At 39.1% G+C, this 103,323-nt stretch overlaps 1 protein-coding gene across 1 annotated transcript; it reads left to right on the top strand.

The window, feature by feature from the left end:
- Window positions 1–23,465: 23,465 nt before the first annotated feature.
- On the top strand, window positions 23,466–103,069 carry usp43b (ubiquitin specific peptidase 43b). The gene is made up of 16 exons (XM_077559044.1): window positions 23,466–24,377; window positions 36,826–36,972; window positions 57,410–57,513; window positions 67,084–67,176; window positions 71,164–71,299; window positions 73,209–73,353; window positions 77,547–77,709; window positions 84,012–84,123; window positions 91,965–92,068; window positions 93,608–93,685; window positions 93,767–93,896; window positions 95,957–96,299; window positions 96,489–96,647; window positions 98,319–98,492; window positions 99,420–100,487; window positions 101,669–103,069. The coding sequence occupies exons 1-16, from the start codon at window positions 23,739–23,741 to the stop codon at window positions 101,677–101,679; spliced, it is 3,606 nt and encodes a 1,201-aa protein (XP_077415170.1). The 5' UTR covers window positions 23,466–23,738; the 3' UTR covers window positions 101,680–103,069.
- Window positions 103,070–103,323: the final 254 nt, after the last annotated feature.

Raw genomic sequence — 103,323 nt, 5'->3', positions numbered from 1 at the left:
AATCCTATTTGTTACTTCACTATTCTGGAAACAAAAATTATTTGCTTAGTCTAGTTTACTCATAAGGAGGAATGTCATTACCACGGAAACTGACTATATATGGAAACCTCCTTTGAAATCCTGACTGGTTAGGTCTCAGAAGTGTCTGATTGGCTCAGCCGGTAGAACTCCTGATTTGGGAAATGGGAGGCTGGGGATCAAATCCTGTTCCAGGAAGTTTCTAACTCACTTTAGTAACTACTATTAGAAACTTGTAACGTTGCATGCAAACCCTTGAAACCCTGAGTCCTTTGAAATCCAAGGTCACACATTCTGACAGCTGAATTTTTCATTTCATTTTAGTGACAACTGTTAGAAATCGTGACTCTCGAGTCACAGATTATGACGGATGAATTTTTCAACTCAAATTTGTGATAACTGTAAAAATATTGTGATCATGCAAAGAAGCCAAACCCTCCTTTGAAACCCTGACTGGTTAGGATTCAGAAGTGTCACTGCATGGCTTGGTTGGTAGACCTGGTTGGGGATTGAATCCTAGTCAGTTTTCATTGTCACTCAATTTTGTAACAATTTTTTTTTCAGTTTTGCCTTAGTCAATAATGAACATTTCACATCGCCACAAATATATAGCATTATTGCTACACTGAAGGGAAAAATAACACAAAAAATGTTGCAGACTATTTTTAAAGAAAAAATATACTACAATAAAAAATAATCCCATAATATTAAGAGCACAAAAATGTAGTAACCTTAAAAAAGCCCAAAAAAATCCCTCACAATAGCTGCTGTCTCTTTAGAGACCTGCAATATAATTCTATCCATCCATTGACTATAGTGCAAAATATTGCAATCTACCTTGCATTCTCTCAGCTCTCTAGCACAGAAGTAAAACATAATTTAGGTGCCGCAATCACAAAGACATCATCTCTTTAAGTTCTAAAAGGTATATACTTTAGTGTTTCTCAAAATGTGACAGTGAGGTAGCCTAAAGCCATACATTTTTATCGATTTCGCTTCTTCCAAAGTTTGACAAATGCTGATTTATAATATAGATCAACCGACTGTCATGTTGTTTTTACTCCTATGCTAGATAGTATACATTCACATATATGAAATGTGTTTCTCCCTACTGACTTAGGGTGCATATAAAATATGAAGTGGTAATTTGTTTCCATAACTTATAAATTAAATTTTCTTTTTTTATGTTTTTTTTCCCTCTTCTCACATTCAGATTTGTTCATCTTTTCCCGTCAAACCTTCATGAAGTCAGTGTTGTCACTGTTGTGAGTAACTGAGCAGGACAGGAGCATCCAGTCATTGGCATTTCATTCGCCCTTTGCATCCAGGAAAAGATAACTCCGGCCAAACTCTCTGCTCATCCAGTCATGTTTGAGATTCCTCAGTAATGTGTGCTGTCTTCTTCCATTTGGAGAACAACGTATTTTCCGTGATAAAAGACTGGCAGATGTGGCCTGACCTGCTGAAAAACATGGAAAACAACTAAGATGATTATTCTCTCTTAATCATGCTTACTTGATGCCTCCGCTGGCTATATAAGATTTTTTTGTTTTGATTGTTTGATTGATTTTTAAATAAAACAACGCTTATTACACAGGCTTGGGGTGCATGCACAAAATAGCTACTGCAAAGGTACTTTTTCTCTTTTAGTTCCAAAAAGAAACAGATTATTTTTAACTCATTTGCACTGTATATTCTATTAGTGTGTGTAAGTATTACAGTAATCTATTCATCTATGAACCAATCTATCTACCATACATACACTCCTCCCAAAAAAACTCACTAACCAAAAACATTTCACATTTACTAAAAAAAAAAAAAACAAAACTTCTTATTTGTGCCATAAATAACTCTCATCTAAACCAAAAAATAAAAAAATTCACTCACCTTAATAATGCTATGCGTGAAAGAGGAAGGTCAAAACTGAAAATGGAAGCCGTCTCCAATTTTGAATGCTGATTGGCTCGGCCATGCAATAAGATACGGCCAATCAAAGATGTTCATGCTAATCAATGAGATGATATGTCTAACCTGAATGGTATTTTTGGTCTATTTGCCACCTTATACTTAACCGCAGTAAGCAAATGTGAACTATTTCCTTTTGCCGTTGAAATGATACTGTATGATTGGTATCAGCAACCGGGAAACATGATATTATTTCCTAATATTTTTGTTATCCTTTGACTCATGAGCCCAGAATACATTTCAACTAAGTAGTCCTGACATACATTTTGCTGACACTATATCTTCATTGCTTGATTGCGTTTGCTTTCGTAGGGGCCCGCCAAGGCCAACATTTGTTTTAGGTGGAGGGAAATCACTTCACAGTGGCTATTAGTCAACCACTCTTTGGGCTTCACAGAGGATGTGTGCAATTTGTCTCTTCTTCCAGCCAGTCATAATATGTATATTATAATCTCGAGAGGAAGACTGTCAGATGTAGGCAGCACTTCTAATCCTTAGGTAAACCCGAATGTCCATTCTGCTTGATGGCAGATGCAAAGGACTGCAGAATGGATTTATTTCAATCAAGATGTTCTGTGATTTGTTAGTCGGTTGGCAAAATGACACAAAAACTTTTTCACCAAATTCCATTACAGCGGTGACGCATATTTTGTTCTGATCTGTGAATCTTTGTATTTATGTTTGACTATCGTTTCAAACTGTCATTCACGCCATGTGCTGTGCTACTGCACAGCATCTCTTCTGAAAACCCAAATCCTCACGTATTTGTGTTCATTTTAGAATGAAAGTCCTGTTTGGTGGGTATTTGTATCCCGGACCTTTTGTTTCTTACATTTGCCACTTTATAAACTTGCAAATTTGTGAGGTTTTTCTTGCAAATTTGACACTTCATAAAGGAATATTACCACCCCACCACCCACCTTTAAATTAAAATATATATATATTTATATCAAGGTTTGAGGAACGAACTCCCAACCGTCAGCTTGGGAGACTGCCACACTCCTACTGCTTCTATCCATGAGGAGACTAAACACATTGCCTGTGTCCAAATTCACAAGGCTGGGTCCTCTGAAGGCCGAATTTTTCGGCTGCATGACGTCACTCCTGGCTCGACTCGACAACACGCACAGACTGACACGTGAATGGAGTGTCGGTCAATGCGCGACCAACAAGCAGCATTGACAATCCATTTATATGTGTTATGTTTTGGTTCTCTGCCGTTTTGTGTTTCCGATTTCCCCCTTGCAGTTGCTGGGGAAACAGCTGGAGGGCGGATCCTGCCCACACGCCTGCTGCCCATTTTGTCGTCAGGCCAAAAATAAAAGCCTGGCAGCAACACAGAGGAGTGTCGGGTTATTGCTTCGCGACGCTACTCGCCGTACCTGACGTTTTTTGATACTGCTGCCTTCCTTGTAGCAATCCTTCCCGGTGTTGTGGACACCACTAGCGTTGTTTCCTTAGTCGTTTTGGTCTACTACACTCCTCCCTGTTTTATCCGCCCTACGGCGTGATTTTGTGTTTTTCTGTTTATGCCCACGATGTACACCTTTTTGTCGTCGTCGCCTTCTGTTAAAACAACCCCTTGTCCACGTGTTGTACACTTTTTATTTCATTAAACTGAGTGACTTTCACACTGGCTGGGGACCAAAAAACAAAACCCAAATGTGACAGAATGCAAGTCCTTGCGTGCTGTTGAGTTGAGCTGGGAGTGACGTCATGCAGCCGACAAATTCAGCCTTCGAAGAACCCAGCCATGTGAATTTGGACACAAGTATTGCTTTTGGTCTTTACAAACATTCCAGCTGACACGAGCGATACACTAACACATATTGGGAGCTGCGTGGCTCAGGGAGTAGAACGGCTGTCTACCAAGCTGAAGGTTGTGAGTTTGTTCCTCAACCCTTGAGTGACTTTAGTTTTTTTTAATTCTTCATTTTGCTCTCTTCCAAGTGTAAATATTCCTCTAAAACTGAGTCTATTTGGTCCCACTCTAAATAGAGTCAAATTTACTGTGTGGGATTAGCATGTGAGACACATTAAAAACTACCTATCAATCAACTATCAATCACTTTGAATAAGACGTGAGATTGCAGAGGCCAAGACTGCATCAATAAGACAGTAAATCACAGGCACCATAATCTGTTCATGATTTTTACCGGTGGAGCAAGAGGAGATCATATGGAAAAGGCAGATACCGTTGTTATGCGCGTGTGTTCAATGTTGAGCACGAGAAAGCCTGCCAATCATAGGGCCCCATGAGGCTAGTACGATGTACCGAGCATGTGTGTGCGCGTACCTTGGAAATTACAGCATTCCTGCCAGTTGAAAACCAAGTCAGACTGGCAGTATATATAGTACTATATGCACACTAATATGTCTAACATGCACGTGAAGTCTGACTGCATTCCCCTCTCTTGTCTCTGTGGGAGAGGTGTTGTGAAAAACTCACCGGACACTCTCTTTTCTCGCATCTGGCACTCAGAAGCGCATGTGAACACATGGGCCCATTAGTTCCGCCTCCGAGTGGTCTCCCGCCTCATCCATACTGGTGTGATCTCACTGGGGCCCAAGCCAGCTCTCCCCAGGGAGCCATAACCACCCAGGCACCAGAGCAAATAACTTCGCGCTTACACATACGTCTTTATGGTGGGTGATTCCTTGTCCTTCCACAACTTCAAAGTATTACACTCAGACAATTGATCTCACCGTTGGCTTCCTCATTTCTAACCTGCCACGTTGTCCAAGTGATGCATAAAGCATTTCACTGAAGTGCGTGTCGAGGTGTGCTTTGAAGCAGATTTAAGTTGTCAAAATGCTCCATAAAATCAGAGGAAGGAAATTATTCACGATTATTCATCCTGCTTTGAATCCCAGCACTGAATCTCAAGATGTAGAACTGAGCTATAATAAATAAATAAATAAAATTATTTAAAATAATAATAATTATAATAAACAATAACAATAATAATAATAATAATTAAAGGCAACACAACCCCACAACACCTTTTGAGACTACCTGTGATGATGAACTGTATTAAATTTGTAAGAATTAAGTTAAAAGTTTGGACACATTATTGACTTGCATGAAGATACAGTATGTTTGATTAGAACTGTGTACTCACAATTACTATATGTAAAGGAATATTGTGTAATACTTAGCACCATCTAGTGGTGAATTAATAATTTATTCAATTTAAAAACCCACTATTAATTTCAATAATATGTAAAGAAATATGTTCTATCACATCAACATACTTTTATTATATATATAATCGTAGGTCTAGTAACACTAGTTACATTACATAGGTGGTGGCGGTCCTTACAGGAGGCTGACATGTTTGGCCACCATCTTCCTGCTATGGATACCGGAACGACAAATTCGCGAACGTAGTGAGCACTGGTGGTGCTTGTAACACTGGGTCAGCCGCCGCTTAGCTTTCACAGCTGGAGCCTGCAGTAACTGCCAAAATTCAAAATAAATACAAGACTAAATAAATAAATGACTAAAAGTTAAAATAAAAACGGATATTAACAAAATATAATTCCAAAATTAATTTAAAAAAAAATTATATAAATGGAAATAAAAACAGCAAAATGTGTATATATATATATATATATATATATATATATATATATATATAAAGTGTAAAGTGTGTGTTTATTTAAAAAAATAAAAAAAACTCTCCAAAGGGCACTTTTTTGGAGAGAGGGCAGAGGGGCAAGGGTGTGAGCATCACTAGGGGTCTACCTGTGCACGCCAGTGGTCAAATTAGATGTTGGGCTCATTTTTAACTGCAATCATCTGATTGCATTAGCACATACTGTATCATAGGCTTGGAAGTTTTGCTTTTGTCAAATTTCATGGCCCAAATACTGTACACTTTGGTAGTTCAATAATTATCTCACACAGCAGATAATAGTCCCAACTCACCTGCTTCTGTCAGCAGTCACATCAATAAATATAAGAGAACCAGTTCCATTGGCAGCCATACATGCCCATACCATGGTACGACCACCATCATGCTTCACTGATAGGTTGGTAAGGTAGATATTGATGATAATAAAGCAAACTGCTTAAAAATAGTGCAGTACTGTTGTTCATCCCCTGGAAAACAATATATCCTCATTTCCTGTTTTACTTTTGAGATACTTTCTTTCAAACAATTTAAAACTCCCTTTGACATGAATCGAATTACTGATAATGAAATTACAGACGTATATTTCAGCCAGGGTAGAATGATGTTTGTGTATGCATACTTTTGCTTACAGTTTTTCTTGATTGTTAACACAATTTCTTGTACCTGAGACAAAGTTACCACATGTAACTCATGTACCATATCCCTTAACCAGTTCCACTAAACAATAGACGCAATTCCTGGTTTAGACTCAGTTCGACGTTCTAAAGCACACCTTTTTCAAAACACTACACACAATTCTCTGCATTAACCATAACTTTTCATGAAGAAAAACACTTGTTTTCACACTGCAGGTCAAAATTCCGAATTTACTTGCCTTGCTATACTCACTGAGTCATCACATGCTTTGACACCTGTAACACAGTTTTACAATTAAGAATCAGAGCTTCTGCTGCTATAAATATATATATATATATATATATATATATATATAATGTGTGTGTGTGTGTCTTTTTGCAGGAGAAATGAAGGACTTTGCTTATCGTGCGCGTGTTTTCTGGATTTGTGTGTAGAGTTTTGAGAATATGGACCATGCTTTCAGAAAAACGTGTGTACAACTATCGAGAAAAACTGTAAAAGCCTTGTAAGGCTTTTTCTGGATACCAAAAGGAAGAACCATAGGAAATTCAGATGTGTTGAACGTCCACATATAATGGAGGTGAAACAAACAAAAGTGTGAACCTGAAGATGACATCACCACCGTGGTATCTCGTGCCAGATGCTCTTTTTTCCCGAACACACTCCAATCACCTTATATTGCTCTTTATTTCTTTTCCAAGCTTTGTTGAAAAAACATAGTTTCACAAGATGAATGTAAAAATGGAAAAAGACCCCACAGTGAAGCTGCTACAACCACCAGCAGCTCTCTCTAAGGTTTCTTCACTTTAATTTGAGCCTCACATTTTTTTTCAGGGATTCCGGTAAGAGACCCGAAGAGCAGTATCATAACATGCTGCTAAGGTGGTCCGAGTCCCCCCGCGCTCAAGCGCACACAGGGGAGCGCCAGTCAGCCCGGAGGAGACAACGCTTGCGCTCCCTGCTCCACCCTGGAAGCATAAATCCAGCATGGGACACAGGCGGGCTGAGCTGGAACGCGCAGACATTGCGGGCCTGGTGATTTATGAATGGATGTAACCTCGAGACTTCAAAATAACATGGAATACCTCAACCCTGCACTCACTGTAAAACCACTTTAAATATTTTTTTTACTATCATCAATTGAATATGATAGAAAAAATTGTAGACATGTGGTATAAAGGCTTGTATTTCATCATATTACTATTGAAGTGGACTTTTTGTTGTTGAGCAGGCCTTTGCTAGCTATGGATCAAACAACTCTGTCCCTCTCACGAGAACCTCCTGCAGGCTGTGGGAGCAAAGAGAGTGCTAGTAAGTCACAAATTGTTAAAAAAAAAAATGAGAAAAAGTGCTCCGTATAGAGCCCAAAAAAAGTCACAGTCCTTCAGTTACTGTGACTTTTGAACGATGATGGTTTAAGTGTCAGCTAAATGTGTCTGTTATACAGTGACGTGCAGTGAGCTCTAGATTTGGGTAGGCAGGCAGTCGCAAATTCAAAAGCACACACCAATTACTAATTTGTGTGTCGGCAGGCGAATATACAACGTATCCTAGGGTGACCATATTTTCATTTCCCAAAAAAGAGGACGCTCAGCCCGAATATCCTTGATATTTAGATACAAGATGCCATACATTCAATTTTAACATATGCCTCCTCTGTATGGGTAGAAAAAAGAACAACAAAAAACATTACTCTCTTTTGAAGTCTTACATTTTTTGCTGCGCAATCTTTTTCTTTTTCTTTTTTCCTTTTACTTCGAGCGGGGTTCGTGCCGATCGCCTCCAGTGCGGCAGCTCAACACTTGCCACGCAGCACGTTCTGGGCCACTGTCACAGCCAGTGCACGGTCTGCCAGCCACGATAAACTGCCTCCCTTTTGCCGCACAATGAAAAACAGACAATTTCAAACCCGCCTGGACGCCCGGAAAGAATGTAATAAAGTGAATATCTCCCTGTAAAACAGATTAATTCCTCACAAAATCAAGCTAGCAATAGCAATGCCAAACACCATTTAAAGTGAAACAGCCAGTTTATCAAAGCACATCCTCAAAGCCAATCTTTCCTTTTGCACCATTCTTTGTGAAAAGTACGAGTAATTCTTTGTCCCTTACTTTGCTGAAGATCCGGTAGCTAAGGCGTTGGTCTCCCATCCTTCAAAAGATGATGTTTTTCCTCAAAAGAAAGGTGTGAAAATAGTTTTATATTCTTCAGAGTGGCGTCGTCTTACCGCTTTGCTGTGCACTAAGTGTGTTTTGAATTCACAAATACACTGTGCTAACGTATGTTCGCATAGGAATAATCCAGCAACATAAAAAGGCTGCGTAACGATCTGCTTATTTGCGTAAAGGAATTTTCTACTGGGAAACTGACTACGTATGCGTGAATCAACATCGCTACGCTGACAGGGCTGGGAAAAGCACAGTAGTGGTGTGCCTTCAGGAGGATAATTTAGTAATGAGTCATTTTTAATTGAGGAATGAAAATCAACAAATGTTGTTAATTTTAAACCTATAGGTAGTGTAGGCTTTCTGAAATGAAAGAAATAATTACAATAAAAAGAAAAAGCTAAATTGTTTGAACTTTCATTTCAGCTTGGGGTAGGCAGTGCCTACCTTGCCTATACTGACTGCACGTCACTGCTGTTATATGAACATTCTGTTATATGAACATCTAAAAACTTAAACTCGTCATCTCAACCTTAATGCCATTAATAGTTAAAGTCTCTTATTATAGCTAAAATCAATGACTAGCTTGTTTGTATGTTGATGTATGATGATTTTCATCCAATCAAATGTGTTGCCATGTCAATGTAATCTGCCAAAGTAGGCCTTCAGAATTAGAAGTGCTGACCAATGTAACCTAAATTGTATTGGTGATGGGACTATTTCTGTAGCCATTGAAATTTGACATTTGTCCTCACGGGGTTGGCTCTCTCTCAATGACAATAAAAAAATGTTGGTCCTCTGATTGATTGATCACAAAAAAAAACCTCTACATGGAAGAAGTTGCACATGAGCATATGACACGTGAAGGTAAAAACAGTAGTATGGGAGTGATGAGTGTGTGGGAATACCTGATGATACACTCACACACCTCATCACTCAGCAGCACAAGATAATTTGTCTTCATTAGTTTCTGCAATCACATACCCTTTGAAGCAGACGGCTGCAAATTTAGCTAAACGGGAGTATGCAGACAAATTGCTGTTGTGTTGAGCAATCACTGATCAGGCACTCACAGTGGTAGGTCGTGCGCTGTTTCAGGCACAGAACAACCTTGAGCTGTTTCCCCAGCCTGCTGTCACCATCCCTATTCACAGAACCTACGTGGCAGGAAAACACTAATCATGTCATCGCTGTTCCGTATAGAAGCAGGCAGCGCTATTTAGCGAGATAGCAGCTTACAATTATACTGTCCTCACCGTGGTGGGGCTGGCCAGTGAAATGGAGGATCTGATTAATTCAGACTTGGTCCCTTTTGCACTGTCTGACTGGATCGCTCTGCTATTTTGTGATAAAACAAGAAAGGGTTCAGTTCAAGGGGTTACTGGAATGGCAAACAGAAGAAAAGAAAGAATGTCAGTTCAGATTTGACACCACAACATTTGACTGGTTTGTATCAGTCACACACAGACTTGTGGGATATCGACTTCTTGACCTCATTGTATGGCTTTTCACATAGGCGCTGCTATGCTGTGGTGATCGGTTTTCTACTTTAAAATAAGACTGTGGAAAACTGTGAAAACCACGCTGCATTGAACGTCTTCTTGTATCTAAAAATGCTCCTGTGCTTCCTCCATCTTCAAGCACTCAGTGCACTGACTGTTCAGTTTGACTATGCAGGTGCATATTCCGTTATCTATTTTTACAGTTTGTAACACTATGCTATCAGTGAAAACATCCACAGTTTAAGCTAAAAATAATAATACTAAAAAAGCATAACGTAGCAGCTGGGAAAAGTGTTAATAAACAAATACGCAAAAGTTGGTGTTGTACTTTTTCCTTTTTAGATCTACAAAATATCACATCACATGTAAAGGCAAATATTTGTATACACACATCCTAAAAAATAACCCAATTATGGATAAAAAATGGACCGATCCCCTTTATGGGTCAATTTGACCCAACTTTCTGAGTTATTTTATACAAAATGAACCAATTTTCTGACCCAAGTAAAAGATCTGACCAATATTTATGAGTTGTTTTATGCTGAAAGACCCATTTGTTGACTCAAAGTTGGGTCAAATCGACCCAAGTAGAGTATCGGTCCATTTTTGACCCATCTAACAATACAAAGCTCATTGTAACACTGACAAAAAGATTAAATGATCCACCTCTCCATTTCCCCCCCAGAAATCCCTTGAGACGTCAAATTTTGCACGCTTAACCGCCTGACCTGCTGTTTAACACATTACCTAGTGGTGGTGCACATAGGGAGGATAAAGCAGCTGTCATCAGAGTTACTTCATCTTATTGCTTTTGGCAGCACATGTCTGTATGTGGCTATCAGTTTTGAAGCACCTTCAGACTTGGTGACATCCACTTGTGCGTGTGGAATGCACAGCTCCACATGGGTGACATGGAACATGGATCAAGTGTTGGGAGTCTCAACCCTTTCTTCTCGCAAATGCCACATAAGGATATCCTGTACCTATTTTCAAGTGTCAAGTGAAATCGAACTTTATGCATGGCTGGAGTTTCTGACAAACCGTACTAGTATACAGTATATTATAGAAGATTTATAATTGTATGCGTTTTACATATCTACCTGTGCTCAGATGAGAGTTGATGGTATCTTGTGAACTTACACATGAATGAATATAGCTTTTACAAACAATACAAATTCTCTTTTGGCACATAAATATGTAACAGTTGACTGTGACTGTGCAAACGTTTGTCTATTCCAGAAAACACCCTCACTCTTTTTTTTCTCATAAGCTATTAAATTAATATGAAAAACAAGTTAAGAATCCAGTGATTCTTGTCTGAAAAAAGTTTGGTTTTATTCATCTCTGATTATCAAGGATTATTGCTCAGAATTCATAAATAATAATAAATAAGTAGCCGTGCACACTGAAAATAAGGATGAAAGTGAAAAGGATCATAAATGTAATTATTTGAACCAGTTATGTGTATTTCTCTGCCAGCAGTCAATAAAACTTGACTACACCCTAAATTTGAAAAATGTTGGGCTGACCATCTGGCAGGGTTTTTGCAATGTGGTTGTCACTTTTGCAGTTCAACTTAATGATGTATGACAGATAAAACTCGGCGGTCAACAAAATATCTCGCAATGCATGACAAACCACTGCGCTGGAAGCATTTCAAGTTTGGGCTTTCACTCAGGGACGTTACATTGAGCTCCCAAAAGCGGCACATTTTCTAATAAATACTGCCCCCTGCAGGACAAATGCTATACAGCTCGGCTCTTGTTAAAATGCAAATAAAGATCCATGTCACATATATGGGCTGAAAGGCATTATTAATTGCCGTTTAATGCCTTTTAAGTTTTGCATAATTCATTTCTAAAAGATGCTCGCACAGATGTTAGCTGCAAAGCGAATGTGAAGGCCCTTTCATCGACAGAGCCATTTGTGTCCTAGACAGAATTATTGCCCTGGCATTGTCATTTATCGTCGCTGCAAAGTTGAGGGTGCATAGTCCTGACTGTGTCTTGAGCCACGTAACTGGGTGGTCTTCCGATCCCAAAGTGACCCCAAGTGAAGACCTTTGTGCAGAGCGCCTCTGCTCCAACATGAACCCCACTTTTGTTGTTGTGACAAGGCCCACTGATTCACGACACATTATGTACAGCACAAAGAAACAAGCAGATGGTCTGCTTTCTTTTTAAAAGCACAGCAAGACTTTTACCATGTCAAATTAAATGTTTCTCCGGTTACATTTTAGCTTTAGATTCTAAATACTGTACTCCGAATAATACGATGCAAATTGAAATTGCAAAATGAATGGAAATGTATGAAATACTGCAATAGTATCATAAAAGTATTTAAAACCTGCTTAGGCAGTAAAACTACATTATTTCTATTTCTGTGTTATTTCTTTAATTCTTTTTTTTTTTCAAGTGATTTGTGTTGCGTATTTTTTAATGTTTCTACTGTGTGCGAAATGTTGTGATTCTGCTTTGGTCACTGTGTAACTGTATTCTTCTTCTGTGAAAAGTGCCACATATCCATACATATGTACTTACTTACTTACTTACTTACTGACTTACTTACTTACTGTTGTCCACATGTACATACAGTATAAAATTTGTTTTTTGAGTTATTTCACACGTCATTCTGCACCCTTGGAAAAAAACAACAACATTTTTGACATTTTTACTCCTTTCACATTTCAGAACTGATTCAAACCATCCAAACATCAGAGAATCATTCAGGGAAAACAATTCTGCATTCCAATAATTCCAATTCCCACAATTGCACATTTTCCACACATTTCAACAGCCATTCTAATAAATGAGACATTCAACCCCACCAACCCCTCCTCCCAAAAAAAATCGCCATCTTCCTCAGTGCAACTTCAAACTGTTCTGTTAATTTAAGACATATTGGGAATTATTTATCACATTCCCAAAATTCCCATAATTTCTACATTAAAATTCCCAATTTAAGAGAGATTTTAAGCCAAATTATTCCAGTAAGCCTTACGTTCTACATTTCAACAGTTGCATTCTCGAGTTGTTATTATTCATCAATTTTTCTAATGTTTTTTTTGTGTGTGTGTGCGCGCAACCTTTTACTTTCCAATATTCATCAAAACCTTTCTTGCAGATAAAGCTATAAGCACTATCTTAAACTGCTGAGTCAAACTTCAATATATTTGGGCCTTGCCTGCTGTAGGAGTCTGAGAGCTGACTCAATGGGACCTGGCACTCAAGATTCCTCCATCTCTCTGCTGGAGACAAAGAAAACAACTTTAGCAATGTTGACAGAAGACAGAAGAGGCAGTAACCTTTAGAATTTGAAAGAACATGTTGGTCATCAAATTGTGCTTTCTTGCAGTTTGGTGGGAGGATCGTGGTACAACACTCTGGCTGCCATTTACTAGATGGGGCCATTGTCCCTGAACCTGGTTGGAGGATTTGGCCCCCCAAAAAAGTAGGCTACGCATTACTTTCTCTTCTCCAAGGTTTGTGTGTCATTTACAGTCTACAGCCAAGAAATCTAATACAAGAGTTATCAAAAACTTCTGCATTTACAACGATTTATCATGCCCAATTTCAAACAATACTTTGAGACAACTATTAATTGCACAATTTAACCTAGTAGCAGTGAACACAATAAATGCACATTGTTAGTGGCGCACAGTGCAGCAGAGGGAGAAGAGGAACAGTTCCAGGTGTATTGGTCAAGGACGTGTGAGCTGGCGGATGTTAGGGTTGAGTGAGCCATTACCGCATACTCTCCAGTTCTGTCTGTACACACTTGACAAAGCTGACTATTGTCCCCTTTTCTTTTTGTTTATGCCCACATTGTTAAATGACTTGAACAGGAAAATAAATTTGAATTAAGCTGGTAGCCCTTCCCAAGTAGCTCCAAGCTTCAAAAAGGTTGGTGACCCCTATCTTAAAATAACAATAACAACGTTACCTATTATCAGTATTCCAGTGCAGTCATTTTATCCAACATAAGTGTTCAAGTAAACTAAAACAGAGAAAATTATTAAAGAAGAAATTGTTACATTTCCTTCTGGCAACCCAAATGAAACTTACATTTTGCGCTATTGATATATTGGGTGGCTTTTGTTCAGTCAAGTCAGTTGGGATTGCTCCACAAATATAAGAAACAAACATGAAATAGCAAAAATAAATAAATATTTAATAAAAATAAAAAATCAGATTTTGCATTTCGGTGCTAAGATGTTGCTTGAATAAAAATAAAAAAATTCTAGGTGGAAAAGAATTAGCCATGGGGTAAATGGTTGTGTGAGGTTATGCCATGGCATAACTGCCATGAACAAACCGCACATTTCATTAAGTGGTTAACTTTAAATCATGTTCAATAATGGTACAGATTCAAGATACAGTAAATAAGGTTTAAACATATGATAGCGTTTGCTTGACTAATGGCATTTCCACGACAGTACACTTTACTGAATGATGAAATAAAGTAACCTGGTGTCTGGATGAAGTGGCTCCTTAAATTGTCCACTTGGAGGCAGACTTTTACATTACACTGGTTAGCGTGAAGAAAGTCAACCACTTTTCTTTTGGTATCTTATTGGCTTATCCAAGACAAATCCAGCAGGGCACTTAAAGAACAATAGATAGTACACTGTAATGTGATGAATAGCTGAAAATGCTCATCTTTCTTTAATTGCTGTTCTTATGTTCTGTTTCTGTTTATTCCCTCCAAAATAGGTAGTAGTCAAATTAAATTTCACCAGAGGAGGGAGCCATAATGTCATTTAGGACATGCTACTGACTCATTGTTTTTCTGCATGCGAAGAGATGGTTTTATATTTAAGGATCACCATGAAGACTTTGGTCTAAGGGGGCATAAAAAATAAAAAATAAAATCAATAAATAAATAATTAATTAGCATGATTTTGATTTTAAAAGGGCAACTTTAGTAGAGGTTCTGAGTTTGAATCTCAGTTCAGGCCCTCACACGGGGAATTTGCATCTTCTCACCAAGCTAATGTGTTGATTTAAAAAAATATATAATCATTTTGCCCAGCGATTATTTATTTCTTGCCCAGTCCAGGTTTGTACCCTGCCTGTCGCCTAATGTCAACTGGGGATTGGCTCCAACTCACCTGCAATCCTAATGAGGCCAATCACTCTATAAAATGGTTGGATGGAAGGACTTGAAAAAACAAGCACATTTTAATGTCAAGAGTACAATTCTGGCAATGGCTGGTCTTTACCAGGCTATTCCGAGCACTTTCTGCATCACTGAAAGGAAATTTGCACTTCAAATGAGACTAAATGTGACGTTCCTTACCTCTTTATTTATAGCCCAGGTAAACAACTGTAGTCATCAGTCATTTAAAAGTGAATATTTCCAGGTATTTAAATGCACAAATAGGAGCAGCCTGTAAATTCTTATTCAGGGTTGCTGTATATTTATGATTGACAATATGATAATTAGTTTGTTTTTTTTGGGGGGGGGGGGATTAACTCATCAGGGAATTTCACGTGACAAAATTATAAAAACACATTTCTTCTTCTGTGCCAGCTGGGTGCTTTGCTGCATGGGAGTCTAATTTCCTGCTGTAACTGATAACAGTTGACATCCGGTGGCTATAGGAATGGTTGGGGATGAAATAGGGCAAGAAGAGAAATAGCGCAGTCTAGCTTGGTCTTCACAATCTAAGTACCACTGTGCCATTTGCCCGTGCAGGTGTTTTTTCACACTTGCCCAGTGCTCACAAGCTCCAGGAATCCATAAGAAAGCATAATAAGGCCTGTGCCAACCGCATTAAGATGAAAGACATTGACAAGATGTGAGTTATTGCCAGCTCAGATGGGGCCTGCATAATCTGGGACCTGGTGGAAGCCAGATTTCGCCCACTCAGCGCCTTCTGTTCTTTCTCCAAAGAGATTCCAAGCAAAGGTTAAAATGTTTGTGATGAAACCCAGAAAAAGTTGTATGCGAGTTGAATTCAATAAGCACAGCTGTGAAAGATACTGACATTCTAACGTGGATTTCCTCTTCGGACTGGCTCTGGGAGGCGCTTTGGGAGGCATAGGCACCACTTATCTAAAAATGATGAGATGCTCTGGACAAAACAACATGCATTGTTTGTGCAGCTGAAAGGGTGTCTGTTCCTCAGCTTATGACTCAGTCCGGCAGATGTTCTCTGTTGCCATCATGGTCTCAGAAGATGACATACTCCTCTCTGCAAAGACCTCTGTCTTTGTCATCGCAGATAGATTATGTCACCATTTGTAAGCATGTCATTGCTCAACTTTTTGGCCACAGTAGGGGAACAATGATCTAATTCCATGACATTCCAGCCTTTGTATCTCTCGTTTGTATAAGAATATACGTATACAGGAATATATGCAAATGAATAGTCCGCAACGTATGATTCGATACTGATAGTGAATTAGACACCCCTCCCAAAATGCCAAAATCGTGAAATGGCTTTTAAAATCATAGGTGAAAATAAGAAAGAGGTAGGCCTATGTGCCAAACATTGAGGTGATTAAAAGGCTGCCACCGACTATATAATATATGACAACATCTTCAAAATGCCCACAGTCATTATTGCACTGACTAGATGGAATACTGACTGCTTTATCTGTGCCAGTCTATTGTAGGAAAATGATGAAAATACTTGGCAGTTTCATCACATCATTCTCATATCATCCGCGGCTGTGAAAAAAGATCCATGGAATGTCAGCAAAGAGCTTGCCGGGTACGTGTTTGGTATTATAAAAGAAGATAAAACTGATTAACTCAGTATATTTAGTTTAATATTGAAACAAAGAGGGATGCCAGTAGATTTGCACCAATGTTGACACCAGCTACATCAAGCATGCATCGGATTGATAATCAAAGTTCTTTGGGAACTTTTAAAGAGATGTATTTATTTATTAACATACTTGGAAGAAGACTGTTTGGAAAATGAAAAATGTGAAAGAAGAGCAAGAATATGAAGTGTTTGTGGAAGAGCTGACCTGCTCCATTAACTGACTTTGGACCTTGACGAGCCCCAAAATGGTTCATACGCCGGCTGAATTTTGTCTTTAAATGTATTTTTCTTTGTAAAGTGAGTATCCTCTCGCTGAAAATGCCGCCAGGAAGTGTATATTGTCAGAGATATTACTTTTATTACTAATTTTCTTCATTTTAACATTTCGAGAGTATTTAAAAAACTTTCTCACCCTTGTTTTTTCAAAACACAAAAAATGATCATGTTGACATAAATGTAAATATTTACAACTCTAAAGTAGGCATCACATCTTGTTACCTAGAAAGTGAGGCTGGTACATATACCATCAGTTTGTAGTATATAAAGTACCGGTAAGTAACATTAAAGCCTGTTAATGTTTCAGTCTACCGCATGCGGGGCAGTTCAAAATAAGTACCCGGTAACAATAACAAATACTGTATTAAAAAATATATATCACAAAATACCTGCATCTAAAATATTTTCCTATTTTTTACGATTGTTTTTTTGGAGTGGGAACACAGCAATTAAGAATTATGGTCTACTGTATTACAAGATTTTTTATTTTTTTTTTAGAAAGTTAGCATGTGTCACACCGCGGTGAGGTTGTCTCGTCTGAGCTTTTACTGTCTTGTCATTTCCTGTTTTATCTTGAAAATTCTGACTCTCCTTTCGTTTCAGGTTACTTGTCCTTCCTCGTGTGGTCCATCCATCCATCCATTTTCTTGGCCGCTTTTCCTCACTAGGGTCGCGGGGGTGCTGGAGCCTATCCCAGCTGGCTTCGGGCAGTAGGCGGGGTACACCCTGAACTGGTTGCCAGCCAATCGCAGGGCACACAGAGACGAACAACCACACTCACATTCACACCTAGGGACAATTTGGAGTGTTCAATTAACCTGCCATGCATGTTTTTGGAATGTGGGAGGAAACCGGAGTACCCGGTGAAAACCCACGCAAGCACGGGGAGAACATGCAAACTCCACCCAGGAAGGCCGAAGCCCGGACTCGATCTCACGTCCTCTGCACTGGGAGGCGGACGTGCTAACCAGTCAGCCACCGTGCTGCCCTCCTCGTGTGGTGTCAGTGTCAAATCTGATTCCTGATTGTGTCCACCTGTTTGCCATTACCCTCGTGTGTTAAATGGTCTGCGTCTCCCCTGTCTTGTGCCAAAGTGTTTTCGTCAGAGCCACTCCAGCCACTCACAGTCGTAGTCCTCAGCCTTATTGTCCTGTCTTGTGTGAACTTTTGTTTGTAACTTTGTATAGCCACAGTATAGTTTTAGTTTAGGAGTGATTTTGTTTTGTTTGTAGCTTAGACATCCTCCCTTTTGGAGCGCCTTTAGTTTAACATTTTATAGCCTTTGTTTTTCCCTCTAAGCGAGGAGTTTTATGTTTAGTAAATATCTGCCTTGGCGGCAAACTCCTATCTCTGCGCCTGAGTCTTAAATCTGCCACGCCTTGTCGGCATGTAGGTATGACTCATTTTGGACAATTTCTGTCACAATGTAAAAATGAACAAACCGCTATAGGTATTTTTATTTGCTTTATTTATCTTTATTTTGAATTGCTCAAGGACTCCTTGGGAAGCCATAGAGTATTTAGTTATTATCAAAACTGTTTACTGGTACTCCACATTGGCAGGTCCACGCTTCCGTGTACTGTATATGCTCAGAATCCAAATCAATGTTATTGCCACTGTCAATGAAAGGTAAATTTACAACTAGTAGTACTTTATGGTCCAGCGGTGCAACATGACTGTAATCGTGTCACCATTTGTCTACTACAGTTATTTATTAGTGATGTGAGAGTCGCATTCCAGACCAACCTTGAGTTGCTTGCTCGTTTTAACGGTCAGGTGTTACATGGCAAAGACTTGAAAGTGAGCGTTTACAACAACAGTTGCCATGACCGAGGTTGCTATGAAAGACAATAACATCTTGACATGACGTATTCCTCACATAAATAGCCCTTAATGTGTGAAGGAGAACTTTTGCTCACTGCTGCAAGAAAATCTAGTAGGAGTGTTAGTAGGACAGCCCTGAGTGCTTAAATGTGGCTCTTACACTTCATGCCAAAGGAATGATGGTAATAATCCAAGACACTGTAACCTGTGATAAATACATTCCAAGGATCTCCTACACATACACACACTCATACTGAAGTACAAAATGCATCCTTTATTAATAGAAAAAAATGCACATGAAGAGAAGTATCTGGAAAATAGTGTCATTAAAATAGTTTAATTTAATTACAAAAAAAAAATATCTCACCCCAGTCCCCTGCAAACCATTACTATAAATTGAAACTACTGGCGCTTTTCCAATACAGGTTCCCAGAACGGCCTGGCTCCACTCTGGCCCCGCCCTCGCTTGGCCTGGACTGGCCTGTGCGTTCGTTACAAGCGCCATATCAATTGGGGCAAGATCAATTGAACTATGTGGGCCTCCACTGCCATTCAAAATATGAATTGCAATTGCACAATGTGACGACATTACATTACAAATTGTAGCCCATTAAACCCACAGAAGCTTTTACACAGACGAAAAATTAATTTCTGGGTTTAAGCCAGCAAGAGTAAACTAACCAGCCACCAGCCGTTAAGACATAAAAATACAGTAAGATATCACATATATTGTTTTACAACAATACTTAACCATATTTACAATTTAATATGTACCAATGGATGAAAGAGTAAAAATTTGAGCGAGCAGTCTGCACCTTGCTGGGCTCATTCATCTGAATGAGAGGTCTCTACTGGCACTTATGAAATACTAAATATGATCAAGTATTGTTGCAAAACAAATTATATTTGTACTGTATACGTATACCATATTTTTAAGACTTGGTGGCGGCTGGCTCTTGTTCACTTAAAACCAGAAAAATTTACGTGTACAGAGGAGTTCCTGGCTGTATCACTTAAAGAAACCTCCACATCTGCTGGCGCCGGACAAACAGATGACAGTGACATCATGTGTTCTAGAACCAGGTTGGAAAAGGTTCTGAGAAACAGTTCCATTTTAACGTAATGGTAAAACGACCACGCAGTGCAGAACCAGGCTGTTTTGGGGTAGAACCAGTACAATGGAAAAGGTGCTTACCGGTACTTGTGCTCTGTTTCAGGGTCCGCTGTCCTTCATGGGCACCTTAGAATTGCCCCCATTGCAATTACTGGCTCAGTATAGGTGAGCACTTCCCTCGTGGACGAATGCCCACCGTTTGGCAAATGATGACACATATTTAACGAGTGCTTTATGACGTGACAGAAGTTGTCAAAACAAGTATTGTATGTAGAAGCGGAAGGAAGGAAGATGCCAAAGGATTTCATTGCTTATCACAATTGCCACCGTTACTTTGCTAGTTGCTAGTACTTTGTTCAACTCGTATCTGTCAGTTTGTTACTTCTTGTTCGCTTTGAGTCATTTTTTCCACATGGACCTTTTGTTGTCAGTGTTTTTTATATATATAATTTGTGTGTAGGAATTATGTGCTCTTTTGATTTAATAAATATTGATTGATTCTCCAGGACGCTCTGGTCTGGTCACTATTTTGGTGTTTCCGCCACCTAATAAGTATTTGTCTGCATTTAAAATGAATCATTACTTTTGAGATTTTTCCGATTGATTTGAATGTATCCTCACTTCCAACCCTCAACCCCAAAATCTGACCAAAGGCATGCCGATTTTTTTTATGCATGAGCACAATTCTCAAATATGGCCAACCATCATGGTATGCAGTTGTGAAAAAACAGATGACACTCTCCATGCTTAAAAAAAAAAGAGCAGTGCTCGCTATATTAAGCCAATATTTGCACTGCTAAAAAAAAAAAAAGCCCCTAAATAGCCAACATCGGCTACAACGTTGATAGTATGAGTTGTTTGTAATAGTGTTACAAAACACTACATTTATTAATTTCCAATTTTTTTCTAGAACCTGCAATCAATAGAAATAATAATAAATAAATAAGAAGTAATAAACTTGCCTGTCAAGCAGAAATGCTGTTCATTCCGCATTGCTTCTGAATTTTCTCAGCTGCCAGAAGACCCTTCGCTCTTATTTTTGTTAGTTTATCCCAGTGGTTAGTAAATGAGAGCATTTTGTTTTCCAGATGTGGATATTCCCAAAAAGTGTTTTAGTAAAGCTCCTGAAACCCAAGATAAAGGTCAGCGTGAGACTGCAAGTACGTGCAGGTGACATGAGTGACTAAGAAAGTGCCTGGAAATGTCTGCCGCACCATCCATCTCTGAAAGGTTGTTCTTTCTCAGGCGTGGTGGTTTCACAAAACCAAGTGAGGAGATGACGGCTTTTGGGTGATGCTGACGTCGTGATCTAGCAGGCTAACGAGGCCCACTGCCCCTCAAGCATGCTCACAGACAAGCATCATCCAATATGTCACTGCCTCACTCTGTGTCGTTGATGATGGCCTTCACGTAACTAGTGCCCAAATCTGTACTTGGACTTGGTTTTTAGCCACGCCCCCCCAAAAAATTAAGTGGTGAAAAAGTTTAAGGGTTTTACTTTACTTTTTTGATTTTCTACATATAGGTAATAAACTATCAAAGCATTGCTTAGCTCAGCTTACAGATCAATGGTACAATTTTTATTACAACCCTATTTAATGTAGTGCAACCTTGTCAGTCTAACCACAGCAACAGGGTTGCAGGTAGCAGAGTTATCGGACGAATGTTAGCTTTCTCTCAAAAGTAGAAGCTACTGTTTAGCTAGTAACTTACTGCGGACCAAAAGGAAAAAAAACTTTTTATGTAAATAAGTAAAAAAAAAATGTTTTGGTCTTATTCTGATCATATGCATAACAGGGTCGCATGATAAAAGAAAAAAGAAAAATAGAAGAGAGGACATACCTTTGTTCTACCCATTCTTTTGGAAAATGGTTTGATGATGTCACGTCCAGCGTATCATGTCATTCACTGCTTTCTTCTTCTGATTTCTACCATGATAGAAAAGTTTTGGTAACACGGTTGCGTGCATGTTGTGGGACATACAGTCCATGAATAATAATTATCATTTGAAATACGTTTATTAAAACAATTGTTCCCACAGTTACAAGAGACAGCAAAAAAACCCGTTTTGTTTTATTTGAGATTCAATTTGATTATTAGTGGGTGGGACAAGAGAAAACATTTATTTTAGGGGGTAGGCTACTCCAGACTCATTTTGAATGAACTATTTTAAGCATCCTCCATTTTCTCAGATTTATTTATTTATTTATTTATTCATTAGGTTTGGTCTTAAGACAAGTAAATTTACTCAGAAGTGTGTTTTAGTATTTTGTTTTGGATTATTTTAAAATGTAATGGGTGGAACGTACAATGTGATCCAATGACCCTCAACACCATATCTCAATAATTCAATAGTAGATTTCCTTGATTGTTACACACGTTTTCAGCACTTCAAACATATTTAATGTATTTTTAATATCTCTCTGGCTTTGATTGTGATGCCATTGTAGGCAGGTGTGACCTCAAGGAGCATGCCTTTTTAAATTTTTTTTTATTTTTTTTATATACTAGTAATTACACATCCACTGTAGTAGGTGGCAGTGGCGCTCTCATTGTTAGATAGTGCCCATGGAGTATTCGCTCCTCTGCACAGGTGTACAATCATTTTATAGACAAATGATGCTATTTATAGTCGCGGTGAAGCGTAACAAAAAGTAATTGAGAAGCACTGCGTTTGTGGGGGCTGGTAACTGGTGGTTGTGAATGTGATGTCATCAAAGATGAAAGTACGAAGGAGGAAAGGAAGGAACTATTTTGACGAAAGATGAAAGGGACTTTTACAGTGATTCTGTACATGAATGTTTTGGATGTGCATTCTGTTATCCTTTACCCTGAAGGAACTGCAGTGTTGAGAAACAAATAATTGATATCACTTTACATGGTCTTTAAATATATGTTAAATATATGGTCCTTTGCTAGTTCACGGTTCACTCTATCGCAGATTTTTATTTGGGTCCATAACTCGAACATTGCGGGGTTCATCACGGATTGTACTTCGATATTTCATGAGCTTTTTAGAGATCACCATAAAATTCTTTATTTATGCTGCTATCATTGTCATTTTTGTGATATTTGAGTAGATAAAAACAGCTCTTTCTTTCATTCAACACTATCTATACAAATATACTACATGTTTCAACATTCTACGGTGAGGCAATGCATGTGTCTCATTCCTCCATCCCAAAAATGCTGTTCATTGCAGGAGAAGTAGAAAATACAAGTTAACTGAAGGGAATTAACTTAATTTACACTCGCAAGAACTCAAGGTGACAGACAGTATTAGAATTTCTATAAAGACTTAGGCCAACTACTTTACTGTATTTTAATGTTGGTATATTGGCACTAGATGAAAAGGTATTTTTCTTTAAGTGGCACTTGGTGTAAACTTTTTGACAACCACCGAATTAACACGTGACACATATAGAGCACATTTTAAAGCTGGGCTGTACTATTGTGAGCCTAATTAATTGTCAAGTGGGTGTATGTGCTGCGTGTGCGGGGAGTGGGAGGAGGCACACAATCACAAGCCTTTTCCACGGCGAAGTGAGACGAGACTGTGAAAGGGCAGAGCTGAGCTGTCGAGGTTGAGGTGGCTCCAGTCGCGCTCCCGTACAGGCGGGGACGTGACGCCACGCGTGATAAAGAACGCCTTCAGTTAAGTGCTGGGATGGACGTGGAAGGTGGCGTGCTGGGTGGGCGCACGAGGAGAACAGGGGGCTGCTGTGATGGCGATGGTGTCACCTCTGGGCGCGCTTCCATGTGTTTCGTGGCACGGGGATACTGGCGGAGAAGAAGTGGCACGAGGGCGACGGAATTGACAACACAATGATGAGGAGCGGGAGACCGGACCCACGAGGGACTTGTGTAGGTGCCGCCATGGACAAGAAGCAGGAAATGCCCATGTCGAAGGAGGACAAGCGTAAAGAGAAGAAGGCGAAATCCGTCAAGCTTTTCCGGAAGAAATCGCTCAAGTCCGTGGGGAGTTTTATGAACAGAATTATCAAAACTCTGGGTACTTTCACCCACTTTGCTGACACGCAGGACGTGGAGGACGACGATGGAGGCTTTGGGAATGGCGCACCTTGCACCCTCAGTGCCAGCTCAGGGATCGTCAAAGAGGATGTGCAGGTGCCTCCGCCTCGGCTGGCCAAGAACCCTCCTCTTGGCAGGGACAAGATACTGTACCACTACGGGGACAAAATGCCAGGCGTGTTGGGCTTGAAAAACCACGGAAACACGTGCTTCATGAACGCCGTGGTCCAGTGTCTGAGCAATACCGACTTGCTGGCCGAGTACTTGGGACTGGAGAGGTACAAGTTGGACCTGAGTGACCCCGCAGTCAACGAGACTGTGAGGAGCGGGGAGATGCGCTTTGCTAACGGAGAGGTCACGGAGCACTTGGCCTCACTTGTTCGAGCTTTGTGGACTTTGGAATACACCCCACAGCTGTCTGTGGACTTCAAGGTATAGTACAGCACTGAGCACTCACCCAGACCAGACCCTCACATAACTTGTGCAGAACAGTGATTCCCAACCAGGGTGCCATGTGGCAGCAAAAGTGAAATATCATCTTATGTGGCATAAAAAAAAGATCAACTTTCGGTGTGAAAAGGAAACTTCAAATCTCTCAATCATCTACTACTTCAAACAATAAAGAGCACAAATAGAAATGTACAATATTTTTCTGGTTAGTTACGATAGTGTTATTAGAATTGTGGCATATGCTCTGTTAAAGTGTTGCTGCTTCAGCTGTGCAATCGCAATGTAAATAGTTAAGAAGTTTATGTGTATCCACCTTTTGTGACCTTTGTTTGGTAGTGTGCTGGGAGATGCTTTTTTCAAATGTAGAGTATGTGCCTTGGCTCAATAACACAATTGCCGTTTTTATTTTACATTAAAAAAAAAAAACTCAAGTCACCGCAAACAAATGTCACAAAAAGTGGACACAACAGTTAATTGCCATCCAGTGGTAGAATTTTGATAGATATTACAATCAATGACAGTTTAACTTTTCTGCCTGTCATTGTATGTTAGCATAGATAGATGAACAATTATACATTATTTGCTGTACTTAAATCATATTCAGACCAATTAAGCTACACTGAACAATTGCTTGCGGCACACCTTAAGACGTTTCACTGCAAACTCGTGCCACAGCATTGGTTGAACTTGATAGTCACTAGTCACTGATAAAGAGACGTAACGTGTGGTTAATACTCAGTGGTAAAAGTACTCACTTTCTGTTCTTTTAGTACTCGTACAGATAGCTGTGTAAAAAGGCTCTTGTATAGTTAGTAATGGAACTTATTTTACGTAAAAGTAAAATCAGGAAGTAAAAAGAAAAATCCCAAACTCTCCAATGTACTCAAGCACGAAACTTTTTTTAAACTGTGAATTATACCCAATACTCCTTTTGTGACACAATGGGTGTAAAAAACAAAAAAAATTCTATACACAAAATACTTTCCCTCATTTGTTAACTTTAATACTACGCATACTAAAAAGAACAAATAACTAAACAGCTTTGCTGAAAGCTAAATTCTGACAGTATAATCAGGACTGAAGTGACAACACCCGCATGAGCAAAACAAAAAGTGCTAACTTTTCAAATGATAATAAGTGAATAAATACACTGTTACTAACCTATATGATTTTTTTAAGATTTGTTTGTTTGTGTTTTCAGAATAGTCTGCAGGGAATTTTTGAACGCCAGAAGCTGTATGTTTTTATGCTGGCACCAGATATCTCATTGGCCATGAATCATTCTTGCAGTTTGAAAAAAATCGATTGAATAACACGATGGATGAGTAATATCTTGCTCTTCCGAATCCCTTGGTAATGTCCTCCATGCTACTCACGATTTTTCCCTTCTACCTTTTAAGACCCCAAGATCTCAATTAATCCATCATTCAATCCATAACAGTTTTTAACTTTTTTTTATGATGGAATAAACAGTAAAAACAAAAGAATGACATAAATATCAACACCATACACTGAAGAAGCAAAACAATGGATCAGATTTTCACCACTGTAAACACAAAGTCAGCTAAAAACTTTTTGCAGAACAATACACGCAGTGTTTTGCGAACCACTGAACACACTTTTATACATTACACAGAAGTATGTCATAATGTAATTTCCTTGCAATTCCAAAGCACTGACTGACAATTCACCACATGCATGAGCCAGTTGATTAAACACACGCACATTAGCTCTTTCAACACACGATTGCTTTATTGTAGACAAACCGATCAGTTTTGAACACTAGAAAAATACAGCGGGTGAGTTCACCTGCTTTCAACCAAAATAGAAGAAGTTGGAGGAAGAAAAGTGAGAGTGAGAATGTCCTCAGAGAAGAAGAGGAGAGAGAATTTGTCAAATAAAATTCATGCAACTCTGTTATGATGATTTAATCAACCGTGAATTGATGCTGAGGGAGGCCTGCCAACAAGACAATGGGTTAAAAAAAGAAAAAAGAAAAAGAAATCCAACAACGATATTGCCTACGAGGTTGATGAAATTTGCTGGTCAGATCAAACTAAGCCAAGGGTATGCAACCCTGGTCCTAGAGAGCTGCAGTCTTGCGTGTTTTAGATGTCTCCCTCCTCCAACACAGGTGATTCAAATGAATAGCTCATCAGCAAGCTTTTGGAGAAGCCTGATAACAATCCTCACCTATGTTATAGGAGGAAAACATCTAAAACACACAGGACAAGGGTTGCTTACCCCTGAACGTGGCAATTTATTTAATTATTATTATTATTATTTTAACTTTACAGTAAATTTAACCTGTACCGATAGTACTTTGTTGTGATTAGGGGTGTGAATTGCCTAGTACCTGACGATTCGATTCGTATCACGATTCATAGGTCACGATTCGATTCGATACCAACTAATCCCGATGCGAATCTATTATTGCGATTAATTTTTTTAACTCAAATTTAGAAAATACTAATCAGTAAACTTGTACATGTACATTGTGAGATTTGCATGAAAATGTAGTTATTTATCTGAAAATTCAGGCTTATACCTGAGCCACTGCATTTAACAAACAGGTTGCAGTCTGTTTCATGTTTGAACAAAACTGAAATAAAATATTAAGGCTTATTGTTCCATTGATATAACATTCTTCCATGCTTAAAGTGTAAATCCTAACCCTAAGTAAGACGTTTTGTTAAATATTGCTGTTTAAAAATCGATTCAGCCGCATATCGAATCGATTCAAGAATTGAGCGCTGTAATATTGCGACATATTTCCGATTTGATTTTTCTAACACCCCTAGTGTAAACCTTATGACACGTGTGTATGTCATATGATAACGTAAAATGGTTTATATAAATGTGTTTAGAGTTTTGACAAGAGTGATTCATGTTGCACAGTATGTGAAATGTTCTGCATCTCCTGTGCATGGTTATGCTAATTGCATGTAGTGTTTTTAAATCTGAGCCCTGTTTTCTATTTCGTGCTTAAGCAATCGCAAACAATCAAGATTGCAACCACAATTGACTTGCCTTTCTTCTGTTTAGTGACATCATTTTCATGACATGCTGTCTGTCATCATCAAGTTGTAAGAAGGAATAAGCATTTTTTATTTTTTTTTAAATAATCTAAGATTTACAAAGTATATAGACTGCAGGAGTAAAAGCAAAAAATCATCAGAAAAAGAAATACTCAAAAAGTAGTATATATACTTGAAAAATGTACTTACTTAATTACAATCGTATACCCACTATTAATAGTAAAAACTGTATCTCATTTCAAAGCAAAATGTTTGGGAAATATTATAGTCAATTTGATAAGGGGAGTATTAGAACATTTTCAAAGTTTTTTTTTTACAATCCCAGAAATTCAATTTTTTCACCCAGCTCTATATTGGTGTTCCGCACATGGTTAATTATTAGACTTTGAGGTAACTTTTGCACCATTTATTCTGCAGGGCTGAAAATGTATTACAATAACACATGAAGGTTAAGAATCATGGTTACAATTTAAGGCAGTACTCGTGCGGGTATCACCCCTACAAGTTCCACATTGATGTCACCCACCCCCTCATTATGTGTTCAGACAAATATATAAGGATATTCCTTTATTCGCTTGTGGAAAATATATTTTTAAAAGGTTTTGGCAGGTCTGTGTGAAAGCAGTTGTTTTGACATTGTTGTAATCTGCCAGACAGGGAAAAAAAACATTGTTTTATTTGGTCATTGTGTACACCCTTAAGGGACCAACATAAGTATAGATTGTACCTTGAGGGACAGAAATCGATTGTTATTGACCCTCTATTCCTAACAGGGTGCTTCATTTTTGTCATAAATTCCGACTTACTCATAGCACACAAAATCGCTAACTGCATGACCTCGGTGTTCTGTCAGCTGATAAGAAGGCTTCTGTTTAGTGTCACTGGAGCCCACAGGGGTCATCAGGTGCTCCATTCAAGTGTTTTTTCCCCAACATAGCATCTCGGCGTTGTACTAATGATAGTGTGCAAAGAAATATATCAAATGCAGGTATGCTTAGGACAGAGTTGACTCATGATGATCAGGTGCTGTGACAGTCCTATGAGGAGATCCTCAGGCTCTTCTATACACTGGCCATGCTTAACATGGAGGGGGGTTGGGGGTGTACGTTATCTGCCTGCAGCTCTTTGTGCTGGATTTCTTTGAGCGGAGGCAAGAAGCAGATAATATGAAAGAATGAACAAAGAAACTACAATAGATCTATTCTTGGAAATGCTAATTACTCTGTTGGAAATGATACATATGCGCATGTATGCTTACTGGAACACGCTAGCCCTTATTGATTCCCATGACTTTCCTCACTCTTGACTATATTGGAGTGGGGAAGGTAAAGCTATTATAAAGCATGTCTGAGAGGTAAGTGTTGTCCTTTTTGCAGCATGTTACATAGACAGACAGTTGACGGTCATTGATTGATTGACTCCCACATAATTCTGTCGGTCGGTCTGTCAAAAAAGAAAAACTTACCTCTCCATTGTCAGCTGCAATTATCCCTGCTCAAAAAAGTTCCCAATATTGCATTTTCACAACATCTCAATCACAGAATTGAAAACAATATTCAAAGAGAAATGTCAAATTTATACGCGATGACAAACCAACACACACAGTAGGAAGTCGAGAGTTCATGCAGCCAAGCCCTTCTGAAATTGCCTGTTAAGTAATAACAAAGCAGCTTGCCAGGAGGTATTATAAAATAACCAGAGAGCTTTACGATTGGTTCGAGGTAAACATAGCCCATGGCTTCAGAAACACCTGAAAGAACAATGGGAGTCAGTGCAAGCTTTCTAAAGACAGATCTTTTTAAGGGGCACTGAAAAATAGGTACGACAAGAAAAAATGCTCAGAGGTATTTATTAGGGGTGGGAATCTTTGAATTTTCTTTTTGATTCAAAATGATTTGATTGACAATGATTTTCGCTTCAATCTATAGATGTGCAAGGAATCGTAATAATCTACTCCAGTCTGACTCGCTAATGCTAATTAGCGCGCTACTCGCGGCACTTTTATCACTCAAAAGAACGGCTCCACACTGCAAAAAAACAACTTTTATTGGAATAATTTGATTGTGACTTCTTCCTTCTACTCTCAAATGTAGCTACAACTTAACAGTGTATTAGACCGCGTTGAACCACACTGCCCCTCAGTGGCCAAACCGGGTACAACATGAACAGTGCTCCAAATAAAGGCACACACAGACAAAGGCAAGACATATAAAATCGTTTTGGGGACATTTAAAATCGATTCTGAATTGTACTAAATGAGAGTCGCGATTCTTATGAGAATCAATTTTTTGGCCCACCCCTAGTATTTATACATTAATAATCATAACATAACAGTTGCTTTGATTTGTAAAACACAACAATGAAAGTTGTAATTTTTGGTCCCCTTGAACCTAGTTATGGGACTGCTGAGCGTAGCAAGCAAGCAAGCAGCACATATTTTTGCGTCATACTGCTTATGCCGTTCATCAGCGCTACAATGCAAATGTAAATGTGTTCCCATTTGTTGAAAAGAAAAAGTTCTTCTAAGAAAGTTGAATGAAATGAAATAGGTCATTTGGCTGCGCGTCTCGGTCAGGAGAAGAAAAAAAAACACAACAGAAAAGTCCTGCTGAATGCTTGGAGCTGTGCCACATTCCGCTACCACCTGGTTTGTGGGCTAATGCAACTGAGGGGAGCTATTCATTTTGTTTGCTAATGTAGTAGTTATCTAGTTTCTTGTGATTTAATGGTGTCCGAATTTCAGTGGTGGAGTTTCTTCTGCCTGTTGTGGCAGCAGAAGTGGGCTTTTGATGTGGACAATTCTTGTGTGTTTTCTGAATCCCCCCTGGCATGACGCATGTTTGCGCAGAGGGGCCTGGACAGGGACAAAGCCTGAAAGTCAAACAGTTACTCCACACACAGTTTATCAGTTTCCATAACATGAGATGCCTAAGAAAGCAGAAAGTGCAGGTAAACAGGCAAGCTGGAAGAACATGAATGTTGTTTCGGCACACAAAGGTTGAACAGTTGACGCTTACAGTCAAACATGCAAAGTCCAACACCCCAAATGTGGTACAATTTGCAGTTCAACCTAAATCTGGAAAAAGAATGTTGTAAAAGTCAAACAAAAATTGAAATTAAAACATAAATAAACTAACACAAGCAATACAATTACAATACAATTCAGGGATATTATTGAATTCTGTAAATTCAACTTTATATTGATTTTATCAACAGATGCATGCTTACATAAATACATTACTCAGCAAGTCAAAAAATCTTTTACAATCATCAAACAATCAGTTGTCTGAACATGGCATTCTGGTTGACATTGTCCATCCATCTATCCATCCATCATTTACCGCTTATCCGAGGTCGGGTCGCGGGGGCAGCAGCTTTAGCAGGGAAGCCCAGATTTTCCCCAGCCACTTCAACCAGCTCATCCGACGGGACCCCAAGGCGTTCCCAGGCCAACCGAGAGACATAGTCTCCCCAGCGTGCCCTGGGTCGTCTCCGGGGCCTCACGCCGGTGGGACAGGCCCGGAACACCTCTCCAGGGAGGCGTCCAGGAGGCATGCTAAACAGATGCCTGAACCACCTCAACTGGTTCCTCGCAACGCGGAGGAGTAGCGGCTCGACACAGAGTCCCTCCCGGATGACCGAGCTTCTCACCCTATCTCTAAGGGAGAGCCCGGCTACCCTGCGGAGGAAACTCATTTCGGCCACGATTTTGTTCTTTCGATCACGACCCACAGCTCGTGACCATAGGTGAGGGCAGGATGTAGATCGACCGGTAAATCGAGAGCTTTGCCTTTCGGTTCAGCTCCTTCTTCACTACAACGGACCGATACAGCGTCTGCATCACTGCAGACGCTGCACCGATGCGCCTGTCGATCTCCCGCTCCAACCTACCCTCACTCGTGAACAAGACCCCAAGATACTTGAACTCCTCCACTTGGGGCAGGATCTCTGATTTGGAGGTGCTGATTTTCATCCCAACCGCTTCACACTCGGCCGCGAACCGCTCCAGTGAGAGTTGGAGATCACGGCTTGAAGAAGCCAACAGCACCACATCATCTGCAAAAAGCAAACAAATTCTGTCCATAAAAGTTATGAACAGAATCTGTGACAAAGGGCAACCTTGGCGGAGTCCAACCCTCATTGGAAACAAATTCGACTCGGCGGCAATGCGGACCAAACTCTGACATCGGTCGTACAGGGACCGAACAGCCCGTATCAGGGGGCTCGTTACCCCGTACTCCCGAAGCACCCCCCACAGGACTCGGCGAGGGATACGGTTAAATGCCTTCTCCAAGTCCACAAAGCACATGTGGACTGGTTGGCATTGTGCTTGTGGAATATGAATTAAGCAGCATATTATCCCTCTCTGGGGGCAGCCTTTTGCCACTTCCTGTCAACTGAAAATAACATCACAGTGCCTAAAAAGGCTCAGGGGACGAGTCCAATGACCAATCCCAGCTCACCTGTTTTCTGGGTTTGGTCATGTGACATTTGCAAGCATGGTCTGTCAGGAAAAATAACACAAATGAAAAAGCTGTGAGAATTTCTGTAGAGGTAGTTTATGATGACTGTTTTGTTTCGTTTTAAATGCCACTTGTATGAGAGATTTCCATGCTTGTCTTAACCCACAAATGTTACTAAGCAATCATAAGAGAAGTGGAGCGGTTGGTTGTTATATGTTGCTGTTACTCTAGCTTTTGCCATGATTATTAATTTGTACCAACATATACAAGACTTTTGCTCCATCCCTAGTATATAATAAAATACATCATACATTGTTGTTATAACATCAACATATACTTTACGTAAACCAAGGCTCAAAATATATATTTTTTTCTATGCGGAGAAGTTTTGCCAATTAAAGGTTTCATTTGAGCAGCACCTTTTAACTTTTAACTTGGAGGAGCATTTTCTTTTTACAGGTTAATCCCAGGAAACTGAAGCAAGGGTTTCATTAATCAGTAAAAACTGAATGAATGAACAGATGTTTTTCTTTTTTCTAGAATTAATAGTTTCTGTTTCTTAAATCTGCACTGTGAATAGCAGCAAACTTTATTTTGTCGAAATTGATAAAAAAAAAAGTCCTTTAAAAAGTCCTGTATTTATTCGATGTTGCTACAAAATAATTTCAAGTACCCAAAAAGTTTTTCCATTTAACTTTAAATAATTTAAGCCTTTAATTTTTTTCTGTTAAACTGATTTAAAGTGAAACAACACTGAATCTCTCTCTCTCTCTCTCTCTCTCTCTCTCTCTCTCTCTCTCTATCTCTCTCTCTCTCTCTCTCTCTCAAAAAAAAAGACACAACAAAAAATGAATTACAATATGACAAAATGTGTGTGTTTGTTGAGCGAGAATTTCGGTGTTGTTTCACTTTAAATTAGAACAGGAAAAAAAAAAGTTGAAGGCTTAAATTATTTAAAGTTAAATGGAAAAACTATCTTTAAATTATTTTGTAGCTACATATACATCGAATATATAAATGACTTAAAGGACCTTTTAAAAATCAATTTCGACAACAAAATAAAGTTTGCTGCTATACACAATGTGAATTTAAGAAACAAAAACTATTGATTCTAGAAAAAAGAAAAACAATTGTTCATTCAACAGAAGAAACCGAATCAGATCCTCAAAGCTGAGGTACTTAACAATACTATATCTATTAATAATTAAATTATGAAGACTGTTCACTGTTCAGATAACAATAAAAGCAGTGTACAATATTTTATTTACTGTGTATTTTTCTCATTAGAACAGTCTGAACTAGACAACATACCGTATATTTCAAGTTTCTATCTCAGGGAATAACCACATTTATAGTTTGCATCTTTTGATTTGGTTTATGAAAGAATTTCTGCGATAAAGTAAGAAGCTATACTAATGCAGAGTTGCCAAACTAAAAATAACTACTATACTGCTGTTACAGTAAAGCTAAAACAGTAGCTCTTGTATCCTTTTCTAAAAAATTGACAGTAAGTTGGTATCCAATTATTTGGATCGGAATTAGGATGCACTCGCTTACTGTACATTATGATGTTCTGCACCTCAGCATGACGATAATTTCCTTAACTGGACCTCTTTAACTTAATTGAGGACCCCTGCGTTAATCCAGTACACATTCACCTTAACTACTAGTCTTTTACACAACCAAGATTACATTACGGAGACAATTGGCACCTTTCGGAAGGCGGGTGGTAATTACTGTTATTTCTGTGCTGTAATGACAAGCTGTGTAACAGCTACTTTTTACGGCCTGCCCATAGATCTCACAGTTCATATATCATCGTCTGTGAATTATCCTTGTGTTTAAAGATGATTTATAGCAAACTCAGGAAAAAAAATGTAATTAAAAGGTATATATTTCATTTGCATTTCAAGATGTTGTTGGGTCCATCTATCTTTTTATTTGTATTCCATACAGGATCAGTCTCATATAAGGATATAAGATTCCTCTTAATCTTTAAATTTGGGGTAAATAAAGCTTTCACTTTCACTTTCACTTTCACTTTATGGACAGGACCAAAGGCGAACATTTATCACCTGGCCGAGACACCGCCCGCTCTTTCAGGGCTATTTTATTGTTCTCATTTCCCTGAACAAGAGGAACGTTTTTAGTAACGTGGCCAGGCCTACTGTATTTAGTCTATAATGCTATGGTGTCATTTGAGCTGTATGAGGCACATCACATGCAATATATGATGGGATTAGGAAGCAAAGATTACAGTCTGTTGCCCCCTCTTCTGTAATCTCTCATCTGTGCTTGTTTCCCGATCCTGCCAACCACAATTCAAACTTTTAATTCCTCTTTAATTGAGTTTAGAGCTGGGGCCGTTGACATCTAGACTTACATTAACACTGTACAGTGCAAGAGCTATACGTAGAAGTAAGCCCCCACCATCACAGGAGGTTATGTTCCAGAGATCCCGCCGCCATTTAAAATGGTCTTTATTAACTTATTCACTCCCAGCCATTTTCACTGAAGCAACCCCCTTCGCTCCCGGCTGTTTTACTGGATTTTGACAGATTTTGCGAGGCCCACAGAATATTGTGTTCTAGCGCTATAAAAACATGGAACCTACCAAAACATGATGAGAGTCTCTTCTTTCATTAGGATTTTTTTTTATCTGTTTCTGTTTTGCAGCAATTAGCATTAGAATATAGCTAAGTGTCATCATTATTCACAAATCTGTTTAAAACACTGAGGAAAGAGTTTTTTGCAACATGGTCCTGGTTGATCTCTTCTACTCTGCTGCCACCTCCTGGCCGTTTTTGTAATAACTACAATTGCTTCAAGCGTTCTCTTCACTTCAAAGGCTGCATCAAAGCCTTCTGTATGCTCTATCATAAAAAACATATAAATATGTCTTTGGGACCATTATAATATTTGAAATAGAAAATATTTCTACTTTTTGGGAGCAAATGAGTTAGGCATACGTTTAAAACAATACAAAACACATAATTGGGCTCTATCAAAAGCAATGGAAATCATATTGAAAAAATATTGTACAAACAGTATAAAAAATAGTGTAATAACACTTTCAAAAAATCTGTGATATACCGGGAATGAGAATTGTGATACACATTAGTGGGGGTGTACTGCATTTTACAGGTATATTAAAATCTAAAATGTCCATTTTAATTGGAGCAGATGTAATTCTGTTAATCTTTCGGTAACTCAGTAGTGAGTGGCTTGAATTTAGGGTGAAGTTCTTTGAGCTGTCTGATCTTTGTAGACCGGGACACAAGTTTTGTTGGAACTGATTATCAATCACAATCAAGCAATTGTGACACAATTACTTACACTACTGTTAATTCCGTCTCAGTTGGTTTAAGCCGTGGCATGGCACATTTAGTATGCTACAATCGGCATCGACATCATCGGATGTGCCGTGGGAAATGATCAAATTTCATTTCATTTGTCCCAAAATTAGCTTTTTAAAATAAAGTATCTTTGTTTATCTATCTGTGCCAGTGGCGTATGGCTTTGTTTTGTTTGTTTTATTATTTTTTTCCTTTCGGACACATTATTACAGGTTACATTGATCACATCATATCATTTGCAACATTGACATCCGAAAGAAGGGCTGACGGGTGACGCCATGGCTTATTAGTAACCCGTCCCCATCGATTCTTACTATACGCATCAGTCATATACATTGATTATGAAGGTCATTGATTCATATAGTTATAAATCCCGGACTTAAGTCTGCACACTCCTCGCTCAGTTCATCTTGAGTAACGTCCGTGTATAAATTGCAGCTAGTACCAATCATTTGGAATTGGTAAATCGGTTCCCGGACGTCAACCAACAGGACCACCCAACCAGGCGAGCAGCCAAGGCGAGCGCATGCTTGTTCTCCAGTAACGTCTTCACTGACCTTGGATCAGCTTTCACACATGTGGCTTCCAAAAGAGTATGTCTGCTTGCATTCTGCCCATTGCGTCCCCAGCAATGGTGACCGACAGAACAATAAAACGCTTGTTAGGGTACAACTGCTCCAGGCAGAATTATTCTGCGCTGAACAACACACTGGTATTAAGAAAAACAAAAAAAAACAATTCAGAATATTCAGAAGGAGATTCTCCCTTCCTGTTACAATGAACACCCACTAAAAAAGGGCCAGAGACCTGCAACTCTGTGAGTATTTGACACTCCCCCACTGTAAACGCCTGTAAGTGCCACAAGAGAACAGCTAATGACTGCCTTTGCTGAAATGAAGCTCCTCAACTCACTTCAAATTGTTTCTTTGGCGCTAAGATTCCCCCATAGGCCTAGCCAGAGCACACAAATACTGCAAAAATTGCAATTAGGCCAATTTGTCAATGCTGAACCGAGAGTTTTCAGGGGTACCTATTACCCATTGTTGAACTACGGTACTACCACTATGGACACTGACAGGCTATAACATTATGAGCACTTGCACAGTGTAATGATTCCCAACACAAAAGCTAAATCAAAACAGGGCAAAATGGCCAAGCGTTTAAGATCGTCGTTAAAGTACCACTGATTGTCACACCCACCTAAGTGGGGCAAAATTCGCTCTCCGCATTTGACCCATCCCCTGAGGGAGCGGTGAGCAGCAGCAAGGGTGTCAAGCAGGGTGGCAATAGGTCCCATTTTTTATAGTCTTTGGTATGACCCGGCCAGGGATTGAACCCACAACATCCTAGTCTCAGGGCGAACACTCCTACCACAAGGCCACTTAGCTGGTATAATATGCACTACATTATAGAGAGTGGTTGGTCTAATATTCTCATGTTTCGCAACGAGGCAACCAAATCAACAATATACCATCAACAATGTTACAGAAAGTGCTTTTGCTCACAATCAATTACTCAAACAAAATATGCCAATTGTGTTGTGAGAACGTTATTTTGTGATTTCTCTCTGCAGGCTATCGTGTCTAAGTATGGATCACAGTTCCGTGGTAATTCCCAACATGATGCCCTGGAGTTCCTTCTCTGGCTGCTGGATCGCGTCCATGAAGACATCAATTTGGCCTCACACAATAACAATAATACAACCAAAGCTTGTGATAAGGTGAGAATATTGCATGAGTATTGCCAGATTTTGATTCACAGCAATCAAAACACTAGTTGGTGAAAACATTGGAATCTGTAAATATAGAGTATTTGTCTGTCATGCCGTAGAGAGATTACCTTAAGGTTTCAAAATGTGGTCAGCAGCCGTTGCATGCATTATTTATAGAGTATAGCGGGATCGTTTGTTGCAATCAGCAGCATGCGGCATTACTGTCTGATTCCTTGACTGTGGACAAAGAGTACTAGAATGATGAATTGATGTTTGATTTTCTCTTCAGCATGTGTCCGCCTTGCGGTAAGTCTAAAGGCATGGTGCAATCTCTCACTCACTGAATGTAACCATAAACGGCTCTCCTCTGAATCTTTAAGGCACAACTTTGTATGTGTTATTAAAATCCTGTTTTTATTTTTGACATAGATATGCCTCTTTTTGTGGTTTTATCAGGGTGATAACCATTGTCATAATTTATGGTAGGAGCTACAGTTGCCGTTGGACAATGATTGGAAAATGGAGTCAATCTACCAGAACTCCGTCCTGAGGCGCTAAACTCACATGATTTATTCTGTTGTTTTCTCACTGTGGAATCGGGAGATATCTGCATCAGGATGTCTTCTCTCAAGGCTATGCTGTAGTTACTTAGATTTATGGTACGACCCACATGCAAACTCTTGCTTAGTCCGCTGAAGGGAGACAATAAACTTTCTCTCTATGGATGTGGTTGTCCAGACTTGGACATTTAGTTTGACATTTTACTTTCAGATTTAGTTTGAGATGAAAGTGCACAGTTAAGGAAGGATTATGATATTTGTTTGAGACTTTGAGTAAATATCTGTAAACATGTCTTAAAGTAACTTCTACTACCATTGCTGTTCCATCTTGATGTCATTGCCTGACAACATGGTTGGCCTCTCACAGCAAATTACACCCGTTACACATCATCCTCCTGACATCTTATAAGACTTAAGCATTCTGATATCTAATTCTTACCAGGCACAATTTTTTGACTGGAGTATACAGTATATCCTTTACTTTTGTGTTTGGTCTTATTTCGGTTTGGTTCTGTGTTTCCCTACATTTGACCAGTCTGCTTGTTGAAAGTAAAAAAAAATAGCAGTACAAGTAAGCAATGATTTATTTTTGACAGTACAGTATACCATATTAGCAAAATATGTGTGACACACCAATCATCGTAAAGCATTGCAAATTTTGCAATACACACCACTACAACAGTGCAAAATATAACATTAAATTATTACAGAAATGTACACTAGTCACAAAAAGTTAGGGATATTTGGCTTTCAGGTGAAACTTCAGGATGAGGCTAAAACGCATTGAAACCTTTACAGGTGAACTTAATTTGACCTTCTCTAAGCTTTTGAATGCACATGTCCAACTGGTAAATGTTTCAATACTTTTTGCACAAGTAGCTGTTCTCTTAACGAGGAGCTTAACGGCAAAATTCACAAACGACAATCATCAAGGAACGTCTGTTGGAGACTGCTGTACCTCAAATGGAATGGCCTGCACTTTCTCCAGACCTGAATCCTATCGAAAACCTGTGGGATCAGTTGAGTCGCCGTGTAGAGGCTGGAAACTCTGCACTCCAGAACCTCAATGGCCTGAGGGCTGCCCTTCAAGAAGAATGCCTCAGTCGACTTGTGAACAGCATGAGATGTCGTTGTCAAGCTGTAATTGATTTTTGTTGTGGTGTACCCACCATTGTTGTTAACTTTTTTTGAATTAGTTATTTGAGAAGATGAAATCGCCAGTGCATCCTTCTACTTAAATGTCCTACTTTCATGATATGATATGATATCACTGTAGCGTGAACTTTTTACATTTTCCATAAGTTTCGCCTGAAAGCCCAATATCCCAAACTTTTTGTGAGTAGTGTATGTGTCTGGTGAATGAATATGGCCAGTGGTGAGACATGGAAAGAAAACAAAAGCAGCAACAACAACTGAGCAGCTTCAGTGGCCAAACATCCACTGTTATTCACTTTTTGGGACCTACAGAAAGTATCCATAAAAGATTTGGAAACAGATAGATTGATAGACAGTATACTGTACTCTTTATTAATCTCATGAGGGAAATGAATGATTTCATGAACTCGGTTGTATTTTTCCTCTGCGCTGTGGCTTTCTTTTGTTTGTCTCGCCTTTCCGCACCGACTCAGTCCTGCCTTTGTGCAAAGTTATGTAGGTATTTGTAGTGGCTTTAATTTCCTTATTCCTGATAACAAATAGCGATGGAAGCATAAACGTCATAGAGCCGGTAACGAGCCAACAACGTAGGTGGGACACAAAGGCAGGCAAACAAGTGATTGGCACATCACGTAAGGTAGCGGTCGGGTATGCCTCTCAACGGAGAAAAACATTCACAACTAAAACAGGACATAAGCACATGAATCCAAAACATTGAACCAAAGGCAGACAAAAAAGAACAGTCCAGATGGAGCTGTGATAGCAATGCTGCATATGTAATAACCCTTGCTTTGCAGAGACGGTAGACCTCACTGTTCAAAGCAGAAAATCTCTTACGTTAGATGGTAGTTGTCTCTTATATTAGTCTGGGCGCTTTGCCATCATCAGTGTTGGCCTTTTGCAGATTCATGGATTTCATTTTTATGAGAAAGAAAACATGTGGTCAAATACTCCTCTTAGGGGAAAAATCATTTTGCGCTATAATGTCTCCCCATGAATCATAATCTCCTCCTTGTATTAACTTATCCTTCATCCCTGAGAAACTCTCACATACTGTACCTCACTAAGAATGTACAGTGATGTTGTGTTATGCAATGTGTTATCACTCCTGCACAAAGGAGCTTTGTGAGGGCCTCGGCGAGGCCAGGATGAGGGCAACACTTCAATAAGCGTCTCAGTCATGCTCGCTCATCTCGCTCAGTCAGGTGACGTGACGATGAGTTAATGTCTCCTCTAACAGCTTATTAAGCGTCATTTGTGGACTCTTAAAAATCGTAGCTGTTCCGCCTCAGTGTTGTATTCCTATGCGAGTCAAATGGGTTCGTAGTCAGACTGATTGCTTTCACCAGTCCACACACGTTTCCTCTGGCAGCCAGCAAATCAACAACTTCTAACGCTTCTGATTCATCCCCCTGTTGACCTATGTTAATTATTTCTAAGCATGTGCTGCTTTTACTACTTGGTACAGACAGCCATAGTCTAAAGTGTAAAGTGCCATCAGCCTTCCTGCAATGTAGTTCTAAGATGAACATGTAATGAAAGCTTACATGTCACAATCCTACGTAGTGCATATAAAAACAAACATAAACCACAGAGTGTCTTAACATTTTGTGTTGAGTCCCCATGGCTTTCACTCAGGCATTCACTTCCCTTGATTTCTTGATCGTTTATCACTCTGGAAACAGAGCAAGTGTGATGCGCTTTCGTTCACTCGCTCTTGCTTACTTTCTCTCTGAATGTGGCTCTTTGTAAGTTAGAGGAAGAAAGAGACACTTGTTGTGCAGACCTAGTTTGCAGAGAGAGGGAGAGAAAGCCGGGGCTGAGTTGAGTGCAAGAGTGTGGCAATGGAATGGGAGGCAGAACGGTAAGCAGTAGTGACAGTGGGAGAGATCAGGAACTAGCAAGAGGAATGACTACTTTGATTCTACGTGACATTTTTTTGTGTAAAACCTGTAGCATGTGGCAGTTTTCACATTAATAAATGCGCATGGCCGAGCAACAGCACTTATTTTGGTGTCAGAGAGGGTTTGTTGGTAAACTGCAGGGCCACAAATCAACAATCATGCTGTACGACACATCTCCCATGCATCATTTTTGCATTTTTGCCCATATATGGGCCAATGAGAACAAATTCTTATATGGTGACTACCTGCATATTAAGGGTGGGAATCTTTGAATGTCTCTCGATTCGATTCCAAATCGATTTTCGATTAAAAAAGATTTTTGCTTCAAAATGATTTGATTGACAATGATTTTTTTTTTTATAGATGTTCAAGGAATCGTAATGATCTACTCCAGTCGGACTCGCTAATGCTAATTAGTGCTCTACTCGTGGCACTTTTATCACTCAAAAGAACGGCTCCACGCTGCAAAAAAACAATTTTTATTGGAATAACTTGATCGTGACTTTTTCCTTCTACTCTCTAATGTGGCTACAACTTAAGTGTATCAGAACGTGTGAAACCACACTGCCCCTAAGTGGCCAAATCAGGTACAACATGAACAGCGCTCCCAATGAAGGCACACACAAACAGGGAAGACAGTATAAAATAACTTAAATAAAATTGATTTTGGGACATTTAAAATCGTTTCTGAATCGTACTGAATGAGAATCGCGATTCTTATGAGAATCGATTGTTTGGCACACCCCTACTGCATATGTTTGAATTTTGTCAGCAGGATGCATGTGTTATTAACTACGGAGCCCCTCTGGTGCCCAGGGTATTTTATTTTTATTACTAATCTGTACCCACAGTTTACTAATCTGTACCCTCAATTGAGTAATCTGTACCCACAGTTTAGCACATGGATAAAAAACAAGAAGAACAGGTATACAGTCAATTCTGCATAGAAACTTGGCAAGTTTACAACACGTTACAGCAACATGAGATAGCCCCCCCACCCAAAAAAAAATAATTCCATGTTGTTCTTAAGTGGGAAAAGAGTAAAAATAAGCACACAAAAAAATAAATTTTGCCCAGCAGAAAAAATGTGGGTCTGAAGGGGCTACATAAAGGTCAAGTCTTGTTGATACCATATAATAACTTACTAACTACGAGCCTTCCTTTGTCGTATTGCACATCTGTGTGTCAAAAGATACATTTTTGGGGGGGTAAATTATAAACCTTTTTCTCATGACTGAGCACCTGCGGATTCACTTATTTGCAGATTTTTTTTTCAATATATAATTTGTTGGGGGTTGAGGTTTTTTTGGGGGGGGTGGGAAGCAAACATTTGTTTCCATTGAAAATGTATATTGGAGTCTTATAAGTGTTTTTTAAAATAATTTTTGGAATTTCCAAAAAAATAAAATCCCAATGCATTTCATTCGGCATCAGCTATATTAATATGTTTCACTCTGACCATATCCATAGCAGGGTTCCCCGATATAATTTTAAGTTGTAAAATCACAATTCCCCAGTAGATGGCAGTACATTGTACTGCTCCATATACAAATGTGAGTAGGGCAAATGTATTGCTGATTTGGAATAACATGCAGGACAAACATACATAGTGGCGTACCTGAAGCTTATCATTTTGAGTGAGTGAGTTTTGTGAAAAAATGCACAAGATGAGTTCTTGCACTTAATGTGCAAAATGCGTAGCGCATGCAAAGACAATTTAAAAAATGTACATATTGAATTATAGGTGTTTATGTGACTTTGGCCAATCAGATGCAAACTTATATGTGCCTCGCCATCCAATAGGTGAACAGTATGTAGGGGCATTACTAACGCAAAATTATTTATATAAATTGTGAGTAGTTACAATTATTGATCTAGGAATACTTGAGCATTCTTATCTTTCCGCATAAAAAAAAAAAAGTTTCTTTATTCAACATCCAGATGCGTTGCATGTTGCATGCATGTTGTGTAGCCCTACTATGAAGATGGATGTATACTGAGGTTAGACGTGTATGGACTGACCCAGACATTGTACTGTATGAATGCAACCAACTTTGCTTCCTTTTACTTATTCTACCTGTGCATTGTCACAGCTGGTGCCTGGTGTGTGGTCAGTGGCACTCGCCACTGTAGTCAGGGCTGCATGCGAATGATTGTGAGATTTGTGTGTTACCGGTGTGCACATGTGTTTCCTCCTGCTGCTGGCTTTCTGCTGGCCCTGCCAACCTGAAATGGCTTCCTGTGGCTCGGAGCCACCCAGCTGGAAAAGCAGCTTGGTGGCAACGGTGTGAATATGACCACTCAGTGCACCTCTGACCCAGATTAATGTCAATTGTCTATGAGTCTGAGAGAGCTTGCATATGCCAAGGAACACTTTTGTGCATGAAATCTGCTGTGTAAACATGGAGGTGAAAACTGTCTTGCTTGAGGTTGTTCATTGTAGCAGACGCAAAATTGATGCTTCTGACAGCTCTCGTGCACTGCAGGGAGACTAAATGATTCTCAAAACGTTATGTTCATTATCCAACGTTGTCGAAATGTGCTTAAAGCAAATTGACAGCAGTTTGCTTATAAATTAACTCATACATGTCTTGACTTGGTTCACTGCTCTGCTCTGATGACAAAGTGTGGTAAAACAGCAAATAGACTTGTTTAACATTCATTAGTTGTTAACTTATAGGGATCCATAGGGTTGACAGAGCATGGACCGAAATATACACAATTGTGCATTAACTGTGATTACTACGGAATTTCGTGTCACTCATCCGAGCAGCAAACTTTTAAAGGAAATTTTAGCACAAAAACTGTATTTTTCTATTCACATTTTAATTTTTAAAAAAATAGACACAATGACATTATTATTAAAAAAATAAATAAATACAGGCTAAGCTAATACAAAAAACATCCACAGGAATACAGTATCTGCTTGAATTGTTTAGACAAGTAAGAATGCCAATAAAAACCCAATTCAGACAATGACAATCAACATGTAATCGATGAATGCATTTTTATAAAGTGGCCTGTGCAGCGCAGTCTGTATTCAAGAACTGAACTTCAAATTTGAAGCAAGTCTGAAAGCCAAGGCACATCTTCTTTGTCCAACAAGTCCTCCAACAATAACGTCATATTGGTCGTTTTACCATGCACCAAAATACGACTAATGCTGCATTCACACCAAAACCGAAAAGGCTTCCTTCGCTAGCGATTTTTTTTGAGCGATTGACGCTCATTCATGCATTTGCGCACACCGGAGAGGAGGAGGCGTGTCCCTTGGTGAACATAGAGCACTTTAGCGAGTCAACAAAAAGAGAGCACCGCCGACTACTTCCACTTCTTTCCTGGGACTATTCAGCCAGGGCACTATTTTATCCAGCAGGGCCTTTTTTGAGGTACGTGATAGCACTTCCGCTATTTTAGTGGCAAATCCGGCAGTCGGCAGTTGCGCTATATAGCTTTGGCATGGATGATAAACACTGCTGCTACCTCGGTAAATTTCAACGGCAAGTAAATACACTTACCAGCACTTGTATGCTACTTCCTTGCTCACCATTCGGTCCTGGCTGGCCGTGTTGTTGCACTCGGGGTGACAACAGACAGGACGCTGTGTGTGACGTACCTGGCGAACTGCTCAAAAAGTTCAATTTTTTTCAACATTGGCGAACATGCGAGTGTGCAGATTTTCGTCACGAATGTGCGGGTTTCGCTGCTCCAAACGCGTCGTCCGCGCCGCCCCACGCACTTTCGTTCCGGAAGTAAATTGACTACAATTCAAACGCGCCGCCCAAACGCCTTCCCCCGGTTTTGGTGTGAATGCAGCATAAGTGTTACATATTGTAGTTTAGCGACCTCTATCGGCCATGTTAAATAGCGCAAAAATCCAAAACCGAGACTCGAACCCGGGTCGTCTATCTTACTGAGCTAACAGTCCAGTGATGATCTTAGTGTTCTTTTTTAGTGTTGATATGTATGTCAATTTGCTGTCATGGACTAATGATTGGGGTTAGGATGAGGCTTTCAGTGAGGTTGTACAGTACACATTACGTTTTTCCATGGGACACTAATTGTTGAGATTAGGAAAGCAGAGTGAGATGGTAGACTGAAGACATGCAGTCAACACTAAAACAATCACTGGACAAATAGCTCAGTCAGATAAGCACTCGTCTTCCGACCAGACGAACCGGGTTCAAGTCTTAGTTTGGGATTTTTGCGCTGTTTAACATGGCAGATAGAGGTCGCTAAACTAAAATATGTAACACTTGGTCGTAATTTGGCACCTTTTCGACCTATGTGGTCATAATTATTGGAGGACTATCTCCATTTGTCCAATCAGTCAAATTTTATCACACCTGTACGATGTACAATGCGGCTAATCTTTAGTAAAGTATCCTATTTATTCATTCTTTAAGTTGCTCCGCATTATAAGTCACACCAGTCCAAAAATGTATCATGAAGAAGTAAGAACAATGTAAAGTTGTCATGATACCAACATTTTGTACCGGTTCCGGTACAAGCATTTATTTTGATTATTGGTGCGACGGATCACAAAAATCATGGTTCGGCTTGGATTACGGATTTGAGTCACGGATCGGATCGTTTTTTTTCAGAACAGCAAAAAAAAAAGAAAGATAAATAGTACTTTGTCTTTATTAATTTTGTAAAGCACTTTTCGCATTAAATAAAAAAAAAACTAACAGATCAATTCAGAATGTCAAATATAGCCTTTTAGGATTTAGGAACATAACATTTAAGTGCAATATGAGGCAGAAACATTCTTATTTTTACATGGTTCATGTGTAAAATAACAAGGTATTAATGGCTTAAAGTTGTGTTGCTATAATCTTAACAGCCAAGTTTGACATTTTGAGTTGGGCAAACGTATTTTATAAAATAAATGAAAACAAAGTTCTATTTATTTTTTGTGTTTTGTTTTTGTTGTTTTTATTATAATGAAAAGACCTCAAGGTGCAATTTAAGGCACTTCCCTTCCTTTAAATATGAAGAGTTAAATGTCAAAGTGGCCTTGGTCTAGAACAGTGGTGCCCAAGTCCGGTCCTCGAGAGCCCCTATCCAGCCTGTTTTCCATGTCTCCCTCCTTCAGCACAGCTGAATCTAATGATCAGCTCATAAGCAAGCTTTGCAGAAGCCTGATAACGATCATGAATCAGGGGTGTTAGTGGAAAGAAACATGGACAACAGGCTGGTTAGTGGCTCTCGGGGACCGAACTTGGGCACCGCTGGTCTAGAATATTAAAAGTATTCAAGTAAGCTGTCAAACTTACCAGCCGGCAGCCAGACCCTCGTTTGTCATGCTAACAGGAAAATGCTAGCCACTTACGCTGTGTCAGAATGCACTGTAAATGCGCACTTTGTTTTGTTTTTGTCAACCAATCCGCGGATCGGGTGTGATCCGAACCGTGGGGCCTGATTTGAACCGATCAATGATGATACGTTGCACTACTAATTTCGATACTTTTTGATACTTTTTCAAATCAAAAGACTACTGAGAAAAAAAATCATTAAATACTTTATTTTTCTTCAAATAATATATGACCCACTCTGGCAGAAGGGTCTGCATATTGGGGAGATCAGTCTTGCGGAAATCATGAAAATAGAACGTTTGTGCTCCTGCTTTCTCCACCAGTTGCGGTGTTGTTAATTTTTTTGCAGCCATCCTAAGCTTCGTGGCCTCCTTTTTCTCTTGCTCCGCACGTGTGTGTCTAGTCCACGCTGCTCTTGTTTGCTATAATGCTAACTCCTCAGGTTAGTAACAAGTCGCAGTAAGGTCACTGGGGTAGATGCCACGGACTTCCGACATCCGTAAGTCACACACCAACGCCACCAACATAGGCCGCGTCCCAACCCTGCGCCCCTCAACCGCGTGCACAACGCGCAGGGCGTCTCAGCTCTCTGAAATGCTTCGTGGAACTGAGACAGACACGCTACACACTCGCACCCATCGACTGGAACGCGTAACCGAAGGGCACAAGGGCGGAAGCGCAAGCAACGGGACGCAGCCCACACGTCGCAAACAGCAACCGCAAACAGCACCGGTGTGTGACACATAGAAGTCAGAAGTCCCGCCTCCTCCCGTGGCATATACCCACTTGGCAAGCAGTGGCGCTGGAAGTACCGGCACCATATAAATGCAGTATAGTATGATTTAAATGACACAGTACTCCGGTACCAAATTAGTACTGGTAAACTGTGCATACCTAGAACAATGTAATTAACTCCAGAGTATAAGTTGCATTTTTGGGTGCAAATTTACAGTATTTTACAAAAACCAAGAGGAAGAACAGTAGAGCTTGGAGTCCCACCCAAAATCCCCGTATCCTTAATCATGGGTGCGTTCGGAAATATACGAGTGCGTACTGATTGGGTGAGTTTGGCGAGGGAGTAGTGAGACTGTGTTTATGTATGAGATAGTTGATACAACAGTCAATTAAATGACCTGCGAACAGGCTGACGGGTATGGTTAAAAGGCAAGGAATAAGTTAAGCACGGATGTGTGTCTGTTACACTAATCCTAGTTTTAATGGACTACAGCCTGTGAAGATGATTTTCTCTCTCTCTCTTTCTCGCTGTGTAAAATAACAATTACCAATCTGGCAATGAGAGTTGAAATACATAAAATAATTGTTGCAAAGAATCAATCAAAGTTAGTCATTGAAACCTTGATTAAAACTATTAATATAAATGAAGTCTTATTAGCTGCAGCGAGTCTTTGTTGTGTGTTGCGTATTTGTTGTCATCCCTGTCACAACAGTGCTCACAATCAGCCGCAGAGGAAGGAGGGTAATAACAAAGCTCATCAGCTTAGGAGACCAACTTCTCCTCATTAGAATGAATCTTTCTGCTGCTCTCCTGGTGGTAGCAAGAATTTTCTGAACGTGTAGTGTCATATTCACTGGCACGCTGTTCCTTTGGTGTACCATTTTCAATTAAATGTCGCTCAAGTCTCAAAGTTTCACTGTGCAATTTTATGCGCTCTTCTCCTTGAGAGGTTGGATATGTCCATAGAAACAAGGAAGGAAGAATGCAGTTGAGAGGGAAATACATATGGCCTCCTCAGTTTGCTGTTAGCTACCTCATTCAACTGATCCAAATTTTTAGTGGCTACTATCACCACACTGTATTTCTTTATTTTGATTTCTCCACCAATTAATTGACAGCTAAACTATTTATTTTGACTTGGTGTAATTACTGTAGTTGGCAAACAAATATGGCCGATCTCATTCTTACCAATGAATTGTGCATGTAGATTGTCTTATTACACAGTGGCATTTTTGCCATAGAGAGAAAAAATTATGTGAGAACGCAGCGGGAAAATTAAATGTATTAAAGTTAGACATAAGTGGCAACATAAGATGGTAGCTTCACCTCTCCTGACGGCGAGTAAGGGACATTGTTAGGCCATTCATATGTCCTTGGTCTTGGCAATGCTTCCAATGCAGTCAGCTGCTGAGGTTTTAATGACTATGTGTTTCTGCTTCTCTTCCGTGCACCATTTTGAATGTCTGGAGAATGAACTAACGCCGCCAAAGAGTGACATTGTTCACAAAGAATACATCACTGCAAATTTGATTGCATGGTTTGTTTCGAACTGGGTTGAAAAGTGGTCAATGGCGGCCTGTGCACAATCACTTTCTTTAGTTCAAGAAAATGGGTGTGGCTGAGCCAGGCTAACTCGCTGCGCCCCAGTCATCACGTTGTACTCAGTTTTTTTTCACAGGCATGTTTTGAGACCCCTGTGAGCAGTTTTAAATTGTGAAGAATGTGACCATATGTCCTTAAATGGTTATTGAAATCATCATTACACACTTGCTATTTGTTCAGACCAGCACTAATACTTTGGAAGGCCATTTTAAAGTGATTCAGAAGACTCTACTTTGCAACTTACTTTGTGATCATTTTGGGAGATAGTCATTATGTTGTTTTAGTTTAACACCAGGAGGGCACAATACACAGAATAAGAGCCAGCAGGGAGTTGTAATTTCTTTGTAGTGGATGCTTGCCCACAGAGAATCCCTGTGGTTAGGGTTGGTAGTTGCCACTGTATGCAGTAATGCAGGGCAAGTTTACGAAGCACTTGACACGCCATGCAAAACAAATTGCTATCGATGCCAACAACATCTAGAAAATCTGCCATCTTTACTGAGAATAAATGTCATTGTGTCAACATAAAAATTAGATCAGCCAAAATTTTGACTGGTCAAAGTTTAAAACATCTGGCATCATATTGTGAGCGTGTCATATAATCATGGATAAAGATTTATTTTTAAGGAGTTTGGACCCCAGAAGGTTATCAATATACACTCTACATACTAAATAACAAAGGTTTTACTGTGCTATGATAAATCACCAGTGGTCTCACATCTTTGTTCAAACAAACATAATCATTAGATCAAAACTTCTCCCTAATTATACAGTGGTCCCTCGCTACTTCGCGGTTCACTTATTGTGAATTCACTATATCGCGGCTTTGTAGTTGGGTTCAAAATTCATACATTATGGGGTTTAACTTGGGTTGTACCTCACTGTTTTTCAGGGATTAATACCCCCCACTCCACTGCCCACCTGAGCTACCCCTATTCCTCCCGGATTTACTGCATTCTTTATTTTTGCTGTTATTTTTCTTATTATATTTAAAAGTGTTTAGAACGGTGGGAAGTTTGGGAACTGTGTGGCGACTTCGTTGTGGCTCAGTAAAAGCGTAACTTGCCCTGAAAAACATATCTATCTTTTTTTTGTGGCCATGGAACGTAACACTCGCAAAAAGTGAGGGAACACTGTATAAATGAACATACATCCAATTTTTATACAGTGCATATATACTGTTTGATTTGGATTGGAAGGCAGACCACTTCCTGGACTGGTTGCAAGTCAATCACAGAGAAAACGTCAACTGAGTGCGAACCAAACCCACACGGCATGTTTGGAAGTCGGGCAAGTGAATAATCACGACATACGAGATAAAGAATACGGCAAATATGATCTTATTTTTAAAAAATCGATTTGGCCAAAAAAGGTTTATTAAAAAAACATTCTAAGCACAACTGAGGTTAACTGCTGCAATATTGCAAATAAAAAAGTTCATTAGGCAGCACAACTTAGACCATTCATACAAATACAAATGTACAGAAAAGTCTTCATGGTGAATGAATACCTGACAATACATTTGCGTAAATTAAGTTGAGGTCAGTTGAACACTTTTTTTTTTTGTCTATGTGGGTGCAATAGGGAGAGAAAGTAAGGGTTTGAGTCAAGATGGTCACCACACCAAGAAAAGTCAGTGTAGGTGTGTCTGAGAAGAGAAAAATTGGAAGCCTGGAGAAATTTTGCCACAGATTTAGTATAGTACTAACCCTTTTCTATTGAGTTATTTCTGCCCAGACAGATAACGGCTTCCAAACAGCTCAAGGAGACATGATCTTCTTCCAGCCATCACAAATATCCATTTTACAACATTTTTTTCCAGACATTACGGATTTTCTTTTTCAAGTTTGTCTCTTTTTTTAGTACAGGCAGCCTTCCGTTATGTTTTTGTTGTTGTGATTTTAAAGGGATAATTGACACATTGAGAAGACAATATTGTCTAATTAATGTGACAACGTCATTATTTTTCATGAACAATTAATACCTTTAAAAACTAATTTTGCCACTTGCTGTTGACTGAAGATGACATCACTTGTGCTCAGGAAGCAGTTAACCACCAATCATGGCTCCGTATGCTGACCACAGAAAACAGGTGAGCCATGATTGGTCGTTACCTATTTCCTCAGCAAAGGTTATGTCATCTTCAGTCGACAGCAAGTGGGGAAAAAAATGGTTTCATAGGTACTACTAATAAAAAAAATAATAAAGTAAAATGTTAAGTTGTTTTTACTGCTGAAAATAAAGTATCCCTATAATCCCTATAATGTCATGGACAGTAGCTTTGGTTTAAGGCACTGAAAAGCGAGATTTTGATTTTACCCTTTCATCCACAATCTTTAGCATTGTCATCTGATAATCAGACAGAATTGCATGCAAATGATTACAACCTAATATTGTTTATACAGTTCCACTAGACTGGCCTGCATGCTGTATTCCAGAGATGTTTAACAATGATAATGTGGTATCACATCATGAAGTGCTTCTAATGACTTTAATTAACTGAAGTGAGAAACTTGAATATATTATTTCCTTTTCAAATCAGCAGCAGTGAATATCCTTATTTTTTGTGTACAGGACATCTAATTCAATCCCTAGAGTGGTTCAATCAATAAGAATTTGTTTCAACGAGAGTGGTTGCAGTTTATCCTTAGAAAAGCAACCCATTCATAGGGTTCATCAATAGAGAATAACGAGCAGGAAAGGTTTGAGAGACGTTTCTCGTGTCAATATTACAGCAACTATTCATGGAGTGGTGTGCACATGATGGGAGGCTGCTGTTAGGTCAGTCAGTCTATTATTTATCAATTCTCTGTATGACATTAGCACTATGACTTTCTTCATCATTCATCGTCACTGTAACCACAATTCAAGCCTATTAATACACATAGAGTATGCTAGTTGTGTCTTGATGCTGAGTCATAACAGAACAAGCCCATATCTCTGTGATGATCACCTGGAGGTTTCACTTGCTCCTGGCTCCCATTCTCAATTACTCCACGATAGTGCTTTCTCTACCATAGCACATATCTATCTATGTTTCCACCGTTAGTTTGAATTATTCACACCAATGCCATTACTGGGAACACTTGTGCCCCCCTTTACAATCTAAGCCCCTATCATGAAAGGCCATCAAGATAAGATAAGGTGCTCCGTAAGATGGGGGGCACACTTTCTGGGTTTTTACAAGTGGATTTACTCTCAGAGGAGATTCACTCCAAGCAACAGACTCGGGGTGAATTATTGACAACATTCATGGTGGGACAGAGTGCACCGTTAATTTGCGAGATTTTTGGCTCTCATGCTGAAAGACGAATGACCATGAGTGAGCTGCGTCAGTCAGCATCCTTCCTGCTTAAATGGGAAATGACTAAATGCAAGACTGCTTCAGAACTGACAAATAGTCTATTAATAACATCGATCCCCTCTTAGTGGAATATATAGCACATTAAGTTTTATCCCTCTCATTTATGCATTACTAACACAAAAACTCTATTGTGCATCAACAATTCAGTTCTTCAATTATACAGTGTAACCGCTGAGATAGAACCTGATCCATTTCTGGATGCTGGTTGACTACCAATATGTTCATATTTTGAAACATTTTTTTGAAATGAAATGTTTGAAATAGAAACAGGAACAACTTCACGGTTAAACTGTCGCCATCATAAAACCTTTATTACAGGTGTAAAATATTTTTAAAGGAGCATATTTTACTGTGGAATGTCCAATTTACAATGCATTTTTTAATTTAACTTCACAGGGACTTTAAAAAGACTTGCCGGATGTGGCATAATGCAAGGCGGCATTTTATCTTTTTATAATGTTGCAATAAAGCCAACGAAAAATCAACATTTCATTTACAGACATACAGCTATAAAGTATTTATTCTATGGCAGCTGTGAAGAATGCTGGCTCTCGTCACCACTCCTCCGCTCCTCGTTCCGTCTGCCTTGAAATTTTTAGCAATGAACTGTGGCCTCCTGTTGACAGCTGAGCCAGCAACCTGACTCCAACTCTCCACTCAGTTGCACTATATCGCTGTCATTTATCTAAATCCCAGAAATCAATTACAACACGCCAGATGCCAGGGTGAAGGATTTGATTTTCTACATATACCTCAAGGCACTGGCACAAGGCCTCTTCTGGCACTGAGGATTATAGATTAAGCAAATGTAGACAATCCTTTGGTTTAACATATTGTGAATATTAGCAACTGCACATTTTTGTGGTTATATAGCTCGACGTTCTGCACCTGCAAGAATCTACTTTGGATCCACAATGAGAACTGTGTTAAATATAAGATACATATATAAAAAATAAGAAAGATAATCATGCCTGTCTGCATGGTGGTACTGTAGTTCACAATGGTATAGAACAATACAGCATCATATTGATCAGTGTCTCTTTACCTCATCAAAGATCCAAAGAGGAGTGGACTAGTGGAGCTAGTGGGCTAACACAGCTATCTCTACGGTGCTCTTTTCATACTACAGTGGTACCTCGGAGTTTGAACATAATTGGTTCCTGCGAAGTGTTTAAAGTCTGAATTGTTCAACCTCTGAAACATTTTTTCCCCATCGGAAATAATGTAAATGCAATTAATCCGTTCCCAAGCTCCAAAAACAGAAATTTTCTATTTATGTTTTTTAGATTTGCAGTACAGTACAGTATTCAAAAAAATAAAGAAATACCTTACCTTTTTTGTTGTGGTGTGATGGCATCAGTGGAAGATAAATGCTATGTTAATGCTAGCTTTAGTTTAGTGCTGAGTTTATGTATTTTACATTGGGCATATTGTTAGACTACTAAGCGGTCCTTGCATGCGTTGTTTAATGTCAGGCACGTTGTTGAACAGCTAAGGTGGGTCCTCATGCCAGTATTTACAGAAGCAGTCACGGTAGTTACAACTGCGCGACAATCTCCTTCCTAATTCCACTGTGGTTCGTAGCACTGTATGTTTTTCTTTGCTGCCACTGGTACTGTTGTCTTTCTTTGGGCCCATGGCGAAGAAAATTGTCGTGGAAAAATAAAAATGCACTCGCGAGTATGGAGCACCTCCTTGAGTATTCACGATCTGACTGGAATTGAGCAGTGCTTCGTCTCAACTACAGCAATGTGAGCATTCGGCATTGCTCGGCTCTGCTCGGCTCCTCCACTCGACTACCCGTTTTCAAGGTACGTTCCGTTTAGCTTGCTTTGCAATTTATGTTATCTTTGGTAGTATTAAAAGTTCTAAATGACACTATGTTGAACAAACGGTTACCTTCATTACTGTCTGCTAAAAAAATTTTTTTTTTAAAAAATCAGCTTTTTGGACTTTTTGTTTTTCCTGTTATACTGAACTCATACCGAACTGTGACCCAAAACTGAGATACATACCAAACCGTGACTTCTGTGAACCATTACACACCTAGTAGTTCAATGCTCAATGTGCACAGCGCTTATTATATTATATATTCAAACTATCAGAGACAAAGACAGTGGTCTTCTGTTTCTAATGTGATTTCTGGTTTATATAATGTAATGGCTAAAGACAAGAATGGTTCACTTAAATGTGTCACTCTTGTCACATACTAGAGTGCAAATGTAAGGTAAAACCATGAACACCATCTACTTTATTTTTCTTTTTCTTTTTTTCTTTTTCTTCTGGAGACCTCAGTATTGTTCGTTCGGTAATTTTACCGATTTGACATGTCATCATCATTGCTCTTTTTTAAAAAAAAAAATATATATATATATATTTATTTTATTTTTTTTAAATTTTGAATGTGAATGTGCGTGTGAGTGTGTGTGTGTATTCATTAGTTCACCTAAAACCTATTAAAAAATCCCATACCGTTCACCTAAACCGAACACTTCCAGCCAGAGTCGTGACGCCGTCAGGAGACCCGAGGAAGGACCAAAGAAAGGAAAGTGAAATCCAATACCGACCAGACACCACCCACCGGGTTACCAACCAGAGTCCTTCGCCAACCCCAGAAACATCTAAATTCCAACAAATCAGGGAGACCTGAAGAGACCAAGGGAGAGACTGAAGAAAGGAAGGAAGGACAGACGAAGCAGAGTGAGATCCACAGACACCAGCCTCCACCTATTCAATGACCTGAGGAAGAAGCAGATTGTGTCTGAGTTTCGATAGATGCTGGTGTGGTGGATCTGGCATGCATCTACTTTTGACAAAATCAACAACACCATATTTTTTCACATAGTGGCCCCCACTTGTCGTGTCCTCAGAAGCAGAAGCAGCTCTTTTTTCCCCATCTGGCCAAAAATAACTGACAAAAAAAATGGTACCACCATCTGATATGGCCATAATGGAGATGTAATCCATTCCGAATTGATTTTATTCAGTTCATTTAATCAAATTTCAATAGTCGAATAACAGAAAGAAAAAAAGATGTGCAAGTTGTGTGACACTAAGCCAAAATATTTTGGGACCATGATGGAGGTGACATAGGAGAATCAGCTGGGTGGAACTAGCAAGCAAACCATGAACCAAGTTAAAGTTAAAGTACCACTGTTTGTCACACCCAGCTAAGTGGGGCAAAATTCATTCTCCGCATTTTACCCATCCCCTGAGGGAGCAGTGAGCAGCAGCAGCAGCCGCGCTCGGGAATCAGCTGGTGATCTAACCCCCCAATTCCAACCCTTAATGCTGAGTGTCAAGCAGGGAAGCAAATGGATCCCATTTTTATAGTCTTTGATATGACCCAGCCGGTGACTGAACCCACAACCTGCCAGTCTCAGAGCGGACACTCTACCACTAGACCACTGAGCTGGTTTGAGCAAAATTTCCACACAATTGAAAGCTTCATGACTAACGACGTGTAGGCCTAAAACGCCTGGCAAAACATGTCTCTAAAACCTATGGGTGAATTTAGAGTCACCCCCGAAAACCTGAAGTTTTCCTGAAAATTGAACAATATTAAAGTAATAAATATCTCAGCTGCTGAAGCAAATAGAAACACAATTCCCCCAAAATGTTCTTAGCAATATGCCACTGTCGACTGGTTACACCGATTCGAAGTCCTCCCGCGCCGTCGTCAATCGCGTCATTTATTTCATAACTTCTGCGAATCTCTAAAATAGCTTAACTTAAACCAGAAACCTGCTCAAATGTCACAAATTGGTCTTGAATGAAAATCTGCGATGCAGTGAATTTGCAATAACTGAACCATGAAGTAGTGAAGGAACACTGTATTCGGTTGTTGTTTTTGCTACTATGGAACGAGCAATATTTACATATATAAAGCTGAAGCAGGTGTATAGAGAAAAAGTGCTGCTCTATCGCATTGCATTCCAAAGCAGAGGTGCAAATGAGTTTAGCCGTGCAACTTGATAACAAATGTTTGTGTATGTCTATGGCTTTATGTGTCATATATGGTACCGCATAGGTGGCCGTTATACATTCTTATGAGGGAAGAGGCAGGGTGTGTGCTGCCACAATATTTACGTCATTAAACAATTACAAACAAACACTTAAAACAAGTTAACCCGTGGGCAGTATTTTATTTTGAAATGTATACCAGTATTCATTACCATACCAGTAGTCATTACCATAGCAACCCAACTAGACAGGTCAATATAGGCACATGAACACAATAGATCTGATCTGGTCACTTAGAAATGACAGACGGTAGAGCTTCAAGATTGATTTTGAACAACAAACCTTAGAGTAGACTTCTGTCCATCATCATTTAGATGAGTGTGGCCTTATCGGTATTGCCTTAGTGCAGATGCAACCTGTTCTGCTGCCACACTCAACACATGCTGTTAACACACAAATGACACCTCACATTCTATTTGCAGGGAAGTGCTGACTATTAAGTTCTTGAGAAGTGATAAGCATAACTATGTCTGTCTATACACATCGGCCTGAATGTTCCCTTGTTATCACTACATAGATAACACCAATGGCAGCTATGTGAAAGGGGAAAGAAGCAAAATGCTGGGTCATAGAGTGCATGTATTAAATATATAAAGGGTGAACTTTTCATCAGCTAAGATTGCGTTGTCTCAGTCAATAACAGAAGGAGCAGGTGCAATGAACTTTCCTTTCCTTTCTGTGTTACCTAACATTCATTTGAACCAAAAGAAGAAAAAAATCCATGCAAAATGGAGAGAATGAGAATCAAGTAAGTGGTGTGCCATTGCGCATGCTTGATGAAGCACATTGAAGTAAGAAGGTCACGTTTCAGTCTTGTGCTTGGTGTTTTCTTAGCTTGAATACGCTTGGAAGAATAGACTTAGCGTTTGAAAACAACGTCGGCCTGTGAATGGAGGTAGAGCTGCCTGCTTTGGAGAATTGTCAGTCTGTTATGAGACCACGAGAAGAACTATTCTGTTCAGTTGTAAAAGCACAGATTAATTTAAAAAAACATTAGGTATTATTTGAGAAATAAACTAGAGCCTATGCCCCTGACTTTGGGTGAGACCTGATTCTTACCTGATTCCACTTCGAATAACCACAAGGACAAGACACTGACTGGTAGGTGGAAGACAAAGGTGTGTAGACAAACTGTAATTGGCTGACATTGGGACAGGGGATTGAGAGTCGACATGGATGGAATGATTCCGCATTATCCTTGTCTGCGAAGCCATGTTAGTGTTCTGTTCTTGGAAACAGGTGGACATGAGTGCAAGCAAGACAGCAACTGAAAAAATAATCATATTTATTTGAACTCAACTGACCAAACTGACGAAAGAGTGTCAAATCAGAAATTAAAAAGCCTTAATAAGAACATCAGGGGCCACAGGAGACAGCCGATTTTGTGTTGCACCGAGTTGCTACAGCATGTGTGTGAGGTTCAATCGCCAGATGTGTGGGTGCAAGTCGCCTACTTTAATCAGTTCGCAATTGTCCAGTTCAGTCACCTTTGACCATGTCGCTCAGTGTGCGGCATTGCCTTAGTTTTCTCTGATTATTGAAGAAAATTCTGCTGGGATACATGAATATTTTCCTCCATCTTTTATCTCTATCCAAAGCCGGCGTCTGTTGGTGAGTAGACAAAAGACTAAAAGAATCAGCATCCCCGGGGGGTTGCGTGTTTCTCAGTGCTTTCCAAAATTGTCTTATTTCATTTAATAAGCGGATAACATCTGTCAATTCTGGTAACATATTGTGGATTGCTGAAGAATACTGAAGGCATATTACTCTTTTATTTGCTGCAGGGTCCCGATGAAGATGAAAACCTGCCGCATCCTGACCTGTCCCATTCCCAACAGCTCACTGTCCAACATAGCTTTGTCCAGGAACATTTTCAGGCACAGTACAAGTGAGTCATCATGTTTCTTTTTACACTAGAATAATTTTATATATATATATATATTTTTTTATTTTTTTTATTTTTATTATTATCATTTTTTTTAATTATTATTTATTTAACTAATCATTTTTTTCGGCGGGGTGAGGCAAATCATGCCGGTCACATTACACTTTGAATTGTTTTTGTTGTTGCTATCTAGTTGTAAAAAATGTAAATATGCAGTATATTGAATTTAAATATGACATTACACAAAATATGAAATTAGATCTCGCCAATGGTTATAATGATGTGGTCTTGCCGTGTGTATATCACGCTTAAAAATATAGTCCGATGGATTTGTTTTGGCCTATACGAGACGTTTTGGGCGGACGTGCAACATTTTACCGTCAGCCAAGCTACAAAGACAAGCGACTGTCAGTGGCATATGCAAATTTAGCTGTGCAAATGCTCGCTGCTGATTGGTGGACTCGTTTCGCTGACCTGTTAGGAGTTTGATTCATGCATCTTGTCTGTATATTTCTTCCCTAAACCTCTCATTTCATTGGTCCATTTCAGTGGTTAGTTTAGTTACCAATTTGTCATACCTGATCCTACTTGACTGTTTGTTTTAAGCAATGCAGCTCAGGGTTAACTTAATTTTGTACCTACATAAATTGACCCAAAAAACAAATTTATTTTTGGCATTTTTGGTTCTCCATAAATCTCATCTCTCAGAGCCCAGCGAGTCAATTTGCTTCCGCCATGTCAAGCCCGGGATGCGCTCCTACTCCACTACTTTTAATGCAAATGAGGGATGCCACTACGATTGGTCGTAATTCGGCGACATTCCATCCCATAAGGGTGCACAATGGCGCAAAGGCCCCGCTGTACTGTAGCTCCTCCCGTCTATGAAAATACCAAAAGAAAGAAAGAAGAAAGAAAAGTCCACCCATGTGCACATGTAGACTGCACTTTGCGCTAGATTTGCGCTGGGCACGGAAACAGGGCCCTTTGATTTTATAGTCTTTTACGCGTTCACAATGACAATTTCACAATGACAATTTCACAAAATTCTACTAAAGTGTGCTATAAACACAAGTCAGTCACTAAGTCATCAGTAAGGTTACAACAATAACGCAAACAAATCTGTGGCTTTATCAACTTTTCATTTGCATGAAATCAATGATCAGCAAACCTGTGGACTGCTTAACTTATCTAGACACTATATAAATGAATATAAATTTTTAATATAAAAAAAAATCCTACCTATTGACATAAAATTAAGCTTTTTTTTGTTCTTTCTTTAAAATTGTCAAGTTTAATTTGATTAATTGTAGGGATGCGCCGAAAATGAGAAATGCTTGGCCAAAAACTGAAAAAAAAATTGTTAATTTTTTACAATTATGATTGCATTTATTATAATTAATTAAAATCATAATATTATTATAAAATATTTAGGCCTATTTAGCACGGGCATTTTAACAAAGCACAATATAAATTGAAATGCGTCCATGCCACAGACATCAGATACATGTTGGCGAATGGTACATTAAACACCAAACGCGGGGTGAGCAACTGAGCATCTTCTGGCGGTGTAATTGCACTTTATAGTCAATGTACAGTACTTGGCAACGGCGGGCACGGATGCGTGCGGTGCGGTTCGGAAGAAGCATTTGTAGGGTATTTGGAGCGGGACACGCGTACTTAAAATCGACATATTCACCAACCTTTAAAAATAAATACATTTCTTCGCACCAGCCAATCGGCTTTAGGAATGGACTTCAAAGTCACACACGCCGTCCTGTACAGGTCTGTCGCCACCCGGAGATAGTGGTAAGTGCTTACTTGTTTAAAACTGTTGATAACAATAATGCTAACATTAGCTAAAGTAATTAGCATGGCCACCAAAATGCAAGTGAAAAAGTGGAAGCACTCGAGGGGCTCGCTCTCATCAAAGAAAAAAAGGAAGGCGCTGCAGTAGAAAGAGTGGCTCACCTGTACTGCAGTACTCGGCAGCGCTCTCTTTTTCGACATAGTTTACCAAGCAACCCTCTCATTCTCTGGCGTGCACAATGAAATTGCCGGTACTCACAAACGCCAGCAAGTGACAAGGCGGACACTCACTCCCGTGTTTGGTGTTTAATTCAAACAGACACTTGCTTGCAGCGGTTTGTTGTTGTTTTTTGCTTGCGTCACCACAACATCCTCTTTCGGCCATAATCTTTCGGCTTGAATTTTTAATTTTATTAATTATTTTATTTTATTTTTTTAATTATTAAAATTTTGGGTGGCCGAATATTTGGTGCATCACTAATTAATTGTCAGCCCTAATCAAGCTTGCATTAATATTCATAACACTTCTCAAAGTTTTCCACAATCATAAAATGGCTTTTTTTTCTCATCAACCTTGTTCAAAAAGTCACCACATTCTCCTTTCTCCCACCTTTATCTAAACATTAATTACTTTGAGTTTACTTTCCTTTTAGCAATATTGTGATAATACTGACTCTTGAATACCTTCAGCGCACAAATTGAACTATAGAGAGCTCACTTACCTTCATTTACACCATGGAGCTGATAACGATGCAACATCGTGAAAGCAAAGCACATTGAAGAAGATGACAGAGGTCACATCAGAATGTTTAATGTACTTTTTAAAAGGTGCCCCTTCAGAATGAACTTGCTCTAATCTTGTTTACAAGTGCTGAGCTGCCAGTTCCTTGTAGCATTGTCAGCTCGGTGTGACTGCCAGTCATAGTACGCTTACTTACTCTCCTCAAATGCTTGAGATATTTTACTTTGAACATTAATCATATTAGGACGCAAACTAATGCAAAGATGTTGAGTTGCATCACATTCACTTGGAAGTTTAAGTGTACCCAAGAAACAAGCCAGTTAGGCTAGTTTGACCAAATGCAAGCAGCTGCATGTGGCTTTGAGGCAAACGCCCCGAAAGCTGGGATTAGATGAAAATTTCTTGACTCCTGTGCTTCTCATTTCCTCTGAAGTCCTGAGGCCTCAGCATTCCCCACACTTCTCCGTGTGGTACCTGACGCAATGCAATGTCGAGAATTATTTGACCAAAGCAGTGTTTCTCAACCTTTTTTCAATTATGTGTACCCACTGTGAAATATTTTTTACCCCCCAACCAATGAATAGCATTTTTGGTTGAAAAAGAAAAGAAAAGAAGACTTATAACTGAGTGCTGTGCCATCATTATTAAGTGCCCACCTTTGGAATCTATTCTCAATTTTTAATTAAAAAAATAAAATAAATCATTAACTTAATTATTATTATTTATTTTTTTATTCAAATGATTGACAGGTTGTGCAATGTGGCATCTGACAGGTTGGGTTGAACCATTCTGGTTTGAGGAGACTTGGTTATTTTTTTATTTTTTTTTATATAGATGTTAGTTTTTAAAATTATTTTTATATCTCTCATACCCCCATGGAGTGCCTTCATGTGCACTCAGGGGTACACACACAACCCAATTTGAGAACCACTGGACCAAAGCATTATCTCTATAGAAGCCCACTGGGTCACTGTGCAGTGATCACAGCATTCACACAAGCTTAACTCTTTGACTGCCAGACGTTTTCAGAAACGGGATGTCGCCAGTGCCAGCCGATTTAAGCATTTTGAGTGATCTTTCAAGGTCCACAGAAAATGTTGTGTTTGGAGTATGGAAACACACATACTACCAAATGAAAGATTGAACTCTCATCTTTCATCAGAAAAAAAAGTTTGTTTCTACCTTATTCCGTTCTTCAGTAATCAACAATAGAAAATGGTTACTTTCACCGAAATGCTGTTTTGAAACAAAAAGCGGAGAAAAAGAGCTTTTTGTGAAACGATGTTATTTCATGCACTCTAGTGAATTGTACACTTCTTTTTGTCCATGAATGATGCCACAAACACCTAAATAGTGCTTTACTTCTGTAATACACCACCACCAACAATGAAAAAGTGTTTTTAGATTGCAAAATATGTTTATTTCCATTCAACAGTGTAACAATTTGACAAAACAATTTCGCAAACTATTTACAAATGTGTGCAACTGTGGTACTACTTACAATTATGTGGATGTTTCAAATACAGTTTTTCTTTTTGTAACACTCCCCTGCGTGCAAAGAGACGGAGCAGGATTTGCACAACAGATTCGTTTCACTGCGATTGCCCCTTTCACATGCAGACGTTACACTTTCTTGACGGCCTTTTTTTCCGGGGAATAGCAAGTAGCAGACTGTACCCACTCCTCCGATGAATATACATTGGACTCGGGGTACTCTTCATCGTCCTTGAACGTCCGCCTGTGCAGAAGTGCTCGGTTGTGCTCCGCGTTTTCCGGTGTTAGCATGGCTAGCCGGTGAGGCTTTATGACGTGGTCATACCCGCCGCGTCAACGCTTCCAACTTCGGCGTCAACCTCGGAGCCACCATCATCATCATCGTCGTCATCACTGTGCTCTTTAGCATTGGTCGATGAGCTGCTTGCAACCGGTCGCATTGTTCGCTTCCTCAGCCATCTAGCTCCGCCTCACGTCTTCTACTGCTGCGTCAACGCTTCCAACCTCGGAGTCACCATCATCATCATCGATGATGATCATCGTCGTCATCAATGTGCTCTTTAGCGTTGGTCGATGCCTTTCGTCTTTGAAAAAAATTCCCAAGTGTGAGCTGCTTGCAAACGGTCGCCATTGTTCGCTTCCTCAGCCATCTAGCTCCGCCTCACGTCTTCTACTGCCGCGTCAACGCTTCCAACCTCGGAGTCACCATCATCATCATCGATGATGATCATCGTCGTCATCAATGTGCTCTTTAGCGTTGGTCGATGCTTTTCATCTTTGAAAAAAATGCTCAAGCGTGTGTTTGCAACCGGTCGCCATGTTCGCTTCCCATCCCCAGCCATTGTCCCCTCTAGCTCCGCCTCACGTCTTCTACTGACGCCTACCCAATCTTGTCAAAAGAGAGTCATCGCTGCCATCTAGGGGCCAAAAATAGTCATTAGGCTAACTAGATCTGCTTTGAAACTTTCACAACAGCTGGCCAAGGCTTTCCTCCACCCGTTTCCCCCCCCCAAAAAAAATAAAAAAAATTGGAGAACGTCTTTTAACGTCCTTGGCGGCCCTCCGTAGGTTTTTACTAAACGTCATTTAACGTCCTTGGCAGTAAAATAGTTAAGCAAGTCAAGTCTGCTGTAGATCATAATCACAATGATACATGTCCTGTGGTCAAAGTATCATATTTTTCAGCAGAAATACAGTATTATAGTAGGAAGATATATATATATTTTTTTACTGCATTCTGATCTTATTTGCCTATAGACAAAAGCTAAAATTGTGTGTTTACTCAATGCATTTATTTGTTTGTATGTGCATTTGAATATTTCCAATCACTGATGTGATGCGTTTGGCTAATGTTGCCCCGTCTGACCTGAAAGGCCAGTTTGGTTCAAGTGGTGCTTAGAGTTTATGGGCTCAGTAAATGATCAGTTTTATTACAAGCGTATTGTAGCCCCACTCAGTGAATTATGAGGCCCATATTTGGGTTTAATGCTCTCGCTTTGTCTCACAACTTTGGCATAGTGTACTTTCCACAAAAAGTGCTAGGTTTTGGTACAACTATGGATGAAATTCTTGATTGATGAGGGTTGGTTATTTCTTATAATTTAGATTTGTTTTAGATATGAGAAAATACACAAGTCAAGTGTGTTTCCACATTTTTATGATAAATTTGCTAGGGATGGGCGAGTACCGATACCAGGTATTCAGTATTAGGCCGATGCCCGGCCTTCTTCCAAGGCCAGTACCAGTATCGGTGGCATTCTTTTGGTCGTTTTCAATCACGAATTACAAATTAGAACAATAGAAAACTGCCATTCATGTCATGTAATTTTAAGATAAAAACTTATAATACAGGGTTTCCGCAGGAAATCATTAAATGGATTTTGCTCAAATTAAAGCCTTGGATGGCATTAAAAAGCGTTAAATATGATGTCTATAGGCACTGAAAATGTAAATACAATTGTAAAATCCTTTTTTCATACTTTATTTGACTTACAACGCTGTCCAAAGGAGTTACTAGAACACAATATAGCAATAATAAATATGATAAATATATATGTATTTATGGAGACTCGTGACTAGTTGTCACTTAACAAAATGGCCTGGAGTCCACAAGTTGCTTCATGTTCCAAATACCAATTGCTACACTAATGCCACCTAATCGGAGAAAAACACCTCAACTCAATTCTGTGACTCAATGTTTCACACTCCTTTTAACTGTTTAGTTAGTTTTTTTTAAGTTGAAATAGCTTTTACCACCACATTTGTAATATATTCCTCCACTTTTGTATGAAAATGTATTTATTTATCTGAAAACTCAGGTTTATAACTGAACCACTGCATTTAACGGTTCGTTTAGCAGTCTGTTTCATGTCTGAACAGCACTGAAATAAAATATTAAGGCTTTATGTTCCATTAATATAACATTCTTCCATGCTTAATGTGTGAATCCTAACCCTAAGTAAGACGTTTTGTTGAATATTCTCATAAAAAAATTGGTTTAAAAATCGATTCGGCCGCATATCGAATCGATTTGAGAATTGCTCGCTGTAATATCGCGATATATTGCCGAATCAATTTTTTCTAACACCCCTAATCAAAACATCATGAACACAGGAGAAGTGACAATGGCGGGTAATTCAAGTACAAGACCGCCTGTTGAACGTGGGAATAAAGAAGCCAAATATTTTGCTGCAAAAGCATAAGCAAGCTAAGGAGGCCGCGCAAAACTACTTCGACACGGCTATCCGGCATTGTTGTTGACAGATTGACGGTTCGTGCGCGGTCACGCGAGAATTGGCGCATACGTCATCATTCAGCGACAATGCGTCGTCATTGAGCTGCGACCATTACGTCATCGCTGGAAGAGTATCCTGCATATGGTGTCCAGACGGACGCGTACGGGGCGCGTTTTGAAATCTTTGCACTCTGGAGCCCGATTTCAAAAGTGATCGCTTTCAAGCTCCAAAACCGCGCGATCGTGTGGACGAACGGCTTAAATGGTCAGAAACTTGTGAGGATACATCGAAACTGGCTTTCGTGTGGACGGGGGGGCCTCAGAGTGGCCAGACATGACATCCCTCAAACTTGTATTCCAACACTCTTCCAACCGACTGCCCTTTTTGACATTACAAGAATGTTGCAAAAAACAGGCAGCTGATCAACCTGTGATTCAGATCTAAACGTCACCACATAATGTACAAATGCACAGGCCAATGAATTAAGCGCTAAAAGAATAATTTTTAATGCCGACAGCTGCTGTTTAGGCGGGAAACTTGTTTGGGCCTGACTTAATTCTGCCTCCATTTTTCCTGCCATTAAGTTGCTTTTATTATGTCCATCCCCCAGTTAGAACAATCAATCTATTATTTTGTAGTTTTTTGGGGGCATATTCATTTGTAATGATCGCTTCACTGAAGAAAGCGGCATCAAGCTCTTGAGTCCTTTGAGCTCAGCCACATCCACTAGAGGAAGTATACGTATATCCCTCGACCTTTGCACGCGTACTCCATTACTCCATCACGAGAACATCACCTCTCCCTTTAAAGCTTTTCTCTTTTTAAGTGTTTTTGAGCAGCGCAGGGCACATCTATGTTTCAGTGCGGCTTGAGTGTGATTTGGATGCACAGTACGCAATGGCCCCTCGCTGTTTCCTGGCGAGGATCAGACATCCGTAGGGCAGCCATTCCACTCTGCCAAGAGGGAGTGATCCAGTGCGAGCCAGTGTCAGCTGGCTTTGCTTCAATAGAGCTTTATTCAGCCCACATTTTTCCCCTATCCATCCAGTAAGGACAAAACTCATCAGTTCGTATACCTTCTCGGCTGTATTTTATATTAGCAAAAATAAATTTGAACCTTATTTATTTAGTGCACCTATAGACTGTGTTGGAATTACCAAGTGTTTTGTACATATCACTTGGAGAGAAGCAATCAAATCCATCTGCAGTCAACTCTATCCTCAATTTGTGTGCAGCTTCTACTTCCAGGCTGTTATGGTAGCAGCGTGTAAATTATGTCACCGAGTGCACGTTTCCACCTTGCAGACCTTGCTGCAGGTTTGTTCATTTCACAGCAATAGAAGGAAAAAAGCCTCTCAATCTGATGATCAATACTAAATGTATTAAATCAATTTGGTTGTTTTGTTTGCTGTTATTTTTAGGCTGGACAGCGCATTTCATGTTTGTAGGTCTATCACGTCAGTCAAGTTTGTACCTGTATTTGTTCAGGGATTGCCTCATAAGCAGACATTCATCAATTGTACTGTGTATTTCATTGATTAAGTTACACACGATCTAATCAAGTACCATTACAATGAAGCCATTAAATAAATGGCTTCATTGTAATGGTCCATGTGTTTCAATGGGGAAAGATGGTTTGAGATAGATATGTTTTGAGTTATGAGCGTGGTCATAGCAGAATAAAATTCCTATCTCAAGGCACATATGCATACAGTAAAAAAGAGACCGCTATGGTTTCTTGCTTCACCATGCCCCCGCTCACACACACAATTTGTTGTTCACTTTAATGTCTGGTTCCACTAAAAATGTAACTGACAAAATATGGAATGCCTAAAAGCGCCATTTTTGGCAGTGCAATGCCATAGCTATTGATGTAAGAACTTAAGGGATTTTGGTTATTATCAACAAAACCTTCTAAAAAAGTATACAGTAGATCAGCTCTTGTGATCAACTCTGAGATGTTTTGGTTTTCATTGATATATTGGTCCAAACAAATGTGCCTTTAGTTGTAGTAAGCATTTAAAATGATGAACAGAAAGCTGAAGAAACAAGGGTGGGCTCTTAATTTTATTTTTTTCAATGACTACACACACACACACACACACACACACACGCAAGCGTGCACATGTAGCAATAACAAAATTACAATACAATCCGTTGTTTATGTAAAGATGTCAAATTAATATTAACATAAACTGAGGTTAGCATTGTGTGGCTGTGGCTCTCCTGAACTGTGCCAGTGGCCCCTTTCGAAAATTAACGGTTCACCCCTGTTATAAGCTATCGGAAAGGTTTACAGCGATCCATTCAGTTTCCTTACCCGAAGCAAACTCTTCTTTTTCTCCTTATTTATTTCTCAGTGGGTAATGTAAAATTATAAATAAATCACCTCAAATGAATAGAAATTGGTGGTAGAGGCTGGGCATCTGTAAGCATGATAGAATTTGCTGTCAGTGGACCACATCCTGTGCATTGAGATGCAGAGGAAGAATCATTAGAAGTTCTCTACATTTCCTTAAAGCGACCCCACTGTGGCATTACAGAGCATTACTGGCACCGTGGAGAGTGATGCAACATGATGGAAAACTTGTCTTTTCCGTGCTCTCAATCAGATAAGAGTATATATATAAAATAATATATATATATATATATTTTGTGTGTGTGTGTTGTTCAGATGTGATGTAATTAAGCCCACTCCATTTCTGCCACACTTAATCAGTGGAACTCAGAGATTAATTTGAAAGTACAGCCAAGTTTTGGAAACTAATATGTCTGCATGTGCTTTGTTTTGCACAGATCTTCGCTGACATGCCCCCATTGTTTGAAACAGAGCAACACCTTTGACCCTTTCCTTTGCATCTCACTCCCCATCCCTCTTCGTCAGACCAGGTGAGTACTTATGAGTTTCACTATAGTAGCAGTTTGCCTGCAAATCCAACACAATCAAAGGTTTAGTCTATGTTGTTTCCATTTTGTGGAATTTTGAGGTGGATTTGGTCGTCCCCAAGGCATGAGTGGAAGGCAACGGGATTTTTGTGGTGGAAAACCTTTCACCGTTCATTGCAAATGCTTCAGTTTGTTTGGCGGAGATTTACATTAAGGGCTTATTTGGTTGCAGCAAACTGGACCCAGTTGCCTTCATGGGTTTTTATGGCCTGGAATCTCCACAAACTCTGGTATAGACAGCATCCTTAAAAGATTCACTTGAAAAAGTCACTTTGTCAGCTAATGACATCCACATGAAGATGCTCGCATAGCTGCAAACAAGCTGATGTCAGCACTTAGTTTAAAGCACTGTTCTGCTAACGAAGCCTTCAGCCTAAACAGAGGTGCGATACAGACACTAAAGGTGCTTTGGGATCACAAATGGCTGCTACAACAGCTGCTGCTGACGTATTTGCTATTTTCTAGTGACTACTTGTTTACATTTGTGATTAAGTCAGCAAGTGGAATATCATAGGTCACATTTACTCTTACATGTACAGTCTGCCTCACAAACCAAGTATAGAAGATAGTTCAATGAGGTAGGTCAGAAAAGGATTTTAGATACTATTCAAAACTTTACTGGGAGCCAATACAAGAGAAATGTGATATATTCTCCTAGTTCTCATCAGCACTTCAACAGCAGCATTCTGGAAATAGGGAATAATCAACGGAAATAATGTGGTTGCACAAGTGTGCACGCCCTCTTATAACTGGGGATGTGATGTGTTTAAAATTAACCAATCACATTCAAACTCTTCAATGGAAATCATCACGCACCTGCTACCATTTAAAGTGTAGCTGATTAACACCAAATAAAGTTCAGACCTAGTAGACTTTTCTTTCTTTCTTTTTTGCTTCTAGAAGAAGCCTGAAGGTTTTGCGCTACCACTGACAACCACATTATCGGTTATTTTTACATCCCTTCTCAAAACATTTTTTATTATTCCATTGAGTTGTGCAGGTTCAAGGTCAAATTGGTGGAAAAGGTTTTGAAATTCTGGGTATTTTATTTATTTATTTATTTTTCTTTATTTTTTTCAGGAGAGCTCAGTATTGTTCATTCGATTTGACATCATCATTGCTCTCCTTTGTTTAAAAAACAAAAACAAACAAATCAATTAAAAAAAATTAATAAATGTTTTTTTTTTTTTTTTTTATATATATATACATATATATATATACATATAAATTCTGGGTATTTAAACACTGGTGTGTGAACCTGTTATATATGTGATGTTTTTGATGATACAACCAAAGAATGAATCATGTTCTTTGAGAGAATAGCAGACTCCAGTGTTGTTCACATAACACGATTTTGTGAAACAAAATTGCATGCATCAAAACAGGAAAAGCAAGTGTAAGGTTGTCAGAGCAAATGAAAGAATCATTTCACAAGATCCACTCAACTGCCATTTCAGATCAAAGCGTTCAGCATTCGTCCATCCATCCATCCGCCCTGAAAACCTGTTTTCTAGCCCTTATTAGAGTTTTTGTGTCATGTGATGCTACTGTTTCAGTATTTGCCATTCTAAAGCAATTGAACTCGCAAAATCTAACGGATGAATGATCTTTTCTGCACCTCTTTAGTGTTTATTCTTTCCAGTTCTTTCTTCAAGGTTTAGTCTTGCACACATTAGTTTATCCAACATGAGTGGTTATTTTTAGAAAAGAGCATGGTCCAAGATGAAAGCATTTTCAAACATTCATTTTTTAAAACGTGATTGAAGAGGTATGCTTGGTAGAACCAAATGAATGTTAAGGTTATTTTTATTTCTTTGTGCGCAAATATTCTCAGTGGCTGAGCCATGTTCTCATACACACAGATTGCGTCCAAACAAATATGTCCTGTGCTGAACAACCCAAACATTGGATTGTCTGCTGATGACATTGCATTCTTTGCATAATGGATCATTTTGTTTATCCAGTATGGTTGCAAATCTATCTTGCATTGGCCCAGCTATAGAGCTGAGTTGCCATCACTTTTTTTTTTTTTTTTTACTTGCAAGCAGCATTTAAAATGTCCAAGTCAAAATTGTTTACCAACTGTCAAAATCTTATCTTGTAATCTTCACCTCTCCAAAACCACAATTTTTCACCCCCCCAAAAAGTAATTTTCCCTAAGTCACCAAACACTGTGCAACATTCCATGATCGATCGCGATAGGTGAATTTCACATAGAGATTGACTTTTGAGGGCGTGGGGGGGATTTACGCCTTTTTTTTTAAACTACCACCCTTCTAAACTAGGAGTGTGACGATATATCGATATCGCGCTAAATCGTTATACTTTGTCTCCTGATAGATTATCAATACGCCTACGCAAGTATCGCGACATTTGTAGTTAATATGCAGCCACTATAACGGCTCCATTGTTCATTACTTATCAAGCAATTACTTGGCAGGCCGCTAGGGGGAGCGCCTCATAAGAGTGGCGGGGGAAATGTATGGAAGTCTTCAGGCGAAGAAGACTCATGAGCTTATTTTTACTTGTGTAAGACATTTATTATCTGTCCAGCAACGGACTCAGTTTTGCATACGTAACATTTTAAAACATATTTTATGGTTTGACTTTTTGAAGCACACAATTTCTCAGAAATATTAATATTGATTTACTGTAATTGGATTTAATATTTAAGTAATTTTATTTATTTACTTTTGCAATGTTCCACAAAAAAAATCGTCACCGTTTATATAATGAAACAATTCACTATGTAACTGGCTGACATGTTGCGTGACAATAGTGTTTAAGAAAGACAAATTTGTTGACAGAAAGTGGTCTCTGTTAAGAAGACATTTGTTTTTGTTTAAAAAAAAATACACTAAAGTACTCACTGTGAAGAAGACACCAGTTTTAATATTTGGTTTCAGTGATAGTACAAAAAGGAAACTGCTTTCTCATTGAAAAAACATCAATTAATGTCTTGAGTAGTTTTATCATAGATTATCGTGGATTTATTACCTGGCCAATATATTGATAATCGCGGTATCGTCATATCGTGAGATAATCGTTATCGTGAGCCTTGTATCGCATATCGTATCATATCGTGAGGTTCCCACCAATACTGAGCTGATGATTATAGGCTGCATGCAGAAACTAATGGGAGTGGAGTGTGCTCTGCCTTCAACAGCACACGAAGACGACAGTTTACTTTCAGCAATATGGAATTCCATCTCATTATTGTATTCAGGTGCATCAGTGATTAAATCAGTCATTTCAGATGCTTTGATTGGGTCGGCTTCCGGCTGAGTGGCCTCCCAGATCTTGCCACACTTGATTTTATCTTTGGGGGCATTTGAAGGCCATGTGGTGTATCGGGAAAAAGATACATGACATAAATCATGTCAAGGAGCATCTCAGCCATTACAAGCCTAACTGCAGCTGCGCCAGTATGTGTTCACCATGGAGGACACGCATTGAAATGTGTTTTTAAAACTATGTCAGTCATGTAGAGGATATTAGATAAATAAAAATGGTTTTCATGAAAAAAAAATCCTATCTCTGGAAACTTATACACTCACAGAAACACAAAGATAATAGGCATGCCGCATTGCTTGTCAATGATCAATTTTTGTAACCCGGTGCACTTAACAAAGAGAGGTGAGGAGCAACTGCTGCTCAACATTATCAGCTTGAAAAGCTGCATGAAAGGGCTGGCAGCCTCTGGAGAGGTCAGAGCCAAGGGCTCCCTGCTTTTAAAAATGCAATAGATTCCATTATTTGGCAGTCATAAAACTTAACTCCTAATGATCCATTATTAATGTTAAAATGTATTGATTTATTCATGAAAGTCTTCTTTTGTCCCCTCCTGGCCGTGGCGCAGTCTGCTCAAACCCGGCACAGAACACCAAATAGAGGCTACGCTCATCCTAAGTGTGTGTTGGTCTCTTGCAGGCCCATGTGTGTGACTCTGGTGTTCAGCACTAAAGGACAAAGGTACCTGCGAGTCTGTCTGGCCGTGCCACTGTTTGGCTCTGTCGCCTGCTTGAGAAGGATGGCGGCTGATGAAGGAAACATTTCGCCAGATCAGGTAAACAAACGTGACTTAGGTTCATCCTCTTCGATTTTGTTTTGAACATATTGAAATTTTGATTCCCCGTCACACTACTTGACCTACTAACATGGTCCAAATGATCATTTTGCCCTTTCGATTTTGACAAAATTAGGATGTTTAGAGCACCCACACCTGAGTTGACTGTAATAACTGTGTACTTTGTTTTTAAGGGGCAGCAAAACAAAATGACAATACAGTAGAAGAAATATTACAAACTGATGATAGACATTTTATTTAAGATCAAGTTAAAGATCACTGTGGACTCCGGTTCAAGATGACGGCTAGTTCTGCACATCCTCAGCCAGCCGAGGCTTAAATCTGGTGGTTATTTATGTTTATGGATTTTTGCTACGCATTGCGCCAATGGAGCTCAACACTGCCTCCTGTCAGCAGCGACACCGTACTTTACTCAGAGTGGCTTTTCTGGTCAACAGAAAGACAAAATATTGTTATTGTTAATATGTTTTGCTGGATTTTGACTGATTTTGTGTTCGATTGCTATAAAAACATGGACCCTACCAAAAGAAAGATTAGAGTCTCTTCTTTCATCAGGAAAAAAAGTATGTTTCTATCTGTTTCCGTTTTGCAACAATTAGCATTAGGATGTAGCTAAGTTTCATCATTATTCACAAATCTATTTAGAAATGTGAGTAATAAACTTTTTTTTTCAACATGGCCCCTGGTTGATCTCTTTTGCTCTACTGCCACCTGCTGGCCGTTTGTGTAATAGCTACCATTTCTTCAACCATTCATTGCAGTTGAGAGGCTGCATCAAAGCCTTCCGTATGCTCTAGCACAGTGGTGTCCAAACTCGGTCCTCGGGGGCCGGTAGTCCCGCAGGTTTTGGATATTTCTCTCCTCCAACACAGCTGAAGCTCATCAGCAAGCTCTACTAAGCCTGATAACAATCCTGTTGATTGAAACAGGTGCGTTGGAGCAGGGAAACCTCCAAAACCTGCGGGACTACCGGCCCCCGAGGACCGAGTTTGGACACCACTGCAGTCTAGCATTAAAAAAAACACATAAAAAACGTATAAATGCGTCTTTTAAAATAGACCATATTTATAGATTTTTGGGAGCAAATGAGTTAATTGGCGAAATAAAGGAAACAAATCATGTCTATTGTGTGAGGTGTCGTCATGTGTGTGTAGCCACTGGAGGCACTCAAAGTGCAATACTTCTGTTCCCTTCTTTGCCATTTATTTGAACAGGAAATGTGCAAATTCAGCTATATTATTCATTTTAATGATGAGCTCATTGACATTATTGGATTGATAAAGAAAGTCAATGTAAAGGACGGGCTAGATAACTAAAATGGCAAATAATTGAAAACATCTTACAGTGAAAGCGATGCAGCTATTCCACACTGTTGAGAAACCAGCATTTAAAGAAATGCTGAAGACTATTGATAGGCAGTGCGAACTGCCCAAATAAAACTTTCCCGCACAGCCATTCCTGCCTTGTGCAACCAAGTGGAAAAAATAAGTTATCGTGACAGGCGTAGCCCTAATGCTCATTGCACCCATTTTTTACCGAAAGACATTAAGGATGGTGGCGAGAAAACACGTTTATTCTGCATTCTGACACGGACATTCATGCAAGTAAAGATAAATGACCTGGTGACGACTGTAAAACATTAATTAATATTTCTGGCGCCACATCTGTCTTAGAACAGATAAAACAATAGCAGCAATATATAAAGAATTTACTACTTTTAGACCCAAAGTACTGCAATATTACCATTATACAGTATAATGGTAATAATTGGAGGATATTATTTTTTAAATGAATGGTTTTCATAATAAGCTGAATCATTTATTAGTAATTCAATAACAGACAATACAGCAAAAACCTTCTTATTCTTGGTATATCTGTCCCTCTATAGGTGATCCTGACCGAAGTTTACTCCACCGGGTTCCAACGCTCCTTCTTTGATGAAGACGATCTAACCAGTATAGCAGAAAATGATGTCATCTATGCCTTCCAGGCTCCACCCCTCTACATCAGAGGAGGCTCTGCACGGACTTCAGGTAGCTTTATGTTTGAAAATCCAGCTCAAGGTTCATGCTACATGTATTTTAAGTGATGTTATTGTTGTTTGCTGGTATTATTACTTGCTTTAACGTTTAAAACAGCCAGTTTAGTATTCTTAATGAAACCCGCAGGGAGTGCACCTTACTGCAAGGGGGCCCTGAGGAGCACATTAAAAAGGGTATAACATCACATAGAACACTGTGAATCATGCACACACACACACACACACCGCTAAGCTCTCTTATGCCATCAGATTTATGTCTTCACGATGTTCCAACTGTTTCTCAGCTTGCGGTGTGCATTGTGTACACACGTACTCGTCTGTGTCATTTCCCAATCATGGCTCTTATTTGTACTCACTCACAGGAAAGTTTAAGTATTGCTCGCCAGTCGCCACTCCGTTTCTAAGAGAAGAGTTTGACTTTTGTGGTTTGAATTTTTCCACAATGTGCTTGTTTGTTTTCCTAGTCAGATTGACAATTTAGTTTAGCTATTGTTGATGTCTTTCCCTTTTTTTTTGAGTGTGTATGTTGTTGGTTTAGGAAGTGTGAATGTATAAATGCTGCATAAAGCGTATGAAAAATACTGTTACAGCCAAGGTTATTGTAGTTAATGAAAACTAATGTTTATGAAACTAAATAAAACTACACTAACTACAATCATAACAAAAATGTCCTTTGTTTTCATCTTTTTCAATTGATATCATGCATGAACTTTCGGGGGTTAATTTTAAATGTATTACAGTAGGGGTGTTAGAAAAAAATCGGTTCGGCAATATATCGCGATATTACAGCGCGCAATTCTCGAATCGATTCAAATCGATTTTTAAACATAATTTTTTTTATAGAAATATTCAACAAAACATCTTACTTAGGGTTAGGATTCACACATTAACCCCTAGGCGTTATTGTGACCATTTTTTGGCTTTTTGTTGGTTCTGACCAAGCAATTTCAAAATAAAATACTGCCCACGGGGTTAAGCATGGAAGAATGTTATATTAATGGAACATTAAGCCTTAATATTTTATTTCAGTGCTGTTCAAACATGAAACAGACTGCAACCTAAATTTTCAGATAAATACATTTTCATACAAATCTTACAATGTACATGTACACTGTAAGTTTACTGATTTGTATTTTCTAAATTTAAGTAAAAAAAAAAAATCGCAATAATCAATTTATAGATTCGTATCGGCATTAATCGGTATCGAATCGAATCGCCAGGTACTAGGCAATTCACACCCCTATATAACAGTAATTTCACCATTACTCGAGGGTCGTACAGAAGATGGAAGGTTGAACAGTGGTTTGGGAATTGGAGTTTACTTTATTACACATTACTTAGTGACCTTTTATTTATCTTGCACAAATACTCCACATATACTGTATGTATATGTGTGTGTGTATATATATATATATATATATATATATATATATATATATATATATATATATATATATATATATATATATAATACTAAAACGTCAATAAAAATAAAATGAAGCATGAATACTCATTCAAAAAACTAAATTAAGACTAAGTGAATTATTTTTAAAAAAATTCAAAATTATTTTAAAAGTCAAAATGAAATCAAAACTAGCTGTAAAGCTTTTTGGACTCTTATCCAAAATCCTGATACGCTATTCGTGTTCACGTTGGCGAACGAGTTTTGAATTGATGTGTCTCTTTTGCACTTTTGCAACAAAACAAAACATGTCATAGTCCAACACATATCAGTCCATTTTGATCCAAATGGTAAATGGAGTGCTTTATCTACACCTTATGGGCTCTGCACACGGGAGGCGACAAGCAACAGCGAAATACGTACCTCGTCATCTCCCAGGTCTCAACACACGGGACGCGATAAGCAGCCACGACGGCGGCAGCAACATACGTCATGCTCGCGTTACAACAGATTTGTCTATTAAATTGGGAATCCATACAAAAACGAAGTTTCACTACAGTACGTAATTAATTTACTGATGTGTATTTTGTTTGCTTATTATTATTTATAAATAAAGTTGAGTTGATTGCAAGTTACTTTATTCGTCACACACAGATACCTACAACCCTCCTTAACATAAAAATGATACTCGGTTTTGCCACTGTGTTGGAATTGCATTTTTACCCGCGACATTTAAGAATAAGTTGTTGTTGTTTTTTATATAAAATAAAGACAAGTCAAAATGGCCGCCCCCTGAGATGGCAAAAAAAAAAAGGGGGGGGGGGGGTCTGCTTAATTCTTATCCCGCAATATTAAACAGAATAACTTTGTTTGGACTAGTGGGGGCGCATAGAACATATTGCAAAGAACATTTTGGACTTGCTTTTCGCTTTAAAATTGTTTTTTCAAACTCTTCGATTTGGCCTAACTATAAACCTGCAACAGTCCTTAAATATACTGAAAGTGTCTTAGATTAGTAGAATTTGTTTTTATTGTTTTGCACTATAACTTCCAAATATTCTTATGGGCTTGTCCGCAGCCTATTGCATAGTTGTTAAATTTCTTCACTGACAAATATTAATGTAGTCTATAAAATCATCCTAAATTCACTTGTGTAGCATTCATCAATTAACCAATCGGGTTTGACCCATTTGTTCCCTCTTAGGTCTCAAATACATCAAAATCTTGCCAATATATTTCAGAGCATATTATGCTTCCATCCTTATGCGAACAGTTTGGAGGGGTCCTTATTCTGTTCCAGCGTAGCACAAGGTCCGTTAAGGCATGCTTGGATGAGTTTGGCTCCATAGGACACATTTGGGATTCCCTAAAACAGATATTTTGAGCCAGGTCCTCTCTCAGGTCCAATATCGCTGAACTCACAAATGTTCTAATAAGCACAAAAACCTGCATAAACTAACAGACAGTAACTGCTGGACCAAATCTTTTTTTTTCTTCTTTTTTTTTTTACAAAATCAGTTCCTCATCATTTAACGCATTTTAGCAATACTTTCATCCCTGTAGAATATGTGCGCATGTCAAATTATAATTTAACCGTGCTTCTTCCTGGTGGGTGTTTGCAGCGTGGCAACCTCACAAACTTCCCTCACATTTTTCCAGGATGAGACTATAGCCATGATTTAACAGGCGGCGTTTGTACACGTATCAAAACATATGTTTCGATACCTCCCAAATAGAATTGTGTAATGGTTTAAAGCAAGAGGATAGAAGTGAAAGGAGACAAGGAATGTGCCGAAAGCATACAGCGTTTGACAGCAAGCCATAAAATATTTGATTTAATGAGGATTGAGTGGTCGCTCGCTCGCTCACCTTGTGTAACTCTCAGCGGGACACACCAGGAGGTGACCTCAGCATTTTAGTCTTTCATGAACATGTTTGACTGGGCTTTTATCATTCCCAGAGTTGTCAGAGGTCATTCTTGAGAAAATTGTCATCCATGATTTCAAGTGAGTTTTATCACTCGCTTGATTAGAGCAACATTACTAAATGAAAAGCTGTGCGTTCTCATCATAATTTGAATTCCCGGGGTCAAGACACGGCAATCAGCATATTCATGTTCAAGCTTTGATGGTGTATTTGTAGACTTTGATTAGTTTGGAATGGGTCTTGCCCTTCTTGCAGCGCTCTGATTAATGCGCCCGCCACACCCCAATTATTCTATGAGAGGAAGGATGTGCTAACACAGTTGTTTGCTACTTTGCAAAGATGGCACTCGTCACAGCCGCTGGCGGAGATGAATCGCATGTCAGGAGAACAACGGCTTTAATAAAACATTGAGCTTTGGGGAGGACTCTGTAACTTTAGCCAATCAATTACTTGTGGACTGAGTGGGATTTGTTGTGTGATTTATCACCGTCAACCTCGGAGGCGCTGAACGCCGAGGTTGTCGGCCGTGTGACAAAAATGCAGCTGGGTCGGCGTCACATTTCACTGGGATGTTATAAACGCTGCCTTTTTGCTCCGTCAGTCACACCCCTCGTGTTGGTCTCAAGCTGCGTCAGATAAGCGCTCCTGCTGAGAGTTCATCAGTCCGTCTGTTCCATGAATCACTCCCCTAAATAGAAAGCTGCTGTCTCATCCATATCACAGTCACCCTCCCTCCCCATTCCCACTGCAACGTGTTCAATTTCAACATCAGTCACCTTGACAAGAAGAAATGGCAACGATTTTCTGTGGCGCGCAGGTGTGTTTCTTCAAATGTTTCTCCCCGTGTGTCTCTTTAGGATGCCATCACAGCCTACCATCGTCTACATATGCCACGGGTCCTGAGGGTAAAAGATTACCTGCATCTGGGGCGTTGTCTTCAGAATTTCTCAACCAGGGCGTCCCGGTAAAGATTTTGCTTTTGGTATGCAACGCAGCAGGAGCAGGACAACAAACTGTTAGGTAATTACAAAAGTTCCATTGGTACTTCTTTCTTCCATAGCATCTTACCTGCTTATGTGGAATTTATAGTTCGCCAAAAATAAAATCCACTAGGGCTGTCCCGACTCGTCCACATAGTCGGCGATGACGTGAATACGCCGGCAAGCGCAGCAAACCGTCGACATCAAGTCACGAGTGTCGATGACGTAAATGCGGCCCCACAGTTCAGATCGCGCACGATCTGTGAATTGGTTGGTGGAAAAAACAAACCATTCGAACGTACACGCCACCTACGCTAATGCTAACTTGAAAATAAAGCGCTCCAAATGATAAATTGATGCCAGTGCAATTAGCCTTAGTGAGCTTTTACTTTGAAGTCGGCCTGCATGGCAACATGACTCCTAGCTTGACTTCTCTTTTCGACGTTTCGGCTTACATTACCAAAGTTTTTATTGAAATTACTTTTTTTTTTACCATTATCTTAATGCCACCCCAAATGTTTATTTATGCACTAATTTAGGACTCTAAGAAACCGCTGGTTAATTACGGCGTCATTGTATGGTACGGCACAACTCTCCGACCTTAGTGGCTAGCAGCTAGCTGTTAGCATTAGTAACGAGTCCCTGGTTCAACCTGGTTGACAGCCGTAAATGAGTTTGATGGCTGGTACTTTGCTTGCTTTCTTAATATTGAGGCGGCACGGTGGCTGACTGGTTACCACGTCTGCCTCCCAGTGCAGAGGACGTGAGATCGAGTCCGGGCTTCGGCTTTCCTGGGTGGAGTTTGCATGTTCTCCCCGTGCTTGCGTGGGTTTTCTCCGGGTGCTCCGGTTTCCTCCCACATTCCAAAGACATGCATGGCAGGTTAATTGAACACTCCAAATTGTCAATAGGTGTGATTGTGAGTATGGTTGTTCGTCACTGTGTGCCCTGCGATTGGCTGGCAACCAATTCAGGGTGTACCCCGCCTACTGCCCGAAGCCAGCTGGGATAGGCTCCAGCGACCCCCGCGACCCTTGTGAGGACAAGCGGTTAAGAAAATGGATAGATGGAGGGATGACTACTTTGCAAGACACTCTCCATGTTTAAAGGAGGGGAATGTTCCTTAATTTGCACTTTAAGGTATTTTCATTATTGTCTTCATTTATTTTACAAAACCCTTTTGCCCATTAAAAATAAAGCCAAACAAAAAACATTCAACTCAATTCAAATGTTAAATATAGCCGTTTAGATTTTAGGAACACACATTTAAGCCCTTTTATTTTACTCATATTAGACTCTTTCTTTTTTTTTTTTTTTACAAAAAAGTACTATATATATATATATATATATATATATATATATATTTTTTTTTTTTTTTTAGGGGGTACCAAAAAACTGATTCTCATAAGAATCGTGATTCTCATTTAGTACGATTCAGAATTGATTTTAAATGTCCCAAAATCTATTTTATTTTAATTATTTTATACTGTCTTGCCCTTGTGTGTGCCTTTATTGGGAGCGCTGTTCATGTTGTACTCGATTTGGCCGCTTAGGGGCAGTGTGGTTCCACGCGATCTGATACACTGTTAAGTTGTAGTCACATTAGAGAGTAGAAGGAAAAAGTCATAATCAAGTTGTGCCAATAAAAGTTTTTGGGGTTTTTTTGCAGCGTAGGAAGAGCATATGTCGGTGAGTAATGTTAACATGCTTCTCTGTATGCATTCCTGAAGCGTTTTGTATAAATAGTCGTTCTTTTAAGTGATAAAAGTGCCGCGAGTAGCGTGCTAATTAGCGTTAGCGAGTCAATGGCACTTTCCATTGTGCGTTAGTCTCAAGCGTTAGTCTACGTTCGTGAAACAAGCTAAACAAGTCACTTCTTTAATCGTCCACTCTGTATGGTCAGTGAGAACGAAACAGGGTGAAACATTGGACTCTTTTGGAGGGACTGCTCGTTGTCTGCTAAACTGTAGTAATTGTGCTCAAGTGATTCCAATAAAAGCTGCGAGTCAGACTGTAGTAGATCATTACGATTCCTTGCACATCTATAAATTCAAGCAAAAATCATTGTCAATCAAATCATTTTGAATCAAAAATCATTCATAATCGAAAATCGATTCTCAATCGAATCGCAGACCCAATTCAGACATTCAGAGATTCCCACCCCTAATATATATATATATATATATATATATATATATATATATATATATATATATATATATGTTTTTTTTTTTTTTTTTTTATGTATTTATTTATTTATTGCTGATCCGAAAAACTATCCAACCCGTGACTCAAATCTGTGATCTGATCCAAACAATGACTTTTGTGATCCGTTACACCACTAGTGTTCATTCAATTTCAAAAGTTGTTTTTACTTCAATAAACAAATAATTTAAATGAGTGTTCAGAAGTGTGTTTGTGAAATAATAATCATCAAACCAAAAATAATCGCTGGATTAGTTAAAAAATGTGTCATTAGACTAATCGACTGATGGTAAAGATAGTCGATAGATTAATCGTTAGAAAAATAATAATTGGGACAGCCCTAAACTCTATACAGTTTGACTTAACAGAACTAGCTACTAAATGGTTTTATTAGTCAGTTGCCCCTGTATTCAAGTTTGATGACTCATATGCACATCAGGACATCATCAGTAGGACAAAACAGCAAATAACTAATCACAACATATAACTTAATACATCATATCGTAGCGTAGCAAAAATGCCACAAAAAGCCAGACAAGAAACTTAAGTTAAAATCTTGCTCAATATTTGGCACGTCATAGAAGATGGCGGTCCAAAGTGTTTTCATTTGTGCACCTTTAGAGGCGGCGTATTCCCACCTCTTATTACTATTAAAAGGTAATTTGTTTACTCAACCCACTGCTTTGATTTGATCTAATTTGGTAGGTTATACAATCGATTATGCTATTATGTCAGTAATTGAATGAGCGAATGAGAGTTCTGATTTCAAGCACTTTAAAATCTCATCATTAATCTACTTGAGTGAGTATTATGATCAGAGAGTTGCTCTCCCTCCTCTGTGGCAGCGAGATGCTCGGTCATTTTATATTTAGCTCTCCTCTGTGCCAGAAGCACGTCAAGGTCATTTCACCTCTCTGGAAAATAAATGCCTCGCATCCATCTCACTGTGAGAGGAGTTTGAGATCAAACGGCCGAGGAATCCAACATCTGGTTGGATTGCAGATCTGTCAGACGCTTGTCTCGCTCGGCCATTTGAGGCAGATCAATAATAAAGGTGAGCTGGCCAACATAGCCGTGAGAAAGTCCAATCTCACCCGTGAGAGTCGGACTCATTTGTGTCAGTTTCTCCTTCAAAATGACTTACTGCCATTGATCAAAGCACCCACCCACCGATCTCGGACTCATCAGATGACCGTGGGAGACTTTGCCTTGCCAAGAGGATGACATTGGAGTCACGTGTCTCCAACTGGTTCTCTGTAATCAAAGCGCAAGATCACTCAACTTGAGAATGTATTTGTATTTGTGTATTATTAGCATTTGTGCGTTTAGCCATCTGTTATTTAGATAGATTACTGATTCTTGGTTCATGGAGGGTGATGATGAACTGATGATTCTTGATATACAGTGGATATAAAAATAAGATGTGTCAAAATGAGTGTGTTAATTTTGAGATCATTTAAAGTTCCTTTAACGCCACTAATTCTTTTAACGCACGATTAATGACTGCCCTTTACTTAGAAAGCCTGTACTGGAGGAATTCCAGTCGCAACGCAGCAGACACGTCCATGTCAAAATTTACATATATATAACATATATATTTGTGGAGACTGGGGTCAAGTTGTATTTTACCATTTTAAAAATGCGCAGATTAGATAGCCCTTAATATGAAATGAAAAATGCACTCAGCTGTCTCACAAATCAAAAATGACCTTTAACACAAATTAATATCACACTCGTTTTTTATAGTAGTACATCTTTTTAATGTTAACTCATTTTAAAATTGCTGTATGAATGACTAAAACATGCAGCCTTGTTTCTATTAGTTTAACTTTTTTTCACTTTTATGTTAACAAGTGTATGGAAACTTTTATTGTACATTTAGAACAGATGTAAAATTTGCGATTTATTAACTGTTGTTAACTGTTGCAATTAATTACGATTAAGAATTTTAATCGCTTGACACCCCTAATAAAAAGTTTTAACACCCCTGCTGAAATGCCAGATTTTTGTTGTAAAAGAAAATGTAGATGGGATGAATAGAAGACGCCATTTTACATTTTTGAGAAGCTCCTGAATCCGTGTCTCCAAATTCTGCAGGTGTGCAAGGTTTTGTCTTGTACCCCTCTTTTTTTTTTAAACATAAATAGATAAATACACAATAATATCATATTATCTGCCTAATTAATTCTCAGCCACCATTATATGTACTGCAGAGACTTGTTTGTTCACAAGCAAGTAAAAAAATTTGAATGACTTGCTCCAAAATGAAGGCCTTCATTGTTCTTAAATTCAAAGATCTCAAAATGCCACAGAGACAATAAAAAAACATCCCCATTTATTCTTTGTCAAGTAATTGACAATGGGATGTTTTATTTTGCATTTAGATTAGAATGGGTCGCACCATTAACAATCATTTGGTTGCGGTGGGAGAGGACGTTTAGTATGCATTAGAGGTGGGAATCTTTGACTGTCTCACGATTCGATTAAATTTAGATTTTTGGATCTGCGATTCGATTCAGAATTGATTTTCGATTCAAAATTGATTTTTGGTTCAAAATGATTTGATTGACAATAATTTCTGCTTCAATTTGTAGATGTGCAAAGAATCGTCGTGATCTATTCTAGTCTGGTTTGCAAGACAGAATGACATTAAAATGTCTTCTTTTTTTTTTTGCATTTATTATATTTATTAAGTTTTGAATTGTAAGGAAACTGCCCCCCCCCCCCCCCCACACACACACACAAACAGTGTGTGGACCACAACTGCTACACTATGTAGATAGCTAATTTGTATCGCTTTACAGTATATTCTGCCATCCCTAAGCACAATTACTACAGTTTAGCAGACAACGAGCAGTCCCTCCAAAAGAGTCCAATGTTTCGTTCTCACTGACCATACAGAGTGGACGATTAAAGAAGTGACTTGTTTAGCTTGTTTCACGAACCTAGCTAGCTCGAGACTAACGCACAATGGAAAGTGCCATTGACTCGCTAATGCTAATTAGCACGCTACTCGCTGCACTTTTATCACTTAAAAGAACGACTATTCATACAAAACGCTTCAGGAATGCATACAGAGAAGCATGTTAACATTACTCACCGACATATGCTCTTCCTACGCTGCAAAAAAAAAACTTTTATTGGCATTACTTGATTATGACTTTTTCCTTCTACTCTCTAATGTGGCTACAACTTAAGTGTATCAGAATGCGCGGAACCACACTGCCCCTAAGTGACCAAATCATGTACAACATGAACAGCGCTCTCAATAAAGGCACACACAAAGGGCAAGACAGTGTAAAATAATTTACATAAAATCGATTTTGGGACATTTAAAATTGATTCTGAATCGTACTAAATGAGAATCACGATGGATTTTGTTCATTATTGGTGTCTTACTAACTACTATTTCACAATAAAAACCATAAAAACAGCAAAGCAAGTGGTGATAATTACGATGTGAAATCCTTAAAGGCATTCACAGCTTCTCTTGAATGTCAACATGGCGTTTCACTTCTGTTTTATTGTGGTACAAATGATTATGTTAGTGGAGGTGAAGTGGCTGTAATATTGTTTCATGAATCATGGATGGATCTAAATGCTTCCCAAGAGGTCATTTACTTTGGAACTGAACAGACTCTTCAAAAGATGCAGTTAAAAATCACTGTATAATCCAAGACAAAGCCTCCACAATTGTGAATGTGCCTGTGTGACTCAACCACAGAATATAAAGTGTGGTGGAATCTTAAAACGTTTCCTCACTAATATGGTTTTCCTTTCATTTGTACCATCACTGGATTTACAGGACAGCATTGTTATTCTTTGACTGTGTAGCCCACTTTTGTTTCCTCACCGTGCACATGCATGCCTACGGGGACTTCTGCTAATAAATCTCAAGCAGACAATGGAGGACTGACTTCAATGAAATGTGTGTTATAATAAATGTGTCATGGGATCCATCCTTTTAGAGTGGTGGTTTACCCTCTTCCATGTATTGTCTTTCAATCTGATTCCCTAACAATGCTAAAAACCTGCTTTAATGTCTAAATCACTTTTCTTTTCTTTTTTATTTGCATTGTAGCCTACAAGGTTTTGGGTAAGCTTAACGAGGTTTTTGTCCTGTGTCGTTGTTTTTAGGTTCGGCCCTCCATTCTTAATGAGGGAGGACCGGTCTATTTCCTGGGATCAGCTGCAGCAAAGCATTCTGAGCAAGCTTTACTACCTGATGATCAATGGGGCGCCGCCACAGGTACGGGACGACTACTTATTAGAATGGGCTAATGAATACTTTGTAAAAACCAGCAAGTCAGAATCTGTTAGGACTCGCACAAAATATAGAGGACTTGGCATGCAGTCAGTTTCCATCAATGCATTCTAAACCAGAGCTGCCCAAATCCGGTCCTTGGAGAGCCCCTATCCAACCTGTTTTCCGTGTCTCCAATGATCAGCTCATCAGCAAGCTTTGCAGAAGCCCGTTAACGATCCTGATCATGAATCAGGTGTGTTGGTGGAGGGAAACATGGGTCGTGTCTCAATATCAAGAACACAGAGTACGTTCTTGGGTTGGTCGGGTCTTTGTTAGCCCGGTCTCAAGAACGTACTTCCCACGCACGCAAATCTCGCTGCCGCATTTCCGTAATTTATCAAAGTTTTATCATGTGACTAGCATTCAATGAATTTATACTACTATTTTGATGTTTCAAAATGTGTTAAAAACCTTACTTACGTCCTTGTGATTTTGTGACACGTCATCAGTGGCGGCCCAAGTACTGTTCCAATCGAAAGTATGCATAAGCCAAGACCACACGGAATTCATGGATGTCGTTCTTAAACCAAGGATGCATCAGTTGTTGCTTGGTGAAAATTGGGAAAATATCCCAAGCTGCATTTCGTACTCAAGGAACGAATGGCAGCGGAGGAGCATCACGTTTGTTCTTCTTTCATTTCCGGCAGACGAGGCAAGGCATGTGCACTGCTGCCCTCCACCAGCATCACGTTAACGTATTCCTCCCCTTTTATGAGCATAAATAATAATAAATATTTCACGTGTCAAGTACAACTTTATTAAATCTAGTTCCTTTTTTTTTTTTTTTACTTAGTGTAACAACTGCAATTTACAATATTAATATATATTAAATATGATATACTGTACACACTCATTCAAAGATATTTTTTTTATAGATGCACCTCAGTTTCAGGAGAATAAAAAAAAAAAAACTGCAACTCACATCGGTGTCTCTCCAGAACCCCCCCCAATATAATCCTAAATTGGATAAATGATACTTAATATATTACTCGTCGTAATTCAGAATCAATCGCAGTCAGAATAACATCCGTGTCATTCATTCCGTCCGTTCTTTGCTCGACCTTTCTGGCTTTTTGCGTACTTGCAATTGGAGCAGTACCTTGGGCCGCGACCGATGACGTTTCAAGACATTACATGGACGTAAGTACGGACAACAATGCATATTGAAAAACGGTCATGGAAAACAGGCTGGATAGGGGCTCTCAAGGTCCGGACTTGGGCACCCCTGTTCTAGACAGTTGTTTCCCTGCCTTTTATGAGCCATGTCACCCATTTGTGACAACAATCTCACAAAAAGTATGAAAACTAAAGTAATGATGACGTTGTCTCCATTTATTCACAAATTTGCTTACTCAGTTGAATATACTCACAGAAAGCCAAGTCTTACTTACAAGGTGGATACACAGGTTTATTTCACCTTCTGCCATGTCATGGAAAAGCATTTAATTGTGCTGCCTTTCAATTGCAATATGTTAGTGCCGGATATTTGAACAATAATATACATTTTTGGATAACTTAACTCATTCACTCCCAGCCATTTTTACTGAAGCAACCCCCTTTGCTCTGGCTGTTTTACTGTATTTTGACTGATTTTGCAAGGCCCACAGAATATTGTGTTCTATTGCTATAAAAACATGCAACCTACCAAAAGAAAGATTAGAGTCTCTTCTTTCATCAGGGAAAAAAGTATATTTCTATCTGTTTCTGCTTTGCAGCAATTAGAATTAGAATTTAGCAAAGTTTCATCATTATTCACAAATCTCTTTAGAACTGTGGGGAAATCAGCTTGTTTGCAACATGGCCTTGGTTGATCTCTTATACTCTGCTGCCACCTGCTGGCCGTTTTTTATAATTACTTCCATTGCTTCACCTGTTCTCTGCAGTTCAGGGACTGCATCAAAGCCTACTGTATGCTCTAGCATTCAAAAAAACATATAAATACATCTATTGGACACTTAAAACATTTGAAATAGAACGTATTTATACATTTTTGGAAGCAAATGAGTGAAGTGAATCATTTCCATTGACCAGGTGGTTCGCACATTTCTGAAGTTGGGGGTTCAACTCCATGTTCTGACATTCTTGTGTGGAGTTTGCATGTTCTCAACCAGGAACCAGTCACGGTTGGGATAAGTTGTAGCTCACCCGCAACCTTAGTGAGCATCAGCAAGTCTTACAGAAAATGGATGGATTGATATTTTCCTGTGGCACACCTGGCGAGCTGTCATGACACCCTGTTTGGGAATCACTGTTCTGGACAACTTATCCTGTACAGGGTCAAACTGGAATCTGTCTCATCTGACTTAAGTGACTCGTGTGGTATACACTTTTTCTCAGTCACAGGCCTGACACATAGACACCTATTTGTACTTTGCACTTTTGGACAATTTAGAGTTGAAGAGTAGTTGGCACTGCTGCATAACAGCAACAATGTCGATTTCATACATAATATAAGACCAAATACATGGCTCTTGTCTTTCATCTATAGCTGCTTCAAACAACATTTAGCAATTCAGATGTTTTTGGTTTGGATTTCATTGTTATAGTTATAGAGAATGACATTTAGATCCTCTGTATGTTTCACACACAGTGCGGCTTGACAAAAAAAAAGCGTACCATACCATAACACACATTACCCCGCCCCCTTGGTAAATTAAGTAAGTATGTTAAGGTTTTGTTGATCAAGCATAGAGAGTAAGCTGCTGCGGCAAAAAGAGCAAATCTCACGGGTAAAGGTCTCAATATACCAGTTGATATTTCTTCATACACACACCTATGGTCACAAGCTTTGGAGTGACCGCGAGGATAAGATTGCAAATAAAAATGTCTTAACGGATTCACCTTTCAGAGATTAGGTGAAGAGCTCAATTATCTGTGACTCAGAGTAGGTCTGCTGCTCCTCACCAGTTGAAGTGTTTTTTTTTGTTTTTTTTTGGGGTGAGGGGTTACAGGCATGGTCAACTGACAGAAGGCCTCAGGTTATGCTGAAGGGAATTTGTCTGATAGCTGGCCTCCCATTGGGATTGGGGGAATGGATTGGGAAGTCTGGCTCCTTTGCACAGACTTCTGCCTCTTCCACCCTAGGATGGACAGACAGACAGCAATCATTTATGTTTAATTCTGACAGTGTCCTTAATTCCCGGATTGTGGAGTTTTCATACAATATCAATTTCATTGGAGAAGATGTTTGACTGTGTCCTTCGGGGGGCGCTTGTGGTTGGCGCTCCGGGTGTAAGGGGTAGCAGAACCCCTAATACAGGCTTTCTGTCCCCCGGCGACTGGTGTCAGAGTTTTGGTCCACAATGCCAGCAAGGAAGTCAGATTCGTTTTCAGCAAGGTTTGGACACCCCCAAGGCTGCCCTTTGTTACTGATTCTCTTCATAGGCCTTATGGACAGAATTTATAGGTGCTGCCAAGGTGTTGAGGGGGGCTTTTTATATTGTTACTAGCAGGCATCAGCTCGTGGCAATCAAGAGAGGATGAAGAGTCAGGTGCAAAAAATGTTAGTGGCAGTGTGCTGTTGTCTTTTCGCTGCCACCTCAGCATCAGCCATTGAATTAAAAGCAGCCTGTAAAGTACCATAAAGTTTTCCAGAGCCTGCCTCTGCCCTGAGAGAGCAGATGTTTGCTCGACTTCAATCAATAGCTGCTTGTGTCAATTAATGACACTGTCAAGTGGATTTTTCCGCTTCTAATTTTAGCCTCCGTACAGACTAAAATTCAAAAGCAGTCATTTTTCTCTCAGTCACTTTCTCTGCTACTGAATTTGCTGGAAAGGATTTGAAAAGGTTGGCAGGGTGCCTACTAAAGCAAGAATAGCAATGTAATCTATTACAAAACACTGAGGCAGCCCAAGTTATTGATCTTTTTCTTGCAAGCTGTGAGAAGAAGGACATTTTGTTGGCAGAGATTAGATCTATTTGGCCGGAAATATTCACTTTAGCAGTGTGTGTGTGTGTGTGTGTGTGTGTGTGTGTGTATATACGTGTGCGTATGCGTGTGGTAAAGTGGTAAATAGCATTTAGTGTGAGAAATGACAGTGGCAGTCCTTCACGCTGACAAATGCTGTTACATTTTACAGTGCAAAAAAAGCATGCGAGATAATGAAGCCTTGTAACCTAATTGAAAACAAACACGTTAACTGTGGCACTTTGAAGCTCATCCACAGACTTTCTTGTGGCGTAACAAACTTTTATGCCATGAAGCCTTCGCACTGTGGCCCTTTTCCATCAGGGCTCTGATATGAATTTCCACATGTTTTCTTATCCTCTTCCCAGCAGTCACACTGACAGCTGTGATTTTCACAGCATGTTCACATTTTGTAATATACAGTATTAGCTCCCACTCACATGTACGGCTTTTTAAATCCCTTCATATTTACACCGAATATATTGACTTGCCCAAATAAATGGGCTACTGAAAGTTCCATCTCTACACTTGTTCACACTTCTCTGTTCAGTCTCAGTTTACATGCACTGATTTAGATTCAGTTTGACTGAAGATTTTTCAAAAGAGGAAGAGGTCGCTGAAAAGAGGAAGACCATCATAGGCACCATACAATAAAGTACATAGAGCCCACCACCTTGAGCACTGAATCATACAGCGATGTCACCGCCATGTTGTGTGTGGCAGAGGGAGCAATTGGTGACGATGCCTCATTCATTTGCTGATTGAAGGCGGACTAATTTGAATTTCACACTCAAAGCTAGGACTGTTAGTTGTATTGCTTGTTATGACATCATTTTGCTAATAAAATTTGCCGCCTTTGTAGCTTAATACTATGAAGTCCTGTTTGTACATACAGTGAAACCAGCCTCCAAACAAAAAAGTCTTCCATATTTAACTAAATTTCCTTGAAGTAACTAATTTCTCACACTGTGTAGATTTACCAACGTTAAACTGAGTTCTCCGCTGCTAGTCTGTCTCTATTAACCCTGGCGAACCCACGGGGTCAAATTTGGCCACTATAAATTCTGCTATTCAAATAACAAAGACCTTCTTTTTTTTCTTTTTTCTTTTTTGCAAATTTAACTTCAAAAGTCCAGAGTGCCACTTCTGACCCCTGCATGGGGCCTTCTAGTGGATGAATATTGCACTTACATGAGCCAGAGTGGTGGTGACAAGATGGCTAAAATGCAACAAATAAAACAAAAAATATATATTGTTGAGTGTAGCTATGTATTTGATTGATTATTTTCTTAAATTCTTAATAGTTTACTGACAGTTTTTGTTATTCTGATTTTTCTAAATGATACCCCTAAATCCCAAAGGGTCAAATTTCGCCCTAATCCTAAATTAGGGAATAAATTGAAAAAAACATTGAAAAAACATATATTTTGGTGTTCAGTGAACTTATAGCAGTCATTTAATGTATAATTCATAATTTTCCAAAGAAGAAAAGGGTTCTTGGGTTCTCCAGGGTTAACTATTGCTAGTAGTTAAATTGATATGAATCCCTGAATTTAAATATGATTCATCAAAATGAGTTACATGTAAATGTTAGTGCCCTTTATTGAGGCAAACCCACCTGTCACATTTACAGTTGTGCTTGAACGTTTGCATACCCTTATGTAAATTTATGAGCACACTTCATGGTGAGAAATAGGCTTAGTGCTTATAACCTCCAAAATGATGTGGCAATTGTTTTGATATTTTCATAGATTGAAGCTGGCATGAGTGGACATGTGCATGTGAGTTTTGGTGATGATTCATAGCATTTAGGATCTGTAAGTGAGCTTTTGTACATTTACAGTTGCGCTCATACGTTTACATACTACAAGGGTATGTCAAAACTGTACATTTCAATATATGGTTATTATAGACATGATTAAATACATATTATTTCAGTATTCATCATCACTGTGATTGTTACATTTATTGTTAGCTGTAAAAACTCATGAAAATAGGAAAAACACCTTTGTTGTTTGCCTTTATTGTAAATCCTTTATGAAGTAAAAATGATTACAAGTTTCATTTTATGTACTGTATATGTCTTTTCTGTTTACCAATTATTTTAGCGTGTGTGTATATTGGGGAAAGAAAAGTACAAAAGATAACGTACTATATGTGTTTGTATGTTTGCATGAATGTTTACAGCTACCAGTTTATGTAACACTATGATAAAAAATATATATATTGTATACAGCTTATCCTCTCGAGGTTTGCTTACAAAAGTGAGCTGGAGCTTATTCCAGTTGACATTGGACGATAAACTTGGTACACCTAAACTGGCCAATTGCAGGGCACATATAGATAAACAACCATTCACGCTCGGAACATAACCAAGCCTCCTCCATAGTTTATAGTCGTAGTTGCTAGCTACAAGTCAAACATATAGAAACAATGGTATGCCTGTCTTCTTAATGTGTAACTGTATTATTATTTTAATCTTGGTATGTTTTTTTTTGTTTTGCTTGTTTTTTTGTGTTTTTTAAAGTGGACCCTGAGTCTGGAATAAATTGAATTGAATTGAATATAGGCGCTACTGATTTTCTTCCCCCCTTATCAAACCAGGTTAATACTATCATATATTTATCATTGTTGTAAATGTTTGAAGTGATTGTAAAAAATGATAGTTCTACTACATAGCTTTGTGACAAGATTATATTACTATTGCTCTTTGTAACAATTTGCCCCAAAATATTTTTACAATAGCCTTTTTAGTTGACCATTCATGACTGAAACATCTTATAATTAGTAGATTAACACCTTAGCTGTTCACAATGGGTACTCCTGCAAGCCTCTGGCCAATAGTTTTCAGACTGGATTCTGGTTCCAATTTACTGCCATCTGTCTGCGGATGTGATGCCATGTACTCATTATGTACGTGAAGAAGGGTGTGTGTAGTTTCATTTTTCTGGCAGGTGCGATTCAAAATGGAATTTTCTGTTTTCAGGAGCTTTAAGTCATATGTCACCTTGCTCTGTTAAGGGCTACACAGCTGATCGGTCGGTGAATGTTGGACAGAGGCAAAGACGGGATGCTAGTTCAGTAATAGGTTCATGTATCAGCATATCTGTCAGGAATGTAGAGTTCTGTCGGAGACAGCTTTCCGCACAGGATTGAGCGTGGGTGTTTGTGTTTGAGCTCAACCCGCGTTCACCGACCACATTTCATAAGGGAAGAGAGGAAATCTGCTTCATTTTTGCAAAGCTCCTTCATTCCTGAAGCATAGCATCTCCTATCTGACCACATCTCACAGTAATAAAAACATGCAGCAGCGAAGAAGTCAAAGATATTAGTCTTTTATTGTTTCTTTTGTTTTTGTGCTCATCTAACTTACTACAAATATGATATTGTTGTTTTTTTTTTATATATATATTTTACTGTCACACCAGGCAGTACTCCATGTTTGTTGTTGTAAAAGTCACCTCTTCACTTCTTCTGTGTTCCATTGCAAGGGCTGTATTCAAATTTCTGTGAGTTGCTTTACCGCTACGGCACATGTGGTAACTTGAATTGAGACCACAATATTCAAACTTCGATTTGGTCAACAAAACGTCCCACTGTGATCAATTACATTATACCTAGATAATTAATTTGAACCGGCCATAAATCCCTTAATGCTGTTTGAAATTATATCTACTGAAGTGCTTTTTTGGCCATCAGAATATACCACACATATTTTTCAACAAATTCCAAATTCAAGGTACTACTGTAGTCTAATCCGCCATACACATAATGTATATCATGCTCCGTTCAACCCTTAACCACCAGAGACGTTTAGCCAACATTGCAATGCAAAGAATGCCTTCACACGGTTTGATCCCACTATTTTTCTTCCAGAATAACAGAGTGCTCTTCAACATCCGCGTGGTGGGAGGATCATCGTTTTACAGCTACTTGTCACCGCAGGACAGTCGGCCACTCTACCATCCTGCTGTTGACAGGTCAGTGTGGAATGTGAATTCTAACTGAGGACAGTTTGTATTAAGTGACACAACCCCCCCCCTCCCCCTGAAAGCACCCAATGATGTCCCATGTTTCAGTGTTTTGCATAGTCTTTCGGGTGCAAATTATGCTAGCTGCTGAATTCTGTTCTCTGCTGTGGGCCTCACCTGGAGCAACTGCCAAAAATAGTCCATTTATATTTTTTTGTGTTTATGTGGAAATGGCTCAAGTTACATTTTTCACTGGCTGTTAAATAAGTTTACAGATAGGAATTAAATTATTGTAGTATTAGATTTAAAAAATATATTTGCTGGCCACAGTCCAAAGAAGAACAAGTATGACTATTATAAAAGAAAAACCCAAATATTTTGATAAACAATTCCAAATATTACCTGAATGCCGCTTTTCATTGGAAAAGATAAAAGAATATTGTTGGGAAAATATCCAGTATTTACCTTTATTATGCAGATTGTCACTAGATGGCGCTAGGGCACCACCCCACCATACTGTTTCCTTGTAGACAAAAAAAAACCTCAGAAAAATAGTTATTTAAGAAATGTAAAACTGAAAATTTGTAAAGTTACAAGAATAAATTCTGTTTTAAGCGAAAATTACGAAAATGTCTGTGCGTATATATATATATATCTGTGTTAAGATGAAGACTGAACGTAAGTTACATTTTAAAACTCAAGCAATGAAGTCATCAGCATTTTGTCACGTCTACAACATCAAAATGTACAGTTTAATGTGATTGTAGCATTTGTGTATCTTTTCCTCAGCAAGAACAGAAATGCGAATGAATCGCTTTTTATGTTGGATTTCTCCAGTCATCAACAAGAATATATAATATTTCATGCTTTTTACATGTTGAATTTTTAGTTTAAATTAGTTTCAAGATTTTCTTGAACAACTTTTTTTTGTCTTATATATTCACATATGGAGGGCCAAATCTGCCAAAATAAAGCAACTAATTAATAAATAAATAAGTTAAAATAAGACAAATATATAAATAGAATTAAATATCAATCAATAAAATAAAATGCTCAGCTTTTACTTATTTATTTCATGCTGCAGACAATGTCAGCATGAAATGCGTCATGAAATGTTATTCAAATGAGGGGGCGGTCCTAAGTGTGTCTTGGGTTGAATTATTTGCCTTTTGGTTGATCGACATTTTCCGGTTTTATTTTCACTTTTATTAATTTTTTTATTTTGGCATTTTTGGTCCTCCATAAATCACATGGATACAACAGTTAGTGAGGGTTAAACATTCTAACTTCATGTCTATACTCCCTAGAAATGTTGACATCTTGTGGACAAATGCTATATCAGATCTTCACGCCGTGATCAAATTTTAAAAATAAAATAAAAGTCTTTCTGATGGGTATAAATATAGTACTCAAACCTACTTAAGATTAGAGAGCTCCATCCAGTCCAGGCTGTGTCCGCCTCTCGCCCTAATGAGGACAAACGCTATAGAAAATGGATATATGTCACACTGGAAAGAAATCTGTAATAGTGTTGTTGCTGTCTTTTAGAGCTCTGAAACTCTGCAGCCCAGGAGGACCGCCGCATGTGAAGCTCATCATTGAATGGGAGTACAGAATCAAAGACTGGTAAATAGGCTTTAAATTGTCTTTTATAACTTCAACTCTCTGTGCGCTCAACTGAAATCCTATTTGCATCATGGGTTGTAGCCTGTTTGGGAATATTCAGGAGGAGGTGGTGAAGGATGCTGACAGTGTGAGGAATCAGCAGCAGCAGCATGTCCAGCAGTACAGCTGCACCTTGGATGAGTGTTTTCAGCTCTACACCAAAGAGGAACAGGTAAGTAATCTGTAAATAGGTAGCATATTTAATAACTTGTGACTCCCAATTTAACTATTATCACATACAATTTAGGCCAAAGGAAAACAATAAGAATTGCACTTTGTAAAATTCACTGCTTATAGCATAAATGGAATGGACCTCGTGACAGTGCTTTACTATGTCAAAGTGGCTGTGAAATGTTGTCAAAAGGGTCATTACAACAAGAAAGCTTTTAAGGCCCAGCAGACGTCAAGCCAAGCAACTGTTGTGCAGTGTGCAGGGTTCTCCGCTTCTGCAACCTCTTATAATCACTGGCTAATACACTACAATATACAAACTACAGTAAGATGTAACTATATAAGGATAGCATAGTGAGTGGCCAAAATGCCCGAGGGCATTCAATGAAATGGGCTTGTTATTGCCATCATCCTCTGAAATCCAGAATCTTGCCTTTCATCTAACCCGTTTCCTCCCTTTGTATTGTTATAATATTGCTACAGCAGCCAGGAAAAATCTGCGTCTTCCTTGAACACCCTGTTGTTTGTGGTTCAGTACAAAAGTAATACCATACAGCAGTGATCCCCAACCAATTATCCAATTTCACTTGATTTGATCCAAATATTATTTATAATTGCAATTGCCAGTGACATATAGAGATTAACAGTTTAATACTCTTACATTTGAATTTACAATATTGTACAAATGGTTACACAGATTATATAAACTAGGGGTGTAAGGTGATTAAAATTTGTAAACGTAATTAATTGCATAACTTCAATAGCTAACTCATTTGCTCCCAAAAATTGTATTTAAAATAAAAAAAATTAAATGCCCCTAAGACGTATTTATACGTTTTTTTTATGTTTTTATACAGAAGGCTTTGATGTAGCCTCTTAACTGCAAAGAACAGTTGGAGAAATGGTAGTCATTACACAAACGGCCAGCAGGTGGCAGCAGAGCAAAAGAGATCAACCATTGCCATGTTAAGAAAAAAAAGTTCATTTACTCACAATTCTAAATAGATTTGTGAATAATGATGAAACTTAGATATATTCCAATGTTAATTGCTGCAAAATGGAAATGGATAGAAATATACTTTTTCCCTGATGAAAGAAGAGACTCTTTTGGTAGGTTCCATGTTTTTATTGCAATAGAACACAATATTCTGTGGGCCTTGCAAAATCCAGTAAAACAGCCGGGAGTGAAGGGAGTTGCTTCAGTGAAAATGGCTGGGAGTTAATGAGTTAAGTCACGATTAATCACAATTTTATATCTGTTCTAAATGTACAATAAAATGTATAATAAAGTGTACTCTTGTTAACATAAAAGGGAAAAAAATATTAAACTAATAGAATAATGGTTGCATTTTTTATTCATTGATACAGTAATTTCATAATAATTCATAAAATTGAGTTAAAATTAAAAAGATATACTGTACTGTAAAGAACGAGTGTGATATTGATTTGTGTTGAGCTAATTTTTATGCCACTAGATGGCATAATTGCATTTATAAGACATTGGTGACAGCTCAGTGCATTTTTCTTTTCTTATTTAGAGCTATCTAATCTTTAACATGAAGTAACTAGTGAGATTCTGCACATTTTAAAAATTGTAAAATACAACTTGACCCCAGTCTCCACAAATATATGCATTATTATAAAATGTATTCTTGCTCAATTTTGACATGAACATGTCTGCTGCGTTGCGACTGGAACTAACTACCCCAGTACAGGCTTTCCAAGTAAGGGGCGGTCATTAATCGCGCATTTAAAAAAATGTGTGGCGTAAAAGAAACGTTACATTAACGCACTCATTTTGACACCCCTAATATAAACCAACCTGCGTAACCATTTGTTGCCATTCGTAGAACAGAATAAGTCATGCCTTCCTGCGAGTATATCACATTTGTGTTCAAATAAACAGGCCTTTATTTAGAGTTAATTTGCGATTAAAAAGTCTGACAAGAGCATCGTTATTTCAATAGTCATACTGTATTATTGTGGTTTGTTGCATCGTTTCTCATGAAACTAATTAAGGAAATGAAAATATTAGACATAACTCCATCTCGTACCTTCCAGCTCGCCCCCGACGACGCCTGGAAGTGCCCGCACTGTAAGCAGCTTCAGCAGGGCATGGTGAAGATGAGCTTGTGGACACTACCGGACATCCTCATCCTCCACCTGAAGCGCTTCAGGCAAGTGGGCGAGCGGAGAAACAAGCTGACAACGTTGGTACATTTCCCCCTGGTGGACCTGGACATGACGCCGCACGTGGTCAACCGTAACCACGGTCCGCACCAGCCTCCGCCTCAGTCGGGCTGGAAGCAGTCCAGACGGCCCGAGCTGGCTCCCCTCGACTTCCTGTACGATCTGTATGCCGTGTGCAACCACCATGGAGGGATGCACGGGGGGCATTACACAGGTCGGACATCAGTATCTTCATCATGAGTCTTCGAATTATTTATTGCGAACATGTGTGAAAATGACCGAAGAAAAGAACAGACAAAATATAGTTTTATATGACAAAGATCGTGATGATGCATTTTCTGAATGAAAATGCAGACGTCAAAATGGATGCTGTAACTCAACCTTGTTCTTACTGTGATGGCAGCCTTTTGTCGAAACTCTGTGGACGGTCAGTGGTACAGCTACGATGACAGCAATGCTGAGCCGGTTCCAGAGGGAGACGTGTGCACACGAGGCGCCTACATTCTCTTCTATCAACGAAGAAAAACAATACCGCCGTGGTCTGCAAGTTCTTCACTTACTGGTTAGACGTTGTCATTTTTCTGTTGGTCGATAGCTTCAGCCTTGGGATAGAAACAGTATTTTAATATTACTGAGGAAAGGAGGGTGTAGCTTTTGCAGCCAAGGGTCAGAACTGTATTAAAACAGTTTGTCTTCTGAAATAACGGAAGCTGAATGAATGATATTTATGTTTTGAGAGAAAAGGGACATTCCTCTTATTCAATGACATCACAAGCATCTATTCTGAAGCAAAATGTTCAATTCAGAGTTCAGATCATTCACAAAATTGCATCCTGGAGAATACATCGATGCATCGGATTCATAGATATCCACCCCAGAGATGAAATTGCTTATAAACAGTACTTGACATCTCTGCATGGGACAAAATAATTACATTTTCATTCATTTCAAAATGTCTTCTTTTTTTTTTCAGTGAATGGTTTTATTTAATTCAACCTTATTAACTAACCAGTAGGGGTTTTTTTTGTGACTCATGGTAGGTAGTACAGTACATACACTACTCACAAATAAGGATATTGGGCTTTAGGGTGACATTTTAGAATGAACCTAAAATTCACTAACTTTCACAGGTGACCTTTATTTGACCTTCAGTAAACTGTTTAATGCACATGACCAACTGTTCAATTGTTTTGTTTTTTAATTGCTATCAACAGTCCTCTGCATCTTGCTGTTCTTGGTAGAGAAGCACTCCATGTGCTTTTGGGTAAAAGGACGAGTGGTTCTTGGAAATTTAGTCCCCCAGTTGGCTTTTAACTTTCAGTGTTGTATTGAATTAAAAATAATAATAATATATATATATTTTTTTTTTAAAAGCTAGCAATGCTGAAAATCATCTTGACTCTGAAAATCTTTATAAAGAACGTGTGCACAATCAAATTCATGGTACAATCATTTTCAGGATGCTAAATTAAATTAATACAGCATTTGAGCCCCCAGCGTTTGGTTTAAGTTTGAGAGCCATCACTAACTTTCTATGGCCTTTGTTCCCTTACCTTCAATCCCTCTCACCAGCATCATTAAAAAAACAACACTTTTCTGCTTTCTTTCCTTCCTTTAATGCCTTTCCTATAAGAGCCTGACAATCCACTTGATTAAAACCCATTTTTCACAGTATTCACACTATGACATCATGAACGATAGCAAGATGACACCTAGCAATTGATCAACAGTACGGCATCATTGTGAGGCATAAACAGCAATTCTCAGCGGCCCATTAAAATACAGCGAGACTGGAGGAGACACAGAAGTCTTTGAAGTCGACGTTCTTAAACGTACTGTTTGAAGTTTTTCCGTTGCTGTTTATAAACACAACATTCAAAACTGATGCTCGAGGAAGTCGAGGACAGCAGCCAACCAGGAACAAGCGTGAAAACAGTCCACCAATCAGGAGCGGGGGTTGGGACAGACGAATTTGCATATGCAGACAAGACACAAGAATCAAACTCTTAACACGTCCGTGTGTGTGTTTGTTGATTCATGGTTCAAGCGCCTGTTGTGAATGTTGTCGTTTAGCTCCTTGCTAGACAACAAGTTGAGCAAACAGTACTAAAACTTTGGGCAATTGGAAATGAGAAAATCAAATAAAATGTGGATGGCCGGTGGGACACATTGTGGTCTTCTCCATTGCCACCATCTCCAGAAACTAACTGCAGTTTCTTTCGTCATCTTGCAGGTTCCACCAGCTCAAACACTTCCGACCACTGGCTGGTGCGGCTGACGGGGGGCAGTGACAGAGGTGCCCTGGCGTCAGCAGCATCCATCTCAGGGCCTCCAGCGCCCATGCAGCCTCCGGAAGCTACTGATCGGCCAGTGTTTGGAGAAGAATCCCGCAAAGCTGCTGACACAAGTGAATAGATGGCATTATGTCTCGTGTAGGGATGTTGGATACTAAAGATGTCACCACTGTCTGCAATATGGTGATATCGCAATATTAAAATTGCCACGCTATCGCCGTCGTCATGCTACGATATTTAAAGCACCACATCTCCATCAGCAAAGCACAGCATTATGATACTCTACACTGCTGAGGCCAGTTGTTACTTACGATGCGCATTGTTTACAAAGCAATTCAAGATGGCGGAGGTCGGCGACCGTACTGGCATAGTGGCATGGATATAGCAGAAAACTCAAGAGGTTAATATATATAGTATTATGAGATTTTTTATATATATATTGTCAACACCACCACAATATCGTGGTAATTATCATATCGTGAGGTTCGTATCGTGATAATATCATATTGTGACATTTTAATATCGATACATCCCTATTTGATACAAGTTTTTTTTTTTTTTTACCGATACCGATACTCCAATTTTAAGTACCGGTACTCACCGATGCTGATACCAAGTACCCGTATCATACTTATGATACATACAATTTCCCCAAAAAACAATGATAGATCATTTTAATAAAATAAAAAAGACTTATATGTCCCAACTGTAGCCAATTTCCATGAAATTAATGGCAATTATATTTTTTCAATTTGCTCATAGGTCATTTTGCATAGAGCACATAATAAAATGAATTTCAAAAAATAGATAAATGAAATGAAATAAATGAAAAAAATAACCACTTCAGCCTTTAGTTCCTGACTGAAAAACAACCACAAGAGCCAGTACCGATACCAATATATATCTGTCGCCAGTACCGATACCGTGAAATGTTTCCTGGTATTGGCCTGATACCGATACCTGGTATCAGTACTCGCCCTTCCCTAACTCAAACATTGTACTAAGCCACCATGCTAACATATTTCTTTTTCTTCCTCCAGATGGATTTGAGTCCAAACCGTTTGTCCGTGGGACCCAAGCAAGGAGTGTCAGCATGAGATCTCCAACAAAGCCCAAGGAGCCTTTCAACAAAGTCCTGCCGCTGCGATGGTCCTTCGGAGCCAAGGAGCGGGTAAAGCATTCGGTGGAGACTCAATCCGGGGAGCTGGTGGAATATCTTGAGTCGGGCCGCCGCCCGCGATGTACCAAAGACCCGATTGTTGCGCTGGTGGCCACCCCGCCGCAAAGGCATGCCCAGCGCAGAGCCTTTGAGGGCGCACAGGAGTGCAGCTCACCAAGCAGGAGTAGCCTCAGCTGCACGGAAATATGCTCCTCCCCTAAAATCCCAGGGGGACAGAGCAGGCCTGCTATGGGGAGACACATGGGCAACAATGTCATAGGCAAGGATGATGTCTCCCTGAGGGTGAGGTCACCTAATAAGAGAGCCAGGCAGGAGCAAGGCAGGACTTTGGATGTCCAACTTCAGAGAGTGGCTTTGCTAGGAGCACACGTCAGCAGTCATAGTGCGCCTCCGAGCAGGGATTCCACGCTGAGAAAAAACAAAGTCCATTTCGGGGGGTGCACCAGATCCCCGAAAGATGCGTTAGTCGTTCAACCACAGGCACAAAGGGGGCACGAGGGTGAGAGCCAAGAGAGCCTCGTGGCCTTTTTTAAACCGGCTTTCATTCGGAAAGACGTCCCCAGATCGCCACTGGCGGATCACGACAGACGCGTGAACGGATATTTGGGGAAGCTGGCGAGCGGCGATTTCGCCAAAATGTCCTTCTCCAACGGAACGTTGAGCGCCTTGACGAAAGACGAGCGGAGGGCCAACGTGCTCCCCGGCTGCAAAGTCCAGCTGCTGAACGGACAGGCCGCGTGTCTCCACTGCGCCGACATCAAGCGCGCTCACAGCTCCAGCAACATTCAGACCAAGATGGACGCCACCTTCCACAGGTGCGCCTCGCTGCAGAGGAACGGGGACATCACGGCCTCGCACCGCGGCCTGATCCCGGACAAGCCCGCTTTTGCCACTCTGCAGAGGACAAGATTCAGTACCACCTCCTTGGGTAAGCACAGACCCCGACAGCTCGGAAAGTCTAGGTCGTTAAACAAAACAAATTAATACAACTAAAATTAAGAAAACATTTTAAAATAAAAAAATGAGAGTCTAAATACGTTCTATTTAAAATAAAATAAAAAATGCCCCTAAGACGTATTTATACGTTTTTTATGTTTTTATATGCTAGAGCATACAGAAGGCTTTGATGTAGCCTCTTAACTGCAAAGAACAGTTGAAGAAATGGTAGTTATTACACAAACGGCCAGCAGGTGGCAGCAGAGCAAAAGAGATCAACCATTGCCATGTTAAGAAAAAAAAGCTAATTTACTCACAATTCTAAATAGATTTGTGAATAATGATGAAACTTAGATATATTCCAATGTTAATTGCTGCAAAATGGAAATGGATAGAAATTTACTTTTTAAACTCATTTGCGCCCAAAAACTTATAAATCCCAAATTGTATTTATACGTTTTTTATGCTAGAGCATACAGAAGGCTTTGGTGCAGCCTCTAAACTGCAGAGAACGGTAGTTATTACAAAAATGGCCAGCAGGTGGCAGCAGAGTATATGAGATCAACCAGGGCCATGTTGTAAACAAGCTGATTTCCCCACAATTTAAAGCAGATTTGTGAATAATTATGAAATTTAGCAGAAAGTTATTCTGATGCTAGTTGCTGCAAAATGGAAACCAGATACATTTTTTTCCTCATGAAAGGAGAGACTCTAATCTTTCTTTTGGTAGGTTCCATGTTTTTATAGCAATAGAACACAATATTCTGTGGGCCTTGCAAAATCTGTCAGAATAAGCAGCTGGGGGAGAAGGGGGTTACTTCAGTGAAAATGGCTGCGAGTGAATGAGTTAATTAAAAACCTGATTGAAACGTACTCAAAAACATAACTAGCAAACCCCCTTAAAAAAAATTCGAGTTGAATTTAAAAAGCAAAATTCAAAATAAAAACTCGCTATAATGATAAAAGTATAAAAACTATCATGAAAAATCTAAAATTTGGATATAACCCTGTTGTAAATACAGGTGCACTTCAATACAAACTAATATTGTGGAAAGAATTCTTGTAATGTGGTTTAGGCCACTTTGAACAGTGTTATTCTTGTTCATTGTTGTTAGCATAAAAAAAAATGCTCATTTTGTTCAGTAACTAATCTCTCACTCTATTTTCCATCAGTGCCTCTGTGACATCCCACAATGAATTGCGGTCCCTTAGTCTTGCAGGCTGAGACGTCCCCCGCCGAAAGCATCGCTGGAAAGGAGTGTCTTCTCTCCTCCATTTTTACAGTAGTACTGTTATTTCTTACCTGTGTGTGTCTTAAACTTAATCTATGCAGAGTTGAGTTACTGCTGTCCTTTGTAGGAATTGTGCCGTTGGACTAATGCGTGAATTTGGAATACAGTGAACCTCCGCTTTGGAAGGGACAGACAATGTCCACAAGATATACGTACGTAAAGAAGTACTTCTCTGTAAATGAATTTGAACAAAGTGGAAGAAGGCACCATGAAAAAGTTGTGAATTGTTGAATTTTTCCAGTAAATAACACAGGATAGTTTCAAAAAATAAAATTGGTGAATTTGTGTATTGTGAAGCCCTTTTTATGCAGAGGTTTGCTGTATTTGCAAAAGCTGAGGCATGTGTGATACATCACACATGGAAAGAGGAATAGGTTATACTTGCTTTTCTACACTGAGTGAAAACAATGCACTGTCAATTGGCTGGTCAATCATTATGTTTTTGTAACATCATTGCACTTTTATAAATGGCATATTTTCTTACAGGACTTCATTTGTATGTCCTTCCAAGTTGAAGAATAATGACACTGTTCTAAATTTGATTGTGTTGTAAGTGGTCCAGGTACTGTTTGAAAAGATGGTCTGTGGGTTTTATGAGGGTGTACAGATGAACCACAAAGTATTTGGGAAATAGCCTGACTTGGTTTAGAAGTTCAACTTTCTCTATGAAAGACTCTTTGCTTACGCCAACAGAATTTGTTTTATTTATTTTTGCACCCAGCAGTGTGTGTTTGTGTATTATAATTGTTATAACCGCAATTACATTAGATGAAGTCTGAGCGTATGTACAGTAATGGTAGTCACTGTTAAAGTTCAATAACACAACATACACAAATGTTAGTGTTACTGTGAAATACTGTACTCAACTTTATCTGAAGTAGGAGGAAAAGCACAAAATTGAAGGTGCTCCTCAAGCGTTTGAATTAACCGTGCCCACTTGCTAAAGGCTTGTGCTGTCTTTCCTTTTCAATTTTGTGTTTGATACATTGCAAAAGTGCCACAAAGGGAATATTTGCATTTGGGAATGTGAAGGAGGGACCCACTTTGCAGCACTCAACACTCTTCATCAAAAGAAAATGAATTATATTTTATTACTAACTTTTTTTACAAGTCTACATTTTGTACTGACATGTAATGTCAGAATTTTCTCATGCTATTATGTGGGAAAGGCCGTGGTTAAACTGGACACAAAACACAAAAGTCCCTGTATTGGACTTTGTATATCTGCTTCATGTTCATTTTCTGGATTTCACATTAAACACATTTTTTTCTCACAAATGAATGGATTTTTGTACAAATTATTTACAACTTGCATAAAATGTATTTGACTTGACCTCTCAATTGTGCCTGCCCAGTCATATTTAAAAAATAATGGCATGGTAGTAATGATTTTAATTAACATGAAACTTTCTGTAACTACGTACACTATGCACATTTTTGCATCAAATGCACATTCTGTCACGCGGACACATAATTTCTAAAATTCTGCAGGGAATATGCTACAGCAATACTCATACTGAGTACATATATACATTT

This window comes from Vanacampus margaritifer, chromosome 2 (genome assembly GCF_051991255.1).
Source record: "Vanacampus margaritifer isolate UIUO_Vmar chromosome 2, RoL_Vmar_1.0, whole genome shotgun sequence".
Classification (NCBI taxonomy): Eukaryota; Metazoa; Chordata; class Actinopteri; order Syngnathiformes; family Syngnathidae; genus Vanacampus; species Vanacampus margaritifer.
The sequence above is the reverse complement of the archived record's forward strand: the minus strand, read 5'-3'. Positions and strand labels throughout refer to the sequence as shown.

Coding starts and splice junctions, on each gene's coding strand:
- usp43b (XM_077559044.1), top strand. CDS start 23,739: ATGATGAGGAGCGGGAGACCGGACCCACGAGGGACTTGTGTAGGTGCC. Junction 84,124..91,964: donor TCAATGGGGCGCCGCCACAG/GTACGGGACGAC, acceptor TTTTTCTTCCAG/AATAACAGAGTGCTCTTCAA. Junction 93,897..95,956: donor TCTACACCAAAGAGGAACAG/GTAAGTAATCTG, acceptor CGTACCTTCCAG/CTCGCCCCCGACGACGCCTG.